The following is a 132,708-nucleotide window of genomic DNA, read 5'->3' as shown; positions in this document are numbered from 1 at the left end:
GGAATTTACCTGGAACCTCACAGTTTTCCACAAAGCATCATTTCACCTGCCCTGAAGAGGAGCTGTGGCCTTTTGCCCCCAGGAGACACAGGGAAACCCACACGAAAGGGGACAGAGAACCTCACTCTTTCTTTCTAAGCCACGGGTGTCAAACTCAGTCCCTGGAAGGCCGGAGACCTGCAGAGTTTAGATTCAAGCCTGATAGAACACACCTGATCCAACTAATCATGCCCTTCAGGCTCATTTGAAAACTACATGCCTTGTGTGTTTGAGAAGGGTTGGAACAACACTCTACAGGGCTCGGGCCCTAAAGGAATTTAGTTTGACACCCCTGGTCTAAGCTCTCTCAGTTATCAGAAAAAAAGAACCACCCTGCCCCGTGTGAGGCTCGAACTCACGACCTTCAGATTATGAGACTGACGCGCTGCCTAACTGCGCCAACGAGGCCCGTGGGCTAAAGGGGGCCCGAACAGAGAAAAAGTAGCTTCTAGGTCCCTGGTTTCAGGTGCGGCTCGAACAGGCCATCTCTAGCCAGGCAAGGGTGTCAGGATGGCCGAGCGGTCTAAGGCGCTGCGTTCAGGTCGCAGTCTCCCCTGGAGGCGTGGGTTCGAATCCCACTTCTGACAGACCTATACTTTGGCTGCAGACAGAGACTTCAGTCTTCTGCTACGTTGGGCCAGCAGGGCGTTAACTTTGACAAAACGACGCATTAGGCAAATGCTAGTATTAATTGGGCAGGCGTTGAAGACAAGGATGAGTTTTTAGACACTTTTTGAAAAGGGTTAAAGCCTCCGCTGCTCGAATTGAGATAGGCAGGCCGATCCACCAGCTGGGAACAGTCCAGGAAAAGGTCCTTGAGAGTGATTTTGTGCCTCTTTGGGATGGCACCACGAGGCATCGTTCACTTGCAGAAAGCAAGCGTAGGTCTGCACCATCGACTTTAGGTATATTGCTGCAGAGCCAGTGGTTATCTTGTAGGCAAACATCAGTACCTTGAATCTGATGCGAACAGCTATTGGTAGCCAGTGCAAAATTATGAAGAGAGGTGTGACGTGGGCTTTCTTTGGCTCGTTGAAGACCAGTCTCGCTGCTGCATCCTGGATCAGTTGCAGAGGCTTGATAGTACGTGCCGGAAGACCCGCCAAGGGAGCATAGCAGTAGTCCAGTCTGGAGAAAACAAAGAGCTTGGACAAGGAGTTGTGTGGCCTGCTCTGATCGGAAGGGTCTAATCTTCCGAACGTTGTACAAGGCAAATATTCAGGACCGGGCCAGTGCAGCAATATGGCCTTTGAAACTTCACAAAACCTCAGGAGGACGTGGCCACGTGTTACATGAATATGAGAGGGATGCTATTGCTGCCTTCATGTAGCATTAGCCAGCATGCATGCAGAATTTTGACTTCACTGTAAATAAAAGGATTGCACGGGCCTACACGCAATGTCGCTGGATGAGATTCAGGGAATTTACCTGGAACCTCACAGTTTTCCACAAAGCATCATTTCACCTGCCCTGAAGAGGAGCTGTGGCCTTTTGCCCCCAGGAGACACAGGGAAACCCACACGAAAGGGGACAGAGAACCTCACTCTTTCTTTCTAAGCCACGGGTGTCAAACTCAGTCCCTGGAAGGCCGGAGACCTGCAGAGTTTAGATTCAAGCCTGATAGAACACACCTGATCCAACTAATCATGCCCTTCAGGCTCATTTGAAAACTACATGCCTTGTGTGTTTGAGAAGGGTTGGAACAACACTCTACAGGGCTCGGGCCCTAAAGGAATTTAGTTTGACACCCCTGGTCTAAGCTCTCTCAGTTATCAGAAAAAAAGAACCACCCTGCCCCGTGTGAGGCTCGAACTCACGACCTTCAGATTATGAGACTGACGCGCTGCCTAACTGCGCCAACGAGGCCCGTGGGCTAAAGGGGGCCCGAACAGAGAAAAAGTAGCTTCTAGGTCCCTGGTTTCAGGTGCGGCTCGAACAGGCCATCTCTAGCCAGGCAAGGGTGTCAGGATGGCCGAGCGGTCTAAGGCGCTGCGTTCAGGTCGCAGTCTCCCCTGGAGGCGTGGGTTCGAATCCCACTTCTGACAGACCTATCCTTTGGCTGCAGACAGAGACTTCAGTCTTCTGCTACGTTGGGCCAGCAGGGCGTTAACTTTGACAAAACGACGCATTAGGCAAATGCTAGTATTAATTGGGCAGGCGTTGAAGACAAGGATGAGTTTTTAGACACTTTTTGAAAAGGGTTAAAGCCTCCGCTGCTCGAATTGAGATAGGCAGGCCGATCCACCAGCTGGGAACAGTCCAGGAAAAGGTCCTTGAGAGTGATTTTGTGCCTCTTTGGGATGGCACCACGAGGCATCGTTCACTTGCAGAAAGCAAGCGTAGGTCTGCACCAGCGACTTTAGGTATATTGCTGCAGAGCCAGTGGTTATCTTGTAGGAAAACATCAGTACCTTGAATCTGATGCGAACAGCTATTGGTAGCCAGTGCAAAATTATGAAGAGAGGTGTGACGTGGGCTTTCTTTGGCTCGTTGAAGACCAGTCTCGCTGCTGCATCCTGGATCAGTTGCAGAGGCTTGATAGTACGTGCCGGAAGACCCGCCAAGGGAGCATAGCAGTAGTCCAGTCTGGAGAAAACAAAGAGCTTGGACAAGGAGTTGTGTGGCCTGCTCTGATCGGAAGGGTCTAATCTTCCGAACGTTGTACAAGGCAAATCTTCAGGACCGGGCCAGTGCAGCAATATGGCCTTTGAAACTTCACAAAACCTCAGGAGGACGTGGCCACGTGTTACATGAATATGAGAGGGATGCTATTGCTGCCTTCATGTAGCATTAGCCAGCATGCATGCAGAATTTTGACTTCACTGTAAATAAAAGGATTGCACGGGCCTACACGCAATGTCGCTGGATGAGATTCAGGGAATTTACCTGGAACCTCACAGTTTTCCACAAAGCATCATTTCACCTGCCCTGAAGAGGAGCTGTGGCCTTTTGCCCCCAGGAGACACAGGGAAACCCACACGAAAGGGGACAGAGAACCTCACTCTTTCTTTCTAAGCCACGGGTGTCAAACTCAGTCCCTGGAAGGCCGGAGACCTGCAGAGTTTAGATTCAAGCCTGATAGAACACACCTGATCCAACTAATCATGCCCTTCAGGCTCATTTGAAAACTACATGCCTTGTGTGTTTGAGAAGGGTTGGAACAACACTCTACAGGGCTCGGGCCCTAAAGGAATTTAGTTTGACACCCCTGGTCTAAGCTCTCTCAGTTATCAGAAAAAAAGAACCACCCTGCCCCGTGTGAGGCTCGAACTCACGACCTTCAGATTATGAGACTGACGCGCTGCCTAACTGCGCCAACGAGGCCCGTGGGCTAAAGGGGGCCCGAACAGAGAAAAAGTAGCTTCTAGGTCCCTGGTTTCAGGTGCGGCTCGAACAGGCCATCTCTAGCCAGGCAAGGGTGTCAGGATGGCCGAGCGGTCTAAGGCGCTGCGTTCAGGTCGCAGTCTCCCCTGGAGGCGTGGGTTCGAATCCCACTTCTGACAGACCTATCCTTTGGCTGCAGACAGAGACTTCAGTCTTCTGCTACGTTGGGCCAGCAGGGCGTTAACTTTGACAAAACGACGCATTAGGCAAATGCTAGTATTAATTGGGCAGGCGTTGAAGACAAGGATGAGTTTTTAGACACTTTTTGAAAAGGGTTAAAGCCTCCGCTGCTCGAATTGAGATAGGCAGGCCGATCCACCAGCTGGGAACAGTCCAGGAAAAGGTCCTTGAGAGTGATTTTGTGCCTCTTTGGGATGGCACCACGAGGCATCGTTCACTTGCAGAAAGCAAGCGTAGGTCTGCACCAGCGACTTTAGGTATATTGCTGCAGAGCCAGTGGTTATCTTGTAGGCAAACATCAGTACCTTGAATCTGATGCGAACAGCTATTGGTAGCCAGTGCAAAATTATGAAGAGAGGTGTGACGTGGGCTTTCTTTGGCTCGTTGAAGACCAGTCTCGCTGCTGCATCCTGGATCAGTTGCAGAGGCTTGATAGTACGTGCCGGAAGACCCGCCAAGGGAGCATAGCAGTAGTCCAGTCTGGAGAAAACAAAGAGCTTGGACAAGGAGTTGTGTGGCCGGCTCTATTCGGAAGGGTCTAATCTTCCGAACGTTGTACAAGGCAAATCTTCAGGACCGGGCCAGTGCAGCAATATGGCCTTTGAAACTTCACAAAACCTCAGGAGGACGTGGCCACGTGTTACATGAATATGAGAGGGATGCTATTGCTGCCTTCATGTAGCATTAGCCAGCATGCATGCAGAATTTTGACTTCACTGTAAATAAAAGGATTGCACGGGCCTACACGCAATGTCGCTGGATGAGATTCAGGGAATTTACCTGGAACCTCACAGTTTTCCACAAAGCATCATTTCACCTGCCCTGAAGAGGAGCTGTGGCCTTTTGCCCCCAGGAGACACAGGGAAACCCACACGAAAGGGGACAGAGAACCTCACTCTTTCTTTCTAAGCCACGGGTGTCAAACTCAGTCCCTGGAAGGCCGGAGACCTGCAGAGTTTAGATTCAAGCCTGATAGAACACACCTGATACAACTAATCATGCCCTTCAGGCTCATTTGAAAACTACATGCCTTGTGTGTTTGAGAAGGGTTGGAACAACACTCTACAGGGCTCGGGCCCTAAAGGAATTTAGTTTGACACCCCTGGTCTAAGCTCTCTCAGTTATCAGAAAAAAAGAACCACCCTGCCCCGTGTGAGGCTCGAACTCACGACCTTCAGATTATGAGACTGACGCGCTGCCTAACTGCGCCAACGAGGCCCGTGGGCTAAAGGGGGCCCGAACAGAGAAAAAGTAGCTTCTAGGTCCCTGGTTTCAGGTGCGGCTCGAACAGGCCATCTCTAGCCAGGCAAGGGTGTCAGGATGGCCGAGCGGTCTAAGGCGCTGCGTTCAGGTCGCAGTCTCCCCTGGAGGCGTGGGTTTGAATCCCACTTCTGACAGACCTATCCTTTGGCTGCAGACAGAGACTTCAGTCTTCTGCTACGTTGGGCCAGCAGGGCGTTAACTTTGACAAAACGACGCATTAGGCAAATGCTAGTATTAATTGGGCAGGCGTTGAAGACAAGGATGAGTTTTTAGACACTTTTTGAAAAGGGTTAAAGCCTCCGCTGCTCGAATTGAGATAGGCAGGCCGATCCACCAGCTGGGAACAGTCCAGGAAAAGGTCCTTGAGAGTGATTTTGTGCCTCTTTGGGATGGCACCACGAGGCATCGTTCACTTGCAGAAAGCAAGCGTAGGTCTGCACCAGCGACTTTAGGTATATTGCTGCAGAGCCAGTGGTTATCTTGTAGGCAAACATCAGTACCTTGAATCTGATGCGAACAGCTATTGGTAGCCAGTGCAAAATTATGAAGAGAGGTGTGACGTGGGCTTTCTTTGGCTCGTTGAAGACCAGTCTCGCTGCTGCATCCTGGATCAGTTGCAGAGGCTTGATAGTACGTGCCGGAAGACCCGCCAAGGGAGCATAGCAGTAGTCCAGTCTGGAGAAAACAAAGAGCTTGGACAAGGAGTTGTGTGGCCTGCTCTGATCGGAAGGGTCTAATCTTCCGAACGTTGTACAAGGCAAATCTTCAGGACCGGGCCAGTGCAGCAATATGGCCTTTGAAACTTCACAAAACCTCAGGAGGACGTGGCCACGTGTTACATGAATATGAGAGGGATGCTATTGCTGCCTTCATGTAGCATTAGCCAGCATGCATGCAGAATTTTGACTTCACTGTAAATAAAAGGATTGCATGGGCCTACACGCAATGTCGCTGGATGAGATTCAGGGAATTTACCTGGAACCTCACAGTTTTCCACAAAGCATCATTTCACCTGCCCTGAAGAGGAGCTGTGGCCTTTTGCCCCCAGGAGACACAGGGAAACCCACACGAAAGGGGACAGAGAACCTCACTCTTTCTTTCTAAGCCACGGGTGTCAAACTCAGTCCCTGGAAGGCCGGAGACCTGCAGAGTTTAGATTCAAGCCTGATAGAACACACCTGATCCAACTAATCATGCCCTTCAGGCTCATTTGAAAACTACATGCCTTGTGTGTTTGAGAAGGGTTGGAACAACACTCTACAGGGCTCGGGCCCTAAAGGAATTTAGTTTGACACCCCTGGTCTAAGCTCTCTCAGTTATCAGAAAAAAAGAACCACCCTGCCCCGTGTGAGGCTCGAACTCACGACCTTCAGATTATGAGACTGACGCGCTGCCTAACTGCGCCAACGAGGCCCGTGGGCTAAAGGGGGCCCGAACAGAGAAAAAGTAGCTTCTAGGTCCCTGGTTTCAGGTGCGGCTCGAACAGGCCATCTCTAGCCAGGCAAGGGTGTCAGGATGGCCGAGCGGTCTAAGGCGCTGCGTTCAGGTCGCAGTCTCCCCTGGAGGCGTGGGTTCGAATCCCACTTCTGACAGACCTATCCTTTGGCTGCAGACAGAGACTTCAGTCTTCTGCTACGTTGGGCCAGCAGGGCGTTAACTTTGACAAAACGACGCATTAGGCAAATGCTAGTATTAATTGGGCAGGCGTTGAAGACAAGGATGAGTTTTTAGACACTTTTTGAAAAGGGTTAAAGCCTCCGCTGCTCGAATTGAGATAGGCAGGCCGATCCACCAGCTGGGAACAGTCCAGGAAAAGGTCCTTGAGAGTGATTTTGTGCCTCTTTGGGATGGCACCACGAGGCATCGTTCACTTGCAGAAAGCAAGCGTAGGTCTGCACCAGCGACTTTAGGTATATTGCTGCAGAGCCAGTGGTTATCTTGTAGGAAAACATCAGTACCTTGAATCTGATGCGAACAGCTATTGGTAGCCAGTGCAAAATTATGAAGAGAGGTGTGACGTGGGCTTTCTTTGGCTCGTTGAAGACCAGTCTCGCTGCTGCATCCTGGATCAGTTGCAGAGGCTTGATAGTACGTGCCGGAAGACCCGCCAAGGGAGCATAGCAGTAGTCCAGTCTGGAGAAAACAAAGAGCTTGGACAAGGAGTTGTGTGGCCTGCTCTGATCGGAAGGGTCTAATCTTCCGAACGTTGTACAAGGCAAATCTTCAGGACCGGGCCAGTGCAGCAATATGGCCTTTGAAACTTCACAAAACCTCAGGAGGACGTGGCCACGTGTTACATGAATATGAGAGGGATGCTATTGCTGCCTTCATGTAGCATTAGCCAGCATGCATGCAGAATTTTGACTTCACTGTAAATAAAAGGATTGCACGGGCCTACACGCAATGTCGCTGGATGAGATTCAGGGAATTTACCTGGAACCTCACAGTTTTCCACAAAGCATCATTTCACCTGCCCTGAAGAGGAGCTGTGGCCTTTTGCCCCCAGGAGACACAGGGAAACCCACACGAAAGGGGACAGAGAACCTCACTCTTTCTTTCTAAGCCACGGGTGTCAAACTCAGTCCCTGGAAGGCCGGAGACCTGCAGAGTTTAGATTCAAGCCTGATAGAACACACCTGATCCAACTAATCATGCCCTTCAGGCTCATTTGAAAACTACATGCCTTGTGTGTTTGAGAAGGGTTGGAACAACACTCTACAGGGCTCGGGCCCTAAAGGAATTTAGTTTGACACCCCTGGTCTAAGCTCTCTCAGTTATCAGAAAAAAAGAACCACCCTGCCCCGTGTGAGGCTCGAACTCACGACCTTCAGATTATGAGACTGACGCGCTGCCTAACTGCGCCAACGAGGCCCGTGGGCTAAAGGGGGCCCGAACAGAGAAAAAGTAGCTTCTAGGTCCCTGGTTTCAGGTGCGGCTCGAACAGGCCATCTCTAGCCAGGCAAGGGTGTCAGGATGGCCGAGCGGTCTAAGGCGCTGCGTTCAGGTCGCAGTCTCCCCTGGAGGCGTGGGTTCGAATCCCACTTCTGACAGACCTATCCTTTGGCTGCAGACAGAGACTTCAGTCTTCTGCTACGTTGGGCCAGCAGGGCGTTAACTTTGACAAAACGACGCATTAGGCAAATGCTAGTATTAATTGGGCAGGCGTTGAAGACAAGGATGAGTTTTTAGACACTTTTTGAAAAGGGTTAAAGCCTCCGCTGCTCGAATTGAGATAGGCAGGCCGATCCACCAGCTGGGAACAGTCCAGGAAAAGGTCCTTGAGAGTGATTTTGTGCCTCTTTGGGATGGCACCACGAGGCATCGTTCACTTGCAGAAAGCAAGCGTAGGTCTGCACCAGCGACTTTAGGTATATTGCTGCAGAGCCAGTGGTTATCTTGTAGGCAAACATCAGTACCTTGAATCTGATGCGAACAGCTATTGGTAGCCAGTGCAAAATTATGAAGAGAGGTGTGACGTGGGCTTTCTTTGGCTCGTTGAAGACCAGTCTCGCTGCTGCATCCTGGATCAGTTGCAGAGGCTTGATAGTACGTGCCGGAAGACCCGCCAAGGGAGCATAGCAGTAGTCCAGTCTGGAGAAAACAAAGAGCTTGGACAAGGAGTTGTGTGGCCGGCTCTATTCGGAAGGGTCTAATCTTCCGAACGTTGTACAAGGCAAATCTTCAGGACCGGGCCAGTGCAGCAATATGGCCTTTGAAACTTCACAAAACCTCAGGAGGACGTGGCCACGTGTTACATGAATATGAGAGGGATGCTATTGCTGCCTTCATGTAGCATTAGCCAGCATGCATGCAGAATTTTGACTTCACTGTAAATAAAAGGATTGCACGGGCCTACACGCAATGTCGCTGGATGAGATTCAGGGAATTTACCTGGAACCTCACAGTTTTCCACAAAGCATCATTTCACCTGCCCTGAAGAGGAGCTGTGGCCTTTTGCCCCCAGGAGACACAGGGAAACCCACACGAAAGGGGACAGAGAACCTCACTCTTTCTTTCTAAGCCACGGGTGTCAAACTCAGTCCCTGGAAGGCCGGAGACCTGCAGAGTTTAGATTCAAGCCTGATAGAACACACCTGATACAACTAATCATGCCCTTCAGGCTCATTTGAAAACTACATGCCTTGTGTGTTTGAGAAGGGTTGGAACAACACTCTACAGGGCTCGGGCCCTAAAGGAATTTAGTTTGACACCCCTGGTCTAAGCTCTCTCAGTTATCAGAAAAAAAGAACCACCCTGCCCCGTGTGAGGCTCGAACTCACGACCTTCAGATTATGAGACTGACGCGCTGCCTAACTGCGCCAACGAGGCCCGTGGGCTAAAGGGGGCCCGAACAGAGAAAAAGTAGCTTCTAGGTCCCTGGTTTCAGGTGCGGCTCGAACAGGCCATCTCTAGCCAGGCAAGGGTGTCAGGATGGCCGAGCGGTCTAAGGCGCTGCGTTCAGGTCGCAGTCTCCCCTGGAGGCGTGGGTTTGAATCCCACTTCTGACAGACCTATCCTTTGGCTGCAGACAGAGACTTCAGTCTTCTGCTACGTTGGGCCAGCAGGGCGTTAACTTTGACAAAACGACGCATTAGGCAAATGCTAGTATTAATTGGGCAGGCGTTGAAGACAAGGATGAGTTTTTAGACACTTTTTGAAAAGGGTTAAAGCCTCCGCTGCTCGAATTGAGATAGGCAGGCCGATCCACCAGCTGGGAACAGTCCAGGAAAAGGTCCTTGAGAGTGATTTTGTGCCTCTTTGGGATGGCACCACGAGGCATCGTTCACTTGCAGAAAGCAAGCGTAGGTCTGCACCAGCGACTTTAGGTATATTGCTGCAGAGCCAGTGGTTATCTTGTAGGCAAACATCAGTACCTTGAATCTGATGCGAACAGCTATTGGTAGCCAGTGCAAAATTATGAAGAGAGGTGTGACGTGGGCTTTCTTTGGCTCGTTGAAGACCAGTCTCGCTGCTGCATCCTGGATCAGTTGCAGAGGCTTGATAGTACGTGCCGGAAGACCCGCCAAGGGAGCATAGCAGTAGTCCAGTCTGGAGAAAACAAAGAGCTTGGACAAGGAGTTGTGTGGCCTGCTCTGATCGGAAGGGTCTAATCTTCCGAACGTTGTACAAGGCAAATCTTCAGGACCGGGCCAGTGCAGCAATATGGCCTTTGAAACTTCACAAAACCTCAGGAGGACGTGGCCACGTGTTACATGAATATGAGAGGGATGCTATTGCTGCCTTCATGTAGCATTAGCCAGCATGCATGCAGAATTTTGACTTCACTGTAAATAAAAGGATTGCATGGGCCTACACGCAATGTCGCTGGATGAGATTCAGGGAATTTACCTGGAACCTCACAGTTTTCCACAAAGCATCATTTCACCTGCCCTGAAGAGGAGCTGTGGCCTTTTGCCCCCAGGAGACACAGGGAAACCCACACGAAAGGGGACAGAGAACCTCACTCTTTCTTTCTAAGCCACGGGTGTCAAACTCAGTCCCTGGAAGGCCGGAGACCTGCAGAGTTTAGATTCAAGCCTGATAGAACACACCTGATCCAACTAATCATGCCCTTCAGGCTCATTTGAAAACTACATGCCTTGTGTGTTTGAGAAGGGTTGGAACAACACTCTACAGGGCTCGGGCCCTAAAGGAATTTAGTTTGACACCCCTGGTCTAAGCTCTCTCAGTTATCAGAAAAAAAGAACCACCCTGCCCCGTGTGAGGCTCGAACTCACGACCTTCAGATTATGAGACTGACGCGCTGCCTAACTGCGCCAACGAGGCCCGTGGGCCAAAGGGGGCCCGAACAGAGAAAAAGTAGCTTCTAGGTCCCTGGTTTCAGGTGCGGCTCGAACAGGCCATCTCTAGCCAGGCAAGGGTGTCAGGATGGCCGAGCGGTCTAAGGCGCTGCGTTCAGGTCGCAGTCTCCCCTGGAGGCGTGGGTTCGAATCCCACTTCTGACAGACCTATCCTTTGGCTGCAGACAGAGACTTCAGTCTTCTGCTACGTTGGGCCAGCAGGGCGTTAACTTTGACAAAACGACGCATTAGGCAAATGCTAGTATTAATTGGGCAGGCGTTGAAGACAAGGATGAGTTTTTAGACACTTTTTGAAAAGGGTTAAAGCCTCCGCTGCTCGAATTGAGATAGGCAGGCCGATCCACCAGCTGGGAACAGTCCAGGAAAAGGTCCTTGAGAGTGATTTTGTGCCTCTTTGGGATGGCACCACGAGGCATCGTTCACTTGCAGAAAGCAAGCGTAGGTCTGCACCATCGACTTTAGGTATATTGCTGCAGAGCCAGTGGTTATCTTGTAGGCAAACATCAGTACCTTGAATCTGATGCGAACAGCTATTGGTAGCCAGTGCAAAATTATGAAGAGAGGTGTGACGTGGGCTTTCTTTGGCTCGTTGAAGACCAGTCTCGCTGCTGCATCCTGGATCAGTTGCAGAGGCTTGATAGTACGTGCCGGAAGACCCGCCAAGGGAGCATAGCAGTAGTCCAGTCTGGAGAAAACAAAGAGCTTGGACAAGGAGTTGTGTGGCCTGCTCTGATCGGAAGGGTCTAATCTTCCGAACGTTGTACAAGGCAAATCTTCAGGACCGGGCCAGTGCAGCAATATGGCCTTTGAAACTTCACAAAACCTCAGGAGGACGTGGCCACGTGTTACATGAATATGAGAGGGATGCTATTGCTGCCTTCATGTAGCATTAGCCAGCATGCATGCAGAATTTTGACTTCACTGTAAATAAAAGGATTGCACGGGCCTACACGCAATGTCGCTGGATGAGATTCAGGGAATTTACCTGGAACCTCACAGTTTTCCACAAAGCATCATTTCACCTGCCCTGAAGAGGAGCTGTGGCCTTTTGCCCCCAGGAGACACAGGGAAACCCACACGAAAGGGGACAGAGAACCTCACTCTTTCTTTCTAAGCCACGGGTGTCAAACTCAGTCCCTGGAAGGCCGGAGACCTGCAGAGTTTAGATTCAAGCCTGATAGAACACACCTGATCCAACTAATCATGCCCTTCAGGCTCATTTGAAAACTACATGCCTTGTGTGTTTGAGAAGGGTTGGAACAACACTCTACAGGGCTCGGGCCCTAAAGGAATTTAGTTTGACACCCCTGGTCTAAGCTCTCTCAGTTATCAGAAAAAAAGAACCACCCTGCCCCGTGTGAGGCTCGAACTCACGACCTTCAGATTATGAGACTGACGCGCTGCCTAACTGCGCCAACGAGGCCCGTGGGCTAAAGGGGGCCCGAACAGAGAAAAAGTAGCTTCTAGGTCCCTGGTTTCAGGTGCGGCTCGAACAGGCCATCTCTAGCCAGGCAAGGGTGTCAGGATGGCCGAGCGGTCTAAGGCGCTGCGTTCAGGTCGCAGTCTCCCCTGGAGGCGTGGGTTCGAATCCCACTTCTGACAGACCTATCCTTTGGCTGCAGACAGAGACTTCAGTCTTCTGCTACGTTGGGCCAGCAGGGCGTTAACTTTGACAAAACGACGCATTAGGCAAATGCTAGTATTAATTGGGCAGGCGTTGAAGACAAGGATGAGTTTTTAGACACTTTTTGAAAAGGGTTAAAGCCTCCGCTGCTCAAATTGAGATAGGCAGGCCGATCCACCAGCTGGGAACAGTCCAGGAAAAGGTCCTTGAGAGTGATTTTGTGCCTCTTTGGGATGGCACCACGAGGCATCGTTCACTTGCAGAAAGCAAGCGTAGGTCTGCACCAGCGACTTTAGGTATATTGCTGCAGAGCCAGTGGTTATCTTGTAGGCAAACATCAGTACCTTGAATCTGATGCGAACAGCTATTGGTAGCCAGTGCAAAATTATGAAGAGAGGTGTGACGTGGGCTTTCTTTGGCTCGTTGAAGACCAGTCTCGCTGCTGCATCCTGGATCAGTTGCAGAGGCTTGATAGTACGTGCCGGAAGACCCGCCAAGGGAGCATAGCAGTAGTCCAGTCTGGAGAAAACAAAGAGCTTGGACAAGGAGTTGTGTGGCCGGCTCTATTCGGAAGGGTCTAATCTTCCGAACGTTGTACAAGGCAAATCTTCAGGACCGGGCCAGTGCAGCAATATGGCCTTTGAAACTTCACAAAACCTCAGGAGGACGTGGCCACGTGTTACATGAATATGAGAGGGATGCTATTGCTGCCTTCATGTAGCATTAGCCAGCATGCATGCAGAATTTTGACTTCACTGTAAATAAAAGGATTGCACGGGCCTACACGCAATGTCGCTGGATGAGATTCAGGGAATTTACCTGGAACCTCACAGTTTTCCACAAAGCATCATTTCACCTGCCCTGAAGAGGAGCTGTGGCCTTTTGCCCCCAGGAGACACAGGGAAACCCACACGAAAGGGGACAGAGAACCTCACTCTTTCTTTCTAAGCCACGGGTGTCAAACTCAGTCCCTGGAAGGCCGGAGACCTGCAGAGTTTAGATTCAAGCCTGATAGAACACACCTGATACAACTAATCATGCCCTTCAGGCTCATTTGAAAACTACATGCCTTGTGTGTTTGAGAAGGGTTGGAACAACACTCTACAGGGCTCGGGCCCTAAAGGAATTTAGTTTGACACCCCTGGTCTAAGCTCTCTCAGTTATCAGAAAAAAAGAACCACCCTGCCCCGTGTGAGGCTCGAACTCACGACCTTCAGATTATGAGACTGACGCGCTGCCTAACTGCGCCAACGAGGCCCGTGGGCTAAAGGGGGCCCGAACAGAGAAAAAGTAGCTTCTAGGTCCCTGGTTTCAGGTGCGGCTCGAACAGGCCATCTCTAGCCAGGCAAGGGTGTCAGGATGGCCGAGCGGTCTAAGGCGCTGCGTTCAGGTCGCAGTCTCCCCTGGAGGCGTGGGTTCGAATCCCACTTCTGACAGACCTATCCTTTGGCTGCAGACAGAGACTTCAGTCTTCTGCTACGTTGGGCCAGCAGGGCGTTAACTTTGACAAAACGACGCATTAGGCAAATGCTAGTATTAATTGGGCAGGCGTTGAAGACAAGGATGAGTTTTTAGACACTTTTTGAAAAGGGTTAAAGCCTCCGCTGCTCGAATTGAGATAGGCAGGCCGATCCACCAGCTGGGAACAGTCCAGGAAAAGGTCCTTGAGAGTGATTTTGTGCCTCTTTGGGATGGCACCACGAGGCATCGTTCACTTGCAGAAAGCAAGCGTAGGTCTGCACCAGCGACTTTAGGTATATTGCTGCAGAGCCAGTGGTTATCTTGTAGGCAAACATCAGTACCTTGAATCTGATGCGAACAGCTATTGGTAGCCAGTGCAAAATTATGAAGAGAGGTGTGACGTGGGCTTTCTTTGGCTCGTTGAAGACCAGTCTCGCTGCTGCATCCTGGATCAGTTGCAGAGGCTTGATAGTACGTGCCGGAAGACCCGCCAAGGGAGCATAGCAGTAGTCCAGTCTGGAGAAAACAAAGAGCTTGGACAAGGAGTTGTGTGGCCTGCTCTGATCGGAAGGGTCTAATCTTCCGAACGTTGTACAAGGCAAATCTTCAGGACCGGGCCAGTGCAGCAATATGGCCTTTGAAACTTCACAAAACCTCAGGAGGACGTGGCCACGTGTTACATGAATATGAGAGGGATGCTATTGCTGCCTTCATGTAGCATTAGCCAGCATGCATGCAGAATTTTGACTTCACTGTAAATAAAAGGATTGCACGGGCCTACACGCAATGTCGCTGGATGAGATTCAGGGAATTTACCTGGAACCTCACAGTTTTCCACAAAGCATCATTTCACCTGCCCTGAAGAGGAGCTGTGGCCTTTTGCCCCCAGGAGACACAGGGAAACCCACACGAAAGGGGACAGAGAACCTCACTCTTTCTTTCTAAGCCACGGGTGTCAAACTCAGTCCCTGGAAGGCCGGAGACCTGCAGAGTTTAGATTCAAGCCTGATAGAACACACCTGATCCAACTAATCATGCCCTTCAGGCTCATTTGAAAACTACATGCCTTGTGTGTTTGAGAAGGGTTGGAACAACACTCTACAGGGCTCGGGCCCTAAAGGAATTTAGTTTGACACCCCTGGTCTAAGCTCTCTCAGTTATCAGAAAAAAAGAACCACCCTGCCCCGTGTGAGGCTCGAACTCACGACCTTCAGATTATGAGACTGACGCGCTGCCTAACTGCGCCAACGAGGCCCGTGGGCTAAAGGGGGCCCGAACAGAGAAAAAGTAGCTTCTAGGTCCCTGGTTTCAGGTGCGGCTCGAACAGGCCATCTCTAGCCAGGCAAGGGTGTCAGGATGGCCGAGCGGTCTAAGGCGCTGCGTTCAGGTCGCAGTCTCCCCTGGAGGCGTGGGTTCGAATCCCACTTCTGACAGACCTATCCTTTGGCTGCAGACAGAGACTTCAGTCTTCTGCTACGTTGGGCCAGCAGGGCGTTAACTTTGACAAAACGACGCATTAGGCAAATGCTAGTATTAATTGGGCAGGCGTTGAAGACAAGGATGAGTTTTTAGACACTTTTTGAAAAGGGTTAAAGCCTCCGCTGCTCGAATTGAGATAGGCAGGCCGATCCACCAGCTGGGAACAGTCCAGGAAAAGGTCCTTGAGAGTGATTTTGTGCCTCTTTGGGATGGCACCACGAGGCATCGTTCACTTGCAGAAAGCAAGCGTAGGTCTGCACCATCGACTTTAGGTATATTGCTGCAGAGCCAGTGGTTATCTTGTAGGCAAACATCAGTACCTTGAATCTGATGCGAACAGCTATTGGTAGCCAGTGCAAAATTATGAAGAGAGGTGTGACGTGGGCTTTCTTTGGCTCGTTGAAGACCAGTCTCGCTGCTGCATCCTGGATCAGTTGCAGAGGCTTGATAGTACGTGCCGGAAGACCCGCCAAGGGAGCATAGCAGTAGTCCAGTCTGGAGAAAACAAAGAGCTTGGACAAGGAGTTGTGTGGCCTGCTCTGATCGGAAGGGTCTAATCTTCCGAACGTTGTACAAGGCAAATCTTCAGGACCGGGCCAGTGCAGCAATATGGCCTTTGAAACTTCACAAAACCTCAGGAGGACGTGGCCACGTGTTACATGAATATGAGAGGGATGCTATTGCTGCCTTCATGTAGCATTAGCCAGCATGCATGCAGAATTTTGACTTCACTGTAAATAAAAGGATTGCACGGGCCTACACGCAATGTCGCTGGATGAGATTCAGGGAATTTACCTGGAACCTGACAGTTTTCCACAAAGCATCATTTCACCTGCCCTGAAGAGGAGCTGTGGCCTTTTGCCCCCAGGAGACACAGGGAAACCCACACGAAAGGGGACAGAGAACCTCACTCTTTCTTTCTAAGCCACGGGTGTCAAACTCAGTCCCTGGAAGGCCGGAGACCTGCAGAGTTTAGATTCAAGCCTGATAGAACACACCTGATCCAACTAATCATGCCCTTCAGGCTCATTTGAAAACTACATGCCTTGTGTGTTTGAGAAGGGTTGGAACAACACTCTACAGGGCTCGGGCCCTAAAGGAATTTAGTTTGACACCCCTGGTCTAAGCTCTCTCAGTTATCAGAAAAAAAGAACCACCCTGCCCCGTGTGAGGCTCGAACTCACGACCTTCAGATTATGAGACTGACGCGCTGCCTAACTGCGCCAACGAGGCCCGTGGGCTAAAGAGGGCCCGAACAGAGAAAAAGTAGCTTCTAGGTCCCTGGTTTCAGGTGCGGCTCGAACAGGCCATCTCTAGCCAGGCAAGGGTGTCAGGATGGCCGAGCGGTCTAAGGCGCTGCGCTCAAGCTGGGGAACAATAGTCCGTCAAAGACGGGGAAGAAGGGAAGAAAAGAGGGAAGGAAGAAAAAGAGAAGGGGAAGAAGAGAAAGAAAAAATGAAGAAAAGAAAGGGTCAAATTTGACGTTCAAAGACGGATCTTCCTTAGCATGCGCGCAGTGATACATCTTCCGGTTACTTCTTGCGGTAAATTCGCGCATTTATATTACACTGTTTTCTATTGCAGGTGCTCCCCTCGACCCGGGTTCGAATCCAGCTAAAGACAACTTTTTGTTTTATTGTTAATTGCTTTAAATAAATGAAGTTTCAAGGTTAATTAAATGTATATATGTGCTTGTTTTGATATTTTTTTCATTACATTTTAATACACCAATGGAAATGTGTTTTGTTATTATTAGTTATTTAGTAGTTGTTGTATTATTTTTTATTCTGATTAAGCATGTTATTGTGTGTAGTTGTATTCATATTTATTTTAAGCATGTTATTAGTTGTGATTTTATTGATATTAAATCAGATTTTTTTTTAAGGTTACATTCATTCAAGACACCTTTAAATCTGTCATTTTTAATTAAAAAAGGATGAAAAAATAGTCATTATTATGCTTAAAAATGTCTGTGACAAATGACAAAGTGCAAATTATCTTTTTATAGGAATACGTTCTATTGTTGCAGTGTACTGATGAAATGTTTACTAAAGTACAAATAAAAAAGCAATCATTCTCTTTTTTTTTTTTACAATTATGCCAACATAACAGTAATGAATATTAAACAAATTAAATTTATATAAGTTTTCAAAAAAAAAAAAAAATTAAAAGGAAATAAAAGGAAAATAAATGTAGAAATCATAACACATTTCTCAATTTGCTTTTTTTATTTATTTTACAATTATGCTAACAGAACAGTAATGAATATTAAATGAAGTTTTCAAACAATAAATTAAAAAGGTAAAAGTAAAAGTTAAATAGGATTAAAAAATCAAGTTAAATAAAATAATGTTAGACACAAATATTAACAATAGTGAACTATATTTAAACAACTATATACACACAACAATAAATAAAAATATACAGTGTATACATTATTTGGGAGAAGGTTCTCCGCATTTACTCTAACCACTTTTCTTTTGTAATGTTCTCAGTCTGTGGACAGTATATACACCTTGCCCCTGTACTGGCTATGTCCCGTTGCACTGGTTTTGAATTGTCCACACTTCCTGCAAGTGTTTGCCTTGTAGGGTCTCTTGGGCATGGTTTGTGGAGCTGGCATCCTATGGACCGCTGACAGTCTTTGAACCATTTGCAGACCCTGGAACACTGGCACACCCTGAAACATCGACAAAAATATGGTTTTCTGGTATTAAAAAAAAAATTGAACAAGTTTAATAATTCGTACAGAATGGAACGTGAAAAGTGTCTTCATAGAATACTTTATACATTATGCCATTACTTACAGAGACAGTACTGCTTGGTATAGAGGCACAAGACACTGCTGCGCTGGGTTGGTCTTCAACCTGAGAAGGTCTCCTGACCACACTAAGATTTGGCTTTGCTGCAGCAATGTGAGAGCCAGTAAATCTTGGTTTGGTAAATCAAAAATGTGAGAAGACAGAATGTGTTATAATAGCAAGAATTACGATTTATATTAATATTACTATTTTAAGTAAATGCAGGTTTTTAAAAACATTTCTTTCTGAATAGAAGTGTCATCCATATTTATTAGCAGTATTGCCTCCTGAAATTACTACAAAGTATTTGCATGATGGAATAATTGTTAATATGTGTACAGTTAATAATAGCCAGCGTCTATGTGGTATGTTACCTGAGACTGAGAAAGAAAGATAATGTAGCTTTAACACATGAGAAGTATTGAGAGAGATGCCATGAGGGACATGAGTCTAGTCTCAAGAGAGAAAGCAGACAGGTTACATTCTACATTTATCCTTGACCATGTGACTTAAACCAAATCTGAGATATTCAAACTGACCATTCAGCAGACAACAGATGCCCCCACTGTACAAGAGGGGTGACAATTAGTAGGTCTCAGCCAGCATCTCATAGCATTCTTGCTTTTTCTTTTTTTCTTCATCTTACGTTCTGAACTTTCTTGAATTTTAATTGAGCACATTCTTAAGTGGTATTATTAAAAAAGTTAAATAGTAATTCTTACCATTGAAAATTGTGTTGCAACTCTTGCTTCCACAGGTGCAGTAGGCTGGGGCTGGGGCAGGGGCATGGGATGAGGCTGGGGGTCAGGCTGACTCTGCTCCATGGCCTTGTTTGCTGTTTCAGCAGCATGAGGTTCTTCCACCACCCTTTGTGCTGGTCCAGTAGAGGCTTAAGACGACAAAAAAAAAAACCCTTAATACATAATTCAGAAAGAAACCTTTTCAGTAAATATACTAATGATACTAATAAAAAACATGCATTTCAGCACACCTCCAAGCAAGGTTGTTTGGCCACGAGACAGCATCTGACATTTCTCTATCTGTAAGCATTATAACAAATATAATGCATAATACAAGTGAGTCCCTTAAGAGAGCATAAAATACTTCATTAAATTCATATATTTATTCATTCATTCATTCATTTCTAGGACACAAGTCACATTTATCTTATATATAATGTTACAACTGGTATCTCTATTTAGAGGAGAAAGATATAAGACAGGAACATTTCTTAAAATACCTGCAACATTACATAAATGTCTATAAACAATTATTACACACTCTGGTTTGCACTGTTGAAAGCCATAACATAACACAACCATCACATTACATCGTTCAAATGAATGGGACCAGGTAAATGTTTGTTCTGAAGCCTGATGTGTTGTTCTCTTATGCAAATACACTAAACCAAGATACTAATAATGTTCGATTACGATTATTTTTTATTTTTATACATCTATAATGCAAAGGTAACAAACACTCACCCATTGATAAATCTCGTACCACTTTTTATGTCGAACTACGCGACAATGACCCTTGTCATAGGTCACAAACTTGAGTAATTAACCTTTTTTACCTCTGACACGCCCCCTGAGGATGATGTCATTCTTTCGTACACCTTCGGCACGGTTCGGCAACTTGATTGACACCTGACTAGAAGCGCTGACCCCTCCACCTTGCGGTGAGACGCGGAAACGTGCCGTCGAAATCCCCCTGCTCTCTGATTGGTCAAATGTCACGAATGTCAAGATAATGTTATAAATTGCGCTTTTTGATTGGCTGGAAATGTTAAGGCGCTTCGACGCGATTGGTCCAAATGTCATAGCGCTTCGATGCGATTGGCTGCGCAGTTCGACATTGCTCAACATTTCTGAAATTATGTCGGACTATCCTTCGTCAGCTAGCGCTCAGGTCGCAGTCTCCCCTGGAGGCGTGGGTTCGAATCCCACTTCTGACAGACCTATCCTTTGGCTGCAGACAGAGACTTCAGTCTTCTGCCATGTTGGGCCAGCAGGGCGTTAACTTTGACAAAACAACGCATTAGGCAGATGCTAGTATTCATTGGGCAGGCGTTGAAGGCAAGGATGAGTTTTTAGACACTTTTTGAAAATGGTTAAAGCCTCCGCTGCTCGAATTGAGATAGGCAAGCAGATCCACCAGCATAGGTCTGAACCAGCGACTTTAGGTATGTTGCTGCAGAGCCAGTGGTTATCTTGTAGGCAAACATCAGTACCTTGAATCTGATGCAAACAGCTATTGGTAGCCAGTGCAAAATTATGAAGAGAGGTGTGACGTGGGCTTTCTTTGGCTCGTTGAAGACCACTCTCGCTGCTGCATCCTGGATCAGTTGCAGAGGCTTGATAGTACGTGCCGGAAGACCCGCCAAGGGAGCGTAACAGTAGTCCGGTCTGGAGAAAACAGAGAGCTTGGACAAGGAGTTGTGTGGCCTGCTCTGATCGGAAGGGTCTAATCTTCCGAACGTTGTACAAGGCAAATCTTCAGGACCGGGCCAGTGCAGCAATATGGCCTTTGAAACTTCACAAAACCTCAGGAGGACGTGGCCACGTGTTACATGAATATGAGAGGGATGCTATTACTGCCTTCGTGTAGCATTAGCCAGCATGAATGCAGAATTTTGACTTCATTGTAAATAAAAGGATTGCACGGGCCTACACGCAATGTCGCTGGATGAGATTCAGGGAATTTACCTGGAACCTCACAGTTTTCCACAAAGCATCATTTCACCTGCCCTGAAGAGGAGCTGTGGCCTTTTGCCCCCAGGAGACACAGGGAAACCCACACGAAAGGGGACAGAGAACCTCACTCTGTCTTTCTGAGCCACGGGTGTCAAACTCAGTCCCCTGCAGAGTTTAGATTCAAGCCTGATTGAACACACCTGATCCAACCAATCATGCCCTTCAGGCTCATTTGAAAACTACACGCCTTGTGTGTTTGAGAAGGGTTGGAACAACACTCTACAGGGCTCGGGCCCTAAAGGAATTTAGTTTGATACCCCTGGTCTAAGCTCTCTCAGTTATCAGAAGAAAGCACCACCCTGCCCCGTGTGAGGCTCGAACTCACGACCTTCAGATTATGAGACTGACGCGCTGCCTAACTGTGCCAACGAGGCCCGTGGGCTAGAGGGGGCCCGAACAGAGATAAAGTAGCTTCTAGGTCCCCGGTTTCAGGTGTGGCTCGAACAGGCCATCTCTAGCCAGGCAAGGGTGTCAGGATGGCCGAGCGGTCTAAGGCGCTGCGTTCAGGTCGCAGTCTCCCCTGGAGGCGTGGGTTCGAATCCCACTTCTGACAGACCTATCCTTTGGCTGCAGACAGAGACTTCAGTCTTCTGCCATGTTGGGCCAGCAGGGCGTTAACTTTGACAAAACAACGCATTAGGCAGATGCTAGTATTAATTGGGCAGGCGTTGAAGGCAAGGATGAGTTTTTAGACACTTTTTGAAAATGGTTAAAGCCTCCGCTGCTCGAATTGAGATAGGCAAGCAGATCCACCAGCATAGGTCTGAACCAGCGACTTTAGGTATGTTGCTGCAGAGCCAGTGGTTATCTTGTAGGCAAACATCAGTACCTTGAATCTGATGCGAACAGCTATTGGTAGCCAGTGCAAAATTATGAAGAGAGGTGTGACGTGGGCTTTCTTTGGCTCGTTGAAGACCACTCTCGCTGCTGCATCCTGGATCAGTTGCAGAGGCTTGATAGTACGTGCCGGAAGACCCGCCAAGGGAGCGTAACAGTAGTCCGGTCTGGAGAAAACAGAGAGCTTGGACAAGGAGTTGTGTGGCCTGCTCTGATCGGAAGGGTCTAATCTTCCGAACGTTGTACAAGGCAAATCTTCAGGACCGGGCCAGTGCAGCAATATGGCCTTTGAAACTTCACAAAACCTCAGGAGGACGTGGCCACGTGTTACATGAATATGAGAGGGATGCTATTACTGCCTTCGTGTAGCATTAGCCAGCATGAATGCAGAATTTTGACTTCATTGTAAATAAAAGGATTGCACGGGCCTACACGCAATGTCGCTGGATGAGATTCAGGGAATTTACCTGGAACCTCACAGTTTTCCACAAAGCATCATTTCACCTGCCCTGAAGAGGAGCTGTGGCCTTTTGCCCCCAGGAGACACAGGGAAACCCACACGAAAGGGGACAGAGAACCTCACTCTGTCTTTCTGAGCCACGGGTGTCAAACTCAGTCCCCTGCAGAGTTTAGATTCAAGCCTGATTGAACACACCTGATCCAACCAATCATGCCCTTCAGGCTCATTTGAAAACTACACGCCTTGTGTGCTTGAGAAGGGTTGGAACAACACTCTACAGGGCTCGGGCCCTAAAGGAATTTAGTTTGATACCCCTGGTCTAAGCTCTCTCAGTTATCAGAAAAAAGCACCACCCTGCCCCATGTGAGGCTCGAACTCACGACCTTCAGATTATGAGACTGACGCGCTGCCTAACTGCGCCAACGAGGCCCGTGGGCTAGAGGGGGCCCGAACAGAGATAAAGTAGCTTCTAGGTCCCCGGTTTCAGGTGTGGCTCGAACAGGCCATCTCTAGCCAGGAAAGGGTGTCAGGATGGCCGAGCGGTCTAAGGCACTGCGCTCAAGCTGGAAGCTGGGGAACAATAGTCCGTCAAAGACGGGGAAGAAGGGAAAAAAAGAGGGAAGGAAGAAAAAGAGAAGGGGAAGAAGAGAAAGAAAAAATGAAGAAAAGAAAGGGTCAAATTTGACGTTCAAAGACGGATCTTCCTTAGCATGCGCGCCGTGATACATCTTCCGGTTTCTTCTTGCGGTAAATTCGCGCATTTATATTACACTGTTTTCTATTGCAGGTGCTCCCCTCGACCCGGGTTCGAATCCAGCTAAAGACAACTTTTTGTTTTATTGTTAATTGCTTTAAATAAATGAATACATTTTAATACACCAATGGAAATGTGTTTTGTTATTATTAGTTATTTAGTAGTTGTTGTATTATTTTTTATTCTGATTAAGCATGTTATTGTGTGTAGTTGTATTCATATTTATTTTAAGCATGTTATTAGTTGTGATTTTATTGATATTAAATCAGATTTTTTTTTAAGGTTACATTCATTCAAGACACCTTTAAATCTGTCATTTTTAATTAAAACAGGATGCAAAAATAGTCATTATTATGCTTAAAAATGTCTGTGACAAATGACAAAGTGCAAATTATCTTTTTATAGGAATACGTTCTATTGTTGCAGTGTACTGATGAAATGTTTACTAAAGTACAAATAAAAAAGCAATCATTCTCTTTTTTTTTTACAATTATGCCAACATAACAGTAATGAATATTAAACAAATTAAATTCATATAAGTTTTCAAAAAAAAAAAAAAAATTAAAAGGAAATAAAAGGAAAATAAATGTAGAAATCAAAACACATTTCTCAATTTGCTTTTTTTATTTATTTTACAATTATGCTAACAGAACAGTAATGAATATTAAATGAAGTTTTCAAACAATAAATTAAAAAGGTAAAAGTAAAAGTTAAATAGGATTAAAAAATCAAGTTAAATAAAATAAAGTTAGACACAAATATTAACAATAGTGAACTATATTTAAACAACTATATACACACAACAATAAATAAAAATATACAGTGTATACATTATTTGGGAGAAGGTTCTCCGCATTTACTCTAACCACTTTTCTTTTGTAATGTTCTCAGTCTGTGGACAGTATATACACCTTGCCCCTGTACTGGCTATGTCCCGTTGCACTGGTTTTGAATTGTCCACACTTCCTGCAAGTGTTTGCCTTGTAGGGTCTCTTGGGCATGGTTTGTGGAGCTGGTTGAGAATTGGTGCTCTGCACAATAGGCTGTAACAGTGGCATCCTATGGACCGCTGACAGTCTCTGAACCATTTGCAGACCCTGGAACACTGGCACACCCTGAAACATCGACAAAAATATGGTTTTCTGGTATTTAAAAAAAAATTGAACAAGTTTAATAATTCGTACAGAATGGAACGTGAAAAGTGTCTTCATAGAATAGTTTATAGATTATGCCATTACTTACAGAGACAGTACTGCTTGGTATAGAGGCACAAGACACTGCTGCGCTGGGTTGGTCTTCAACCTGAGAAGGTCTCCTGACCAAACTGAGATTTGGCTTTGCTGCAGCAATGTGAGAGCCAGTAAATCTTGGTTTGGTAAATCAAAAATGTGAGAAGACAGAATGTGTTATAATAGCAAGAATTACGATTTATATTAATATTACTATTTTAAGTAAATGCAGGTTTTTAAAAACATTTCTTTCTGAATAGAAGTGTCATCCATATTTATTAGCAGTATTGACTCCTGAAATTACTACAAAGTATTTGCATGATGGAATAATTGTTAATATGTGTACAGTTAATAATAGCCAGCGTCTATGTGGTATGTTACCTGAGATTGAGAAAGAAAGATAATGTAGCTTTAACACATGAGAAGTATTGAGAGAGATGCCATGAGGGACATGAGTCTAGTCTCAAGAGAGAAAGCAGACAGGTTACATTCTACATTTATCCTTGACCATGTGACTTAAACCAAATCTGAGATATTCAAACTGACCATTCAGCAGACAACAGGTGCCCCCACTGTACAAGAGGGGTGACAATTGGTAGGTCTCAGCCAGCATCTCATAGCATTCTTGCTTTTTCTTTTTTTCTTCATCTTATGTTCTGAACTTTCTTGAATTTTAATTGAGCACATTCTTAAGTGGTATTATTAAAAAAGTTAAATAGTAATTCTTACCATTGAAAATTGTGTTGCAACTCTTGCTTCCACAGGTGCAGTAGGCTGGGGCCGGGGCAGGGGCATGGGATGAGGCTGGGGGTCAGGCTGACTCTGCTCCATGGCCTTCTTTGCTGTTTCAGCAGCATGAGGTTCTTCCACCACCCTTTGTGCTGGTCCAGTAGAGGCTTAAGACGACAAAAAAAAAAAAACCCTTAATACATCATTCAGAAAGAAACCTTTTCAGTAAATATACTAATGACACTAATAAAAAACATGCATTTCATCACACCTCCAATCAAGGTTGTTTGGCCACGAGACAGCATCTGACATTTCTCTATCTGTAAGCATTATAACAAATATAATGCACAATACAAGTGAGTCCCTTAAGAGAGCATAAAATACTTCATTAAATTCATATATTTATTCATTCATTCATTCATTTCTAGGACACAAGTCACATTTATCTTATATATAATGTTACAACTGGTATCTCTATTTAGAGGAGAAAGATACAAGACAGGAACATTTCTTAAAATACCTGCAACATTACATAAATGTCTATAAACAATTATTACACACTCTGGTTTGCACTGTTGAAAGCCATAACATAACACAACCATCACATTACATCGTTCAAATGAATGGGACCAGGTAAATGTTTGTTTTGAAGCCTGATGTGTTGTTCTCTTATGCAAATACACTAAACCAAGATACTAATAATGTTCGATTACGATTATTTTTTCTTTTTATACATCTATAATGCAAAGGTAACAAACACTCACCAATTGATAAATCTCGTACCACTTTTTATGTCGAACTACGCGACAATGACCCTTGTCATAGGTCACGAACTTGAGTAATTAACCTTTTTTACCTCTGACACGCCCCCTGGGGATGATGTCATTCTTTCGTACACCTTCGGCACGGTTCGGCAACTTGATTGACACCTGACTAGAAGCGCTGACCCCTCCACCTAGCGGTGAGAAGCGGAAACGTGCCGTCGAAATCCCCCTGCTCTTTGATTGGTCAAATGTCACGAATGTCAAGATAATGTTATAAATTGCGCTTTTTGATTGGCTGGAAATGTTAAGGCGCTTCGACGCGATTGGTCCAAATGTCATAGCGCTTCGATGCGATTGGCTGCGCAGTTCGACATTGCTCAACATTTCTGAAATTATGTCGGACTATCCTTCGTCAGCTAGCGTTCAGGTCGCAGTCTCCCCTGGAGGTGTGGGTTCGAATCCCACTTCTGACAGACCTATCCTTTGGCTGCAGACAGAGACTTCAGTCTTCTGCCATGTTGGGCCAGCAGGGCGTTAACTTTGACAAAACAACGCATTAGGCAGATGCTAGTATTGATTGGGCAGGCGTTGAAGGCAAGGATGAGTTTTTAGACACTTTTTGAAAATGGTTAAAGCCTCCGCTGCTCGAATTGAGATAGGCAAGCAGATCCACCAGCATAGGTCTGAACCAGCGACTTTAGGTATGTTGCTGCAGAGCCAGTGGTTATCTTGTAGGCAAACATCAGTACCTTGAATCTGATGCGAACAGCTATTGGTAGCCAGTGCAAAATTATGAAGAGAGGTGTGACGTGGGCTTTCTTTGGCTCGTTGAAGACCACTCTCGCTGCTGCATCCTGGATCAGTTGCAGAGGCTTGATAGTACGTGCCGGAAGACCCGCCAAGGGAGCGTAACAGTAGTCCGGTCTGGAGAAAACAGAGAGCTTGGACAAGGAGTTGTGTGGCCTGCTCTGATCGGAAGGGTCTAATCTTCCGAACGTTGTACAAGGCAAATCTTCAGGACCGGGCCAGTGCAGCAATATGGCCTTTGAAACTTCACAAAACCTCAGGAGGACGTGGCCACGTGTTACATGAATATGAGAGGGATGCTATTACTGCCTTCGTGTAGCATTAGCCAGCATGAATGCAGAATTTTGACTTCATTGTAAATAAAAGGATTGCACGGGCCTACACGCAATGTCGCTGGATGAGATTCAGGGAATTTACCTGGAACCTCACAGTTTTCCACAAAGCATCATTTCACCTGCCCTGAAGAGGAGCTGTGGCCTTTTGCCCCCAGGAGACACAGGGAAACCCACACGAAAGGGGACAGAGAACCTCACTCTGTCTTTCTGAGCCACGGGTGTCAAACTCAGTCCCCTGCAGAGTTTAGATTCAAGCCTGATTGAACACACCTGATCCAACCAATCATGCCCTTCAGGCTCATTTGAAAACTACACGCCTTGTGTGTTTGAGAAGGGTTGGAACAACACTCTACAGGGCTCGGGCCCTAAAGGAATTTAGTTTGATACCCCTGGTCTAAGCTCTCTCAGTTATCAGAAGAAAGCACCACCCTGCCCCGTGTGAGGCTCGAACTCACGACCTTCAGATTATGAGACTGACGCGCTGCCTAACTGCGCCAACGAGGCCCGTGGGCTAGAGGGGGCCTGAACAGAGATAAAGTAGCTTCTAGGTCCCCGGTTTCAGGTGTGGCTCGAACAGGCCATCTCTAGCCAGGCAAGGGTGTCAGGATGGCCGAGCGGTCTAAGGCGCTGCGTTCAGGTCGCAGTCTCCCCTGGAGGCGTGGGTTCGAATCCCACTTCTGACAGACCTATCCTTTGGCTGCAGACAGAGACTTCAGTCTTCTGCCATGTTGGGCCAGCAGGGCGTTAACTTTGACAAAACAACGCATTAGGCAGATGCTAGTATTAATTGGGCAGGCGTTGAAGGCAAGGATGAGTTTTTAGACACTTTTTGAAAATGGTTAAAGCCTCCGCTGCTCGAATTGAGATAGGCAAGCAGATCCACCAGCATAGGTCTGAACCAGCGACTTTAGGTATGTTGCTGCAGAGCCAGTGGTTATCTTGTAGGCAAACATCAGTACCTTGAATCTGATGCGAACAGCTATTGGTAGCCAGTGCAAAATTATGAAGAGAGGTGTGACGTGGGCTTTCTTTGGCTTGTTGAAGACCACTCTCGCTGCTGCATCCTGGATCAGTTGCAGAGGCTTGATAGTACGTGCCGGAAGACCCGCCAAGGGAGCGTAACAGTAGTCCGGTCTGGAGAAAACAGAGAGCTTGGACAAGGAGTTGTGTGGCCTGCTCTGATCGGAAGGGTCTAATCTTCCGAACGTTGTACAAGGCAAATCTTCAGGACCGGGCCAGTGCAGCAATATGGCCTTTGAAACTTCACAAAACCTCAGGAGGACGTGGCCACGTGTTACATGAATATGAGAGGGATGCTATTACTGCCTTCGTGTAGCATTAGCCAGCATGAATGCAGAATTTTGACTTCATTGTAAATAAAAGGATTGCACGGGCCTACACACAATGTCGCTGGATGAGATTCAGGGAATTTACCTGGAACCTCACAGTTTTCCACAAAGCATCATTTCACCTGCCCTGAAGAGGAGCTGTGGCCTTTTGCCCCCAGGAGACACAGGGAAACCCACACGAAAGGGGACAGAGAACCTCACTCTGTCTTTCTGAGCCACGGGTGTCAAACTCAGTCCCCTGCAGAGTTTAGATTCAAGCCTGATTGAACACACCTGATCCAACCAATCATGCCCTTCAGGCTCATTTGAAAACTACACGCCTTGTGTGTTTGAGAAGGGTTGGAACAACACTCTACAGGGCTCGGGCCCTAAAGGAATTTAGTTTGATACCCCTGGTCTAAGCTCTCTCAGTTATCAGAAAAAAGCACCACCCTGCCCCGTGTGAGGCTCGAACTCACGACCTTCAGATTATGAGACTGACGCGCTGCCTAACTGCGCCAACGAGGCCCGTGGGCTAGAGGGGGCCCGAACAGAGATAAAGTAGCTTCTAGGTCCCCGGTTTCAGGTGTGGCTCGAACAGGCCATCTCTAGCCAGGCAAGGGTGTCAGGATGGCCGAGCGGTCTAAGGCGCTGCGTTCAGGTCGCAGTCTCCCCTGGAGGCGTGGGTTCGAATCCCACTTCTGACAGACCTATCCTTTGGCTGCAGACAGAGACTTCAGTCTTCTGCCATGTTGGGCCAGCAGGGCGTTAACTTTGACAAAACAACGCATTAGGCAGATGCTAGTATTAATTGGGCAGGTGTTGAAGGCAAGGATGAGTTTTTAGACACTTTTTGAAAATGGTTAAAGCCTCCGCTGCTCAAATTGAGATAGGCAAGCAGATCCACCAGCATAGGTCTGAACCAGCGACTTTAGGTATGTTGCTGCAGAGCCAGTGGTTATCTTGTAGGCAAACATCAGTACCTTGAATCTGATGCGAACAGCTATTGGTAGCCAGTGCAAAATTATGAAGAGAGGTGTGACGTGGGCTTTCTTTGGCTCGTTGAAGACCACTCTCGCTGCTGCATCCTGGATCAGTTGCAGAGGCTTGATAGTACGTGCCGGAAGACCCGCCAAGGGAGCGTAACAGTAGTCCGGTCTGGAGAAAACAGAGAGCTTGGACAAGGAGTTGTGTGGCCTGCTCTGATCGGAAGGGTCTAATCTTCCGAACGTTGTACAAGGCAAATCTTCAGGACCGGGCCAGTGCAGCAATATGGCCTTTGAAACTTCACAAAACCTCAGGAGGACGTGGCCACGTGTTACATGAATATGAGAGGGATGCTATTACTGCCTTCGTGTAGCATTAGCCAGCATGAATGCAGAATTTTGACTTCATTGTAAATAAAAGGATTGCACGGGCCTACACGCAATGTCGCTGGATGAGATTCAGGGAATTTACCTGGAACCTCACAGTTTTCCACAAAGCATCATTTCACCTGCCCTGAAGAGGAGCTGTGGCCTTTTGCCCCCAGGAGACACAGGGAAACCCACACGAAAGGGGACAGAGAACCTCACTCTGTCTTTCTGAGCCACGGGTGTCAAACTCAGTCCCCTGCAGAGTTTAGATTCAAGCCTGATTGAACACACCTGATCCAACCAATCATGCCCTTCAGGCTCATTTGAAAACTACACGCCTTGTGTGTTTGAGAAGGGTTGGAACAACACTCTACAGGGCTCGGGCCCTAAAGGAATTTAGTTTGATACCCCTGGTCTAAGCTCTCTCAGTTATCAGAAAAAAGCACCACCCTGCCCCGTGTGAGGCTCGAACTCACGAACTTCATATTATGAGACTGACGCGCTGCCTAACTGCGCCAACGAGGCCCGTGGGCTAGAGGGGGCCCGAACAGAGATAAAGTAGCTTCTAGGTCCCCGGTTTCAGGTGTGGCTCGAACAGGCCATTTCTAGCCAGGCAAGGGTGTCAGGATGGCCGAGCGGTCTAAGGCGCTGCGCTCAAGCTGGGGAACAATAGTCCGTCAAAGACGGGGAAGAAGGGAAGAAAAGAGGGAAGGAAGAAAAAGAGAAGGGGAAGAAGAGAAAGAAAAAATGAAGAAAAGAAAGGGTGAAATTTGACGTTCAAAGCCCAATCTTCCTTAGCATGCGCGCAGTGATACATCTTCCGGTTTCTTCTTGCGTTAAATTCGCGCATTTATATTACACTGTTTCCTATTGCAGGTGCTCCCCGCGACCCAGGTTCGAATCCAGCTAAAGACAACTTTTTGTAATATTGTTAATTGCTTTAAATAAATAATGTTTCAATGTTAATTAAATGTATATATGTGCTTTGTTTGATATTTTTTGTCATGAAAATGTAAGTACACGAATGGAAATGTGTTTTGTTATTATTAGTTATTTAGTAGTTGTTGTATTCATAATTTATTCTGATTAAGCATATTATTATTGCAGTTGTATTGATATTTATTCTGATTAAGGATTTTTACATCTTACATTCAGGATCTTACATTTATTCGACACATTCAAATCTGTCATTTCTAATTAAAGATGAAAATATTCATATGCTGGAAAATGTCTGTGACAAATGACAAATGCAAATTATTTTTTGTAAACACGTTTTATTTTTTCAGTGTACTGATGAAATGGTTATATTAAAGTGCAAATTACAAAAAATCTGTCTTTTGCCAATTATTATTTTATTTTTACAATTATGCCAATAGAACAATAATAAATATTAAACAAATTAAATTTTAAATAAGTTTTAAAACAACTTTAAATCAAAAGGGAAATAAAATGAATTTTTTTTTAACTGAACAGTAATAAATATAAAATTAAATAAGTTTTCAAACAATAAATTAAAAAGGTAAATAAAACAGTAAATACAGTTTTAAATACAAACACAAATAAGTTAAATAGGTTTTTAAAAAACAGTAAATAAAATATTAAATAATGTTCAACACAAATAATAACTATAACTATATTTAAACAACTATATACACACTACAATAAATAAAAATATATACATTATTTGGGAACAGTTCTCCGCATTTCCTCTAACCACTGTTCTTTTGTAACAGTTTCAGACTGTGGGCAGTATACTTTGCCCCTGTACTGGCTATGTCCTGTTGCACTGGTTTTGAAATGTCCGCATTTCTTGCAAGTGTTCGTCTCTACAGTTCTCTTGTAGGGTCTCTTAGGCATGGTTTGGGGATTGGCAGCTGGTTGTGAACTTGTGCCCTGCACAACTGTAGGATGTAACAGTGGCATCCCCTGAACCACTGGCATTCCCTGGACCATCGGGATTCCCTGAACCATTGGCATTCCCTGAACCATTGGCATCCTCTGGACCATTGGCATGCCCTGGACCATTTGCATGCCCTGGACCATTGGCAGTTTTTGAGCCATTGGCATGCCCTGGAACATTGGCACACCCTGAAGCATTGGCACACCCGGGAAACCTGGTGCTGCAGGTATAAGTATATTGGGTACCATCTGCACTGATGCTCCAGGTGCTGATGGCGTAACCAACATAGTAGTCTGTGTTGGTGCCTTGGGTCTGAGAGGAGGTCGCCCAGTAGAGGTGTGCCTCTGTTTTGCCTGACCTGCTGTGCTCTCTGGTAGCTTGTACTGGTGCTGCTCCCCTGATTGTTCTGGCTCAGTCCGTAGGCGTTTGGCAGCCTGGAGAGGTTCCTGAGCTTCAGGGAGGGGCTGAGGCAACTGAATGCCCTGAATCAGCACAGACAGTTCCTGCTTTTTCTGTCTGTTGTTATACCACTGAATCAGGGTATTCTGGTTAACCTCCACCAGCTGCATTGAGGTTCCTCCCATCACCAAGCTGTTGCCCAGTACAAGCTGCCTTATCCTCCTGTAATCCTGGAGGATTAGAGACCATCTCGACAGCGTTCCCTTGCCTTTTCTCTTGGGGCTTGGGTGGGTGTTGCAAAGCCTGATGAAGATGGTTTCCACCAGACGGCAACAGTCAGGCCACTGAGCAGGTGCGCTGCTTGCTCCCAGCACACTTCTGATGGTGCTCTCTACTCCTGGGGTTTTAGTGGGCCTCTTTGGTACTCTGAAGCGTCCACTCAGCAGTCTCTTCTGGTGTCTAGCTGCATACACCACCCGTTGCTTGTCCTGGTCAGCCAGGTTCTGCCAAAGTTCAATTATGGTGCTGGCTTCCTGATTGGTCAGGCTAAGGGCTGTGTGACCCCGGAGCTCCACCAGATATTCGGCCAGCTTGTCCACATGTTGGTATCCCGGGACATTTTGGTAGTCAACAGCCTATTAAGAAAACAAGCACAAATAATAATCACATTTGTTAAATGCCTAGTTCCATAACTAGTTCCATTGATGTGTTGCTGTTTAACACAATCTGTATAGTACAAAGCACTAACTAAATAAAACTGATTTGTTGCCTACTAATGACTTTAGTTTAAAATCTGAGCAAAGTCTGGATATAAAGCAGTAGCAAGAAGTATATGTTGATCAATCCTTATTTTAATTTAATATAGTTTATTTGAAAGAAATAGAGAGGAGTGGCACTTACAGTCTCTTCATCGTCATCATCATCCTGACCAGCATCCTCTGGCTCTGAGGAGAGTGGTGAAACAGATGTTTCAGAGGGAAAAGGTGGCACAGCAGTCCCCGAGGGTCCAGGTGATGAAGGAGCAGGTGTAGGATCAGGGACCAGTGAAGGGGATGTGGAACCCAGTACAGCCGTGTCACTGTTGGTGACCACGGTGGAAGAACCCAGTGTCAGAGTGGAGGAGGGAGGTGACAGAACATCCTCGGGATCTGCAATTGTGTGATCCTCACTGACATCACAGAAGCCCTCATCTTCATCTCGCTCCTCCACATTAAGTTCCTCGATGAGCTCTGCCGTCTCTTCAGAGTCTGGGATGTCCTGCAGTGCCTGACCAGTCTGCTGGAATAGATACTGCACTCCAATGAGCTCACCTGGAATAAAAACAATGAATAGGAATTAAATATAATTGCTGTGCAACATATTTGATACATAAGGCCTTTGTAGTTGTTCATATATTGTTATAGTGTGAGATCATGGAGATCATAGTACAGGAGAAAAAGAAAAAAAAGGCCATAAACCTATAACTGTGGGGCCAAAACAAAGAAATACAATACAATGATGACTGAGAAACATACAAATACAATTACTCAAATGTAACTCAAATGTAATTACTCAAACGTTACTACATGTAACTTGACTTTTCTAATCAAGTAAACCAAAGTAACTTCAGTACAGTAAATGGTCACCAAATATTACTAATAATAATCAAGTTATTCTTTCTAAAAATTAACTACTTTCTAATAAAAAAGATTCCACAGCAAAATGACATGTGATTTATGAGATTAAGGTAGACGTTTGTACAATTATACTGAAAGGCCTTTTACTTGAAAGAAAATATCGATCAGATGACAGAGGGCATGTTTCAAGAAAAAAAAAGTTGATCAAGTTGATAGTTTATAGTTCAAAAATACAGATACAAAGTACACTGTATAGGCTTAAATAAAATATTGACTGAGACTACACGGGAATTGCAAGTTAATTAACAATAATAAATTATTTTACCGGTGTAACGTGCAGGGGGACAAAACGTGGGGACCACTTTCCTGCCAAACAGCTTTTCATAATTGCTGTTTACACAGTGAACAAGTTCTCCTGTGTAGCTGCGTAAAGCTGATGGCTCAGATGACATGGAAGCTGCCTCCCGATCCTGGTTCCACCTGTGTAGACCCTCCAACAAATAAATCTGAAAGTTCAGACTGTTTGCACTGGTCCCTTTAAACAGACAACAGTTTTTAGGCAATGTTAAACACACAGACACTTAAATGTTCTTTCTTTGCACATGCAGTGTGTGTTCGACAAATACATACCTGGGATGAAACGGTTAAGGTGTAAATGAAAGGATTCAAGAGAAGTGGAGCCTCTGGCACATCTGTAAGTCTTCAGAAGCACACCTCCCTTGGTTAGGCTCCCGGTCTCAGTATAGAGGGCAACACCAAGAGGGTCTTGGATACACTTGATGTGCTTCTTTTGGACACACCAGATGTGCTCCATCCTTTCTCGATCCAAGAGAGGAACCCCCAGAGAGTCATTTCCCTTGCTGCTCAGGAGTTCTGTAAGCAGTTGTTCAAGGAGAAGGATGGTAGTCTCCTCTCCACGGGTCCTCCTCCGGCAATGTAGAGCCAGCTCCTCCCTGGTCAGATGCTTGTTTACATCTTCATCTGTCAGCGCAGGCCAACCCTGGGACATCAACAGCTCTCTCTTTGCTTTGCGAAGGATAGAGACGTCAGCTGCATCCCATTCAAAGATGCATGCTGATAGCCGTGACATGAAAATGGGGTACAACTGATGGGCATCAGTTGTACACCCCAAGGCAATCCTGCGCATAAAATGCCAGATGTCCAAGCGTATCATGAGATCTGGCCAGCCCCTAAACCTGGTTTTCAGCTTGCTCTCGCTCACCTCACTGCAGCACCCACAGTCCACGTACAACACAGAAGGTGGATTTACACCAGCCTGCTGGTATCTTTTCACCAGACCGTGTACCATCATGTCAAGTCCTGCTCCTTCCTGGGCTGTCAGCACACTTATGAGCACCTGACCAAACTCGTTGCCAACAGAGGTAAGCCAGAGTCCCGTTCCCCTCGCTGTCCCAGCCAGCTTCTTGGTGATCTGTAATAAGAGATGATATGAAGCATGCTGTAAATATAAATCAAACATCACACCATGAAAAATACAGATACAGTGCCATGCTGGTATATAAACACCATTAATGAACAAATCCACAACTAACCTTTTTAGTAGAATCCATCTTCAAGACAGAGCCATAGGTGGATGTTATTCTGGCATGGATTTCATCCAGCCTGGTCAGAATGTCTTGGCTGTAAACGGTGAGCAACCACTTGCAGCTTGGCACCACCGTAGGCTCTGGGGGCTCCTGGAAATTTACTGGCATCACCCCGGGTTGATTGAGGAAGTCAACACATTGGGTGGTGTACCGGGCCAGACGATGGAGCCACTGCTCGCTGTGATTTTCACGCAGCTGCTTTATCAACCTAGTGGGACTATTGCCTAAGCCACGCTCACGCAAGAGCCTGATGACCCGCATATCACAGGCGTACCTTAGGAAAAGCAAAATCCACATATTCATATATTTTAGCTATTTAATTGTAAAGTATTTGCATACATACACACACGTGATGATGGGCTAACAACTGGATGAGGAATGAAAGTGTACTTACTTCCGCGTGAGGATGACCTGAAACTCAGAGCGATGGCCCAGATCTAGCTGTTGCAGGACAGTCTGACTCCAGGACACATGCGAGGCTCTACACTTTGTACAGATAAGGGTTTCTGTGACCATATTGTATGTTCTGTCAATGTCTAGAACCTGCCGTGCCCTTTTGTGCAGACCACCTCCTGTCAGCTGATGTTGTCCGCAGGCTGGATTGGGACAGAGAACCTTAACCCTCCACAGCTTGTATGGCATCCACAGCAGAAGAGTATGACAAAAGAATCTGTCTGGAGCTGGAGCCTGATTGTAAATAAGTGCTGGTTGTGGGGGGTAATACCAGAGCTGGAGGTCATCACGAAGTGCTGGCTTTCCTTTGGATCCAATTTTGAAAAGCCTTTTGCCAATCCACTTGTGATCCTCTGGTGGTATGGTCTCAGACCACAAACGAGGAAGTTGAACTACAGATGGACCTTGCAATAATGCCCCAGAAGGAGCAGTCTGTGATGGAAAAAAGGCAAAACATTAAGTTTAGTAAGTTCATTTTACTTTTTAATCACTTTAAGAATTTTATTTGTATCCCTGATTACTTTCACATAAAATCATCATTGTATTACATGGTATTACAATGATTATTACGACAATGAAACTGATAACTTTACATTATACACGGAAGTCATCCAAAAAAAGGAACAAAATAATCCTGAAATCCTGTTGAATATGAAATAAAAAAGAATTCTGAGACTTTATAACCAATATCTATTTATTCTGACACATGAATGTTAACATCTATACACTGTTTATCATCAATAAATCAGTATCATGTAAACTCAATTGACATTATGACAATAGTTTGATTGTTGTTGTTTTTTTCAGCATGAATGTGTTTTAAGGAACTACTGGTTATAAAAGTAATATTCAATTTTCATGGCATGTAATCCTTTTTACATCTCCATTAAGTGTCTGGTAAAAGCTGATTTAATTACATTTTTGGACCAACAGAATATGAAATTACTTACAGAGACGATCCTGCATGGCTGAGCGGGATTGGACACATCTGCAGTGGCTCTGGGGACAGGGGTTGGAACTGTAGGATCTGGTGTCTGTACAATCATGAAGTAAAATATAGATTTTGCAAATAGAACATTACAATAACTTAGTCGTCCTAGATTAAATCATACACTACAGTTGCAAAGTTTGAGGCCCAAATGTTTATAAAAGAAACCTATTCTGCTCACCAAGGTTGCATTTGATAAAAAATACAGTTAAAAACTAAAAAGATAGTTAAATTGTGGAACATTACTACAATTTAAAGTTTAAAAATAGGAAATGTAATTTATTTATACGGTGGCAAGAACCAATTTTCAGCATCATTACTCCAGTCTTCAGTGTTACATGATCCTTCAGAAACCATTCTATTGAACATAAACCTTCATTATTAGTTGAAAACGTGAAAATAGCTGATAATAAAACTGCATTACAGTGGTTGCCACACTTATGGTGTTGGGGAAAGCACACAAAGATGAAAATCAAGGGTAAATAATCTTTAATTAACCCACACAAAGGAAGGCAGTAACACATAGACCAAGACAAACTGAACAGACTAAAATTTAAGTAGACAGACCAATGAGGGACAAATGAGTAAATTAACTAGACACAGATTAACTGAATGACATAATCAAGAGGAGACACAAACTAGGTTGAGGAACATGAGGAGAGAAAATACAAAAGTCCATAAATATGACAGGTGGTATTTTTCAGAATTAAGTTTGAAGAACAGCATTTATTTGAAATAGAAATCGTTTGTAACATGATGTTGAATAGAAATCTTTTGTGTCTGAGATTTTTTTATCAATTTAATGCCTCCTTTTTCAATAAAAGTAACACTATCTTAACATCAATAACTTTTGAATAGTAATTTATATGAAATCTATTTATAAAATATAACTTTTTTGTTTATTAATATATGCTTTTCTGTTATTAAAAAATAGTTTAAATAGTTTAATAATTTGTATAGAATGGAACGTGAAACGTGTCTTCATAGAGTACAATATAGATTATGCCATTACTTACAGAGACTGTAGTGCTTGGTCTAGAGGCACTAGACACTGCTGCGCTGGGCTGGTCTTCAGCCTGAGAAGTTATCCTGGCCAAACTGAGATTTGGCTTTGCTGCAGCAATGTGAGACCCGGTAAATCTTGATTTGGTAAACTAAAAATGTGAGAAGACAGAATGTGTTATAATAGCAAGCATTACTATTTGTGTTAATATTACAATTTTAAGTAAATGCAGCATTTACTTGCAGGAAAAAAAAGAGCTTTAACACATGAGAAGTATTGAGAGAGATGCCATGAGGGACATGAGTCTAGCTCAGTGACCTTCAACAAAGGCAGAGCTCAGTTAGAGACAAAGAGGACAATCAAAGAGTAGAGCCCAGAGATGAAAGGGAGAAAGCAGGCAGGTTACAATCTTCATTTATTCTTGACCATGTGACTTAAACCAAAGCTGAGATATTCAAACCGACCAATCAGCAGACAACAGTTGCCCCCATTGTACAAGAGGTGTGAAAATTAGCAGGTCTCAACCAGCATCTCATAGAATTCTTGCTTTTTCTTTTTTTCTTCTTACTTTCTGAACTTCCTCGAATTTGAACTGAGCTCATACTTCAGTGCTACAAAAAAGCAATTCTTACCAATGAAAATTGTGTTGCAACTCTTGCTTCCACAGGTGCAGTTGGCTGGGGCTGGGGCAGGGGATGAGGCTGGAGGTCAGGCTGACTCTGCTCCATGACCTTCTTTGCTGTTTCAGCAGCATGAGGTTGTTCCACCACCTTTTGTGCTGGTCCAGTAACGTTTGACGCAGTGGGCTGCTTAACACAACCAAAAAAAATTAATAAAAAATACATATAACAATTCAGAAAGAAAACATTTCAGTAAATAATATTAACAAAAAATACTTGCTACATTAATGTTACCTTTAGAGTGTGAAAACCACAGATGCATTTCAGCACACCTCCAAGCAAGGTTGTTTGGCCACGAGACAGCATCGGACATTTCTCAATCTGTAAGTATTATAACAAATGTAATGCACAATACAAGTGAGTATAAAGCATAAAATACTTTATTAAATTAATATATTAATTCATTCACTGATTAATGTCTAGGACACAAGTCAAGCTTATCTTACATATAATGTTAGAGCTGGTATCTCTCTTTAAAGGAGAGAGATACAAGAGAGGAACATTTCACACCTTCAGACCACCTATTCATTCACTGTCCCTTCCCCCTTCCCCCTCTCAAATCTCTGAGTCTCCCAGTACACAAAAGGTCTTTGATGTAACTTTTCATTAACAGTATGACATAAATCTCAAAATACCTGCAACATTACATAAACATAACACAACCATCACATTACACCATACCAATGAATGGGACCAGGTAAATGTTTGTAATGGAGCCTAATCTGTTGTTCTCTTATGCAAATACATTAAACAACTATACTAATAATGTTCGATTATGCAAGTCAACAAACACTTAAGTGTTTTTTTTCTCTCTATCATGCAAAGGTAACAAACACTCACTCACCCTTTGATAAATCTCGTACCACTTTTTCTGTCTAGGAGCAGGCCTGTTACCTTCATTTGATGGCCACATTCCTGTGCTGGCAAACTTTTTTAAACGCGAAATCCATTCAGCGTCCGACATAGCTTTATGTGATTTTTGTTGTTTGCCAGACATTTTTATTGACTTTGATGAAACAGTTTTGAAAGAACAATTAAAACAGTTAAAATTACACTAATAATAAAAAAAATGAATACAAAATTTTTTTTGCAATTAGATGATAATTTCTTAACTGTTGTCGTCGTCGGTAATATCGCCGTATTTAGTTTTAAAATGAAGTTTCGCTGTCCTCCGTAAAAATGATGCTGAGCTCCGCGGCAATGATACTCGTCGTAGGTCACGAACTTCGGTAATGAACTTTTTTGACCCTTGACACACCTCCTGAGGACGATGTCATTCTTTCGTACACTTTCGGCACGTTTCGGCAACTTGATTGACACCTGACTAGAAGCGCTGACCCCTCCACCTAGCGGTGATACGCGGAAACGTGCCGCCGGCATCCCCTTGCTCTCTGATTGGCCAAATGTCACGAATGTCAAGAGAATGTTATGAATTGCGCTTTTTGATTGGCTGGAAATGTTAAGGCGCTTCGACGCGATTGGTCCAAATGTCATAGCGCTTCGATGCGATTGGCTGCGCAGTTCGACATTGCTCAACATTTCTGAAATTATGTCGGACTATCCTTCGTCAGCTAGCGTTCAGGTCGCAGTCTCCCCTGGAGGCGTGGGTTCGAATCCCACTTCTGACAGACCTATCCTTTGGCTGCAGACAGAGACTTCAGTCTTCTGCCACGTTGGGCCAGCAGGGCGTTAACTTTGACAAAACAACGCATTAGGCAGATGCTAGTATTAATTGGGCAGGCGTTGAAGGCAAGGATGAGTTTTTAGACACTTTTTGAAAATGGTTAAAGCCTCCGCTGCTCGAATTGAGATAGGCAAGCAGATCCACCAGCATAGGTCTGAACCAGCGACTTTAGGTATGTTGCTGCAGAGCCAGTGGTTATCTTGTAGGCAAACATCAGTACCTTGAATCTGATGCGAACAGCTATTGGTAGCCAGTGCAAAATTATGAAGAGAGGTGTGACGTGGGCTTTCTTTGGCTCGTTGAAGACCACTCTCGCTGCTGCATCCTGGATCAGTTGCAGAGGCTTGATAGTACGTGCCGGAAGACCCGCCAAGGGAGCGTAACAGTAGTCCGGTCTGGAGAAAACAGAGAGCTTGGACAAGGAGTTGTGTGGCCTGCTCTGATCGGAAGGGTCTAATCTTCCGAACGTTGTACAAGGCAAATCTTCAGGACCGGGCCAGTGCAGCAATATGGCCTTTGAAACTTCACAAAACCTCAGGAGGACGTGGCCACGTGTTACATGAATATGAGAGGGATGCTATTACTGCCTTCGTGTAGCATTAGCCAGCATGAATGCAGAATTTTGACTTCATTGTAAATAAAAGGATTGCACGGGCCTACACGCAATGTCGCTGGATGAGATTCAGGGAATTTACCTGGAACCTCACAGTTTTCCACAAAGCATCATTTCACCTGCCCTGAAGAGGAGCTGTGGCCTTTTGCCCCCAGGAGACACAGGGAAACCCACACGAAAGGGGACAGAGAACCTCACTCTGTCTTTCTGAGCCACGGGTGTCAAACTCAGTCCCCTGCAGAGTTTAGATTCAAGCCTGATTGAACACACCTGATCCAACCAATCATGCCCTTCAGGCTCATTTGAAAACTACACGCCTTGTGTGTTTGAGAAGGGTTGGAACAACACTCTACAGGGCTCGGGCCCTAAAGGAATTTAGTTTGATACCCCTGGTCTAAGCTCTCTCAGTTATCAGAAAAAAGCACCACCCTGCCCCGTGTGAGGCTCGAACTCACGAACTTCATATTATGAGACTGACGCGCTGCCTAACTGCGCCAACGAGGCCCGTGGGCTAAAGGGGGCCCGAACAGAGATAAAGTAGCTTCTAGGTCCCCGGTTTCATGTGTGGTTCGAACAGGCCATCTCTAGCCAGGCAAGGGTGTCAGGATGGCCGAGCGGTCTAAGGCGCTGCGTTCAGGTCGCAGTCTCCCCTGGAGGCGTGGGTTCGAATCCCACTTCTGACAGACCTATCCTTTGGCTGCAGACAGAGACTTCAGTCTTCTGCCACGTTGGGCCAGCAGGGCGTTAACTTTGACAAAACAACGCATTAGGCAGATGCTAGTATTAATTGGGCAGGCGTTGAAGGCAAGGATGAGTTTTTAGACACTTTTTGAAAATGGTTAAAGCCTCCGCTGCTCGAATTGAGATAGGCAAGCAGATCCACCAGCATAGGTCTGAACCAGCGACTTTAGGTATGTTGCTGCAGAGCCAGTGGTTATCTTGTAGGCAAACATCAGTACCTTGAATCTGATGCGAACAGCTATTGGTAGCCAGTGCAAAATTATGAAGAGAGGTGTGACGTGGGCTTTCTTTGGCTCGTTGAAGACCACTCTCGCTGCTGCATCCTGGATCAGTTGCAGAGGCTTGATAGTACGTGCCGGAAGACCCGCCAAGGGAGCGTAACAGTAGTCCGGTCTGGAGAAAACAGAGAGTTTGGACAAGGAGTTGTGTGGCCTGCTCTGATCGGAAGGGTCTAATCTTCCGAACGTTGTACAAGGCAAATCTTCAGGACCGGGCCAGTGCAGCAATATGGCCTTTGAAACTTCACAAAACCTCAGGAGGACGTGGCCACGTGTTACATGAATATGAGAGGGATGCTATTACTGCCTTCGTGTAGCATTAGCCAGCATGAATGCAGAATTTTGACTTCATTGTAAATAAAAGGATTGCATGGGCCTACACGCAATGTCGCTGGATGAGATTCAGGGAATTTACCTGGAACCTCACAGTTTTCCACAAAGCATCATTTCACCTGCCCTGAAGAGGAGCTGTGGCCTTTTGCCCCCAGGAGACACAGGGAAACCCACACGAAAGGGGACAGAGAACCTCACTCTGTCTTTCTGAGCCACGGGTGTCAAACTCAGTCCCCTGCAGAGTTTAGATTCAAGCCTGATTGAACACACCTGATCCAACCAATCATGCCCTTCAGGCTCATTTGAAAACTACACGCCTTGTGTGTTTGAGAAGGGTAGGAACAACACTCTACAGGGCTCGGGCCCTAAAGGAATTTAGTTTGATACCCCTGGTCTAAGCTCTCTCAGTTATCAGAAAAAAGCACCACCCTGCCCCGTGTGAGGCTCGAACTCACGACCTTCAGATTATGAGACTGACGCGCTGCCTAACTGCGCCAACGAGGCCCGTGGGCTAGATGGGGCCCGAACAGAGATAAAGTAGCTTCTAGGTCCCCGGTTTCAGGTGTGGCTCGAACAGGCCATCTCTAGCCAGGCAAGGGTGTCAGGATGGCCGAGCGGTCTAAGGCGCTGCGTTCAGGTCGCAGTCTCCCCTGGAGGCGTGGGTTCGAATCCCACTTCTGACAGACCTATCCTTTGGCTGCAGACAGAGACTTCAGTCTTCTGCCATGTTGGGCCAGCAGGGCGTTAACTTTGACAAAACAACGCATTAGGCAGTTGCTAGTATTAATTGGGCAGGCGTTGAAGGCAAGGATGAGTTTTTAGACACTCTTTGAAAATGGTTAAAGCCTCCGCTGCTCGAATTGAGATAGGCAAGCAGATCCACCAGCATAGGTCTGAACCAGCGACTTTAGGTATGTTGCTGCAGAGCCAGTGGTTATCTTGTAGGCAAACATCAGTACCTTGAATCTGATGCGAACAGCTATTGGTAGCCAGTGCAAAATTATGAAGAGAGGTGTGACGTGGGCTTTCTTTGGCTCGTTGAAGACCACTCTCGCTGCTGCGTCCTGGATCAGTTGCAGAGGCTTGATAGTACGTGCCGGAAGACCCGCCAAGGGAGCGTAACAGTAGTCCGGTCTGGAGAAAACAGAGAGCTTGGACAAGGAGTTGTGTGGCCTGCTCTGATCGGAAGGGTCTAATCTTCCGAACGTTGTACAAGGCAAATCTTCAGGACCGGGCCAGTGCAGCAATATGGCCTTTGAAACTTCACAAAACCTCAGGAGGACGTGGCCACGTGTTACATGAATATGAGAGGGATGCTATTACTGCCTTCGTGTAGCATTAGCCAGCATGAATGCAGAATTTTGACTTCATTGTAAATAAAAGGATTGCACGGGCCTACACGCAATGTCGCTGGATGAGATTCAGGGAATTTACCTGGAACCTCACAGTTTTCCACAAAGCATCATTTCACCTGCCCTGAAGAGGAGCTGTGGCCTTTTGCCCCCAGGAGACACAGGGAAACCCACACGAAAGGGGACAGAGAACCTCACTCTGTCTTTCTGAGCCACGGGTGTCAAACTCAGTCCCCTGCAGAGTTTAGATTCAAGCCTGATTGAACACACCTGATCCAACCAATCATGCCCTTCAGGCTCATTTGAAAACTACACGCCTTGTGTGTTTGAGAAGGGTAGGAACAACACTCTACAGGGCTCGGGCCCTAAAGGAATTTAGTTTGATACCCCTGGTCTAAGCTCTCTCAGTTATCAGAAAAAAGCACCACCCTGCCCCGTGTGAGGCTCGAACTCACAACCTTCAGATTATGAGACTGACACGCTGCCTAACTGCGCCAACGAGGCCCGTGGGCTAGATGGGGCTAGATGGGGCCCGAACAGAGATAAAGTAGCTTCTAGGTCCCCGGTTTCAGGTGTGGCTCGAACAGGCCATCTCTAGCCAGGCAAGGGTGTCAGGATGGCCGAGCGGTCTAAGGCGCTGCGTTCAGGTCGCAGTCTCCCCTGGAGGCGTAGGTTCGAATCCCACTTCTGACAGACCTATCCTTTGGCTGCAGACAGAGACTTCAGTCTTCTGCCATGTTGGGCCAGCAGGGCGTTAACTTTGACAAAACAACGCATTAGGCAGATGCTAGTATTAATTGGGCAGGCGTTGAAGGCAAGGATGAGTTTTTAGACACTCTTTGAAAATGGTTAAAGCCTCCGCTGCTCGAATTGAGATAGGCAAGCAGATCCACCAGCATAGGTCTGAACCAGCGACTTTAGGTATGTTGCTGCAGAGCCAGTGGTTATCTTGTAGGCAAACATCAGTACCTTGAATCTGATGCGAACAGCTATTGGTAGCCAGTGCAAAATTATGAAGAGAGGTGTGACGTGGGCTTTCTTTGGCTCGTTGAAGACCACTCTCGCTGCTGCATCCTGGATCAGTTGCAGAGGCTTGATAGTACGTGCCGGAAGACCCGCCAAGGGAGCGTAACAGTAGTCCGGTCTGGAGAAAACAGAGAGTTTGGACAAGGAGTTGTGTGGCCTGCTCTGATCGGAAGGGTCTAATCTTCCGAACGTTGTACAAGGCAAATCTTCAGGACCGGGCCAGTGCAGCAATATGGCCTTTGAAACTTCACAAAACCTCAGGAGGACGTGGCCACGTGTTACATGAATATGAGAGGGATGCTATTACTGCCTTCGTGTAGCATTAGCCAGCATGAATGCAGAATTTTGACTTCATTGTAAATAAAAGGATTGCACGGGCCTACACGCAATGTCGCTGGATGAGATTCAGGGAATTTACCTGGAACCTCACAGTTTTCCACAAAGCATCATTTCACCTGCCCTGAAGAGGAGCTGTGGCCTTTTGCCCCCAGGAGACACAGGAAAACCCACACGAAAGGGGACAGAGAACCTCACTCTGTCTTTCTGAGCCACGGGTGTCAAACTCAGTCCCCTGCAGAGTTTAGATTCAAGCCTGATTGAACACACCTGATCCAACCAATCATGCCCTTCGGGCTCATTTGAAAACTACACGCCTTGTGTGTTTGAGAAGGGTAGGAACAACACTCTACAGGGCTCGGGCCCTAAAGGAATTTAGTTTGATACCCCTGGTCTAAGCTCTCTCAGTTATCAGAAAAAAGCACCACCCTGCCCCGTGTGAGGCTCGAACTCACGACCTTCAGATTATGAGACTGACGCGCTGCCTAACTGCGCCAACGAGGCCCGTGGGCTACATGGGGCCCGAACAGAGATAAAGTAGCTTCTAGGTCCCCGGTTTCAGGTGTGGCTCGAACAGGCCATCTCTAGCCAGGCAAGGGTGTCAGGATGGCCGAGCGGTCTAAGGCGCTGCGTTCAGGTCGCAGTCTCCCCTGGAGGCGTGGGTTCGAATCCCACTTCTGACAGACCTATCCTTTGGCTGCAGACAGAGACTTCAGTCTTCTGCCACGTTGGGCCAGCAGGGCGTTAACTTTGACAAAACAACGCATTAGGCAGATGCTAGTATTAATTGGGCAGGCGTTGAAGGCAAGGATGAGTTTTTAGACACTTTTTGAAAATGGTTAAAGCCTCCGCTGCTCGAATTGAGATAGGCAAGCAGATCCACCAGCATAGGTCTGAACCAGCGACTTTAGGTATGTTGCTGCAGAGCCAGTGGTTATCTTGTAGGCAAACATCAGTACCTTGAATCTGATGCGAACAGCTATTGGTAGCCAGTGCAAAATTATGAAGAGAGGTGTGACGTGGGCTTTCTTTGAAGACCACTCGTTGAAGACCACTCTCGCTGCTGCATCCTGGATCAGTTGCAGAGGCTTGATAGTACGTGCCGGAAGACCCGCCAAGGGAGCGTAACAGTAGTCCGGTCTGGAGAAAACAGAGAGCTTGGACAAGGAGTTGTGTGGCCTGCTCTGATCGGAAGGGTCTAATCTTCCGAACGTTGTACAAGGCAAATCTTCAGGACCGGGCCAGTGCAGCAATATGGCCTTTGAAACTTCACAAAACCTCAGGAGGACGTGGCCACGTGTTACATGAATATGAGAGGGATGCTATTACTGCCTTCGTGTAGCATTAGCCAGCATGAATGCAGAATTTTGACTTCATTGTAAATAAAAGGATTGCACGGGCCTACACGAAATGTCGCTGGATGAGATTCAGGGAATTTACCTGGAACCTCACAGTTTTCCACAAAGCATCATTTCACCTGCCCTGAAGAGGAGCTGTGGCCTTTTGCCCCCAGTAGACACAGGGAAACCCACACGAAAGGGGACAGAGAACCTCACTCTGTCTTTCTGAGCCACGGGTGTCAAACTCAGTCCCCTGCAGAGTTTAGATTCAAGCCTGATTGAACACACCTGATCCAACCAATCATGCCCTTCAGGCTCATTTGAAAACAACACGCCTTGTGTGTTTGAGAAGGGTTGGAACAACACTCTACAGGGCTCGGGCCCTAAAGGAATTTAGTTTGATACCCCTGGTCTAAGCTCTCTCAGTTATCAGAAAAAAGCACCACCCTGCCCCGTGTGAGGCTCGAACTCACGAACTTCATATTATGAGACTGACGCGCTGCCTAACTGCGCCAACGAGGCCCGTGGGCTAGAGGGGGCCCGAACAGAGATAAAGTAGCTTCTAGGTCCCCGGTATCAGGTGTGGCTCGAACAGGCCATCTCTAGCCAGGCAAGGGTGTCAGGATGGCCGAGCGGTCTAAGGTGCTGCGTTCAGGTCGCAGTCTCCCCTGGAGGCGTGGGTTCGAATCCCACTTCTGACAGACCTATCCTTTGGCTGCAGACAGAGACTTCAGTCTTCTGCCACGTTGGTCCAGCAGGGCGTTAACTTTGACAAAACAACAGATTAGGCAGATGCTAGTATTAATTGGGCAGGCGTTGAAGGCAAGGATGAGTTTTTAGACACTTTTTGAAAATGGTTAAAGCCTCCGCTGCTCGAATTGAGATAGGCAAGCAGATCCACCAGCATAGGTCTGAACCAGCGACTTTAGGTATGTTGCTGCAGAGCCAGTGGTTATCTTGTAGGCAAACATCAGTACCTTGAATCTGATGCGAACAGCTATTGGTAGCCAGTGCAAAATTATGAAGAGAGGTGTGACGTGGGCTTTCTTTGGCTCGTTGAAGACCACTCTCGCTGCTGGATCCTGGATCAGTTGCAGAGGCTTGATAGTACGTGCCGGAAGACCCGCCAAGGGAGCGTAACAGTAGTCCGGTCTGGAGAAAACAGAGAGCTTGGACAAGGAGTTGTGTGGCCTGCTCTGATCGGAAGGGTCTAATCTTCCGAACGTTGTACAAGGCAAATCTTCAGGACCGGGCCAGTGCAGCAATATGGCCTTTGAAACTTCACAAAACCTCAGGAGGACGTGGCCACGTGTTACATGAATATGAGAGGGATGCTATTACTGCCTTCGTGTAGCATTAGCCAGCATGAATGCAGAATTTTGACTTCATTGTAAATAAAAGGATTGCACGGGCCTACACGCAATGTCGCTGGATGAGATTCAGGGAATTTACCTGGAACCTCACAGTTTTCCACAAAGCATCATTTCACCTGCCCTGAAGAGGAGCTGTGGCCTTTTGCCCCCAGGAGACACAGGGAAACCCACACGAAAGGGGACAGAGAACCTCACTCTGTCTTTCTGAGCCACGGGTGTCAAACTCAGTCCCCTGCAGAGTTTAGATTCAAGCCTGATTGAACACACCTGATCCAACCAATCATGCCCTTCAGGCTCATTTGAAAACTACATGCCTTGTGTGTTTGAGAAGGGTTGGAACAACACTCTACAGGGCTCGGGCCCTAAAGGAATTTAGTTTGATACCCCTGGTCTAAGCTCTCTCAGTTATCAGAAAAAAGCACCACCCTGCCCCGTGTGAGGCTCGAACTCACGAACTTCATATTATGAGACTGACGCGCTGCCTAACTGCGCCAACGAGGCCCGTGGGCTAAAGGGGGCCCGAACAGAGATAAAGTAGCTTCTAGGTCCCCGGTTTCAGGTGTGGCTCGAACAGGCCATCTCTAGCCAGGCAAGGGTGTCAGGATGGCCGAGCGGTCTAAGGCGCTGCGTTCAGGTCGCAGTCTCCCCTGGAGGCGTGGGATCAAATCCCACTTCTGACAGACCTATCCTTTGGCTGCAGACAGAGACTTCAGTCTTCTGCCACGTTGGGCCAGCAGGGCGTTAACTTTGACAAAACAACGCATTAGGCAGATGCTAGTATTAATTGGGCAGGCGTTGAAGGCAAGGATGAGTTTTTAGACACTTTTTGAAAATGGTTAAAGCCTCCGCTGCTCGAATTGAGATAGGCAAGCAGATCCACCAGCATAGGTCTGAACCAGCGACTTTAGGTATGTTGCTGCAGAGCCAGTGGTTATCTTGTAGGCAAACATCAGTACCTTGAATCTGATGCGAACAGCTATTGGTAGCCAGTGCAAAATTATGAAGAGAGGTGTGACGTGGGCTTTCTTTGGCTCGTTGAAGACCACTCTCGCTGCTGGATCCTGGATCAGTTGCAGAGGCTTGATAGTACGTGCCGGAAGACCCGCCAAGGGAGCGTAACAGTAGTCCGGTCTGGAGAAAACAGAGAGCTTGGACAAGGAGTTGTGTGGCCTGCTCTGATCGGAAGGGTCTAATCTTCCGAACGTTGTACAAGGCAAATCTTCAGGACCGGGCCAGTGCAGCAATATGGCCTTTGAAACTTCACAAAACCTCAGGAGGACGTGGCCACGTGTTACATGAATATGAGAGGGATGCTATTACTGCCTTCGTGTAGCATTAGCCAGCATGAATGCAGAATTTTGACTTCATTGTAAATAAAAGGATTGCACGGGCCTACACGCAATGTCGCTGGATGAGATTCAGGGAATTTACCTGGAACCTCACAGTTTTCCACAAAGCATCATTTCACCTGCCCTGAAGAGGAGCTGTGGCCTTTTGCCCCCAGGAGACACAGGGAAACCCACACGAAAGGGGACAGAGAACCTCACTCTGTCTTTCTGAGCCACGGGTGTCAAACTCAGTCCCCTGCAGAGTTTAGATTCAAGCCTGATTGAACACACCTGATCCAACCAATCATGCCCTTCAGGCTCATTTGAAAACTACATGCCTTGTGTGTTTGAGAAGGGTTGGAACAACACTCTACAGGGCTCGGGCCCTAAAGGAATTTAGTTTGATACCCCTGGTCTAAGCTCTCTCAGTTATCAGAAAAAAGCACCACCCTGCCCCGTGTGAGGCTCGAACTCACGAACTTCATATTATGAGACTGACGCGCTGCCTAACTGCGCCAACGAGGCCCGTGGGCTAAAGGGGGCCCGAACAGAGATAAAGTAGCTTCTAGGTCCCCGGTTTCAGGTGTGGCTCGAACAGGCCATCTCTAGCCAGGCAAGGGTGTCAGGATGGCCGAGCGGTCTAAGGCGCTGCGTTCAGGTCGCAGTCTCCCCTGGAGGCGTGGGATCAAATCCCACTTCTGACAGACCTATCCTTTGGCTGCAGACAGAGACTTCAGTCTTCTGCCACGTTGGGCCAGCAGGGCGTTAACTTTGACAAAACAACGCATTAGGCAGATGCTAGTATTAATTGGGCAGGCGTTGAAGGCAAGGAGTTTTTAGACACTTTTTGAAAATGGTTAAAGCCTCCGCTGCTCGAATTGAGATAGGCAAGCAGATCCACCAGCATAGGTCTGAACCAGCGACTTTAGGTATGTTGCTGCAGAGCCAGTGGTTATCTTGTAGGCAAACATCAGTACCTTGAATCTGATGCGAACAGCTATTGGTAGCCAGTGCAAAATTATGAAGAGAGGTGTGACGTGGGCTTTCTTTGAAGACCACTCGTTGAAGACCACTCTCGCTGCTGCATCCTGGATCAGTTGCAGAGGCTTGATAGTACGTGCCGGAAGACCCGCCAAGGGAGCGTAACAGTAGTCCGGTCTGGAGAAAACAGAGAGCTTGGACAAGGAGTTGTGTGGCCTGCTCTGATCGGAAGGGTCTAATCTTCCGAACGTTGTACAAGGCAAATCTTCAGGACCGGGCCAGTGCAGCAATATGGCCTTTGAAACTTCACAAAACCTCAGGAGGACGTGGCCACGTGTTACATGAATATGAGAGGGATGCTATTACTGCCTTCGTGTAGCATTAGCCAGCATGAATGCAGAATTTTGACTTCATTGTAAATAAAAGGATTGCACGGGCCTACACGAAATGTCGCTGGATGAGATTCAGGGAATTTACCTGGAACCTCACAGTTTTCCACAAAGCATCATTTCACCTGCCCTGAAGAGGAGCTGTGGCCTTTTGCCCCCAGGAGACACAGGGAAACCCACACGAAAGGGGACAGAGAACCTCACTCTGTCTTTCTGAGCCACGGGTGTCAAACTCAGTCCCCTGCAGAGTTTAGATTCAAGCCTGATTGAACACACCTGATCCAACCAATCATGCCCTTCAGGCTCATTTGAAAACAACACGCCTTGTGTGTTTGAGAAGGGTTGGAACAACACTCTACAGGGCTCGGGCCCTAAAGGAATTTAGTTTGATACCCCTGGTCTAAGCTCTCTCAGTTATCAGAAAAAAACACCACCCTGCCCCGTGTGAGGCTCGAACTCACGAACTTCATATTATGAGACTGACGCGCTGCCTAACTGCGCCAACGAGGCCCGTGGGCTAGAGGGGGCCCGAACAGAGATAAAGTAGCTTCTAGGTCCCCGGTATCAGGTGTGGCTCGAACAGGCCATCTCTAGCCAGGCAAGGGTGTCAGGATGGCCGAGCGGTCTAAGGCGCTGCGTTCAGGTCGCAGTCTCCCCTGGAGGCGTGGGTTCGAATCCCACTTCTGACAGACCTATCCTTTGGCTGCAGACAGAGACTTCAGTCTTCTGCCACGTTGGGCCAGCAGGGCGTTAACTTTGACAAAACAACAGATTAGGCAGATGCTAGTATTAATTGGGCAGGCGTTGAAGGCAAGGATGAGTTTTTAGACACTTTTTGAAAATGGTTAAAGCCTCCGCTGCTCGAATTGAGATAGGCAAGCAGATCCACCAGCATAGGTCTGAACCAGCGACTTTAGGTATGTTGCTGCAGAGCCAGTGGTTATCTTGTAGGCAAACATCAGTACCTTGAATCTGATGCGAACAGCTATTGGTAGCCAGTGCAAAATTATGAAGAGAGGTGTGACGTGGGCTTTCTTTGGCTCGTTAAAGACCACTCTCGCTGCTGCATCCTGGATCAGTTGCAGAGGCTTGATAGTACGTGCCGGAAGACCCGCCAAGGGAGCGTAACAGTAGTCCGATCTGGAGAAAACAGAGAGCTTGGACAAGGAGTTGTGTGGCCTGCTCTGATCGGAAGGGTCTAATCTTCCGAACGTTGTACAAGGCAAATCTTCAGGCCAGTGCAGCAATATGGCCTTTGAAACTTCACAAAACCTCAGGAGGACGTGGCCACGTGTTACATGAATATGAGAGGGATGCTATTACTGCCTTCGTGTAGCATTAGCCAGCATGAATGCAGAATTTTGACTTCATTGTAAATAAAAGGATTGCACGGGCCTACACGCAATGTCGCTGGATGAGATTCAGGGAATTTACCTGGAACCTCACAGTTTTCCACAAAGCATCATTTCACCTGCCCTGAAGAGGAGCTGTGGCCTTTTGCCCCCAGGAGACACAGGGAAACCCACACGAAAGGGGACAGAGAACCTCACTCTGTCTTTCTGAGCCACGGGTGTCAAACTCAGTCCCCTGCAGAGTTTAGATTCAAGCCTGATTGAACACACCTGATCCAACCAATCATGCCCTTCAGGCTCATTTGAAAACTACACGCCTTGTGTGTTTGAGAAGGGTAGGAACAACACTCTACAGGGCTCGGGCCCTAAAGGAATTTAGTTTGATACCCCTGGTCTAAGCTCTCTCAGTTATCAGAAAAAAGCACCACCCTGCCCCGTGTGAGGCTCGAACTCACGACCTTCAGATTATGAGACTGACGCGCTGCCTAACTGCGCCAACGAGGCCCGTGGGCTAGATGGGGCCCGAACAGAGATAAAGTAGCTTCTAGGTCCCCGGTTTCAGGTGTGGCTCGAACAGGCCATCTCTAGCCAGGCAAGGGTGTCAGGATGGCCGAGCGGTCTAAGGCGCTGCGTTCAGGTCGCAGTCTCCCCTGGAGGCGTGGGTTCGAATCCCACTTCTGACAGACCTATCCTTTGGCTGCAGACAGAGACTTCAGTCTTCTGCCATGTTGGGCCAGCAGGGCGTTAACTTTGACAAAACAACGCATTAGGCAGATGCTAGTATTAATTGGGCAGGCGTTGAAGGCAAGGATGAGTTTTTAGACACTTTTTGAAAATGGTTAAAGCCTCCGCTGCTCGAATTGAGATAGGCAAGCAGATCCACCAGCATAGGTCTGAACCAGCGACTTTAGGTATGTTGCTGCAGAGCCAGTGGTTATCTTGTAGGCAAACATCAGTACCTTGAATCTGATGCGAACAGCTATTGGTAACCAGTGCAAAATTATGAAGAGAGGTGTGACGTGGGCTTTCTTTGGCTCGTTGAAGACCACTCTCGCTGCTGCATCCTGGATCAGTTGCAGAGGCTTGATAGTACGTGCCGGAAGACCCGCCAAGGGAGCGTAACAGTAGTCCGGTCTGGAGAAAACAGAGAGCTTGGACAAGGAGTTGTGTGGCCTGCTCTGATCGGAAGGGTCTAATCTTCCGAACGTTGTACAAGGCAAATCTTCAGGACCGGGCCAGTGCAGCAATATGGCCTTTGAAACTTCACAAAACCTCAGGAGGACGTGGCCACGTGTTACATGAATATGAGAGGGATGCTATTACTGCCTTCGTGTAGCATTAGCCAGCATGAATGCAGAATTTTGACTTCATTGTAAATAAAAGGATTGCACGGGCCTACACGCAATGTCGCTGGATGAGATTCAGGGAATTTACCTGGAACCTCACAGTTTTCCACAAAGCATCATTTCACCTGCCCTGAAGAGGAGCTGTGGCCTTTTGCCCCCAGGAGACACAGGGAAACCCACACGAAAGGGGACAGAGAACCTCACTCTGTCTTTCTGAGCCACGGGTGTCAAACTCAGTCCCCTGCAGAGTTTAGATTCAAGCCTGATTGAACACACCTGATCCAACCAATCATGCCCTTCAGGCTCATTTGAAAACTACATGCCTTGTGTGTTTGAGAAGGGTTGGAACAACACTCTACAGGGCTCGGGCCCTAAAGGAATTTAGTTTGATACCCCTGGTCTAAGCTCTCTCAGTTATCAGAAAAAAGCACCACCCTGCCCCGTGTGAGGCTCGAACTCACGAACTTCATATTATGAGACTGACGCGCTGCCTAATTGCGCCAACGAGGCCCGTGGGCTAAAGGGGGCCCGAACAGAGATAAAGTAGCTTCTAGGTCCCCGGTTTCAGGTGTGGCTCGAACAGGCCATCTCTAGCCAGGCAAGGGTGTCAGGATGGCCGAGCGGTCTAAGGCGCTGCGTTCAGGTCGCAGTCTCCCCTGGAGGCGTGGGATCAAATCCCACTTCTGACAGACCTATCCTTTGGCTGCAGACAGAGACTTCAGTCTTCTGCCACGTTGGGCCAGCAGGGCGTTAACTTTGACAAACAACGCATTAGGCAGATGCTAGTATTAATTGGGCAGGCGTTGAAGGCAAGGAGTTTTTAGACACTTTTTGAAAATGGTTAAAGCCTCCGCTGCTCGAATTGAGATAGGCAAGCAGATCCACCAGCATAGGTCTGAACCAGCGACTTTAGGTATGTTGCTGCAGAGCCAGTGGTTATCTTGTAGGCAAACATCAGTACCTTGAATCTGATGCGAACAGCTATTGGTAGCCAGTGCAAAATTATGAAGAGAGGTGTGACGTGGGCTTTCTTTGAAGACCACTCGTTGAAGACCACTCTCGCTGCTGCATCCTGGATCAGTTGCAGAGGCTTGATAGTACGTGCCGGAAGACCCGCCAAGGGAGCGTAACAGTAGTCCGGTCTGGAGAAAACAGAGAGCTTGGACAAGGAGTTGTGTGGCCTGCTCTGATCGGAAGGGTCTAATCTTCCGAACGTTGTACAAGGCAAATCTTCAGGACCGGGCCAGTGCAGCAATATGGCCTTTGAAACTTCACAAAACCTCAGGAGGACGTGGCCACGTGTTACATGAATATGAGAGGGATGCTATTACTGCCTTCGTGTAGCATTAGCCAGCATGAATGCAGAATTTTGACTTCATTGTAAATAAAAGGATTGCACGGGCCTACACGAAATGTCGCTGGATGAGATTCAGGGAATTTACCTGGAACCTCACAGTTTTCCACAAAGCATCATTTCACCTGCCCTGAAGAGGAGCTGTGGCCTTTTGCCCCCAGGAGACACAGGGAAACCCACACGAAAGGGGACAGAGAACCTCACTCTGTCTTTCTGAGCCACGGGTGTCAAACTCAGTCCCCTGCAGAGTTTAGATTCAAGCCTGATTGAACACACCTGATCCAACCAATCATGCCCTTCAGGCTCATTTGAAAACAACACGCCTTGTGTGTTTGAGAAGGGTTGGAACAACACTCTACAGGGCTCGGGCCCTAAAGGAATTTAGTTTGATACCCCTGGTCTAAGCTCTCTCAGTTATCAGAAAAAAGCACCACCCTGCCCCGTGTGAGGCTCGAACTCACGAACTTCATATTATGAGACTGACGCGCTGCCTAACTGCGCCAACGAGGCCCGTGGGCTAGAGGGGGCCCGAACAGAGATAAAGTAGCTTCTAGGTCCCCGGTATCAGGTGTGGCTCGAACAGGCCATCTCTAGCCAGGCAAGGGTGTCAGGATGGCCGAGCGGTCTAAGACGCTGCGTTCAGGTCGCAGTCTCCCCTGGAGGCGTGGGTTCGAATCCCACTTCTGACAGACCTATCCTTTGGCTGCAGACAGAGACTTCAGTCTTCTGCCACGTTGGGCCAGCAGGGCGTTAACTTTGACAAAACAACAGATTAGGCAGATGCTAGTATTAATTGGGCAGGCGTTGAAGGCAAGGATGAGTTTTTAGACACTTTTTGAAAATGGTTAAAGCCTCCGCTGCTCGAATTGAGATAGGCAAGCAGATCCACCAGCATAGGTCTGAACCAGCGACTTTAGGTATGTTGCTGCAGAGCCAGTGGTTATCTTGTAGGCAAACATCAGTACCTTGAATCTGATGCGAACAGCTATTGGTAGCCAGTGCAAAATTATGAAGAGAGGTGTGACGTGGGCTTTCTTTGGCTCGTTGAAGACCACTCTCGCTGCTGGATCCTGGATCAGTTGCAGAGGCTTGATAGTACGTGCCGGAAGACCCGCCAAGGGAGCGTAACAGTAGTCCGGTCTGGAGAAAACAGAGAGCTTGGACAAGGAGTTGTGTGGCCTGCTCTGATCGGAAGGGTCTAATCTTCCGAACGTTGTACAAGGCAAATCTTCAGGACCGGGCCAGTGCAGCAATATGGCCTTTGAAACTTCACAAAACCTCAGGAGGACGTGGCCACGTGTTACATGAATATGAGAGGGATGCTATTACTGCCTTCGTGTAGCATTAGCCAGCATGAATGCAGAATTTTGACTTCATTGTAAATAAAAGGATTGCACGGGCCTACACGCAATGTCGCTGGATGAGATTCAGGGAATTTACCTGGAACCTCACAGTTTTCCACAAAGCATCATTTCACCTGCCCTGAAGAGGAGCTGTGGCCTTTTGCCCCCAGGAGACACAGGGAAACCCACACGAAAGGGGACAGAGAACCTCACTCTGTCTTTCTGAGCCACGGGTGTCAAACTCAGTCCCCTGCAGAGTTTAGATTCAAGCCTGATTGAACACACCTGATCCAACCAATCATGCCCTTCAGGCTCATTTGAAAACTACATGCCTTGTGTGTTTGAGAAGGGTTGGAACAACACTCTACAGGGCTCGGGCCCTAAAGGAATTTAGTTTGATACCCCTGGTCTAAGCTCTCTCAGTTATCAGAAAAAAGCACCACCCTGCCCCGTGTGAGGCTCGAACTCACGAACTTCATATTATGAGACTGACGCGCTGCCTAACTGCGCCAACGAGGCCCGTGGGCTAAAGGGGGCCCGAACAGAGATAAAGTAGCTTCTAGGTCCCCGGTTTCAGGTGTGGCTCGAACAGGCCATCTCTAGCCAGGCAAGGGTGTCAGGATGGCCGAGCGGTCTAAGGCGCTGCGTTCAGGTCGCAGTCTCCCCTGGAGGCGTGGGATCAAATCCCACTTCTGACAGACCTATCCTTTGGCTGCAGACAGAGACTTCAGTCTTCTGCCACGTTGGGCCAGCAGGGCGTTAACTTTGACAAAACAACGCATTAGGCAGATGCTAGTATTAATTGGGCAGGCGTTGAAGGCAAGGAGTTTTTAGACACTTTTTGAAAATGGTTAAAGCCTCCGCTGCTCGAATTGAGATAGGCAAGCAGATCCACCAGCATAGGTCTGAACCAGCGACTTTAGGTATGTTGCTGCAGAGCCAGTGGTTATCTTGTAGGCAAACATCAGTACCTTGAATCTGATGCGAACAGCTATTGGTAGCCAGTGCAAAATTATGAAGAGAGGTGTGACGTGGGCTTTCTTTGAAGACCACTCGTTGAAGACCACTCTCGCTGCTGCATCCTGGATCAGTTGCAGAGGCTTGATAGTACGTGCCGGAAGACCCGCCAAGGGAGCGTAACAGTAGTCCGGTCTGGAGAAAACAGAGAGCTTGGACAAGGAGTTGTGTGGCCTGCTCTGATCGGAAGGGTCTAATCTTCCGAACGTTGTACAAGGCAAATCTTCAGGACCGGGCCAGTGCAGCAATATGGCCTTTGAAACTTCACAAAACCTCAGGAGGACGTGGCCACGTGTTACATGAATATGAGAGGGATGCTATTACTGCCTTCGTGTAGCATTAGCCAGCATGAATGCAGAATTTTGACTTCATTGTAAATAAAAGGATTGCACGGGCCTACACGAAATGTCGCTGGATGAGATTCAGGGAATTTACCTGGAACCTCACAGTTTTCCACAAAGCATCATTTCACCTGCCCTGAAGAGGAGCTGTGGCCTTTTGCCCCCAGGAGACACAGGGAAACCCACACGAAAGGGGACAGAGAACCTCACTCTGTCTTTCTGAGCCACGGGTGTCAAACTCAGTCCCCTGCAGAGTTTAGATTCAAGCCTGATTGAACACACCTGATCCAACCAATCATGCCCTTCAGGCTCATTTGAAAACAACACGCCTTGTGTGTTTGAGAAGGGTTGGAACAACACTCTACAGGGCTCGGGCCCTAAAGGAATTTAGTTTGATACCCCTGGTCTAAGCTCTCTCAGTTATCAGAAAAAAGCACCACCCTGCCCCGTGTGAGGCTCGAACTCACGAACTTCATATTATGAGACTGACGCGCTGCCTAACTGCGCCAACGAGGCCCGTGGGCTAGAGGGGGCCCGAACAGAGATAAAGTAGCTTCTAGGTCCCCGGTATCAGGTGTGGCTCGAACAGGCCATCTCTAGCCAGGCAAGGGTGTCAGGATGGCCGAGCGGTCTAAGGCGCTGCGTTCAGGTCGCAGTCTCCCCTGGAGGCGTGGGTTCGAATCCCACTTCTGACAGACCTATCCTTTGGCTGCAGACAGAGACTTCAGTCTTCTGCCACGTTGGGCCAGCAGGGCGTTAACTTTGACAAAACAACAGATTAGGCAGATGCTAGTATTAATTGGGCAGGCGTTGAAGGCAAGGATGAGTTTTTAGACACTTTTTGAAAATGGTTAAAGCCTCCGCTGCTCGAATTGAGATAGGCAAGCAGATCCACCAGCATAGGTCTGAACCAGCGACTTTAGGTATGTTGCTGCAGAGCCAGTGGTTATCTTGTAGGCAAACATCAGTACCTTGAATCTGATGCGAACAGCTATTGGTAGCCAGTGCAAAATTATGAAGAGAGGTGTGACGTGGGCTTTCTTTGGCTCGTTGAAGACCACTCTCGCTGCTGCATCCTGGATCAGTTGCAGAGGCTTGATAGTACGTGCCGGAAGACCCGCCAAGGGAGCGTAACAGTAGTCCGGTCTGGAGAAAACAGAGAGCTTGGACAAGGAGTTGTGTGGCCTGCTCTGATCGGAAGGGTCTAATCTTCCGAACGTTGTACAAGGCAAATCTTCAGGACCGGGCCAGTGCAGCAATATGGCCTTTGAAACTTCACAAAACCTCAGGAGGACGTGGCCACGTGTTACATGAATATGAGAGGGATGCTATTACTGCCTTCGTGTAGCATTAGCCAGCATGAATGCAGAATTTTGACTTCATTGTAAATAAAAGGATTGCACGGGCCTACACGCAATGTCGCTGGATGAGATTCAGGGAATTTACCTGGAACCTCACAGTTTTCCACAAAGCATCATTTCACCTGCCCTGAAGAGGAGCTGTGGCCTTTTGCCCCCAGGAGACACAGGGAAACCCACACGAAAGGGGACAGAGAACCTCACTCTGTCTTTCTGAGCCACGGGTGTCAAACTCAGTCCCCTGCAGAGTTTAGATTCAAGCCTGATTGAACACACCGGATCCAACCAATCATGCCCTTCAGGCTCATTTGAAAACTACACGCCTTGTGTGTTTGAGAAGGGTTGGAACAACACTCTACATGGTTCGGGCCCTAAAGGAATTTAGTTTGATACCCCTGGTCTAAGCTCTCTCAGTTATCAGAAAAAAGCACCACCCTGCCCCGTGTGAGGCTCGAACTCACGACCTTCAGATTATGAGACTGACGCGCTGCCTAACTGCGCCAACGAGGCCCGTGGGCTAGATGGGGCCCGAACAGAGATAAAGTAGCTTCTAGGTCCCCGGTTTCAGGTGTGGCTCGAACAGGCCATCTCTAGCCAGGCAAGGGTGTCAGGATGGCCGAGCGGTCTAAGGCGCTGCGTTCAGGTCGCAGTCTCCCCTGGAGGTCTGGGTTCGAATCCCACTTCTGACAGACCTATCCTTTGGCTGCAGACAGAGACTTCAGTCTTCTGCCACGTTGGGCCAGCAGGGCGTTAACTTTGACAAAACAACGCATTAGGCAGATGCTAGTATTAATTGGGCAGGCGTTGAAGGCAAGGATGAGTTTTTAGACACTTTTTGAAATGGTTAAAGCCTCCGCTGCTCGAATTGAGATAGGCAAGCAGATCCACCAGCATAGGTCTGAACCAGCGACTTTAGGTATGTTGCTGCAGAGCCAGTGGTTATCTTGTAGGCAAACATCAGTACCTTGAATCTGATGCGAACAGCTATTGGTAGCCAGTGCAAAATTATGAAGAGAGGTGTGACGTGGGCTTTCTTTGGCTCGTTGAAGACCACTCTCGCTGCTGCATCCTGGATCAGTTGCAGAGGCTTGATAGTACGTGCCGGAAGACCCGCAAAGGGAGCGTAACAGTAGTCCGGTCTGGAGAAAACAGAGAGCTTGGACAAGGAGTTGTGTGGCCTGCTCTGATCGGAAGGGTCTAATCTTCCGAACGTTGTACAAGGCAAATCTTCAGGACCGGGCCAGTGCAGCAATATGGCCTTTGAAACTTCACAAAACCTCAGGAGGACGTGGCCACGTGTTACATGAATATGAGAGGGATGCTATTACTGCCTTCGTGTAGCATTAGCCAGCATGAATGCAGAATTTTGACTTCATTGTAAATAAAAGGATTGCACGGGCCTACACGCAATGTCGCTGGATGAGATTCAGGGAATTTACCTGGAACCTCACAGTTTTCCACAAAGCATCATTTCACCTGCCCTGAAGAGGAGCTGTGGCCTTTTGCCCCCAGGAGACACAGGGAAACCCACACGAAAGGGGACAGAGAACCTCACTCTGTCTTTCTGAGCCACGGGTGTCAAACTCAGTCCCCTGCAGAGTTTAGATTCAAGCCTGATTGAACACACCTGATCCAACCAATCATGCCCTTCAGGCTCATTTGAAAACTACACGCCTTGTGTGTTTGAGAAGTGTTGGAACAACACTCTACAGGGTTCGGGCCCTAAAGGAATTTAGTTTGATACCCCTGGTCTAAGCTCTCTCAGTTATCAGAAAAAAGCACCACCCTGCCCCGTGTGAGGCTCGAACTCACGACCTTCAGATTATGAGACTGACGCGCTGCCTAACTGCGCCAACGAGGCCCGTGGGCTAGATGGGGCCCGAACAGAGATAAAGTAGCTTCTAGGTCCCCGGTTTCAGGTGTGGCTCGAACAGGCCATCTCTAGCCAGGCAAGGGTGTCAGGATGGCCGAGCGGTCTAAGGCGCTGCGTTCAGGTCGCAGTCTCCCCTGGAGGTCTGGGTTCGAATCCCACTTCTGACAGACCTATCCTTTGGCTGCAGACAGAGACTTCAGTCTTCTGCCACGTTGGGCCAGCAGGGCGTTAACTTTGACAAAACAACGCATTAGGCAGATGCTAGTATTAATTGGGCAGGCGTTGAAGGCAAGGATGAGTTTTTAGACACTTTCATGAAATGGTTAAAGCCTCCGCTGCTCGAATTGAGATAGGCAACCAGATCCACCAGCATAGGTCTGAACCAGCGACTTTAGGTATGTTGCTGCAGAGCCAGTGGTTATCTTGTAGGCAAACATCAGTACCTTGAATCTGATGCGAACAGCTATTGGTAGCCAGTGCAAAATTATGAAGAGAGGTGTGACGTGGGCTTTCTTTGGCTCGTTGAAGACCACTCTCACTGCTGCATCCTGGATCAGTTGCAGAGGCTTGATAGTACGTGCCGGAAGACCCGCCAAGGCCAAGGGAGCGTAACAGTAGTCTGGTCTGGAGAAAACAGAGAGCTTGGACAAGGAGTTGTGTGGCCTGCTCTGATCGGAAGGGTCTAATCTTCCGAACGTTGTACAAGGCAAATCTTCAGGACCGGGCCAGTGCAGCAATATGGCCTTTGAAACTTCACAAAACCTCAGGAGGACGTGGCCACGTGTTACATGAATATGAGAGGGATGCTATTACTGCCTTCGTGTAGCATTAGCCAGCATGAATGCAGAATTTTGACTTCATTGTAAATAAAAGGATTGCACGGGCCTACACGCAATGTCGCTGGATGAGATTCAGGGAATTTACCTGGAACCTCACAGTTTTCCACAAAGCATCATTTCACCTGCCCTGAAGAGGAGCTGTGGCCTTTTGCCCCCAGGAGACACAGGGAAACCCACACGAAAGGGGACAGAGAACCTCACTCTGTCTTTCTGAGCCACGGGTGTCAAACTCAGTCCCCTGCAGAGTTTAGATTCAAGCCTGATTGAACACACCTGATCCAACCAATCATGCCCTTCAGGCTCATTTGAAAACTACACGCCTTGTGTGTTTGAGAAGGGTTGGAACAACACTCTACAGGGTTCGGGCCCTAAAGGAATTTAGTTTGATACCCCTGGTCTAAGCTCTCTCAGTTATCAGAAAAAAGCACCACCCTGCCCCGTGTGAGGCTCGAACTCACGACCTTCAGATTATGAGACTGACGCGCTGCCTAACTGCGCCAACGAGGCCCGTGGGCTAGATGGGGCCCGAACAGAGATAAAGTAGCTTCTAGGTCCCCGGTTTCAGGTGTGGCTCGAACAGGCCATCTCTAGCCAGGCAAGGGTGTCAGGATGGCCGAGCGGTCTAAGGCGCTGCGTTCAGGTCGCAGTCTCCCCTGGAGGTCTGGGTTCGAATCCCACTTCTGACAGACCTATCCTTTGGCTGCAGACAGAGACTTCAGTCTTCTGCCACGTTGGGCCAGCAGGGCGTTAACTTTGACAAAACAACGCATTAGGCAGATGCTAGTATTAATTGGGCAGGCGTTGAAGGCAAGGATGAGTTTTTAGACACTTTTTGAAATGGTTAAAGCCTCCGCTGCTCGAATTGAGATAGGCAACCAGATCCACCAGCATAGGTCTGAACCAGCGACTTTAGGTATGTTGCTGCAGAGCCAGTGGTTATCTTGTAGGCAAACATCAGTACCTTGAATCTGATGCGAACAGCTATTGGTAGCCAGTGCAAAATTATGAAGAGAGGTGTGACGTGGGCTTTCTTTGGCTCGTTGAAGACCACTCTCACTGCTGCATCCTGGATCAGTTGCAGAGGCTTGATAGTACGTGCCGGAAGACCCGCCAAGGCCAAGGGAGCGTAACAGTAGTCTGGTCTGGAGAAAACAGAGAGCTTGGACAAGGAGTTGTGTGGCCTGCTCTGATCGGAAGGGTCTAATCTTCCGAACGTTGTACAAGGCAAATCTTCAGGACCGGGCCAGTGCAGCAATATGGCCTTTGAAACTTCACAAAACCTCAGGAGGACGTGGCCACGTGTTACATGAATATGAGAGGGATGCTATTACTGCCTTCGTGTAGCATTAGCCAGCATGAATGCAGAATTTTGACTTCATTGTAAATAAAAGGATTGCACGGGCCTACACGAAATGTCGCTGGATGAGATTCAGGGAATTTACCTGGAACCTCACAGTTTTCCACAAAGCATCATTTCACCTGCCCTGAAGAGGAGCTGTGGCCTTTTGCCCCCAGGAGACACAGGGAAACCCACACGAAAGGGGACAGAGAACCTCACTCTGTCTTTCTGAGCCACGGGTGTCAAACTCAGTCCCCTGCAGAGTTTAGATTCAAGCCTGATTGAACACACCTGATCCAACCAATCATGCCCTTCAGGCTCATTTGAAAACTACACGCCTTGTGTGTTTGAGAAGGGTTGGAACAACACTCTACAGGGCTCGGGCCCTAAAGGAATTTAGTTTGATACCCCTGGTCTAAGCTCTCTCAGTTATCAGAAAAAAGCACCACCCTGCCCCGTGTGAGGCTCGAACTCACGAACTTCATATTATGAGACTGACGCACTGCCTAACTGCGCCAACGAGGCCCGTGGGCTAGAGGGGGCCCGAACAGAGATAAAGTAGCTTCTAGGTCCCCGGTATCAGGTGTGGCTCGAACAGGCCATCTCTAGCCAGGCAAGGGTGTCAGGATGGCCGAGCGGTCTAAGGCGCTGCGTTCAGGTCGCAGTCTCCCCTGGAGGCGTGGGTTCGAATCCCACTTCTGACAGACCTATCCTTTGGCTGCAGACAGAGACTTCAGTCTTCTGCCACGTTGGGCCAGCAGGGCGTTAACTTTGACAAAACAACGCATTAGGCAGATGCTAGTATTAATTGGGCAGGCGTTGAAGGCAAGGATGAGTTTTTAGACACTTTTTGAAAATGGTTAAAGCCTCCGCTGCTCGAATTGAGATAGGCAAGCAGATCCACCAGCATAGGTCTGAACCAGCGACTTTAGGTATGTTGCTGCAGAGCCAGTGGTTATCTTGTAGGCAAACATCAGTACCTTGAATCTGATGCGAACAGCTATTGGTAGCCAGTGCAAAATTATGAAGAGAGGTGTGACGTGGGCTTTCTTTGGCTCGTTAAAGACCACTCTCGCTGCTGCATCCTGGATCAGTTGCAGAGGCTTGATAGTACGTGCCGGAAGACCCGCCAAGGGAGCGTAACAGTAGTCCGATCTGGAGAAAACAGAGAGCTTGGACAAGGAGTTGTGTGGCCTGCTCTGATCGGAAGGGTCTAATCTTCCGAACGTTGTACAAGGCAAATCTTCAGGCCAGTGCAGCAATATGGCCTTTGAAACTTCACAAAACCTCAGGAGGACGTGGCCACGTGTTACATGAATATGAGAGGGATGCTATTACTGCCTTCGTGTAGCATTAGCCAGCATGAATGCAGAATTTTGACTTCATTGTAAATAAAAGGATTGCACGGGCCTACACGCAATGTCGCTGGATGAGATTCAGGGAATTTACCTGGAACCTCACAGTTTTCCACAAAGCATCATTTCACCTGCCCTGAAGAGGAGCTGTGGCCTTTTGCCCCCAGGAGACACAGGGAAACCCACACGAAAGGGGACAGAGAACCTCACTCTGTCTTTCTGAGCCACGGGTGTCAAACTCAGTCCCCTGCAGAGTTTAGATTCAAGCCTGATTGAACACACCTGATCCAACCAATCATGCCCTTCAGGCTCATTTGAAAACTACACGCCTTGTGTGTTTGAGAAGGGTAGGAACAACACTCTACAGGGCTCGGGCCCTAAAGGAATTTAGTTTGATACCCCTGGTCTAAGCTCTCTCAGTTATCAGAAAAAAGCACCACCCTGCCCCGTGTGAGGCTCGAACTCACGACCTTCAGATTATGAGACTGACGCGCTGCCTAACTGCGCCAACGAGGCCCGTGGGCTAGATGGGGCCCGAACAGAGATAAAGTAGCTTCTAGGTCCCCGGTTTCAGGTGTGGCTCGAACAGGCCATCTCTAGCCAGGCAAGGGTGTCAGGATGGCCGAGCGGTCTAAGGCGCTGCGTTCAGGTCGCAGTCTCCCCTGGAGGCGTGGGTTCGAATCCCACTTCTGACAGACCTATCCTTTGGTTGCAGACAGAGACTTCAGTCTTCTGCCATGTTGGGCCAGCAGGGCGTTAACTTTGACAAAACAACGCATTAGGCAGATGCTAGTATTAATTGGGCAGGCGTTGAAGGCAAGGATGAGTTTTTAGACACTTTTTGAAAATGGTTAAAGCCTCCGCTGCTCGAATTGAGATAGGCAAGCAGATCCACCAGCATAGGTCTGAACCAGCGACTTTAGGTATGTTGCTGCAGAGCCAGTGGTTATCTTGTAGGCAAACATCAGTACCTTGAATCTGATGCGAACAGCTATTGGTAGCCAGTGCAAAATTATGAAGAGAGGTGTGACGTGGGCTTTCTTTGGCTCGTTGAAGACCACTCTCGCTGCTGCATCCTGGATCAGTTGCAGAGGCTTGATAGTACGTGCCGGAAGACCCGCCAAGGGAGCGTAACAGTAGTCCGGTCTGGAGAAAACAGAGAGCTTGGACAAGGAGTTGTGTGGCCTGCTCTGATCGGAAGGGTCTAATCTTCCGAACGTTGTACAAGGCAAATCTTCAGGACCGGGCCAGTGCAGCAATATGGCCTTTGAAACTTCACAAAACCTCAGGAGGACGTGGCCACGTGTTACATGAATATGAGAGGGATGCTATTACTGCCTTCGTGTAGCATTAGCCAGCATGAATGCAGAATTTTGACTTCATTGTAAATAAAAGGATTGCACGGGCCTACACGCAATGTCGCTGGATGAGATTCAGGGAATTTACCTGGAACCTCACAGTTTTCCACAAAGCATCATTTCACCTGCCCTGAAGAGGAGCTGTGGCCTTTTGCCCCCAGGAGACACAGGGAAACCCACACGAAAGGGGACAGAGAACCTCACTCTGTCTTTCTGAGCCACGGGTGTCAAACTCAGTCCCCTGCAGAGTTTAGATTCAAGCCTGATTGAACACACCTGATCCAACCAATCATGCCCTTCAGGCTCATTTGAAAACTACACGCCTTGTGTGTTTGAGAAGGGTAGGAACAACACTCTACAGGGCTCGGGCCCTAAAGGAATTTAGTTTGATACCCCTGGTCTAAGCTCTCTCAGTTATCAGAAAAAAGCACCACCCTGCCCCGTGTGAGGCTCGAACTCACGACCTTCAGATTATGAGACTGACGCGCTGCCTAACTGCGCCAACGAGGCCCGTGGGCTAGATGGGGCCCGAACAGAGATAAAGTAGCTTCTAGGTCCCCGGTTTCAGGTGTGGCTCGAACAGGCCATCTCTAGCCAGGCAAGGGTGTCAGGATGGCCGAGCGGTCTAAGGCGCTGCGTTCAGGTCGCAGTCTCCCCTGGAGGCGTGGGTTCGAATCCCACTTCTGACAGACCTATCCTTTGGCTGCAGACAGAGACTTCAGTCTTCTGCCATGTTGGGCCAGCAGGGCGTTAACTTTGACAAAACAACGCATTAGGCAGATGCTAGTATTAATTGGGCAGGCGTTGAAGGCAAGGATGAGTTTTTAGACACTTTTTGAAAATGGTTAAAGCCTCCGCTGCTCGAATTGAGATAGGCAAGCAGATCCACCAGCATAGGTCTGAACCAGCGACTTTAGGTATGTTGCTGCAGAGCCAGTGGTTATCTTGTAGGCAAACATCAGTACCTTGAATCTGATGCGAACAGCTATTGGTAACCAGTGCAAAATTATGAAGAGAGGTGTGACGTGGGCTTTCTTTGGCTCGTTGAAGACCACTCTCGCTGCTGCATCCTGGATCAGTTGCAGAGGCTTGATAGTACGTGCCGGAAGACCCGCCAAGGGAGCGTAACAGTAGTCCGGTCTGGAGAAAACAGAGAGCTTGGACAAGGAGTTGTGTGGCCTGCTCTGATCGGAAGGGTCTAATCTTCCGAACGTTGTACAAGGCAAATCTTCAGGACCGGGCCAGTGCAGCAATATGGCCTTTGAAACTTCACAAAACCTCAGGAGGACGTGGCCACGTGTTACATGAATATGAGAGGGATGCTATTACTGCCTTCGTGTAGCATTAGCCAGCATGAATGCAGAATTTTGACTTCATTGTAAATAAAAGGATTGCACGGGCCTACACGCAATGTCGCTGGATGAGATTCAGGGAATTTACCTGGAACCTCACAGTTTTCCACAAAGCATCATTTCACCTGCCCTGAAGAGGAGCTGTGGCCTTTTGCCCCCAGGAGACACAGGGAAACCCACACGAAAGGGGACAGAGAACCTCACTCTGTCTTTCTGAGCCACGGGTGTCAAACTCAGTCCCCTGCAGAGTTTAGATTCAAGCCTGATTGAACACACCTGATCCAACCAATCATGCCCTTCAGGCTCATTTGAAAACTACATGCCTTGTGTGTTTGAGAAGGGTTGGAACAACACTCTACAGGGCTCGGGCCCTAAAGGAATTTAGTTTGATACCCCTGGTCTAAGCTCTCTCAGTTATCAGAAAAAAGCACCACCCTGCCCCGTGTGAGGCTCGAACTCACGAACTTCATATTATGAGACTGACGCGCTGCCTAATTGCGCCAACGAGGCCCGTGGGCTAAAGGGGGCCCGAACAGAGATAAAGTAGCTTCTAGGTCCCCGGTTTCAGGTGTGGCTCGAACAGGCCATCTCTAGCCAGGCAAGGGTGTCAGGATGGCCGAGCGGTCTAAGGCGCTGCGTTCAGGTCGCAGTCTCCCCTGGAGGCGTGGGATCAAATCCCACTTCTGACAGACCTATCCTTTGGCTGCAGACAGAGACTTCAGTCTTCTGCCACGTTGGGCCAGCAGGGCGTTAACTTTGACAAAACAACGCATTAGGCAGATGCTAGTATTAATTGGGCAGGCGTTGAAGGCAAGGAGTTTTTAGACACTTTTTGAAAATGGTTAAAGCCTCCGCTGCTCGAATTGAGATAGGCAAGCAGATCCACCAGCATAGGTCTGAACCAGCGACTTTAGGTATGTTGCTGCAGAGCCAGTGGTTATCTTGTAGGCAAACATCAGTACCTTGAATCTGATGCGAACAGCTATTGGTAGCCAGTGCAAAATTATGAAGAGAGGTGTGACGTGGGCTTTCTTTGAAGACCACTCGTTGAAGACCACTCTCGCTGCTGCATCCTGGATCAGTTGCAGAGGCTTGATAGTACGTGCCGGAAGACCCGCCAAGGGAGCGTAACAGTAGTCCGGTCTGGAGAAAACAGAGAGCTTGGACAAGGAGTTGTGTGGCCTGCTCTGATCGGAAGGGTCTAATCTTCCGAACGTTGTACAAGGCAAATCTTCAGGACCGGGCCAGTGCAGCAATATGGCCTTTGAAACTTCACAAAACCTCAGGAGGACGTGGCCACGTGTTACATGAATATGAGAGGGATGCTATTACTGCCTTCGTGTAGCATTAGCCAGCATGAATGCAGAATTTTGACTTCATTGTAAATAAAAGGATTGCACGGGCCTACACGAAATGTCGCTGGATGAGATTCAGGGAATTTACCTGGAACCTCACAGTTTTCCACAAAGCATCATTTCACCTGCCCTGAAGAGGAGCTGTGGCCTTTTGCCCCCAGGAGACACAGGGAAACCCACACGAAAGGGGACAGAGAACCTCACTCTGTCTTTCTGAGCCACGGGTGTCAAACTCAGTCCCCTGCAGAGTTTAGATTCAAGCCTGATTGAACACACCTGATCCAACCAATCATGCCCTTCAGGCTCATTTGAAAACAACACGCCTTGTGTGTTTGAGAAGGGTTGGAACAACACTCTACAGGGCTCGGGCCCTAAAGGAATTTAGTTTGATACCCCTGGTCTAAGCTCTCTCAGTTATCAGAAAAAAGCACCACCCTGCCCCGTGTGAGGCTCGAACTCACGAACTTCATATTATGAGACTGACGCGCTGCCTAACTGCGCCAACGAGGCCCGTGGGCTAGAGGGGGCCCGAACAGAGATAAAGTAGCTTCTAGGTCCCCGGTATCAGGTGTGGCTCGAACAGGCCATCTCTAGCCAGGCAAGGGTGTCAGGATGGCCGAGCAGTCTAAGGCGCTGCGTTCAGGTCGCAGTCTCCCCTGGAGGCGTGGGTTCGAATCCCACTTCTGATAGACCTATCCTTTGGCTGCAGACAGAGACTTCAGTCTTCTGCCACGTTGGGCCAGCAGGGCGTTAACTTTGACAAAACAACAGATTAGGCAGATGCTAGTATTAATTGGGCAGGCGTTGAAGGCAAGGATGAGTTTTTAGACACTTTTTGAAAATGGTTAAAGCCTCCGCTGCTCGAATTGAGATAGGCAAGCAGATCCACCAGCATAGGTCTGAACCAGCGACTTTAGGTATGTTGCTGCAGAGCCAGTGGTTATCTTGTAGGCAAACATCAGTACCTTGAATCTGATGCGAACAGCTATTGGTAGCCAGTGCAAAATTATGAAGAGAGGTGTGACGTGGGCTTTCTTTGGCTCGTTGAAGACCACTCTCGCTGCTGGATCCTGGATCAGTTGCAGAGGCTTGATAGTACGTGCCGGAAGACCCGCCAAGGGAGCGTAACAGTAGTCCGGTCTGGAGAAAACAGAGAGCTTGGACAAGGAGTTGTGTGGCCTGCTCTGATCGGAAGGGTCTAATCTTCCGAACGTTGTACAAGGCAAATCTTCAGGACCGGGCCAGTGCAGCAATATGGCCTTTGAAACTTCACAAAACCTCAGGAGGACGTGGCCACGTGTTACATGAATATGAGAGGGATGCTATTACTGCCTTCGTGTAGCATTAGCCAGCATGAATGCAGAATTTTGACTTCATTGTAAATAAAAGGATTGCACGGGCCTACACGCAATGTCGCTGGATGAGATTCAGGGAATTTACCTGGAACCTCACAGTTTTCCACAAAGCATCATTTCACCTGCCCTGAAGAGGAGCTGTGGCCTTTTGCCCCCAGGAGACACAGGGAAACCCACACGAAAGGGGACAGAGAACCTCACTCTGTCTTTCTGAGCCACGGGTGTCAAACTCAGTCCCCTGCAGAGTTTAGATTCAAGCCTGATTGAACACACCTGATCCAACCAATCATGCCCTTCAGGCTCATTTGAAAACTACATGCCTTGTGTGTTTGAGAAGGGTTGGAACAACACTCTACAGGGCTCGGGCCCTAAAGGAATTTAGTTTGATACCCCTGGTCTAAGCTCTCTCAGTTATCAGAAAAAAGCACCACCCTGCCCCGTGTGAGGCTCGAACTCACGAACTTCATATTATGAGACTGACGCGCTGCCTAACTGCGCCAACGAGGCCCGTGGGCTAAAGGGGGCCCGAACAGAGATAAAGTAGCTTCTAGGTCCCCGGTTTCAGGTGTGGCTCGAACAGGCCATCTCTAGCCAGGCAAGGGTGTCAGGATGGCCGAGCGGTCTAAGGCGCTGCGTTCAGGTCGCAGTCTCCCCTGGAGGCGTGGGATCAAATCCCACTTCTGACAGACCTATCCTTTGGCTGCAGACAGAGACTTCAGTCTTCTGCCACGTTGGGCCAGCAGGGCGTTAACTTTGACAAAACAACGCATTAGGCAGATGCTAGTATTAATTGGGCAGGCGTTGAAGGCAAGGAGTTTTTAGAAACTTTTTGAAAATGGTTAAAGCCTCCGCTGCTCGAATTGAGATAGGCAAGCAGATCCACCAGCATAGGTCTGAACCAGCGACTTTAGGTATGTTGCTGCAGAGCCAGTGGTTATCTTGTAGGCAAACATCAGTACCTTGAATCTGATGCGAACAGCTATTGGTAGCCAGTGCAAAATTATGAAGAGAGGTGTGACGTGGGCTTTCTTTGAAGACCACTCGTTGAAGACCACTCTCGCTGCTGCATCCTGGATCAGTTGCAGAGGCTTGATAGTACGTGCCGGAAGACCCGCCAAGGGAGCGTAACAGTAGTCCGGTCTGGAGAAAACAGAGAGCTTGGACAAGGAGTTGTGTGGCCTGCTCTGATCGGAAGGGTCTAATCTTCCGAACGTTGTACAAGGCAAATCTTCAGGACCGGGCCAGTGCAGCAATATGGCCTTTGAAACTTCACAAAACCTCAGGAGGACGTGGCCACGTGTTACATGAATATGAGAGGGATGCTATTACTGCCTTCGTGTAGCATTAGCCAGCATGAATGCAGAATTTTGACTTCATTGTAAATAAAAGGATTGCACGGGCCTACACGAAATGTCGCTGGATGAGATTCAGGGAATTTACCTGGAACCTCACAGTTTTCCACAAAGCATCATTTCACGTGCCCTGAAGAGGAGCTGTGGCCTTTTGCCCCCAGGAGACAAAGGGAAACCCACACGAAAGGGGACAGAGAACCTCACTCTGTCTTTCAGAGCCACGGGTGTCAAACTCAGTCCCCTGCAGAGTTTAGATTCAAGCCTGATTGAACACACCTGATCCAACCAATCATGCCCTTCAGGCTCATTTGAAAACTACACGCCTTGTGTGTTTGAGAAGGGTTGGAACAACACTCTACAGGGCTCGGGCCCTAAAGGAATTTAGTTTGATACCCCTGGTCTAAGCTCTCTCTGTTATCAGAAAAAAAGCACCACCCTGCCCCGTGTGAGGCTCGAACTCACGACCTTCAGATTATGAGACTGACGCGCTGCCTAACTGCGCCAATGAGGCCCGTGGGCTAGAGGGGGCCCGAACAGAGATAAAGTAGCTTCTAGGTCCCCGGTTTGAGGTGTGGCTCGAACAGGCCATCTCTAGCCAGGCAAGGGTGTCAGGATGGCCGAGCGGTCTAAGGCGCTGCGTTCAGGTCGCAGTCTCCCCTGGAGGCGTGGGTTCGAATCCCACTTCTGACAGACCTATCCTTTGGCTGCAGACAGAGACTTCAGTCTTCTGCCATGTTGGGCCAGCAGGGCGTTAACTTTGACAAAACAACGCATTAGGCAGATGCTAGTATTAATTGGGCAGGCGTTGAAGGCAAGGATGAGTTTTTAGACACTTTTTGAAAATGGTTAAAGCCTCCGCTGCTCGAATTGAGATAGGCAAGCAGATCCACCAGCATAGGTCTGAACCAGCGACTTTAGGTATGTTGCTGCAGAGCCAGTGGTTATCTTGTAGGCAAACATCAGTACCTTGAATCTGATGCGAACAGCTATTGGTAGCCAGTGCAAAATTATGAAGAGAGGTGTGACGTGGGCTTTCTTTGGCTCGTTGAAGACCACTCTCGCTGCTGCATCCTGGATCAGTTGCAGAGGCTTGATAGTACGTGCCGGAAGACCCGCCAAGGGAGCGTAACAGTAGTCCGGTCTGGAGAAAACAGAGAGCTTGGACAAGGAGTTGTGTGGCCTGCTCTGATCGGAAGGGTCTAATCTTCCGAACGTTGTACAAGGCAAATCTTCAGGACCGGGCCAGTGCAGCAATATGGCCTTTGAAACTTCACAAAACCTCAGGAGGACGTGGCCACGTGTTACATGAATATGAGAGGGATGCTATTACTGCCTTCGTGTAGCATTAGCCAGCATGAATGCAGAATTTTGACTTCATTGTAAATAAAAGGATTGCACGGGCCTACACGCAATGTCGCTGGATGAGATTCAGGGAATTTACCTGGAACCTCACAGTTTTCCACAAAGCATCATTTCACCTGCCCTGAAGAGGAGCTGTGGCCTTTTGCCCCCAGGAGACACAGGGAAACCCACACGAAAGGGGACAGAGAACCTCACTCTGTCTTTCTGAGCCACGGGTGTCAAACTCAGTCCCCTGCAGAGTTTAGATTCAAGCCTGATTGAACACACCTGATCCAACCAATCATGCCCTTCAGGCTCATTTGAAAACTACACGCCTTGTGTGTTTGAGAAGGGTTGGAACAACACTCTACAGGGTTCGGGCCCTAAAGGAATTTAGTTTGATACCCCTGGTCTAAGCTCTCTCAGTTATCAGAAAAAAGCACCACCCTGCCCCGTGTGAGGCTCGAACTCACGACCTTCAGATTATGAGACTGACGCGCTGCCTAACTGCGCCAACGAGGCCCGTGGGCTAGATGGGGCCCGAACAGAGATAAAGTAGCTTCTAGGTCCCCGGTTTCAGGTGTGGCTCGAACAGGCCATCTCTAGCCAGGCAAGGGTGTCAGGATGGCCGAGCGGTCTAAGGCGCTGCGTTCAGGTCGCAGTCTCCCCTGGAGGTCTGGGTTCGAATCCCACTTCTGACAGACCTATCCTTTGGCTGCAGACAGAGACTTCAGTCTTCTGCCACGTTGGGCCAGCAGGGCGTTAACTTTGACAAAACAACGCATTAGGCAGATGCTAGTATTAATTGGGCAGGCGTTGAAGGCAAGGATGAGTTTTTAGACACTTTTTGAAATGGTTAAAGCCTCCGCTGCTCGAATTGAGATAGGCAAGCAGATCCACCAGCATAGGTCTGAACCAGCGACTTTAGGTATGTTGCTGCAGAGCCAGTGGTTATCTTGTAGGCAAACATCAGTACCTTGAATCTGATGCGAACAGCTATTGGTAGCCAGTGCAAAATTATGAAGAGAGGTGTGACGTGGGCTTTCTTTGGCTCGTTGAAGACCACTCTCGCTGCTGCATCCTGGATCAGTTGCAGAGGCTTGATAGTACGTGCCGGAAGACCCGCAAAGGGAGCGTAACAGTAGTCCGGTCTGGAGAAAACAGAGAGCTTGGACAAGGAGTTGTGTGGCCTGCTCTGATCGGAAGGGTCTAATCTTCCGAACGTTGTACAAGGCAAATCTTCAGGACCGGGCCAGTGCAGCAATATGGCCTTTGAAACTTCACAAAACCTCAGGAGGACGTGGCCACGTGTTACATGAATATGAGAGGGATGCTATTACTGCCTTCGTGTAGCATTAGCCAGCATGAATGCAGAATTTTGACTTCATTGTAAATAAAAGGATTGCACGGGCCTACACGCAATGTCGCTGGATGAGATTCAGGGAATTTACCTGGAACCTCACAGTTTTCCACAAAGCATCATTTCACCTGCCCTGAAGAGGAGCTGTGGCCTTTTGCCCCCAGGAGACACAGGGAAACCCACACGAAAGGGGACAGAGAACCTCACTCTGTCTTTCTGAGCCACGGGTGTCAAACTCAGTCCCCTGCAGAGTTTAGATTCAAGCCTGATTGAACACACCTGATCCAACCAATCATGCCCTTCAGGCTCATTTGAAAACTACACGCCTTGTGTGTTTGAGAAGGGTTGGAACAACACTCTACAGGGTTCGGGCCCTAAAGGAATTTAGTTTGATACCCCTGGTCTAAGCTCTCTCAGTTATCAGAAAAAAGCACCACCCTGCCCCGTGTGAGGCTCGAACTCACGACCTTCAGATTATGAGACTGACGCGCTGCCTAACTGCGCCAACGAGGCCCGTGGGCTAGATGGGGCCCGAACAGAGATAAAGTAGCTTCTAGGTCCCCGGTTTCAGGTGTGGCTCGAACAGGCCATCTCTAGCCAGGCAAGGGTGTCAGGATGGCCGAGCGGTCTAAGGCGCTGCGTTCAGGTCGCAGTCTCCCCTGGAGGTCTGGGTTCGAATCCCACTTCTGACAGACCTATCCTTTGGCTGCAGACAGAGACTTCAGTCTTCTGCCACGTTGGGCCAGCAGGGCGTTAACTTTGACAAAACAACGCATTAGGCAGATGCTAGTATTAATTGGGCAGGCGTTGAAGGCAAGGATGAGTTTTTAGACACTTTCATGAAATGGTTAAAGCCTCCGCTGCTCGAATTGAGATAGGCAACCAGATCCACCAGCGTAGGTCTGAACCAGCGACTTTAGGTATGTTGCTGCAGAGCCAGTGGTTATCTTGTAGGCAAACATCAGTACCTTGAATCTGATGCGAACAGCTATTGGTAGCCAGTGCAAAATTATGAAGAGAGGTGTGACGTGGGCTTTCTTTGGCTCGTTGAAGACCACTCTCACTGCTGCATCCTGGATCAGTTGCAGAGGCTTGATAGTACGTGCCGGAAGACCCGCCAAGGGAGCGTAACAGTAGTCCGGTCTGGAGAAAACAGAGAGCTTGGACAAGGAGTTGTGTGGCCTGCTCTGATCGGAAGGGTCTAATCTTCCGAACGTTGTACAAGGCAAATCTTCAGGACCGGGCCAGTGCAGCAATATGGCCTTTGAAACTTCACAAAACCTCAGGAGGACGTGGCCACGTGTTACATGAATATGAGAGGGATGCTATTACTGCCTTCGTGTAGCATTAGCCAGCATGAATGCAGAATTTTGACTTCATTGTAAATAAAAGGATTGCACGGGCCTACACGCAATGTCGCTGGATGAGATTCAGGGAATTTACCTGGAACCTCACAGTTTTCCACAAAGCATCATTTCACCTGCCCTGAAGAGGAGCTGTGGCCTTTTGCCCCCAGGAGACACAGGGAAACCCACACGAAAGGGGACAGAGAACCTCACTCTGTCTTTCTGAGCCACGGGTGTCAAACTCAGTCCCCTGCAGAGTTTAGATTCAAGCCTGATTGAACACACCTGATCCAACCAATCATGCCCTTCAGGCTCATTTGAAAACTACACGCCTTGTGTGTTTGAGAAGGGTAGGAACAACACTCTACAGGGCTCGGGCCCTAAAGGAATTTAGTTTGATACCCCTGGTCTAAGCTCTCTCAGTTATCAGAAAAAAGCACCACCCTGCCCCGTGTGAGGCTCAAACTCACGACCTTCAGATTATGAGACTGACGCGCTGCCTAACTGCGCCAACGAGGCCCGTGGGCTAGATGGGGCCCGAACAGAGATAAAGTAGCTTCTAGGTCCCCGGTTTCAGGTGTGGCTCGAACAGGCCATCTCTAGCCAGGCAAGGGTGTCAGGATGGCCGAGTGGTCTAAGGCGCTGCGTTCAGGTCGCAGTCTCCCCTGGAGGCGTGGGTTCGAATCCCACTTCTGACAGACCTATCCTTTGGCTGCAGACAGAGACTTCAGTCTTCTGCCACGTTGGGCCAGCAGGGCGTTAACTTTGACAAAACAACAGATTAGGCAGATGCTAGTATTAATTGGGCAGGCGTTGAAGGCAAGGATGAGTTTTTAGACACTTTTTGAAAATGGTTAAAGCCTCCGCTGCTCGAATTGAGATAGGCAAGCAGATCCACCAGCATAGGTCTGAACCAGCGACTTTAGGTATGTTGCTGCAGAGCCAGTGGTTATCTTGTAGGCAAACATCAGTACCTTGAATCTGATGCGAACAGCTATTGGTAGCCAGTGCAAAATTATGAAGAGAGGTGTGACGTGGGCTTTCTTTGGCTCGTTGAAGACCACTCTCGCTGCTGGATCCTGGATCAGTTGCAGAGGCTTGATAGTACGTGCCGGAAGACCCGCCAAGGGAGCGTAACAGTAGTCCGGTCTGGAGAAAACAGAGAGCTTGGACAAGGAGTTGTGTGGCCTGCTCTGATCGGAAGGGTCTAATCTTCCGAACGTTGTACAAGGCAAATCTTCAGGACCGGGCCAGTGCAGCAATATGGCCTTTGAAACTTCACAAAACCTCAGGAGGACGTGGCCACGTGTTACATGAATATGAGAGGGATGCTATTACTGCCTTCGTGTAGCATTAGCCAGCATGAATGCAGAATTTTGACTTCATTGTAAATAAAAGGATTGCACGGGCCTACACGCAATGTCGCTGGATGAGATTCAGGGAATTTACCTGGAACCTCACAGTTTTCCACAAAGCATCATTTCACCTGCCCTGAAGAGGAGCTGTGGCCTTTTGCCCCCAGGAGACACAGGGAAACCCACACGAAAGGGGACAGAGAACCTCACTCTGTCTTTCTGAGCCACGGGTGTCAAACTCAGTCCCCTGCAGAGTTTAGATTCAAGCCTGATTGAACACACCTGATCCAACCAATCATGCCCTTCAGGCTCATTTGAAAACTACATGCCTTGTGTGTTTGAGAAGGGTTGGAACAACACTCTACAGGGCTCGGGCCCTAAAGGAATTTAGTTTGATACCCCTGGTCTAAGCTCTCTCAGTTATCAGAAAAAAGCACCACCCTGCCCCGTGTGAGGCTCGAACTCACGAACTTCATATTATGAGACTGACGCGCTGCCTAACTGCGCCAACGAGGCCCGTGGGCTAAAGGGGGCCCGAACAGAGATAAAGTAGCTTCTAGGTCCCCGGTTTCAGGTGTGGCTCGAACAGGCCATCTCTAGCCAGGCAAGGGTGTCAGGATGGCCGAGCGGTCTAAGGCGCTGCGTTCAGGTCGCAGTCTCCCCTGGAGGCGTGGGATCAAATCCCACTTCTGACAGACCTATCCTTTGGCTGCAGACAGAGACTTCAGTCTTCTGCCACGTTGGGCCAGCAGGGCGTTAACTTTGACAAAACAACGCATTAGGCAGATGCTAGTATTAATTGGGCAGGCGTTGAAGGCAAGGAGTTTTTAGACACTTTTTGAAAATGGTTAAAGCCTCCGCTGCTCGAATTGAGATAGGCAAGCAGATCCACCAGCATAGGTCTGAACCAGCGACTTTAGGTATGTTGCTGCAGAGCCAGTGGTTATCTTGTAGGCAAACATCAGTACCTTGAATCTGATGCGAACAGCTATTGGTAGCCAGTGCAAAATTATGAAGAGAGGTGTGACGTGGGCTTTCTTTGGCTCGTTGAAGACCACTCTCGCTGCTGGATCCTGGATCAGTTGCAGAGGCTTGATAGTACGTGCCGGAAGACCCGCCAAGGGAGCGTAACAGTAGTCCGGTCTGGAGAAAACAGAGAGCTTGGACAAGGAGTTGTGTGGCCTGCTCTGATCGGAAGGGTCTAATCTTCCGAACGTTGTACAAGGCAAATCTTCAGGACCGGGCCAGTGCAGCAATATGGCCTTTGAAACTTCACAAAACCTCAGGAGGACGTGGCCACGTGTTACATGAATATGAGAGGGATGCTATTACTGCCTTCGTGTAGCATTAGCCAGCATGAATGCAGAATTTTGACTTCATTGTAAATAAAAGGATTGCACGGGCCTACACGAAATGTCGCTGGATGAGATTCAGGGAATTTACCTGGAACCTCACAGTTTTCCACAAAGCATCATTTCACGTGCCCTGAAGAGGAGCTGTGGCCTTTTGCCCCCAGGAGACAAAGGGAAACCCACACGAAAGGGGACAGAGAACCTCACTCTGTCTTTCAGAGCCACGGGTGTCAAACTCAGTCCCCTGCAGAGTTTAGATTCAAGCCTGATTGAACACACCTGATCCAACCAATCATGCCCTTCAGGCTCATTTGAAAACTACACGCCTTGTGTGTTTGAGAAGGGTTGGAACAACACTCTACAGGGCTCGGGCCCTAAAGGAATTTAGTTTGATACCCCTGGTCTAAGCTCTCTCTGTTATCAGAAAAAAAGCACCACCCTGCCCCGTGTGAGGCTCGAACTCACGACCTTCAGATTATGAGACTGACGCGCTGCCTAACTGCGCCAATGAGGCCCGTGGGCTAGAGGGGGCCCGAACAGAGATAAAGTAGCTTCTAGGTCCCCGGTTTGAGGTGTGGCTCGAACAGGCCATCTCTAGCCAGGCAAGGGTGTCAGGATGGCCGAGCGGTCTAAGGCGCTGCGTTCAGGTCGCAGTCTCCCCTGGAGGCGTGGGTTCGAATCCCACTTCTGACAGACCTATCCTTTGGCTGCAGACAGAGACTTCAGTCTTCTGCCATGTTGGGCCAGCAGGGCGTTAACTTTGACAAAACAACGCATTAGGCAGATGCTAGTATTAATTGGGCAGGCGTTGAAGGCAAGGATGAGTTTTTAGACACTTTTTGAAAATGGTTAAAGCCTCCGCTGCTCGAATTGAGATAGGCAAGCAGATCCACCAGCATAGGTCTGAACCAGCGACTTTAGGTATGTTGCTGCAGAGCCAGTGGTTATCTTGTAGGCAAACATCAGTACCTTGAATCTGATGCGAACAGCTATTGGTAGCCAGTGCAAAATTATGAAGAGAGGTGTGACGTGGGCTTTCTTTGGCTCGTTGAAGACCACTCTCGCTGCTGCATCCTGGATCAGTTGCAGAGGCTTGATAGTACGTGCCGGAAGACCCGCCAAGGGAGCGTAACAGTAGTCCGGTCTGGAGAAAACAGAGAGCTTGGACAAGGAGTTGTGTGGCCTGCTCTGATCGGAAGGGTCTAATCTTCCGAACGTTGTACAAGGCAAATCTTCAGGACCGGGCCAGTGCAGCAATATGGCCTTTGAAACTTCACAAAACCTCAGGAGGACGTGGCCACGTGTTACATGAATATGAGAGGGATGCTATTACTGCCTTCGTGTAGCATTAGCCAGCATGAATGCAGAATTTTGACTTCATTGTAAATAAAAGGATTGCACGGGCCTACACGCAATGTCGCTGGATGAGATTCAGGGAATTTACCTGGAACCTCACAGTTTTCCACAAAGCATCATTTCACCTGCCCTGAAGAGGAGCTGTGGCCTTTTGCCCCCAGGAGACACAGGGAAACCCACACGAAAGGGGACAGAGAACCTCACTCTGTCTTTCTGAGCCACGGGTGTCAAACTCAGTCCCCTGCAGAGTTTAGATTCAAGCCTGATTGAACACACCTGATCCAACCAATCATGCCCTTCAGGCTCATTTGAAAACTACACGCCTTGTGTGTTTGAGAAGGGTTGGAACAACACTCTACAGGGTTCGGGCCCTAAAGGAATTTAGTTTGATACCCCTGGTCTAAGCTCTCTCAGTTATCAGAAAAAAGCACCACCCTGCCCCGTGTGAGGCTCGAACTCACGACCTTCAGATTATGAGACTGACGCGCTGCCTAACTGCGCCAACGAGGCCCGTGGGCTAGATGGGGCCCGAACAGAGATAAAGTAGCTTCTAGGTCCCCGGTTTCAGGTGTGGCTCGAACAGGCCATCTCTAGCCAGGCAAGGGTGTCAGGATGGCCGAGCGGTCTAAGGCGCTGCGTTCAGGTCGCAGTCTCCCCTGGAGGTCTGGGTTCGAATCCCACTTCTGACAGACCTATCCTTTGGCTGCAGACAGAGACTTCAGTCTTCTGCCACGTTGGGCCAGCAGGGCGTTAACTTTGACAAAACAACGCATTAGGCAGATGCTAGTATTAATTGGGCAGGCGTTGAAGGCAAGGATGAGTTTTTAGACACTTTTTGAAATGGTTAAAGCCTCCGCTGCTCGAATTGAGATAGGCAAGCAGATCCACCAGCATAGGTCTGAACCAGCGACTTTAGGTATGTTGCTGCAGAGCCAGTGGTTATCTTGTAGGCAAACATCAGTACCTTGAATCTGATGCGAACAGCTATTGGTAGCCAGTGCAAAATTATGAAGAGAGGTGTGACGTGGGCTTTCTTTGGCTCGTTGAAGACCACTCTCGCTGCTGCATCCTGGATCAGTTGCAGAGGCTTGATAGTACGTGCCGGAAGACCCGCAAAGGGAGCGTAACAGTAGTCCGGTCTGGAGAAAACAGAGAGCTTGGACAAGGAGTTGTGTGGCCTGCTCTGATCGGAAGGGTCTAATCTTCCGAACGTTGTACAAGGCAAATCTTCAGGACCGGGCCAGTGCAGCAATATGGCCTTTGAAACTTCACAAAACCTCAGGAGGACGTGGCCACGTGTTACATGAATATGAGAGGGATGCTATTACTGCCTTCGTGTAGCATTAGCCAGCATGAATGCAGAATTTTGACTTCATTGTAAATAAAAGGATTGCACGGGCCTACACGCAATGTCGCTGGATGAGATTCAGGGAATTTACCTGGAACCTCACAGTTTTCCACAAAGCATCATTTCACCTGCCCTGAAGAGGAGCTGTGGCCTTTTGCCCCCAGGAGACACAGGGAAACCCACACGAAAGGGGACAGAGAACCTCACTCTGTCTTTCTGAGCCACGGGTGTCAAACTCAGTCCCCTGCAGAGTTTAGATTCAAGCCTGATTGAACACACCTGATCCAACCAATCATGCCCTTCAGGCTCATTTGAAAACTACACGCCTTGTGTGTTTGAGAAGGGTTGGAACAACACTCTACAGGGTTCGGGCCCTAAAGGAATTTAGTTTGATACCCCTGGTCTAAGCTCTCTCAGTTATCAGAAAAAAGCACCACCCTGCCCCGTGTGAGGCTCGAACTCACGACCTTCAGATTATGAGGCTGACGCGCTGCCTAACTGCGCCAACGAGGCCCGTGGGCTAGATGGGGCCCGAACAGAGATAAAGTAGCTTCTAGGTCCCCGGTTTCAGGTGTGGCTCGAACAGGCCATCTCTAGCCAGGCAAGGGTGTCAGGATGGCCGAGCGGTCTAAGGCGCTGCGTTCAGGTCGCAGTCTCCCCTGGAGGTCTGGGTTCGAATCCCACTTCTGACAGACCTATCCTTTGGCTGCAGACAGAGACTTCAGTCTTCTGCCACGTTGGGCCAGCAGGGCGTTAACTTTGACAAAACAACGCATTAGGCAGATGCTAGTATTAATTGGGCAGGCGTTGAAGGCAAGGATGAGTTTTTAGACACTTTCATGAAATGGTTAAAGCCTCCGCTGCTCGAATTGAGATAGGCAACCAGATCCACCAGCATAGGTCTGAACCAGCGACTTTAGGTATGTTGCTGCAGAGCCAGTGGTTATCTTGTAGGCAAACATCAGTACCTTGAATCTGATGCGAACAGCTATTGGTAGCCAGTGCAAAATTATGAAGAGAGGTGTGACGTGGGCTTTCTTTGGCTCGTTGAAGACCACTCTCACTGCTGCATCCTGGATCAGTTGCAGAGGCTTGATAGTACGTGCCGGAAGACCCGCCAAGGCCAAGGGAGCGTAACAGTAGTCTGGTCTGGAGAAAACAGAGAGCTTGGACAAGGAGTTGTGTGGCCTGCTCTGATCGGAAGGGTCTAATCTTCCGAACGTTGTACAAGGCAAATCTTCAGGACCGGGCCAGTGCAGCAATATGGCCTTTGAAACTTCACAAAACCTCAGGAGGACGTGGCCACGTGTTACATGAATATGAGAGGGATGCTATTACTGCCTTCGTGTAGCATTAGCCAGCATGAATGCAGAATTTTGACTTCATTGTAAATAAAAGGATTGCACGGGCCTACACGAAATGTCGCTGGATGAGATTCAGGGAATTTACCTGGAACCTCACAGTTTTCCACAAAGCATCATTTCACCTGCCCTGAAGAGGAGCTGTGGCCTTTTGCCCCCAGGAGACACAGGGAAACCCACACGAAAGGGGACAGAGAACCTCACTCTGTCTTTCTGAGCCACGGGTGTCAAACTCAGTCCCCTGCAGAGTTTAGATTCAAGCCTGATTGAACACACCTGATCCAACCAATCATGCCCTTCAGGCTCATTTGAAAACTACACGCCTTGTGTGTTTGAGAAGGGTTGGAACAACACTCTACAGGGCTCGGGCCCTAAAGGAATTTAGTTTGATACCCCTGGTCTAAGCTCTCTCAGTTATCAGAAAAAAGCACCACCCTGCCCCGTGTGAGGCTCGAACTCACGAACTTCATATTATGAGACTGACGCGCTGCCTAACTGCGCCAACGAGGCCCGTGGGCTAGAGGGGGCCCGAACAGAGATAAAGTAGCTTCTAGGTCCCCGGTATCAGGTGTGGCTCGAACAGGCCATCTCTAGCCAGGCAAGGGTGTCAGGATGGCCGAGCGGTCTAAGGCGCTGCGTTCAGGTCGCAGTCTCCCCTGGAGGCGTGGGTTCGAATCCCACTTCTGACAGACCTATCCTTTGGCTGCAGACAGAGACTTCAGTCTTCTGCCACGTTGGGCCAGCAGGGCGTTAACTTTGACAAAACAACGCATTAGGCAGATGCTAGTATTAATTGGGCAGGCGTTGAAGGCAAGGATGAGTTTTTAGACACTTTTTGAAAATGGTTAAAGCCTCCGCTGCTCGAATTGAGATAGGCAAGCAGATCCACCAGCATAGGTCTGAACCAGCGACTTTAGGTATGTTGCTGCAGAGCCAGTGGTTATCTTGTAGGCAAACATCAGTACCTTGAATCTGATGCGAACAGCTATTGGTAGCCAGTGCAAAATTATGAAGAGAGGTGTGACGTGGGCTTTCTTTGGCTCGTTAAAGACCACTCTCGCTGCTGCATCCTGGATCAGTTGCAGAGGCTTGATAGTACGTGCCGGAAGACCCGCCAAGGGAGCGTAACAGTAGTCCGATCTGGAGAAAACAGAGAGCTTGGACAAGGAGTTGTGTGGCCTGCTCTGATCGGAAGGGTCTAATCTTCCGAACGTTGTACAAGGCAAATCTTCAGGCCAGTGCAGCAATATGGCCTTTGAAACTTCACAAAACCTCAGGAGGACGTGGCCACGTGTTACATGAATATGAGAGGGATGCTATTACTGCCTTCGTGTAGCATTAGCCAGCATGAATGCAGAATTTTGACTTCATTGTAAATAAAAGGATTGCACGGGCCTACACGCAATGTCGCTGGATGAGATTCAGGGAATTTACCTGGAACCTCACAGTTTTCCACAAAGCATCATTTCACCTGCCCTGAAGAGGAGCTGTGGCCTTTTGCCCCCAGGAGACACAGGGAAACCCACACGAAAGGGGACAGAGAACCTCACTCTGTCTTTCTGAGCCACGGGTGTCAAACTCAGTCCCCTGCAGAGTTTAGATTCAAGCCTGATTGAACACACCTGATCCAACCAATCATGCCCTTCAGGCTCATTTGAAAACTACACGCCTTGTGTGTTTGAGAAGGGTTGGAACAACACTCTACAGGGCTCGGGCCCTAAAGGAATTTAGTTTGATACCCCTGGTCTAAGCTCTCTCCGTTATCAGAAAAAAGCACCACCCTGCCCCGTGTGAGGCTCGAACTCACGACCTTCAGATTATGAGACTGACGCGCTGCCTAACTGCGCCAACGAGGCCCGTGGGCTAGAGGGGGCCCGAACAGAGATAAAGTAGCTTCTAGGTCCCCGGTTTCAGGTGTGGCTCGAACAGGCCATCTCTAGCCAGGCAAGGGTGTCAGGATGGCCGAGCGGTCTAAGGCGCTGCGTTCAGGTCGCAGTCTCCCCTGGAGGCGTGGGTTCGAATCCCACTTCTGACAGACCTATCCTTTGGCTGCAGACAGAGACTTCAGTCTTCTGCCATGTTGGGCCAGCAGGGCGTTAACTTTGACAAAACAACGCATTAGGCAGATGCTAGTATTAATTGGGCAGGCGTTGAAGGCAAGGATGAGTTTTTAGACACTTTTTGAAAATGGTTAAAGCCTCCGCTGCTCGAATTGAGATAGGCAAGCAGATCCACCAGCATAGGTCTGAACCAGCGTCTTTAGGTATGTTGCTGCAGAGCCAGTGGTTATCTTGTAGGCAAACATCAGTACCTTGAATCTGATGCGAACAGCTATTGGTAGCCAGTGCAAAATTATGAAGAGAGGTGTGACGTGGGCTTTCTTTGGCTCGTTGAAGACCACTCTCGCTGCTGCATCCTGGATCAGTTGCAGAGGCTTGATAGTACGTGCCGGAAGACCCGCCAAGGGAGCGTAACAGTAGTCCGGTCTGGAGAAAACAGAGAGCTTGGACAAGGAGTTGTGTGGCCTGCTCTGATCGGAAGGGTCTAATCTTCCGAACGTTGTACAAGGCAAATCTTCAGGACCGGGCCAGTGCAGCAATATGGCCTTTGAAACTTCACAAAACCTCAGGAGGACGTGGCCACGTGTTACATGAATATGAGAGGGATGCTATTACTGCCTTCGTGTAGCATTAGCCAGCATGAATGCAGAATTTTGACTTCATTGTAAATAAAAGGATTGCACGGGCCTACACGCAATGTCGCTGGATGAGATTCAGGGAATTTACCTGGAACCTCACAGTTTTCCACAAAGCATCATTTCACCTGCCCTGAAGAGGAGCTGTGGCCTTTTGCCCCCAGGAGACACAGGGAAACCCACACGAAAGGGGACAGAGAACCTCACTCTGTCTTTCTGAGCCACGGGTGTCAAACTCAGTCCCCTGCAGAGTTTAGATTCAAGCCTGATTGAACACACCTGATCCAACCAATCATGCCCTTCAGGCTCATTTGAAAACTACACGCCTTGTGTGTTTGAGAAGGGTTGGAACAACACTCTACAGGGCTCGGGCCCTAAAGGAATTTAGTTTGATACCCCTGGTCTAAGCTCTCTCCGTTATCAGAAAAAAGCACCACCCTGCCCCGTGTGAGGCTCGAACTCACGACCTTCAGATTATGAGACTGACGCGCTGCCTAACTGCGCCAACGAGGCCCGTGGGCTAGAGGGGGCCCGAACAGAGATAAAGTAGCTTCTAGGTCCCCGGTTTCAGGTGTGGCTCGAACAGGCCATCTCTAGCCAGGCAAGGGTGTCAGGATGGCCGAGCGGTCTAAGGCGCTGCGTTCAGGTCGCAGTCTCCCCTGGAGGCGTGGGTTCGAATCCCACTTCTGACAGACCTATCCTTTGGCTGCAGACAGAGACTTCAGTCTTCTGCCATGTTGGGCCAGCAGGGCGTTAACTTTGACAAAACAACGCATTAGGCAGATGCTAGTATTAATTGGGCAGGCGTTGAAGGCAAGGATGAGTTTTTAGGCACTTTTTGAAAATGGTTAAAGCCTCCGCTGCTCGAATTGAGATAGGCAAGCAGATCCACCAGCATAGGTCTGAACCAGCGACTTTAGGTATGTTGCTGCAGAGCCAGTGGTTATCTTGTAGGCAAACATCAGTACCTTGAATCTGATGCGAACAGCTATTGGTAGCCAGTGCAAAATTATGAAGAGAGGTGTGACGTGGGCTTTCTTTGGCTCGTTGAAGACCACTCTCGCTGCTGCATCCTGGATCAGTTGCAGAGGCTTGATAGTACGTGCCGGAAGACCCGCCAAGGGAGCGTAACAGTAGTCCGGTCTGGAGAAAACAGAGAGCTTGGACAAGGAGTTGTGTGGCCTGCTCTGATCGGAAGGGTCTAATCTTCCGAACGTTGTACAAGGCAAATCTTCAGGACCGGGCCAGTGCAGCAATATGGCCTTTGAAACTTCACAAAACCTCAGGAGGACGTGGCCACGTGTTACATGAATATGAGAGGGATGCTATTACTGCCTTCGTGTAGCATTAGCCAGCATGAATGCAGAATTTTGACTTCATTGTAAATAAAAGGATTGCACGGGCCTACACGCAATGTCGCTGGATGAGATTCAGGGAATTTACCTGGAACCTCACAGTTTTCCACAAAGCATCATTTCACCTGCCCTGAAGAGGAGCTGTGGCCTTTTGCCCCCAGGAGACACAGGGAAACCCACACGAAAGGGGACAGAGAACCTCACTCTGTCTTTCTGAGCCACGGGTGTCAAACTCAGTCCCCTGCAGAGTTTAGATTCAAGCCTGATTGAACACACCTGATCCAACCAATCATGCCCTTCAGGCTCATTTGAAAACTACACGCCTTGTGTGTTTGAGAAGGGTTGGAACAACACTCTACAGGGCTCGGGCCCTAAAGGAATTTAGTTTGATACCCCTGGTCTAAGCTCTCTCCGTTATCAGAAAAAAGCACCACCCTGCCCCGTGTGAGGCTCGAACTCACGACCTTCAGATTATGAGACTGACGCGCTGCCTAACTGCGCCAACGAGGCCCGTGGGCTAGAGGGGGCCCGAACAGAGATAAAGTAGCTTCTAGGTCCCCGGTTTCAGGTGTGGCTCGAACAGGCCATCTCTAGCCAGGCAAGGGTGTCAGGATGGCCGAGCGGTCTAAGGCGCTGCGTTCAGGTCGCAGTCTCCCCTGGAGGCGTGGGTTCGAATCCCACTTCTGACAGACCTATCCTTTGGCTGCAGACAGAGACTTCAGTCTTCTGCCATGTTGGGCCAGCAGGGCGTTAACTTTGACAAAACAACGCATTAGGCAGATGCTAGTATTAATTGGGCAGGCGTTGAAGGCAAGGATGAGTTTTTAGACACTTTTTGAAAATGGTTAAAGCCTCCGCTGCTCGAATTGAGATAGGCAAGCAGATCCACCAGCATAGGTCTGAACCAGCGTCTTTAGGTATGTTGCTGCAGAGCCAGTGGTTATCTTGTAGGCAAACATCAGTACCTTGAATCTGATGCGAACAGCTATTGGTAGCCAGTGCAAAATTATGAAGAGAGGTGTGACGTGGGCTTTCTTTGGCTCGTTGAAGACCACTCTCGCTGCTGCATCCTGGATCAGTTGCAGAGGCTTGATAGTACGTGCCGGAAGACCCGCCAAGGGAGCGTAACAGTAGTCCGGTCTGGAGAAAACAGAGAGCTTGGACAAGGAGTTGTGTGGCCTGCTCTGATCGGAAGGGTCTAATCTTCCGAACGTTGTACAAGGCAAATCTTCAGGACCGGGCCAGTGCAGCAATATGGCCTTTGAAACTTCACAAAACCTCAGGAGGACGTGGCCACGTGTTACATGAATATGAGAGGGATGCTATTACTGCCTTCGTGTAGCATTAGCCAGCATGAATGCAGAATTTTGACTTCATTGTAAATAAAAGGATTGCACGGGCCTACACGCAATGTCGCTGGATGAGATTCAGGGAATTTACCTGGAACCTCACAGTTTTCCACAAAGCATCATTTCACCTGCCCTGAAGAGGAGCTGTGGCCTTTTGCCCCCAGGAGACACAGGGAAACCCACACGAAAGGGGACAGAGAACCTCACTCTGTCTTTCTGAGCCACGGGTGTCAAACTCAGTCCCCTGCAGAGTTTAGATTCAAGCCTGATTGAACACACCTGATCCAACCAATCATGCCCTTCAGGCTCATTTGAAAACTACACGCCTTGTGTGTTTGAGAAGGGTTGGAACAACACTCTACAGGGCTCGGGCCCTAAAGGAATTTAGTTTGATACCCCTGGTCTAAGCTCTCTCCGTTATCAGAAAAAAGCACCACCCTGCCCCGTGTGAGGCTCGAACTCACGACCTTCAGATTATGAGACTGACGCGCTGCCTAACTGCGCCAACGAGGCCCGTGGGCTAGAGGGGGCCCGAACAGAGATAAAGTAGCTTCTAGGTCCCCGGTTTCAGGTGTGGCTCGAACAGGCCATCTCTAGCCAGGCAAGGGTGTCAGGATGGCCGAGCGGTCTAAGGCGCTGCATTCAGGTCGCAGTCTCCCCTGGAGGCGTGGGTTCGAATCCCACTTCTGACAGACCTATCCTTTGGCTGCAGACAGAGACTTCAGTCTTCTGCCATGTTGGGCCAGCAGGGCGTTAACTTTGACAAAACAACGCATTAGGCAGATGCTAGTATTAATTGGGCAGGCGTTGAAGGCAAGGATGAGTTTTTAGGCACTTTTTGAAAATGGTTAAAGCCTCCGCTGCTCGAATTGAGATAGGCAAGCAGATCCACCAGCATAGGTCTGAACCAGCGACTTTAGGTATGTTGCTGCAGAGCCAGTGGTTATCTTGTAGGCAAACATCAGTACCTTGAATCTGATGCGAACAGCTATTGGTAGCCAGTGCAAAATTATGAAGAGAGGTGTGACGTGGGCTTTCTTTGGCTCGTTGAAGACCACTCTCGCTGCTGCATCCTGGATCAGTTGCAGAGGCTTGATAGTACGTGCCGGAAGACCCGCCAAGGGAGCGTAACAATAGTCCGGTCTGGAGAAAACAGAGAGCTTGGACAAGGAGTTGTGTGGCCTGCTCTGATCGGAAGGGTCTAATCTTCCGAACGTTGTACAAGGCAAATCTTCAGGACCGGGCCAGTGCAGCAATATGGCCTTTGAAACTTCACAAAACCTCAGGAGGACGTGGCCACGTGTTACATGAATATGAGAGGGATGCTATTACTGCCTTCGTGTAGCATTAGCCAGCATGAATGCAGAATTTTGACTTCATTGTAAATAAAAGGATTGCACGGGCCTACACGCAATGTCGCTGGATGAGATTCAGGGAATTTACCTGGAACCTCACAGTTTTCCACAAAGCATCATTTCACCTGCCCTGAAGAGGAGCTGTGGCCTTTCGCCCCCAGGAGACACAGGGAAACCCACACGAAAGGGGACAGAGAACCTCACTCTGTCTTTCTGAGCCACGGGTGTCAAACTCAGTCCCCTGCAGAGTTTAGATTCAAGCCTGATTGAACACACCTGATCCAACCAATCATGCCCTTCAGGCTCATTTGAAAACTACACGCCTTGTGTGTTTGAGAAGGGTTGGAACAACACTCTACAGGGCTCGGGCCCTAAAGGAATTTAGTTTGATACCCCTGGTCTAAGCTCTCTCCGTTATCAGAAAAAAGCACCACCCTGCCCCGTGTGAGGCTCGAACTCACGACCTTCAGATTATGAGACTGACGCGCTGCCTAACTGCGCCAACGAGGCCCGTGGGCTAGAGGGGGCCCGAACAGAGATAAAGTAGCTTCTAGGTCCCCGGTTTCAGGTGTGGCTCGAACAGGCCATCTCTAGCCAGGCAAGGGTGTCAGGATGGCCGAGCGGTCTAAGGCGCTGCGTTCAGGTCGCAGTCTCCCCTGGAGGCGTGGGTTCGAATCCCACTTCTGACAGACCTATCCTTTGGCTGCAGACAGAGACTTCAGTCTTCTGCCATGTTGGGCCAGCAGGGCGTTAACTTTGACAAAACAACGCATTAGGCAGATGCTAGTATTAATTGGGCAGGCGTTGAAGGCAAGGATGAGTTTTTAGACACTTTTTGAAAATGGTTAAAGCCTCCGCTGCTCGAATTGAGATAGGCAAGCAGATCCACCAGCATAGGTCTGAACCAGCGACTTTAGGTATGTTGCTGCAGAGCCAGTGGTTATCTTGTAGGCAAACATCAGTACCTTGAATCTGATGCGAACAGCTATTGGTAGCCAGTGCAAAATTATGAAGAGAGGTGTGACGTGGGCTTTCTTTGGCTCGTTGAAGACCACTCTCGCTGCTGCATCCTGGATCAGTTGCAGAGGCTTGATAGTACGTGCCGGAAGACCCGCCAAGGGAGCGTAACAGTAGTCCGGTCTGGAGAAAACAGAGAGCTTGGACAAGGAGTTGTGTGGCCTGCTCTGATCGGAAGGGTCTAATCTTCCGAACGTTGTACAAGGCAAATCTTCAGGACCGGGCCAGTGCAGCAATATGGCCTTTGAAACTTCACAAAACCTCAGGAGGACGTGGCCACGTGTTACATGAATATGAGAGGGATGCTATTACTGCCTTCGTGTAGCATTAGCCAGCATGAATGCAGAATTTTGACTTCATTGTAAATAAAAGGATTGCACGGGCCTACACGCAATGTCGCTGGATGAGATTCAGGGAATTTACCTGGAACCTCACAGTTTTCCACAAAGCATCATTTCACCTGCCCTGAAGAGGAGCTGTGGCCTTTTGCCCCCAGGAGACACAGGGAAACCCACACGAAAGGGGACAGAGAACCTCACTCTGTCTTTCTGAGCCACGGGTGTCAAACTCAGTCCCCTGCAGAGTTTAGATTCAAGCCTGATTGAACACACCTGATCCAACCAATCATGCCCTTCAGGCTCATTTGAAAACTACACGCCTTGTGTGTTTGAGAAGGGTTGGAACAACACTCTAAAGGGCTCGGGCCCTAAAGGAATTTAGTTTGATACCCCTGGTCTAAGCTCTCTCCGTTATCAGAAAAAAGCACCACCCTGCCCCGTGTGAGGCTCGAACTCACGACCTTCAGATTATGAGACTGACGCGCTGCCTAACTGCGCCAATGAGGCCCGTGGGCTAGAGGGGGCCCGAACAGAGATAAAGTAGCTTCTAGGTCCCCGGTTTCAGGTGTGGCTCGAACAGGCCATCTCTAGCCAGGCAAGGGTGTCAGGATGGCCGAGCGGTCTAAGGCGCTGCGTTCAGGTCGCAGTCTCCCCTGGAGGCGTGGGTTCGAATCCCACTTCTGACAGACCTATCCTTTGGCTGCAGACAGAGACTTCAGTCTTCTGCCATGTTGGGCCAGCAGGGCGTTAACTTTGACAAAACAACGCATTAGGCAGATGCTAGTATTAATTGGGCAGGCGTTGAAGGCAAGGATGAGTTTTTAGACACTTTTTGAAAATGGTTAAAGCCTCCGCTGCTCGAATTGAGATAGGCAAGCAGATCCACCAGCATAGGTCTGAACCAGCGACTTTAGGTATGTTGCTGCAGAGCCAGTGGTTATCTTGTAGGCAAACATCAGTACCTTGAATCTGATGCGAACAGCTATTGGTAGCCAGTGCAAAATTATGAAGAGAGGTGTGACGTGGGCTTTCTTTGGCTCGTTGAAGACCACTCTCGCTGCTGCATCCTGGATCAGTTGCAGAGGCTTGATAGTACGTGCCGGAAGACCCGCCAAGGGAGCGTAACAGTAGTCCGGTCTGGAGAAAACAGAGAGCTTGGACAAGGAGTTGTGTGGCCTGCTCTGATCGGAAGGGTCTAATCTTCCGAACGTTGTACAAGGCAAATCTTCAGGACCGGGCCAGTGCAGCAATATGGCCTTTGAAACTTCACAAAACCTCAGGAGGACGTGGCCACGTGTTACATGAATATGAGAGGGATGCTATTACTGCCTTCGTGTAGCATTAGCCAGCATGAATGCAGAATTTTGACTTCATTGTAAATAAAAGGATTGCACGGGCCTACACGCAATGTCGCTGGATGAGATTCAGGGAATTTACCTGGAACCTCACAGTTTTCCACAAAGCATCATTTCACCTGCCCTGAAGAGGAGCTGTGGCTTTTTGCCCCCAGGAGACACAGGGAAACCCACACGAAAGGGGACAGAGAACCTCACTCTGTCTTTCTGAGCCACGGGTGTCAAACTCAGTCCCCTGCAGAGTTTAGATTCAAGCCTGATTGAACACACCTGATCCAACCAATCATGCCCTTCAGTTTTCATTTGAAAACTACACGCCTTGTGTGTTTGAGAAGGGTTGGAACAACACTCTACAGGGCTCGGGCCCTAAAGGAATTTAGTTTGATACCCCTGGTCTAAGCTCTCTCCGTTATCAGAAAAAAGCACCACCCTGCCCTGTGTGAGGCTCGAACTCACGACCTTCAGATTATGAGACTGACGCGCTGCATAACTGCGCCAACGAGGCCCGTGGGCTAGAGGGGGCCCGAACAGAGATAAAGTAGCTTCTAGGTCCCCGGTTTCAGGTGTGGCTCGAACAGGCCATCTCTAGCCAGGCAAGGGTGTCAGGATGGCCGAGCGGTCTAAGGCGCTGCGTTCAGGTCGCAGTCTCCCCTGGAGGCGTGGGTTCGAATCCCACTTCTGACAGACCTATCCTTTGGCTGCAGACAGAGACTTCAGTCTTCTGCCATGTTGGGCCAGCAGGGCGTTAACTTTGACAAAACAACGCATTAGGCAGATGCTAGTATTAATTGGGCAGGCGTTGAAGGCAAGGATGAGTTTTTAGGCACTTTTTGAAAATGGTTAAAGCCTCCGCTGCTCGAATTGAGATAGGCAAGCAGATCCACCAGCATAGGTCTGAACCAGCGACTTTAGGTATGTTGCTGCAGAGCCAGTGGTTATCTTGTAGGCAAACATCAGTACCTTGAATCTGATGCGAACAGCTATTGGTAGCCAGTGCAAAATTATGAAGAGAGGTGTGACGTGGGCTTTCTTTGGCTCGTTGAAGACCACTCTCGCTGCTGCATCCTGGATCAGTTGCAGAGGCTTGATAGTACGTGCCGGAAGACCCGCCAAGGGAGCGTAACAGTAGTCCGGTCTGGAGAAAACAGAGAGCTTGGACAAGGAGTTGTGTGGCCTGCTCTGATCGGAAGGGTCTAATCTTCCGAACGTTGTACAAGGCAAATCTTCAGGACCGGGCCAGTGCAGCAATATGGCCTTTGAAACTTCACAAAACCTCAGGAGGACGTGGCCACGTGTTACATGAATATGAGAGGGATGCTATTACTGCCTTCGTGTAGCATTAGCCAGCATGAATGCAGAATTTTGACTTCATTGTAAATAAAAGGATTGCACGGGCCTACACGCAATGTCGCTGGATGAGATTCAGGGAATTTACCTGGAACCTCACAGTTTTCCACAAAGCATCATTTCACCTGCCCTGAAGAGGAGCTGTGGCCTTTTGCCCCCAGGAGACACAGGGAAACCCACACGAAAGGGGACAGAGAACCTCACTCTGTCTTTCTGAGCCACGGGTGTCAAACTCAGTCCCCTGCAGAGTTTAGATTCAAGCCTGATTGAACACACCTGATCCAACCAATCATGCCCTTCAGGCTCATTTGAAAACTACACGCCTTGTGTGTTTGAGAAGGGTTGGAACAACACTCTACAGGGCTCGGGCCCTAAAGGAATTTAGTTTGATACCCCTGGTCTAAGCTCTCTCCGTTATCAGAAAAAAGCACCACCCTGCCCCGTGTGAGGCTCGAACTCACGACCTTCAGATTATGAGACTGACGCGCTGCCTAACTGCGCCAACGAGGCCCGTGGGCTAGAGGGGGCCCGAACAGAGATAAAGTAGCTTCTAGGTCCCCGGTTTCAGGTGTGGCTCGAACAGGCCATCTCTAGCCAGGCAAGGGTGTCAGGATGGCCGAGCGGTCTAAGGCGCTGCGTTCAGGTCGCAGTCTCCCCTGGAGGCGTGGGTTCGAATCCCACTTCTGACAGACCTATCCTTTGGCTGCAGACAGAGACTTCAGTCTTCTGCCATGTTGGGCCAGCAGGGCGTTAACTTTGACAAAACAACGCATTAGGCAGATGCTAGTATTAATTGGGCAGGCGTTGAAGGCAAGGATGAGTTTTTAGACACTTTTTGAAAATGGTTAAAGCCTCCGCTGCTCGAATTGAGATAGGCAAGCAGATCCACCAGCATAGGTCTGAACCAGCGTCTTTAGGTATGTTGCTGCAGAGCCAGTGGTTATCTTGTAGGCAAACATCAGTACCTTGAATCTGATGCGAACAGCTATTGGTAGCCAGTGCAAAATTATGAAGAGAGGTGTGACGTGGGCTTTCTTTGGCTCGTTGAAGACCACTCTCGCTGCTGCATCCTGGATCAGTTGCAGAGGCTTGATAGTACGTGCCGGAAGACCCGCCAAGGGAGCGTAACAGTAGTCCGGTCTGGAGAAAACAGAGAGCTTGGACAAGGAGTTGTGTGGCCTGCTCTGATCGGAAGGGTCTAATCTTCCGAACGTTGTACAAGGCAAATCTTCAGGACCGGGCCAGTGCAGCAATATGGCCTTTGAAACTTCACAAAACCTCAGGAGGACGTGGCCACGTGTTACATGAATATGAGAGGGATGCTATTACTGCCTTCGTGTAGCATTAGCCAGCATGAATGCAGAATTTTGACTTCATTGTAAATAAAAGGATTGCACGGGCCTACACGCAATGTCGCTGGATGAGATTCAGGGAATTTACCTGGAACCTCACAGTTTTCCACAAAGCATCATTTCACCTGCCCTGAAGAGGAGCTGTGGCCTTTTGCCCCCAGGAGACACAGGGAAACCCACACGAAAGGGGACAGAGAACCTCACTCTGTCTTTCTGAGCCACGGGTGTCAAACTCAGTCCCCTGCAGAGTTTAGATTCAAGCCTGATTGAACACACCTGATCCAACCAATCATGCCCTTCAGGCTCATTTGAAAACTACACGCCTTGTGTGTTTGAGAAGGGTTGGAACAACACTCTACAGGGCTCGGGCCCTAAAGGAATTTAGTTTGATACCCCTGGTCTAAGCTCTCTCCGTTATCAGAAAAAAGCACCACCCTGCCCCGTGTGAGGCTCGAACTCACGACCTTCAGATTATGAGACTGACGCGCTGCCTAACTGCGCCAACGAGGCCCGTGGGCTAGAGGGGGCCCGAACAGAGATAAAGTAGCTTCTAGGTCCCCGGTTTCAGGTGTGGCTCGAACAGGCCATCTCTAGCCAGGCAAGGGTGTCAGGATGGCCGAGCGGTCTAAGGCGCTGCATTCAGGTCGCAGTCTCCCCTGGAGGCGTGGGTTCGAATCCCACTTCTGACAGACCTATCCTTTGGCTGCAGACAGAGACTTCAGTCTTCTGCCATGTTGGGCCAGCAGGGCGTTAACTTTGACAAAACAACGCATTAGGCAGATGCTAGTATTAATTGGGCAGGCGTTGAAGGCAAGGATGAGTTTTTAGGCACTTTTTGAAAATGGTTAAAGCCTCCGCTGCTCGAATTGAGATAGGCAAGCAGATCCACCAGCATAGGTCTGAACCAGCGACTTTAGGTATGTTGCTGCAGAGCCAGTGGTTATCTTGTAGGCAAACATCAGTACCTTGAATCTGATGCGAACAGCTATTGGTAGCCAGTGCAAAATTATGAAGAGAGGTGTGACGTGGGCTTTCTTTGGCTCGTTGAAGACCACTCTCGCTGCTGCATCCTGGATCAGTTGCAGAGGCTTGATAGTACGTGCCGGAAGACCCGCCAAGGGAGCGTAACAATAGTCCGGTCTGGAGAAAACAGAGAGCTTGGACAAGGAGTTGTGTGGCCTGCTCTGATCGGAAGGGTCTAATCTTCCGAACGTTGTACAAGGCAAATCTTCAGGACCGGGCCAGTGCAGCAATATGGCCTTTGAAACTTCACAAAACCTCAGGAGGACGTGGCCACGTGTTACATGAATATGAGAGGGATGCTATTACTGCCTTCGTGTAGCATTAGCCAGCATGAATGCAGAATTTTGACTTCATTGTAAATAAAAGGATTGCACGGGCCTACACGCAATGTCGCTGGATGAGATTCAGGGAATTTACCTGGAACCTCACAGTTTTCCACAAAGCATCATTTCACCTGCCCTGAAGAGGAGCTGTGGCCTTTCGCCCCCAGGAGACACAGGGAAACCCACACGAAAGGGGACAGAGAACCTCACTCTGTCTTTCTGAGCCACGGGTGTCAAACTCAGTCCCCTGCAGAGTTTAGATTCAAGCCTGATTGAACACACCTGATCCAACCAATCATGCCCTTCAGGCTCATTTGAAAACTACACGCCTTGTGTGTTTGAGAAGGGTTGGAACAACACTCTACAGGGCTCGGGCCCTAAAGGAATTTAGTTTGATACCCCTGGTCTAAGCTCTCTCCGTTATCAGAAAAAAGCACCACCCTGCCCCGTGTGAGGCTCGAACTCACGACCTTCAGATTATGAGACTGACGCGCTGCCTAACTGCGCCAACGAGGCCCGTGGGCTAGAGGGGGCCCGAACAGAGATAAAGTAGCTTCTAGGTCCCCGGTTTCAGGTGTGGCTCGAACAGGCCATCTCTAGCCAGGCAAGGGTGTCAGGATGGCCGAGCGGTCTAAGGCGCTGCGTTCAGGTCGCAGTCTCCCCTGGAGGCGTGGGTTCGAATCCCACTTCTGACAGACCTATCCTTTGGCTGCAGACAGAGACTTCAGTCTTCTGCCATGTTGGGCCAGCAGGGCGTTAACTTTGACAAAACAACGCATTAGGCAGATGCTAGTATTAATTGGGCAGGCGTTGAAGGCAAGGATGAGTTTTTAGACACTTTTTGAAAATGGTTAAAGCCTCCGCTGCTCGAATTGAGATAGGCAAGCAGATCCACCAGCATAGGTCTGAACCAGCGACTTTAGGTATGTTGCTGCAGAGCCAGTGGTTATCTTGTAGGCAAACATCAGTACCTTGAATCTGATGCGAACAGCTATTGGTAGCCAGTGCAAAATTATGAAGAGAGGTGTGACGTGGGCTTTCTTTGGCTCGTTGAAGACCACTCTCGCTGCTGCATCCTGGATCAGTTGCAGAGGCTTGATAGTACGTGCCGGAAGACCCGCCAAGGGAGCGTAACAGTAGTCCGGTCTGGAGAAAACAGAGAGCTTGGACAAGGAGTTGTGTGGCCTGCTCTGATCGGAAGGGTCTAATCTTCCGAACGTTGTACAAGGCAAATCTTCAGGACCGGGCCAGTGCAGCAATATGGCCTTTGAAACTTCACAAAACCTCAGGAGGACGTGGCCACGTGTTACATGAATATGAGAGGGATGCTATTACTGCCTTCGTGTAGCATTAGCCAGCATGAATGCAGAATTTTGACTTCATTGTAAATAAAAGGATTGCACGGGCCTACACGCAATGTCGCTGGATGAGATTCAGGGAATTTACCTGGAACCTCACAGTTTTCCACAAAGCATCATTTCACCTGCCCTGAAGAGGAGCTGTGGCCTTTTGCCCCCAGGAGACACAGGGAAACCCACACGAAAGGGGACAGAGAACCTCACTCTGTCTTTCTGAGCCACGGGTGTCAAACTCAGTCCCCTGCAGAGTTTAGATTCAAGCCTGATTGAACACACCTGATCCAACCAATCATGCCCTTCAGGCTCATTTGAAAACTACACGCCTTGTGTGTTTGAGAAGGGTTGGAACAACACTCTAAAGGGCTCGGGCCCTAAAGGAATTTAGTTTGATACCCCTGGTCTAAGCTCTCTCCGTTATCAGAAAAAAGCACCACCCTGCCCCGTGTGAGGCTCGAACTCACGACCTTCAGATTATGAGACTGACGCGCTGCCTAACTGCGCCAATGAGGCCCGTGGGCTAGAGGGGGCCCGAACAGAGATAAAGTAGCTTCTAGGTCCCCGGTTTCAGGTGTGGCTCGAACAGGCCATCTCTAGCCAGGCAAGGGTGTCAGGATGGCCGAGCGGTCTAAGGCGCTGCGTTCAGGTCGCAGTCTCCCCTGGAGGCGTGGGTTCGAATCCCACTTCTGACAGACCTATCCTTTGGCTGCAGACAGAGACTTCAGTCTTCTGCCATGTTGGGCCAGCAGGGCGTTAACTTTGACAAAACAACGCATTAGGCAGATGCTAGTATTAATTGGGCAGGCGTTGAAGGCAAGGATGAGTTTTTAGACACTTTTTGAAAATGGTTAAAGCCTCCGCTGCTCGAATTGAGATAGGCAAGCAGATCCACCAGCATAGGTCTGAACCAGCGACTTTAGGTATGTTGCTGCAGAGCCAGTGGTTATCTTGTAGGCAAACATCAGTACCTTGAATCTGATGCGAACAGCTATTGGTAGCCAGTGCAAAATTATGAAGAGAGGTGTGACGTGGGCTTTCTTTGGCTCGTTGAAGACCACTCTCGCTGCTGCATCCTGGATCAGTTGCAGAGGCTTGATAGTACGTGCCGGAAGACCCGCCAAGGGAGCGTAACAGTAGTCCGGTCTGGAGAAAACAGAGAGCTTGGACAAGGAGTTGTGTGGCCTGCTCTGATCGGAAGGGTCTAATCTTCCGAACGTTGTACAAGGCAAATCTTCAGGACCGGGCCAGTGCAGCAATATGGCCTTTGAAACTTCACAAAACCTCAGGAGGACGTGGCCACGTGTTACATGAATATGAGAGGGATGCTATTACTGCCTTCGTGTAGCATTAGCCAGCATGAATGCAGAATTTTGACTTCATTGTAAATAAAAGGATTGCACGGGCCTACACGCAATGTCGCTGGATGAGATTCAGGGAATTTACCTGGAACCTCACAGTTTTCCACAAAGCATCATTTCACCTGCCCTGAAGAGGAGCTGTGGCTTTTTGCCCCCAGGAGACACAGGGAAACCCACACGAAAGGGGACAGAGAACCTCACTCTGTCTTTCTGAGCCACGGGTGTCAAACTCAGTCCCCTGCAGAGTTTAGATTCAAGCCTGATTGAACACACCTGATCCAACCAATCATGCCCTTCAGTTTTCATTTGAAAACTACACGCCTTGTGTGTTTGAGAAGGGTTGGAACAACACTCTACAGGGCTCGGGCCCTAAAGGAATTTAGTTTGATACCCCTGGTCTAAGCTCTCTCCGTTATCAGAAAAAAGCACCACCCTGCCCTGTGTGAGGCTCGAACTCACGACCTTCAGATTATGAGACTGACGCGCTGCATAACTGCGCCAACGAGGCCCGTGGGCTAGAGGGGGCCCGAACAGAGATAAAGTAGCTTCTAGGTCCCCGGTTTCAGGTGTGGCTCGAACAGGCCATCTCTAGCCAGGCAAGGGTGTCAGGATGGCCGAGCGGTCTAAGGCGCTGCGCTCAAGCTGGGGAACAATAGTCCGTCAAAGACGGGGAAGAAGGGAAGAAAAGAGGGAAGGAAGAAAAAGAGAAGGGGAAGAAGAGAAAGAAAAAATGAAGAAAAGAAAGGGTCAAATTTGACGTTCAAAGACGGATCTTCCTTAGCATGCGCGCAGTGATACATCTTCCGGTTTCTTCATGCGGTAAATTCGCGCATTTATATTACACTGTTTTATATTGCAGGTGCTCCCCTCGACCCGGGTTCGAATCCAGCTAAAGACAACTTTTTGTTTTATTGTTAATTGCTTTAAATTAATGAAGTTTCAAGGTTAATTAAATGTATATATGTGCTTGTTTGATATTTTTTTCATTACATTTTAATACACCAATGGAAATGTGTTTTGTTATTATTAGTTATTTAGTAGTTGTTGTATTATTTTTTATTCTGATTAAGCATGTTATTGTGTGTAGTTGTATTCATATTTATTTTAAGCATGTTATTAGTTGTGATTTTATTGATATTAAATCAAAATTTTTTTTTAAGGTTACATTCATTCAAGACACCTTTAAATCTGTCATTTTTAATTAAAACAGGATGCAAAAATAGTCATTATTATGCTTAAAAATGTCTGTGACAAATGACAAAGTGCAAATTATCTTTTTATAGGAATACGTTCTATTGTTGCAGTGTACTGATGAAATGTTTACTAAAGTACAAATAAAAAAGCAATCATTCTCTTTTTTTTTTTTTACAATTATGCCAACATAACAGTAATGAATATTAAACAAATTAAATTTATATAAGTTTTCAAAAAAAAAAAAAAAAATTAAAAGGAAAATAAATGTAGAAATCAAAACACATTTCTCAATTTGCTTTTTTTATTTATTTTACAATTATGCTAACAGAACAGTAATGAATATTAAATGAAGTTTTCAAACAATAAATTAAAAAGGTAAAAGTAAAAGTTAAATAGGATTAAAAAATCAAGTTAAATAAAATAATGTTAGACACAAATATTAACAATAGTGAACTATATTTAAACAACTATATACACACAACAATAAATAAAAATATACAGTGTATACATTATTTGGGAGAAGGTTCTCCGCATTTACTCTAACCACTTTTCTTTTGTAATGTTCTCAGTCTGTGGACAGTATATACACCTTGCCCCTGTACTGGCTATGTCCCGTTGCACTGGTTTTGAATTGTCCACACTTCCTGCAAGTGTTTGCCTTGTAGGGTCTCTTGGGCATGGTTTGTGGAGCTGGTTGAGAATTGGTGCTCTGCACAATAGGCTGTAACAGTGGCATCCTATGGACCGCTGACAGTCTCTGAACCATTTGCAGACCCTGGAACACTGGCACACCCTGAAACATCGACAAAAATATGGTTTTCTGGTATAAAAAAAAAATTGAACAAGTTTAATAATTTGTACAGAATGGAACGTGAAAAGTGTCTTCATAGAATACTTTATGGATTATGCCATTACTTACAGAGACAGTACTGCTTGGTATAGAGGCACAAGACACTGCTGCGCTGGGTAGGTCTTCAACCTGAGAAGGTCTCCTGACCACACTAAGATTTGGCTTTGCTGCAGCAATGTGAGAGCCAGTAAATCTTGGTTTGGTAAATCAAAAATGTGAGAAGACAGAATGTGTTATAATAGCAAGAATTACGAAGAATTAATTAATATTACTATTTTAAGTAAATGCAGGTTTTTAAAAACATTTCTTTCTGAATAGAAGTGTCATCCATATTTATTAGCAGTATTGACTCCTGAAATTACTACAAAGTATTTGCATGATGGAATAATTGTTAATATGTGTACAGTTAATAATAGCCAGCGTCTATGTGGTATGTTACCTGAGATTGAGAAAGAAAGATAATGTAGCTTTAACACATGAGAAGTATTGAGAGAGATGCCATGAGGGACATGAGTCTAGTCTCAAGAGAGAAAGCAGACAGGTTACATTCTACATTTATCCTTGACCATGTGACTTAAACCAAATCTGAGATATTCAAACTGACCATTCAGCAGACAACAGGTGCCCCCACTGTACAAGAGGGGTGACAATTAGTAGGTCTCAGCCAGCATCTCATAGCATTCTTGCTTTTTCTTTTTTTCTTCATCTTACGTTCTGAACTTTCTTGAATTTTAATTGAGCACATTCTTAAGTGGTATTATTAAAAAAGTTAAATAGTAATTCTTACCATTGAAAATTGTGTTGCAACTCTTGCTTCCACAGGTGCAGTAGGCTGGGGCTGGGGCAGGGGCATGGGATGAGGCTGGGAGTCAGGCTGACTCTGCTCCATGGCCTTCTTTGCTGTTTCAGCAGCATGAGGTTCTTCCACCACCCTTTGTGCTGGTCCAGTAGAGGCTTAAGACGACAAAAAAAAAAAAAAAAAAAAAAAAACCCTTAATACATAATTCAGAAAGAAACCTTTTCAGTAAATATACTAATGATACTAATAAAAAACATGCATTTCAGCACACCTCCAAGCAAGGTTGTTTGGCCACGAGACAGCATCTGACATTTCTCTATCTGTAAGCATTATAACAAATATAATGCACAATACAAGTGAGTCCCTTAAGAGAGCATAAAATACTTCATTAAATTCATATATATATTCATTCATTCATTCATTCATTCATTTCTAGGACACAAGTCACATTTATTTTATATATAATGTTACAACTGGTATCTCTATTTAGAGGAGAAAGATACAAGACAGGAACATTTCTTAAAATACCTGCAACATTACATAAATGTCTATAAACAATTATTACACACTCTGGTTTGCACTGTTGAAAGCCATAACATAACACAACCATCACATTACATCGTTCAAATGAATGGGACCAGGTAAATGTTTGTTCTGAAGCCTGATGTGTTGTTCTCTTATGCAAATACACTAAACCAAGATACTAATAATGTTCGATTACGATTATTTTTTATTTTTATACATCTATAATGCAAAGGTAACAAACACTCACCCATTGATAAATCTCGTACCACTTTTTATGTCGAACTACGCGACAATGACCCTTGTCATAGGTCACAAACTTGAGTAATTAACCTTTTTTACCTCTGACACGCCCCCTGAGGAAGATGTCATTCTTTCGTACACCTTCGGCACGGTTCGGCAACTTGATTGACACCTGACTAGAAGCGCTGACCCCTCCACCTTGCGGTGAGACGCGGAAACGTGCCGTCGAAATCCCCCTGCTCTCTGATTGGTCAAATGTCACGAATGTCAAGATAATGTTATAAATTGCGCTTTTTGATTGGCTGGAAATGTTAAGGCGCTTCGACGCGATTGGTCCAAATGTCATAGCGCTTCGATGCGATTGGCTGCGCAGTTCGACATTGCTCAACATTTCTGAAATTATGTCGGACTATCCTTCGTCAGCTAGCGCTCAGGTCGCAGTCTCCCCTGGAGGCGTGGGTTCGAATCCCACTTCTGACAGACCTATCCTTTGGCTGCAGACAGAGACTTCAGTCTTCTGCCATGTTGGGCCAGCAGGGCGTTAACTTTGACAAAACAACGCATTAGGCAGATGCTAGTATTAATTGGGCAGGCGTTGAAGGCAAGGATGAGTTTTTAGACACTTTTTGAAAATGGTTAAAGCCTCCGCTGCTCGAATTGAGATAGGCAAGCAGATCCACCAGCATAGGTCTGAACCAGCGACTTTAGGTATGTTGCTGCAGAGCCAGTGGTTATCTTGTAGGCAAACATCAGTACCTTGAATCTGATGCGAACAGCTATTGGTAGCCAGTGCAAAATTATGAAGAGAGGTGTGACGTGGGCTTTCTTTGGCTCGTTGAAGACCACTCTCGCTGCTGCATCCTGGATCAGTTGCAGAGGCTTGATAGTACGTGCCGGAAGACCCGCCAAGGGAGCGTAACAGTAGTCCGGTCTGGAGAAAACAGAGAGCTTGGACAAGGAGTTGTGTGGCCTGCTCTGATCGGAAGGGTCTAATCTTCCGAACGTTGTACAAGGCAAATCTTCAGGACCGGGCCAGTGCAGCAATATGGCCTTTGAAACTTCACAAAACCTCAGGAGGACGTGGCCACGTGTTACATGAATATGAGAGGGATGCTGTTACTGCCTTCGTGTAGCATTAACCAGCATGAATGCAGAATTTTGACTTCATTGTAAATAAAAGGATTGCACGGGCCTACACGCAATGTCGCTGGATGAGATTCAGGGAATTTACCTGGAACCTCACAGTTTTCCACAAAGCATCATTTCACCTGCCCTGAAGAGGAGCTGTGGCCTTTTGCCCCCAGGAGACACAGGGAAACCCACACGAAAGGGGACAGAGAACCTCACTCTGTCTTTCTGAGCCACGGGTGTCAAACTCAGTCCCCTGCAGAGTTTAGATTCAAGCCTGATTGAACACACCTGATCCAACCAATCATGCCCTTCAGGCTCATTTGAAAACTACACGCCTTGTGTGTTTGAGAAGGGTTGGAACAACACTCTACAGGGCTCGGGCCCTAAAGGAATTTAGTTTGATACCCCTGGTCTAAGCTCTCTCCGTTATCAGAAAAAAGCACCACCCTGCCCCGTGTGAGGCTCGAACTCACGACCTTCAGATTATGAGACTGACGCGCTGCCTAACTGCGCCAACGAGGCCCGTGGGCTAGAGGGGGCCCGAACAGAGATAAAGTAGCTTCTAGGTCCCCGGTTTCAGGTGTGGCTCGAACAGGCCATCTCTAACCAGGCAAGGGTGTCAGGATGGCCGAGCGGTCTAAGGCGCTGCGTTCAGGTCGCAGTCTCCCCTGGAGGCGTGGGTTCGAATCCCACTTCTGACAGACCTATCCTTTGGCTGCAGACAGAGACTTCAGTCTTCTGCTATGTTGGGCCAGCAGGGCGTTAACTTTGACAAAACAACGCATTAGGCAGATGCTAGTATTAATTGGGCAGGCGTTGAAGGCAAGGATGAGTTTTTAGACACTTTTTGAAAATGGTTAAAGCCTCCGCTGCTCAAATTGAGATAGGCAAGCAGATCCACCAGCATAGGTCTGATCCAGCGACTTTAGGTATGTTGCTGCAGAGCCAGTGGTTATCTTGTAGGCAAACATCAGTACCTTGAATCTGATGCGAACAGCTATTGGTAGCCAGTGCAAAATTATGAAGAGAGGTGTGACGTGGGCTTTCTTTGGCTCGTTGAAGACCACTCTCGCTGCTGCATCCTGGATCAGTTGCAGAGGCTTGATAGTACGTGCCGGAAGACCCACCAAGGGAGCGTAACAGTAGTCCGGTCTGGAGAAAACAGAGAGCTTGGACAAGGAGTTGTGTGGCCTGCTCTGATCGGAAGGGTCTAATCTTCCGAACGTTGTACAAGGCAAATCTTCAGGACCGGGCCAGTGCAGCAATATGGCCTTTGAAACTTCACAAAACCTCAGGAGGACGTGGCCACGTGTTACATGAATATGAGAGGGATGCTATTACTGCCTTCGTGTAGCATTAGCCAGCATGAATGCAGAATTTTGACTTCATTGTAAATAAAAGGATTGCACGGGCCTACACGCAATGTCGCTGGATGAGATTCAGGGAATTTACCTGGAACCTCACAGTTTTCCACAAAGCATCATTTCACCTGCCCTGAAGAGGAGCTGTGGCCTTTTGCCCCCAGGAGACACAGGGAAACCCACACGAAAGGGGACAGAGAACCTCACTCTGTCTTTCTGAGCCACGGGTGTCAAACTCAGTCCCCTGCAGAGTTTAGATTCAAGCCTGATTGAACACACCTGATCCAACCAATCATGCCCTTCAGGCTCATTTGAAAACTACACGCCTTGTGTGTTTGAGAAGGGTTGGAACAACACTCTACAGGGCTCGGGCCCTAAAGGAATTTAGTTTGATACCCCTGGTCTAAGCTCTCTCCGTTATCAGAAAAAAGCACCACCCTGCCCTGTGTGAGGCTCGAACTCACGACCTTCAGATTATGAGACTGACGCGCTGCCTAACTGCGCCAACGAGGCCCGTGGGCTAGAGGGGGCCCGAACAGAGATAAAGTAGCTTCTAGGTCCCCGGTTTCAGGTGTGGCTCGAACAGGCCATCTCTAGCCAGGCAAGGGTGTCAGGATGGCCGAGCGGTCTAAGGCTCTGCGTTCAGGTCGCAGTCTCCCCTGGAGGCGTGGGTTCGAATCCCACTTCTGACAGACCTATCCTTTGGCTGCAGACAGAGACTTCAGTCTTCTGCCATGTTGGGCCAGCAGGGCGTTAACTTTGACAAAACAACGCATTAGGCAGATGCTAGTATTAATTGGGCAGGCGTTGAAGGCAAGGATGAGTTTTTAGACACTTTTTGAAAATGGTTAAAGCCTCCGCTGCTCGAATTGAGATAGGCAAGCAGATCCACCAGCATAGGTCTGAACCAGCGACTTTAGGTATGTTGCTGCAGAGCCAGTGGTTATCTTGTAGGCAAACATCAGTACCTTGAATCTGATGCGAACAGCTATTGGTAGCCAGTGCAAAATTATGAAGAGAGGTGTGACGTGGGCTTTCTTTGGCTCGTTGAAGACCACTCTCGCTGCTGCAACCTGGATCAGTTGCAGAGGCTTGATAGTACGTGCCGGAAGACCCGCCAAGGGAGCGTAACAGTAGTCCGGTCTGGAGAAAACAGAGAGCTTGGACAAGGAGTTGTGTGGCCTGCTCTGATCGGAAAGGTCTAATCTTCCGAACGTTGTACAAGGCAAATCTTCAGGACCGGGCCAGTGCAGCAATATGGCCTTTGAAACTTCACAAAACCTCAGGAGGACGTGGCCACGTGTTACATGAATATGAGAGGGATGCTATTACTGCCTTCGTGTAGCATTAGCCAGCATGAATGCAGAATTTTGACTTCATTGTAAATAAAAGGATTGCACGGGCCTACACGCAATGTCGCTGGATGAGATTCAGGGAATTTACCTGGAACCTCACAGTTTTCCACAAAGCATCATTTCACCTGCCCTGAAGAGGAGCTGTGGCCTTTTGCCCCCAGGAGACACAGGGAAACCCACACGAAAGGGGACAGAGAACCTCACTCAGTCTTTCTGAGCCACGGGTGTCAAACTCAGTCCCCTGCAGAGTTTAGATTCAAGCCTGATTGAACACACCTGATCCAACCAATCATGCCCTTCAGGCTCATTTGAAAACTACACGCCTTGTGTGTTTGAGAAGGGTTGGAACAACACTCTACAGGGCTCGGGCCCTAAAGGAATTTAGTTTGATACCCCTGGTCTAAGCTCTCTCCGTTATCAGAAAAAAGCACCACCCTGCCCCGTGTGAGGCTCGAACTCACTACCTTCAGATTATGAGACTGACGCGCTGCCTAACTGCGCCAACGAGGCCCGTGGGCTAGAGGGGGCCCGAACAGAGATAAAGTAGCTTCTAGGTCCCCGGTTTCAGGTGTGGCTCGAACAGGCCATCTCTAGCCAGGCAAGGGTGTCAGGATGGCCGAGCGGTCTAAGGCGCTGCGTTCAGGTCGCAGTCTCCCCTGGAGGCGTGGGTTCGAATCCCACTTCTGACAGACCTATCCTTTGGCTGCAGACAGAGACTTCAGTCTTCTGCCATGTTGGGCCAGCAGGGCGTTAACTTTGACAAAACAACGCATTAGGCAGATGCTAGTATTAATTGGGCAGGCGTTGAAGGCAAGGATGAGTTTTTAGACACTTTTTGAAAATGGTTAAAGCCTCCGCTGCTCGAATTGAGATAGGCAAGCAGATCCACCAGCATAGGTCTGATCCAGCGACTTTAGGTATGTTGCTGCAGAGCCAGTGGTTATCTTGTAGGCAAACATCAGTACCTTGAATCTGATGCGAACAGCTATTGGTAGCCAGTGCAAAATTATGAAGAGAGGTGTGACGTGGGCTTTCTTTGGCTCGTTGAAGACCACTCTCGCTGCTGCATCCTGGATCAGTTGCAGAGGCTTGATAGTACGTGCCGGAAGACCCGCCAAGGGAGCGTAACAGTAGTCCGGTCTGGAGAAAACAGAGAGCTTGGACAAGGAGTTGTGTGGCCTGCTCTGATCGGAAGGGTCTAATCTTCCGAACGTTGTACAAGGCAAATCTTCAGGACCGGGCCAGTGCAGCAATATGGCCTTTGAAACTTCACAAAACCTCAGGAGGACGTGGCCACGTGTTACATGAATATGAGAGGGATGCTATTACTGCCTTCGTGTAGCATTAGCCAGCATGAATGCAGAATTTTGACTTCATTGTAAATAAAAGGATTGCACGGGCCTACACGCAATGTCGCTGGATGAGATTCAGGGAATTTACCTGGAACCTCACAGTTTTCCACAAAGCATCATTTCACCTGCCCTGAAGAGGAGCTGTGGCCTTTTGCCCCCAGGAGACACAGGGAAACCCACACGAAAGGGGACAGAGAACCTCACTCTGTCTTTCTGAGCCACGGGTGTCAAACTCAGTCCCCTGCAGAGTTTAGATTCAAGCCTGATTGAACACACCTGATCCAACCAATCATGCCCTTCAGGCTCATTTGAAAACTACACGCCTTGTGTGTTTGAGAAGGGTTGGAACAACACTCTACAGGGCTCGGGCCCTAAAGGAATTTAGTTTGATACCCCTGGTCTAAGCTCTCTCCGTTATCAGAAAAAAGCACCACCCTGCCCCGTGTGAGGCTCGAACTCACGACCTTCAGATTATGAGACTGACGCGCTGCCTAACTGCGCCAACGAGGCCCGTGGGCTAGAGGGGGCCTGCTTTCAGGTGTGGCTCGAACAGGCCATCCCTAGCCAGGCAAGGGTGTCAGGATGGCCGAGCGGTCTAAGGCGCTGCGTTCAGGTCGCAGTCTCCCCTGGGCCCAAACAGAGATAAAGTAGCTTCTAGGTCCCCGGTTTCAGGTGTGGCTCGAACAGGCCATCCCTAGCCAGGCAAGGGTGTCAGGATGGCCGAGCGGTCTAAGGCGCTGCGTTCAGGTCGCAGTCTCCCCTGGAGGCGTGGGTTCGACCTACTTCTGACAGACCTATCCTTTGGCTGCAGACAGAGACTTCAGTCTTCTGCTATGTTGGGCCAGCAGGGCGTTAACTTTGACAAAACAACGCATTAGGCAGATGCTAGTATTAATTGGGCAGGCGTTGAAGGCAAGGATGAGTTTTTAGACACTTTTTGAAAATGGTTAAAGCCTCCGCTGCTCGAATTGAGATAGGCAAGCAGATCCACCAGCATAGGTCTGAACCAGCGACTTTAGGTATGTTGCTGCAGAGCCAGTGGTTATCTTGTAGGCAAACATCAGTACCTTGAATCTGATGCGAACAGCTATTGGTAGCCAGTGCAAAATTATGAAGAGAGGTGTGACGTGGGCTTTCTTTGGCTCGTTGAAGACCACTCTCGCTGCTGCATCCTGGATCAGTTGCAGAGGCTTGATAGTACGTGCCGGAAGACCCGCCAAGGGAGCGTAACAGTAGTCCGGTCTGGAGAAAACAGAGAGCTTGGACAAGGAGTTGTGTGGCCTGCTCTGATCGGAAGGGTCTAATCTTCCGAACGTTGTACAAGACAAATCTTCAGGACCGGGCCAGTGCAGCAATATTGCCTTTGAAACTTCACAAAACCTCAGGAGGACGTGGCCACGTGTTACATGAATATGAGAGGGATGCTATTACTGCCTTCGTGTAGCATTAGCCAGCATGAATGCAGAATTTTGACTTCATTGTAAATAAAAGGATTGCACGGGCCTACACGCAATGTCGCTGGATGAGATTCAGGGAATTTACCTGGAACCTCACAGTTTTCCACAAAGCATCATTTCACCTGCCCTGAAGAGGAGCTGTGGCCTTTTGCCCCCAGGAGACACAATGAAACCCACACGAAAGGGGACAGAGAACCTCACTCTGTCTTTCTGAGCCACGGGTGTCAAACTCAGTCCCCTGCAGAGTTTAGATTCAAGCCTGATTGAACACACCTGATCCAACCAATCATGCCCTTCAGGCTCATTTGAAAACTACACGCCTTGTGTGTTTGAGAAGGGTTGGAACAACACTCTACAGGGCTCGGGCCCTAAAGGAATTTAGTTTGATACCCCTGGTCTAAGCTCTCTCCGTTATCAGAAAAAAGCACCACCCTGCCCCGTGTGAGGCTCGAACTCACGACCTTCAGATTATGAGACTGACGCGCTGCCTAACTGCGCCAACGAGGCCCGTGGGCTAGAGGGGGCCCGAACAGAGATAAAGTAGCTTCTAGGTCCCCGGTTTCAGGTGTGGCTCGAACAGGCCATCTCTAACCAGGGAAGGGTGTCAGGATGGCCGAGCGGTCTAAGGCGCTGCGTTCAGGTCGCAGTCTCCCCTGGAGGCGTGGGTTCGAATCCCACTTCTGACAGACCTATCCTTTGGCTGCAGACAGAGACTTCAGTCTTCTGCTATGTTGGGCCAGCAGGGCGTTAACTTTGACAAAACAACGCATTAGGCAGATGCTAGTATTAATTGGGCAGGCGTTGAAGGCAAGGATGAATTTTTAGACACTTTTTGAAAATGGTTAAAGCCTCCGCTGCTCGAATTGAGATAGGCAAGCAGATCCACCAGCATAGGTCTGATCCAGCGACTTTAGGTATGTTGCTGCAGAGCCAGTGGTTATCTTGTAGGCAAACATCAGTACCTTGAATCTGATGCGAACAGCTATTGGTAGCCAGTGCAAAATTATGGCAGTAATAGCATCATTTCACCTGCCCTGAAGAGGAGCTGTGGCCTTTTGCCCCCCAGGAGACACAGGGAAACCCACACGAAAGGGGACAGAGATCCTTTCTTTCTGAGCCACGGGTGTCAAACTCAGTCCCCGGAAGGCCGGAGACCTGCAGGGTTTAGATTCAAGCCTGACTGAACACACCTGATCCAACTAATCATGCCCTTCAGGCTCATTTGAAAACTACATGCCTTGTGTGTTTGAGAAGGGTTGGAACAACACTCTACAGGGCTCGGGCCCTAAAGGAATTTCGCTGAGTGCCTCTTTGGGATGGCACCACGAGGCATCGGTCACTTGCAGAACGCAAGCATAGGTCTGAACCAGCGACTTTAGGTATATTTCTGCAGAGCCAGTGATTACAGTTGAAACCAGATATTTACATACACTTCAGAACAAAACACAAAAACTTGTATTTCTTTACTGTCATACATTAAATCAGAGTAAACTTATTCTGTTTTTGATAAATAAATATTAACATATTTTTTGCATTTATTAAATGTCAGAATCGAGCGAGGGATAATGTGTATGTATTTTTTTATCACTTTCATCAAAGTCAGAAGTATACATACACTTCCTTAGTATTTGGTAGAATTGCCCCGAAACTGTTTCACTTGGGCCAAACGTTTTGGGTATCCATCCACAAGCTTTCTACAATAGTTTGCTGGAATTTTGGCCCACTCCTCTTGACAGAACTGGTGCAACTGGGTCAGGTTTGTAGGCCTTCTTGCTCGCACTTGCCTTTTCAGTGCCGCCCACAAATTTTCTATGGGATTGAGATCAGGGCTTTGTGATGGCCATTTCAAAACCTTGACTTTGTTATCCTTAAGCCACTTTGTAACATATTTGGAGGTATGCTTGGGGTCATTGTCCATTTGGAAGACCCATTTGCGCCCAAGCTTTAACTTCCTGGCTGATGTCTTCAGTTGTTGCTTCAATATATCCACAAAATGTTATTTTCTCATGATGCCATCTATTTTGTGAAGTGCACCAGTCCCTTCTGCAGCAAAGCATCCCCACAACATTATACTACCACCCCCATACTTCACGGTTGGGATGGTGTTCTGAGGCTTCAAAGCTTCGCCCTTTTTCCTCCAAATATACCGTTTATCATTATGGCCGAATAGTTAAATTTTTGTTTCATCAGACCACAGGACGTTTCTCCAGAAATTAAGATTTTTGTCCCCATGTGAAGTGGCAAACTGTAGTCTGGCTTTTTTATGGTTGTTTTGAAGTAATGGTTTTCTCCTCCCAGAGTAACCTTTTAGCTCATGGTGGTACAGGACTCGTTTTACTGTGGATAATGACACGGTCTTACCAGTTCCAGCTATCATCTTTACAAGGTCTTTTTCTGTTGTCCTGGGGTTGATTCGCACAGTTCGCACCAAAAAACGTTCCTCTCTGGGACTCAGAATCGGTCTCCTTCCTGAGCAGTATGATGGTTGTACATTCCCATGTTTTTTATACTTGCGTATTATTGTCTGAACAGATGAACATGGGACCTTCAGGCATCTGGAAATTGCACCTAAGGATGAGCCACACTTGTGGAGGTCCACAATTCTTTTCTTGATGTCTTGGTTGATTTCTCTTGATTTTCCCATGATGTCAAAGAAAGAGGCTCTGTGTTTAAGGTGTGCCTTTATATGCATCCACAGGTGTGCCACCAATTAACTAAAATGGAATCAATTAACCTATCAGAAGGTTCTTAAGCTCAGAATGGTATCATCTGGAGTTTTCTTTTTTATTTAAAGACACATTAAACTTAGTGTATGTATACTTCTGATTTTGATGAAAATGATAAAAAAAAAATACATAAAAGTACTCCCTCACTCAATTCTGACATTTAGCAAATGCAAAAAAATTTTATATTTATTGATCTAAAACAGAAAAAGTTTACTCTGATTTAATGTATGACAGTAAAGAAATAAAAGTTTTTGTGTTTTTTTCTTAAGTGTATGTAAATATCTGGTTTCAACTGTATCTTATAGGCAAACATCAGTACCTTGAATCTGATGCGAACAGCTATTGGTAGCGAGTGCAAAATTATGAAGAGAGGTGTGACGTGGGCTTTCTTTGGCTCGTTGAAGACCACTCTCGCTGCTGCATCCTGGATCAGTTGCAGAGGCTTGATAGTCCATGCCGGAAGACCCGCCAAGGGGGCATAGCAGTAGTCCAGTCTGGAGAAAAAAAAGAGCTTGGACAAGGAGTTGTGTGGCCTGCTCTGATCGGAAGGGTCCAATCTTCCGAACGTTGTATAAGGCAAATCTGCAGGACCGGGCCAGTGCAGCAATATGGCCTTTGAAACTTCACAAAACCTCAGGAGGACGTGGCCACTGTCGACGCTCCAGTTTTATATCCTTCCATCTCCTCCGTGGGACTCGAGACCGGTGGGTCGGGCAGGTGTCGCTCATCTCCAATCACTCCACCGGCCTCGCCCTTTCCCACGACTCTCGGCCCCGCCCCACTCGTCACATCATTATATTGAAGTACAAATCCAAACAACAGAAATGTTATGCATTTTATGAATAATGAAATGTTATGAAAAGTATGCATTTTATTTATTCACGTGCAGTATGGTTGTTGGTATTTAGCAGTTAAAACCTATTTTTTTACTTGAATTTAAATACTAACTTTAAAATATCAAGGAGTTTATAAATTAAAAAGGATAAAATGTCACAGTGCATGTTAAATTGCCTAAATGAACTTGTGTTTATAATGATATTAGAACTAACAATATAATTACATTTTTTTTACTCCTGTATAAAAGGGAACAGCAATCTTATATCAAACATTTTTAAATCGTCCACAGCTGAGCAACGCGAGAGGGGGATCTGCGCCAGAGCGCGTAAAGTGAATGCGATGAACAAAGTCATTTTCAGATGCAATGGAAAAACAAAACAAAACAAAAAATAGCCTAGATTAGGCCCATGCAGGCTCTGCTCTAAAGTATATAATACTTATAACTACTGTTAACCCAGAGTAACAAATTTTAATCGCCCTTTTTCATTTGCTGCATGTTTTCTTTATTTATTTAATTTTAAACACGCTAAAATTACTTAAGTTTTTGAGAGAAAAATATATATATGAGTCATGTATAGGTTTCATTTAAGCAGATTAATCACCTATTTAGTTTGCTGTATTTTTATATATATATATAATTGATGTATACATTGCATTTTATTACATTTAGAAATAATAACGGCTGGCTTAATAACGTTATAATCAGGGTATCTTCCATCCATTCCAAATCCGTTTCCAATTAAAAATCAGAAAACGAAAGACTCAAGAGGATTCAAGTGAGAGAACATGAATTCAATAACGAGAAATGGAAAAATGGCTCGTTTATTTGTTATTCCATCTAGGTAAACAAAAGGAAAATGAGTTTTTGACTTGATTTCTCATTTTGTCGTTTGGGGTTTAAAAAACGGTTTATGGCTTCAATATTTCATACGCACTTGTGGGCGGAGCTGAAACGCTCCTTTCATCTGATTGGTCGAATCGCTCCGCCTTCAACTTGATCTTACATTCTTTCAGAATAAGAGTCTTATAAGAGTAGTGTCTGAAACCACCGCTCACTGTTAATTAACATAATATTTGAGTCAGATGTTGCTGCGCACATAATTCGTGCTGCTGTGACTTGCAAGTCACCCCTTTAAATTATTTCTAGGTTATAGTATTGTATGAATATTGTCCCACTGTAAATACAGTGCAAATAGTTTTGTCTCCTTGGATAAAAGTGAAGTGGAAATAAAAATCAATAATAGACTGAACAGTTCCATAATAATATGTCTGTAACATTTACCACTCTCATCTTTTAAGTCAAAAGGCACTAGGTAGGTGTGTGTGTGACATTAATAATTAATTGGGAAAATTAATATAGTTAAATTTATGAAATAAATTAGCGATATTAGTTTTATTACATACTAAATTGAATGGTTTTTCTTTTAGTCTTCTTTGTTGGCCTTGAGAAAGCCGACATATATTTGAACATTATTATCATTTATTTTGAGAGTAATTGACAACGACTAAAATTTTAATGTTTCACCAAATTTCCTTCTCAAAAAATCCTAGTGACTTTCATTATCTGAGCAATGAAGGTCTTACACTTAATGTCCACTAGAGGGGGAGACAGGATTTCTATTTACGTAAAATGGCAAATAAATACATAAATTTCATGTGTACTACCATGAATATGCCATATCTGTGTACAAGAATAAACTTCACACTTCAAGCTGTACTTTAAAACTTCCCATTCTGGCTTTTTCAACCTACCTCCAAATGTATTTTAATATATTTTTTATTCACACTGGTTTATGCATTTAATGTTTGTCCATCTAGATCTTTTATTTTTCATGAGCTGTACATTTTAAGATGTACTCGGTGTTGATAAATCACATGCTCTGAATGTAAAGTGCTAATGTCAGGACTCTCAGTCCTCCTCTTGGATGGCCAGTGTCCTGCAAAGTTTAGCTACCCCAAATAAACACACCTAAGCTAAGCAAGGTCTTCAGGATCAGTAGCAATGTCCAAGCAAGTGTGTTGGAACTGAACTCTGCAGAACATGGTTCTCCCGGTTCAGGACTGAGTTTTAAATCTATAAATGAATTTTTACAGTTGGGTGTCTGCATGCAGAGTTGTACTTCAGTAAGTACAATGTAAACTGTAATCTGTAAAGACAAAATCTTCATTTAAGCATTTAGGCCACTGCCTTGAGGTTTCCATCCATTGGTCAAAACAGACCTCGCACCCCACCACACTCCTGCTAGCTGTCAACATTAACTGCGGCTTGTGCCAAATAAAAATTATTATGTATCCCTTGTGCATTGTTCAAATTCACTACCCTTTTGTTATGTTTGGGATTAAAACATCCACTCAATTAAACTGCTGTAAGCATTAGATAAAAAAAATATCCCCTAATTTATTGTTGGTGGATGTTTTTTTCACTGACTTCCATTATAGTTACATTTTTGATTGCAAAGCCATGACACATAATCATGCATTCTTGATTGTTTGTGGTTTTCCCTGTTGGTGCACAAAGTGCACAAAGGTCTCTCTCACCCTCTCTCTCTCTCTCTCTCTCTCTCTTTCTCTCTCTCTCTCAAACACACACACACACACACACACACACACTATAATTTGCTGTTAAACTCCATATAACTCTATATACAGGCCAGAAACTAAGCCTTTTTTTGCACAGGCCTATCTAAAGGGTTAATGGTCCCACCTAGTGATCAACTGTAAAAATAACAAATGTTACCTCTTCCCAACAGGGGAAACCACCAATAATCAAGAGTGCATGATTATATGGTGTCATGGCTTTGCATCAAAAAATTTCGTTATAATGGAAGTCAATGGGGCAAAAACAGCCACCAACAATAAATGAGGGAGAAAAAATTAAAATCTAATGCTGCACAAAAACTAACAATACATCAAAGCCAATCTACAGTTACTAATCTTTGACATGCCCAAGACTGTCATAAAAGGTAAAAAAAAATATCCAGTCCACAATTACTTTTTATATTGAAAGTATTTCATTTTGTGTGTGTTTTTTCTTCCCAAATCAGTGACATCATTTATGAACTTGGTAATTAAAGAGTTAAAATCTTGGATTTTCTTTTTAAACATTTGGTAGTTTTGATCAGACTGAGGGTGATTAATAGATTTATGCAAAACAAAATTAAAAAATCTTTATCTGAGACATTTTTACAGCATTTTAATTTAGTGGGTGTTTTCATCCCGAACATAACAAAAGGGTAGTGAATTTACCCACAGTATACTGTTGAGTTTTTGAAAAATTTCAAGCATTTTCCCAAAATAAGTGTAAAAATAAGATTTGTCAGCAATCATTCCATTAGCTGAAACACAGAGAAAGTTGTGGCCAAAATAAGACTCAACTTTACCCCCTAGTGGACGAAAACGTCCCCAACAACGCATATGGGGTATTATGTAACAGCAAGTCATTTGTGCAAGTACATTTGACTTGCAGTTTTCCAAAACTTAATCATTTTTATTTGGTACCAGCTGCAGTAGTTAATGTTGTTTTATATTATACAGCTATCATTGAGCTAAGGTATACCCCCCTACCACCCCATCTATCATTGAAGAACCTGTGTTACACATGAAATTCATGTATTTATCTGTCATTTAAACTTACATAAACAGAAATCCTGTCTCCCCCTCTAGTGGACCTTAAGTGTAAGACCTTCATTGCTCAGATAATGAAAGTCACTAGGATTTTTTGAGAAGGAAAAAGTCTGACCAGTTACAGCGACGAGTCAAACGAGTCTGAAGATCTGAGCTGAATTTGGTGAAACAATAAAATTTTAGTCGTTGTCAATTACTCTCATAATAAATGATAATAATGTTCAAATATATGTCGGCTTTCTCAAGGCCAACAAAGAAGACTAAAAGAAAAACCATTCAATTTAGTATGGAATAAAACTAATATTACTAATTTATTTCATAAATTTAACTATATTAATTTTCCCAATTAATTATTAATGTCACACACACACCTACCTAGTGCCTTTTGACTTAAAAGATGAGAGTGGTAAATATTACAGACATATTAACATGGAACTGTTCAGTCTATTATTGATTTTTATTTCCACTTCACTTTTATCCAAGGAGACAAAACTATTTGCACTGTATTTACAGTGGGACAATATTCATACAATACTATAACCTAGAAATAATTTAAAGGGGTGACTTGCAAGTCACAGCAGCACGAATTATGTGCGCAGCAACATCTGACTCAAATATTATGTTAAGTAACAGTGAGCGGTGGTTTCAGACACTACTCTTATAAGACTCTTATTCTGAAAGAATGTAAGATCGAGTTGAAGGCGGAGCGATTCGACCAATCAGATGAAAGGAGCGTTTCAGCTCCGCCCACAAGTGCGTATGAAATATTGAAGCCATAAACCGTTTTTTAAAACCCAAACGACAAAATGAGAAATCAAGTCAAAAACTCATTTTCCGTTTGTTTACCTAGATGGAATAACGAATAAACGAGCCACGAGCCATTTTTCCATTTCTCGTTATTGAATTCATGTTCTCTCACTTGAATCCTCTTGAGTCTTTCGTTTTCTGTTTTTTAATTTAAAACGGATTTGGAATGGACGGAAGATACCCTGATTCGTTATCATGTACCAACAGGATATATTTAGTTCCCTTCACTTTACAACAAATCCTTTAAATTTAACAAATATATCAGAACAAAACAAGAATTAAAAATATAGAATTCTAATGGATAAATATAATTGCAGTATATAATAATATAGGCTTAGCTATTAACAAACAAAATAATAATAATAATTTAAAGCTAAGCATAAGGTAAGAATCAGGGTATCTTCCGTCCATTCCAAATCCGTTTTAAATTAAAAAACAGAAAACGAAAGACTCAAGAGGATTCAAGTGAGAGAACATGAATTAAATAACGAGAAATGGAAAAATGGCTTGTTTATTCGTTATTCCATCTAGGTTAACAAACGGAAAATGAGTTTTTGACTTGATTTCTCATTTTGTCGTTTGGGGTTTAAAAAACGGTTTATGGCTTCAATATTTCATTCGCACTTGTGGGCAGAGCTGAAACGCTCCTTTCATCTGATTGGTCGGATCGCTCCGCCTTCAACTCGGTCTCCTCAGTCTTTCAGAATAAGAGTCTTACAAGAGCAATATCTGAAACCAGATGTAGACACATAATTCGTGCTGCTGTGACTTGCAAGTCACCCCTTTAAATTATTTCTAGGTTATAGTATTGTATGAATATTGTCCCACTGTAAATAAAGTGCAAATAGTTCTGTCTCCTGGGATAAAAGTGAAGTGGAAATAAAAATCTATAATAGACTGAACATTTCCATGATAATATGTCTGTAACATTTACCACTCTCATCTTTTAAGTCTAATGGCACTAGGTAGGTGTGTGTGACATTAATAATTAATTGTGGAAATTAATATAGTTAAATTTATTAAATAAATTAGAATTATTAGTTTTATTACAGACAAAATTGAATGATGTTTCTCTTTTAGCCTTCTTTGTTGGCCTTGAGAAAGCCAACATATATTTGAACATTATTATCATTTATTATGAGAGTAATTGACAACAACAAAAATTTTATTGTTTCACCAAATTCAGCTCAGATCTTCAGACTCGTTTGACTCGTTGCTGTAACTGGTCAGACTTTTTCCTTCTCAAAAAATCCTAGTGACTTTCATTATCTGAGCGATGAAGGTCTTACACTTAAGGTCCACTAGAGGGGGAGACAGGATTTCTGTTTATGTAAGTTTAAATGACAGATAAATACATGAATTTCATGTGTACTACCATGAATATGCCATATCTGTGTAACACAGGTTCTTCAATGATAGATGGTGTGGTGGGGGGTATACCTTAGCTCAATGATAGCTGTATAATATAAAACAACATTAACTACTGCAGCTGGTACCAAATAAAAATGATTAAGTTTTGTAAAACTGCAAGTCAAATGTACTTGCACAAATGACTTGCTGTTACATAATACCCCTTATGCGTTGTTGGGGACGTTTTCGTCCACTAGGGGGTAAAGTTGAGTCTTATTTTGGCCACAACTTTCTCTGTGTTGCAGCTAATGGAATGATTGGTGACAAATCTTATTTTTACACTTATTTTGGGAAAATGCTTGAAATTTTTCAAAAACTCAACAGTATACTGTGTGTAAATTCACTACCCTTTTGTTATGTTCGGGATGAAAACACCCACTAAATTAAAATGCTGTAAAAATGTCTCAGATAAAGATTTTTTTATTTTGTTTTGCATAAATCTATTAATCACCCTCAGTCCTGATCAAAACTACCAAATGTTTAAAAAGAAAATCCAAGATTTTAACACTTTAATTACCAAGTTCATAAATGATGTCACTGATTTGGGAAGAAAAAACACACACAAAATGACATATTTTCAATATAAAAAGTAATTGTGGACTGGATATTTGTTTTTACCTTTTATGACAGTCTTGGGCATGTCAAAGATTAGTAACTGTAGATTGGCTTTGATGTATTGTTATTTTTGTGCAGCATTAGATTTTAATTTTTTCTCCCTCATTTATTGTTGGTGGCTGTTTTTGTCCCATTGACTTCCATTATAACGACATTTTTTGATTGCAAAGCCATGACACCATATAATCATGCACTCTTGATTGTTGGTGGTTTTCCCTGTTGGGAAGAGGTAACATTTGTTATTTTTACAGTTGATCACTAGGTGGGACCATTAACCCTTTAGGCCTGTGCAAAAAAAGGCTTAGTTTCTGGCCTGTATATAGAGTTATATGGAGTTTAACAGCAAATTATAGTGTGTGTGTGTGTGTGTGTGTGTGTGTGTGTGTTTGAGAGAGAGAGAGAGAGAGAGAGAGAGAGAGAGAGTGTGAGAGAGACCTTTGTTTACTTACCTTGATGTATCTGAAAAAATCCAAATATGCACCTCATGTTCTCAGAACTACATGGACTAAACAAAAAAAAAAAAGAAGTGTGTTTATGCACCTGCTGACTTTTGATTGTGAAAAGAACGGAGGGCCTATGTGTGAAATGCTTGTCTTTTCTTGATGGTGAAGCCAGTTTAAAACCTTTAAATCTTATAAAAAAAACTACTTTGAACATAATTGATTATGGACCAAAATGCAATACCAACTTCAAATAAGCAGCAACTCGCTGGAGGGGTCAAGCTGCATAATAATTTCTAAAACTCTGGTTCAAGTCAAGCCCTTTCTCGTGTTGCTTGCTGCTCTTCTCACCATCAAATGACCAGAAGGATGGCATGCAAGTGTTTAAATCCATGTACTGTTTTTGTTTAGTCTATACTTCACCACCATTAAAAGGCAGCAGGTGCATAAATACACTTTTGTTTACTCCATGTAGTTCTGAGAGCTGAGGTGTACATTTAGATTTCCTCAAATACATCAAGGTAAGTGCGCAAAAGTCTCTCTCTCTCTCTCTCTCTCTCTCTCTCTCTCCTACACACATACACACAATATAATTTGCTGTTATACTCCACATAACTCTATATACAAGTCAGAAACTAAGCTTTTTTTTGCACAGGCCTATCTAAAGGGTTGATGGTCCCACCTAGTGATCAACTGTAAAAAATAACAAATTTTACCTCTTCCCAACAGGGAAAACCACAAACAATCAAGAATGCATGATTATGTTTCATGGTTTTGCAATCAAAAATGTAATTATAATGGAAGTCAGTGAAAAAAAACATCCACCAACAATAAATTAGGGGGAAAAAAATGTATCTAATGCTTATAGCAGTTTAATTGAGTAAATGTTTTCATCCCGAACATAACGAAAGGGTAGTGAATTTGAACAATGCACAAGGGATACATAATAATTTTTATTTGGCACCAGCCGCAATTAATGTTGACAGCTAGCAGGAGTGTGGTGGGGTGCGAGGTCTGTTTTGACCAATGGATGGAGACCTCAAGGCAGTGGCCTTAATGCTTATCTGAAGATTTGTCTTTATAGATTACAGTTTACATTGTACTTACTGAAGTACACCTCTGCATGCAGACACCCAACTGTACAAATTCATTTATAGATTTAAAACCCAGTCCTGAACCGGGAGAACCATGTTCTGCAGAGTTCAGTTCCAACACACTTGCTTGGACATTGCTACTGATCCTGAAGACCTTGCTTAGCTTAGGTGTGTTTATTTGGGGTAGCTAAACTTTGCAGGACACTGGCCATCCAAGAGGAGGACTGAGAGTCCTGACATTAGCACTTTACATTCAGTTCATGTGATTTATCAACACCGAGTACATCTTAAAATGTACAGCTCATGAAAAATAAAAGTTCTAGATGGACAAACATTAAATGCATAAACCAGTGTGAATAAAAAAATATATTAAAATACATTTGGAGGTAGGTTGAAAAAGCCAGAATGGGAAGTTTTAAAGTACAGCTTGAAGTGTGAAGTTTATTCTTGTACACAGATATGGCATATTCATGGTAGTACACATGAAATTAATGTATTTATTTGCCATTTTACGTAAATAGAAATCCTATCTCCCCCTCTAGTGGACATTAAGTGTAAGACCTTCATTGCTCAGATAATGAAAGTCACTAGGATTTTTTGAGAAGGAAATTTGGTGAAACATTAAAATTTTAGTCGTTGTCAATTACTCTCATAATAAATGATAATAATGTTCAAATATATGTTGGCTTTTTCTCAAGGCCAACAAAGAAGACTAAAAGAAAAACCATTCAATTTAGTATGTAATAAAACGAATATTACTAATTTATTTCATAAATTTAACTATATTAATTTTCCCAATTAATTATTAATGTCACACACACCTACCTAGTGTCTTTTGACTTAAAAGATGAGAGTGGTAAATGTTACAGACATATTATCATGGAACTGTTCAGTCTATTATTGATTTTTATTTCCACTTCACTTTTATCCAAGGAGACAAAATTATTTGCATTGTATTTACAGTGGGACAATATTCATACAATACTATAACCTAGAAATAAATTAAAGGGGTGACTTGCAAGCCACAGCAGCACGAATTATGTGCGCAGCAACATCTGACTCAAATATTATGTTAATTAACAGTGAGCGGTGGTTTCAGACACTACTCTTATAAGACTCTTATTCTGAAAGAATGTAAGACCGAGTTGAAGGCGGAGCAATTTGACCAATCAGATGAAAGGAGCGTTTCAGCTCCGCCCACAAGTGCGAATGAAATATTGAAGCCATAAACCGTTTTTTAAACCCCAAACGACAAAATGAGAAATCAAGTCAAAAACTCATTTACCATTTGTTAACTTAGATGGAATAACGAATAAACGAGCCATTTTTCCATTTCTCGTTATTTAATTCATGTTCTCTTACTTGAATCCTCTTGAGTCTTTCGTTTTCTGTTTTTTAATTTAAAACGGATTTGGAATGGACGGAAGATACCCTGATTGGTAAGTTTGGCTTTCTCATTCTCTCACTCGGGAGAAATCCCTTTCCATATTCGTGATGTTGCCCATTTGAAGCTTAAGTATTATTCATGAGGTAAAATAGGCTTTGTTGTTCACGCATGTTTCAGTATCGATGGAAAAAATTCATAATTAACAATATGTCAGTGTTAACGCTGAATGTCTGGTGAACGACTGCTGTTTCCAGTGAATATGTGCATGAAACACCAGCGCGATCAAACAGCAGAAACAGAAAATACTAAATTTTTGGTCACACATAAGGCGTAATTCAAAAAATGCATAGTGTTAGTAGTTTGAAAAAATCAAGAATAAAAACTTAATAAAAAAAATAAAAAGTTAATAATAATTATTGCTAAATGCTGGACCGTTCCCATTTCGCTCTGCATATGGAACCTGAAGATTTCTTTTAAACCAAGAATGAATCGAAATGAAAATGAAATGAAAATATTTTGATTTTTATTCGTCTATAAATATATATTTATATTTATACATACATACATTCATGGGCCTTATATTTATTTACTGTTTAATAACAAGAGTATGCATATGATCCTTTATGTAAAGGTCTTCTTTTAATTTTTGATGAGTAGACTGTAGCCTTAGACTATCTTACGTTTTAAAATTAACTCACTGTAAATCTTTGAATATTTTTTAAAGATGTTACAATGTTATATCATTATGTTTTTGTTGTTTTGCTTCTTCCTTTTATTTCATCTTACAATTACATTCATTTCGCAATCCGTCCCTTTGCGTCACCTGGCGGTAGTTTCACAAATGATTTTAACACGCGACTGAATTACAGTTACCACTGCAGCAGTACACTCGGCGGTAAAGCCCAATTAGGATGTCTACCTACTGTACATGCACATTTATACCTGGTAGTTCAGTAAAAATCAGTGTCACTCAAGTCTCCTTCATTATAATTGGTTATACTAAGCTGGTCACTGGGTTGTCATATGACTGTTAGTTCTACTGTTTTAAGCACTTTATGGGTAAGTAAAGATGATTTAATCATAGATACTCCTTCTGATCACAACACTCAAGCTATGGAAGCTATCTTAAGGGGATAGCACCCCAAGGATGCACTGTTTTTATGTGTATTTATGCTTTGATTTGAAATAAAACAGTGCATCTTTGTGGCACAGCTGACGCGGAAGAACACAGGCAGTTGTTGACAAAACATTTGTTAAAGTCATTATTTTTGTTTTCTTCAGTTTACGGTTAGGGTTGAACACTGATGGCAGACGGACTATTCTGATGACAATTTTTCATACTTTTCTGGACTTTGACGGTGTAACTTACTTGGCACTCTATGGGACAGTCACAAGCCTCCCAGTTTTCATCCAAAATATCGATAGTTTTTATGGGTTTGGAAAATGATTCATGACAAAATTTTGGGGTGGAGTATCCCTTTAACGACAAAGCACTGTCAGAAATGCAACAGGCTATTGCAAGTATACTTTTCAATTCAATTCAAGTTTATTTGTATAGCACTTTTTACAATACAAATCATTACAAAGCAACTTTACAGAAAATTATGTTTCTACAATATTTAGTAGTAGCTTATAGTGGTGTATAGTATAGTGACTGTCAGTTTGTGCGCATCTGACAGGATTTTTAGAAAAAAATAATACAAGACGTAGTCAGCAAGACGATGAATTTTCATATGATGCAGTCACACATGTAACAATAATTGTTAGTTCTGTTTGTTGATTCAGGGTTAGCATCATATGTGGTCCTCTGAGGACCATCTCTTCTCAGGTGTTCTGGATCCAGACTGGAGCTTGTGTAAATCCTAGTTACATAAATCCCGTGTCAAAACATAGAAACAAAATAGAGACATCATTAGCATAGCTGCTGATCCAACAAAGTAAAACTAGTTTAACCCAAGCTAATGAATAAAAATGCACATTTGATCAGATGCAACTACACTCACAATTTAAGAGATACATTATTCGAATGCTTGGCAAAAGAGATGCGTTTTTAATCTAGATTTAAACAGAGAGAGTGTGTCTGAAACCTGAAACCGAACATTATCAGGAAGGCTATTCCAGAGTTTGAGAGCCAAATGTGAGAAAGCTCTACCTCCTTTAGTGGACTTTGCTATATTAGGAACTACAAACAGTCCAGCGTTTTGTGGTACGCAGGAGCTAAACCATTTAGGGCCTCATAGGTAAGTAATGAGGGCCTTATAGGTAAGTAATACTTGTTGATGGCATTGGCAAGCCTGTCCTTAAAGGTGCAGTATTTTCTTGAATTCTGGATAAGTCCACTGAAATTAGCAACAGCAAACGACTGATTACATATGTAAGGTACTTTGAAAACAACAAAATTCAAACATAGTTGTTCAGAAACTCTGAATTTATGAATGTAAAAGCAGACACCATTGCTGAGGGTGTGAAATAACTGCTAATAGAGAATAATTTAGATGGAAGAAAACTTTTAGCAGTCTGCACAGATATTGCTGCTGTTATGACAGGATGCTGTAAAGCAGTGGTCCCCAACCCCCGGGCCGCGGACCAGTACCGTTCCGTGTGTCATTTGGTACCAGGCCGCACAAGAAGGAATAAATAATTTACATTAAAGCTGCAGTGGGTAACTTTTGGTGCTCGCGTCTGCCGGAAGAACATTGTAGCCGGAGCTACTTCTCTCTGTTTACATCTATTGCGAGTCACGCAGGTACTGTGCTACTCTGCAGTGTTTCTGTTTATATTCGTTTTTGTGGTGCATCTTATTTTTTTAGGCATGTTTAAACGTCACCATAGTGACCATAATCAGTGAAAAAAGTGGGTTACGGGGCAGAGAGGACGTTATTCATGTTATGTTGTTGGCACGATGTTAAAAGGACAGTGCTGCCAAAATAGATGGTGGACCGAGGGGAGATTTCGTGTTTTCAAATGATCTGTGGCGAGGGATAACCCAGTTTTTTTTTATATGTAACCGCTACGCTTTTCAACAAAGCAAATAAAAATTGTTGCCACTCAAACACTTTGCACATTACTATAATATCTGTCATTTTCTCCAGGTTATTTTACCGGCGAATAGAGCAAGCAGCTACGTGCGGGGTCCGTCCTGCATGACGTATTTGTTGCCTTCAGCCAATAGCATGCGTGGAAAGTGTCGGTGATGCGTTTGTGAACGCACTGGATTTTTAACAATCGCAGGATTTAAGATTGTACTATTTAAGATCAGAACTATTTTACCTAATTTTGCTACACATTCAGTTTGACACAGAATTATAATGTAGAGGTTACGTTTTACGATATCCTGTCATTTCTTTGTAATCTTTAATAAATACACCCTTCTGATTTAACACATTTGACATAATGGTATTGCTTGGAAACAGCGTCATGAAAAAAATGAGACAGACAATACTTTTTTTCCTGCCCATGTTTACTTGGATGAAATGGAAAAAACATGAAGTGCTGTATGCATATATTTGAGGGAAGTGGTGGACCCACCATTCCCTTCACAGACATAAGTTGGGAGAAATTTATTAAATCAGTATTTCTGTGGAAAGACCTTGAGGGCATAGAAGGTATCATTGCAGAAGAGACAGTACAGGCATACAAGTTACAAAGCCAGGAACCTACAAACCAGTTAGTCAAACCAGCTAACACTGGCTACCACAGGGAGTGCTACAGTCATTTGACAAATATTAAGAAGATAAAACGAGCACAAAGGAGAAGAGAGAAGGCAGTATCAGTTGAAGAAACTGCAAAGGAAGGTTGGTATTATATTGTATAGACAGGCAGTGCATTATTGGACATACAGTACAGGTCAAAAGTTTGGAAACGGTACTATTTTTTTAATGTTTTTTTTTTTTTTTTTTATGAGTTTCTTCTGCTCATCAAGCCTGCATTTATTTTATCTAAAATACAGGGGGGGAAATGTAATATTGTGATTATATTATTACAATTAAAATAATTGATTTTCAATTTATTATACTTTAAATTATAATTTATTTTTGTGATGCAAAGCTGAATTTTTAGGATCATTATCACACAATCCTTTAGAAATCATTCTAATGATGATTCATTATCAAAGTTGGAAACAGTTCTGCTGCTTAATATTTTTTCAGAACATGTGATACTTTTTTAGGATACTTTGATGAATAAAAAGTAAAACAGAACAAAAAAAGCAGCAGCAGCTATGTTTTTAAAATACAAATATTTTGTAACAACAATATACACTACGGGACAGTAATTTTGTATTTTTATTTTTTAAATTAAATCAATACTTTTATTCAGCAAGGATATGTTAAATTGATAAAAAGTGTTAGTAAATAAGATTTATATTATTTGATTTTTTTTTTCTTTTTAGTCTTTTATTCATCAAATATATTAGGCAGCCTGAATAAATGAGTAGAATATATATATATATATATATATATATATATATATATATACACATTTCTACTCATTTATTCAGGCTTGAGTAGAAGAGACTTCTTTCAAAAACATCAAAAATCGTAATATTTTCTAAACTTTTGACCTGTACAGTGCAGAATGGACAGTAATATACAGTTAAGAAAGTAGTATTTACACTAATATAAATTAAATATTATATATAAGAGCAGAATAGATACACAGTATGAACAACACATACAGATATGTGGAGTGTAGTTGCAGTAACAACATAAGATTAGTACAAAAACTTTTAAGTTGGCTTAAAGCCTAGCCCGAAAGTTAAGGCAATAAAGTTCAATAGACAGGTAGAAAGAAAAAAATAAATAGATAAGAAAAAAAAAAAAAAGAAAAGGTTAGAAAGAAATCTAGAAAGAAGGATAAATAGAAAAAAGAAAGATATGACTTCAGGGAGTTTAGATTTGAGTTAACTTAATATAGCTACACAATGAATTAACTAATATAATAAAAACACCCTGCAAAAATGAACCCTTCCTATTATGGCCTCATTAACATCAAGGACGGACACCTGAAAGCTGTGAAACAGGTTTATTACCTGTGTTAAGGGAACAGGTGGAACCAATATACCCTGCTGAAACTTACAAACCATTTTTCTTTAATCAGTGATGTGGGGAAGGGTGCAGAACCTAAATCTATTGTTTTGCACTTTTAGTGGTAGAGACAGAGGATGGTGAGGCAAACTCCAGTTAAAACACGGGCTCTGAGATCTTACGCCCGTGATTCCTGCACGTCCAAGCGGGCCCCACACCTGCTTCCAGTACAATGCATTATATGCAAACATGAGAAGTACAAGGTTCAGTCAAACAGCAGGAAAAGGGTAAAAGAAAAGCTAACACAGTGTGAAACACTCCATGCCGGGAAATTGCTACTCGCTGCTGAATGGAAAAGGGACGAGTCTCTCCTTCTCCATATCCAAGACAGGGACTTGGTGGCTAGTGAAGCACGGTATCACTTCACTTGCTATCGAGATTATACCCGGTATCTGACCACACACAAAATTGAGAGAACAGAAACAAACATATATGAAAATGGATAGAAGCACTTCTGCAAAACAATCATTGAGGAGAGGCTGTTAAAACAACGCAAAGTACTTCGACTGTCAAAGCTGAATTTGCTTTTAAAAAAATCTGTGGAAGAAACAGAGGGAGTGAACATTACAGCTTATATGGCACACTCACTAAAATCAAGACTTCACAAGTCTCATCCCTTCTTGAAATTCCTGGAGGCATCCACAACCTACCTTGTATATGTGGACAATCTGTCATACTGGAACTTGTGCACTGCTCATTTAAAAAAACGAATTGTGTTAAAGGTAGATGCACATGTAAACTGCATGAGCTGCCATGTACAAACCTCTGTCAGTGTTTAAACTTTGACCATAAGTCACTTGAAGATGACTAGGGCACATGTGTGTATGCATGTACACATGTGGGGAGATGTGTGTTTGCTACTCTTGCAGAAGTAAATCTGTATGACAGGTTTACGTATATTATAACTCTACTTTGTTTGATAGTCTATGTTTTTTGATAGTTATACTTATAACGTTGTTTGTTTTACATGCAGTTTATGTTCTTTGATAGTGATAATCTTATTTCTAATACATACAGTTCTAACTAACGTTAGAGTTCTTAGCTCTCCGGTTTGAATATTGATTAGAATATTAGGATACTGACTCTATAACGTTATGTCAGATTTAACTGGTATTTAAATATATGTCTTAAACATCAACGGGTTCATGTTCGCCTTGAGTCTAAGGTAATTATCCACCAACATACAGTGGAGCTGTAGTCTATGCGAGTTGGACGAAGTGTCACCGTTAGAATGTAATGTTTAAACCAAATCAAATATGTAATTGCATGATGCTATTTACTGCCAGAGCCGTTAAATACGATATTCTAAATGGCTCTGGCTATTGCTAGTTCGCCAGCTGAAATGTTACCCTACTTAAAACGACACTTACGAGACGCTTACACACGTTTGAACAACACAGTGTACAAAACAAACATTTTATATAAATATATTCTAATTAAATGAATACTTACAATCACACAAAGAATGTCCTTGACGATCAATGTGCTGCTGGTGCTCGTGTCTGATAGCTAAATCATTCGTGTAACAGCTGTTCTAAATAAACTACATCTGATTGGATAGTAATAATCCCATGTCAGTATCTTGCCGCGCTATTGACTCAACTAATATAGTAGGCAACCGCGTTTGCCTGCATATTTACCGATCGTGCATTATGATTTCGGGAAAAATGTGCAATAAATGGGAGTGGCAACACATTTCATATCGTTGAGAATAAAACAACCGTCCCAACTTTACAAATCCAGGTTCTCCCTCCATAGGGATCATTCATCTCGAAAAGTAAAGCAGATACGGACCCTCGGCCCACCGTCTAAAATCATACTCCCCTATATTAAATGGTAATTATTGAATTTAATCACTTGTGCTTTTTTGCAGATATTCTACAGGATGAGATGTGTCTCCAGAATGAGGTTATTTATAAATTCGGCAGTTGACAAATATACTGTCAAGTATGATGTATTTCATGTAAATTATATTCTGTTATTCTGTATGAAGCACACATGTGCATTCAACAATGTACATACTATCTTTTCTGGTTCAGTGTAATGCTGTTGTTGTTTCTTGTGAGAGCTCCTTCTGTTACAAGAAATTATTTTTCTGTGCAAACATATTTGGCAAGAAAGGTCTTTCTTCTACTTCTGCCTTTAGACTGTAGTGTCCTGATGACCCTTGAATCATTTTTAACTATTTAGAATGGATTTCAGGAAATGCTTTTTTATTTGCTAGTTACACTGATACTTTCCATCACAGAACCATTTACACAACCCCAATTCACGTCATGTTACTCATCTGTTGGCATTATCCTAATAAGTTACCACTTTTCCATATTTTTATAATAATTCCACAGTTCTGTTTTGAATAACATGAGATGGGAAAATCATCAATTGAGTGTTTTATTTACAGTTTAAATGGTGTTAGAATCACATAGAAATTACAATAAGCAAACATAATATTTTCAAATAAAACTAAAAGAAATAAACTCTTAAACACTTAAATAAATAAAAAAATCATCAGGACAATGTGCACATCAAGGCTCACAAACGGGGCAGATGTTACTTTTGTGTTTCCTTGTGCGTTGGACACAGCTGCAGTGAAACCAACGTGGGCACACATCAAAACCAATCTAAACATGTTGACAAACAAATATTGAAGGTAAGCATAGGTATTTCTGTAATTCATTTCAAACTATATTTAAATGAACATTATATCAGCTTCAATTAATATGGTAATTTCATAAAAGATTTGATAAAACACAACATTCTCTTTTGAAATGCTTACCCAGTACCACTGTTTCTATCCCCACACAGATGGCAGAGGTCCTTAAGGTCAGCTAGTCAAATATGCCAAGGCAGAATGTAATGGCTCAGTGTAATAAGAAGGAATGTTTGGTTTGTTTATATGTTGACCTTTAAGCGCCCTCTTGTGGCGAGGACTGTGTATGGTAACTTTCATATTGTTGCGTTGAGTTCATTGTGAAGTGTCATGGCTGAAGTGCTGCGCGTACAGTGAGGTCGTGGCCCACATAAGGCTGTAAGTCCCTATTATTTATTATATAATAAATCTGCAGGAGACAAGCAGCTATAGTCATTCTTACTTCAGCCACACCTTGTTCAGATGTGGAAAACTGAAGCGGCTCATCATTTAGGAAACATTCTGCAAACTAAAAAAGTGATTTTGTACTTGAGAATTATATGGTTGTAATGTAAACAATGTGTTATTGCAATAAGTTACAGCAATGGGTTGCTATATAAATAGTTATGTTGCAATGCAGGTTGCATTTGTTGTGGACAGCAGGCTGAAAGGCATTCCTCCAAATTACCAATTCAGCTAACTTAAATTTCACATTATCAAACACCACAAAATATTGTAACAGGAATTGCCAAGAGGTTGTCAGATTTGTTCAAATGCATAGTTCACTGCAAATGACAATTTTCTATTTATATATCTGTTTTTCTTTATCTCTTTAATTTTCTCTTGATGATGTTTTAAAGCTGTCATTCTTTAATAAAATACGGGTGAGGGAATTCTAAACAATCATGTCACTGCTAGACACTACTATAAAGTCCTCCTTAACTAACATTGTAAGCAGTAACACTCTTCCTATCTCTTTGAGTTGTTTTCAGTGGAAGTCACCATTAACTTCAATATTTTTATAAGTAAAAAACAGGATCATAAATATCCATCTACAATCCAAGATGACCATCTCCATTAATGTTTACCTCTGGTGTTACACTAAGAAAACAAAGTCAGACTTTGCATTATTATCCATTAAACTTTCAGGACAAAAGGCCCACAGGAATTGCCATCCTGTTGGCATGAATGTGGTAGACTGTCACATGCCCATTTGGGCAAGTTGCAGCCCTTCTGTCTCATGAAGGACCTGTAAAAAATTTGATTTATTATTATGTGGTAAAAACAAAATAATAATTTCATTGTACATGGGTACATATGATAATGAAAATCTTGAATCTTGAATGTATTAAATTAAATGGAATATTAAGAAACACCTTTAGAATTTTAGAAGACTGTTTAACCCTTTAAAACCGAACGTGTCGGCGCCGACACAATTTACCATGCGGTATTAATGTTTTCATAACTCAGCAACCGTTTGCACTATGAAAAAAAATCAAATTGCGTCTGATAGAAGACATCTTGCGCTTTAAGACAATATACAGCTTAATACGGTAACTGCATGCTTTCCAGCAGCAAATCACAGCAGCTTTCGGGGAGAGGGGGAAGGGCGGAGTTGAAGCGGGAGATACAGAGCCCAGCAGGTTTGAAAGTTTGAGAGTGTGAAATATAAACAAAAACGAACAAAAAACATGGCGAAAAAAGGTTTTACATGAGAGGAGGCGATTGATTTGATCTCTGATGACACCTGGGAAGAGGCTGAACATGATTCATCGGACCCGGAGTCTGTATTCAGATGTTGAGGCGTATGCTGCTGGCTTTGATCCAGTCGTGGATTGGTAAGTGAAGCTTATTTATTTGTTTCTTGCTGATTAATCGATGAGAAATGAATAAAATAGTCAGACTCCGTGTTTCTGTACGAAAAAACACGGTTTCACACACTTATATGTGCGTTGCAAACATTTGTAAGCGCGCATGTGCATGCATGCGTTCATATTTGCTCATGTAACGTTAGCGTTATGTCTATGGGTGCGTGTGCATGCATACATAATTTTCTGTGTGTATGTAAGTGCATGGACATATCTGTGTGTGTGTGTGCAAGTATGTGTGCGTGCGTGTGTGTGTGTGTGTGTGTAAGTAAAGGTGCGTGTGTATATGTATGTTTGTGTGCATGCATGTGTGCATACGTTTGTGTGTGCTACTGCTAATGTGTGCATTTGTATATCTGTGTGTTTGTTTATGTGTATATCTGTTTGTGTGTATCTGTGTGCACATGTATCTGTTTGTGTATGTGTGCATGTGTGTGTCTTATACAGTCTATGATGTGTGTGTACGTACGTGCATGCGTGACTGTGCATGCATACATTTATGTCTATATCTGTATATGTGTGTGTGAGTAGGTGCATGTATGTATGTGTGATTGTGTGTATGCAAATGTGTGTAAGTAACTGCAGGGTTTATTTTTATTATTTTATTGTATTATTATTATTATAGTTATTTATTATATATTTATATATATATTTTTTTTAATTTCTTACTAATAAATTGCTTCATAATAAAAAAGTATTTTTATGTACATATATAGTGAGTTTGTAACACATGTTGCTTCTTTTTTTAGTGTGGCTTCTCCAGTTATCTACGAAGAAGCAAATGGGCCATCTACATCGAACACAACACCATCTCAGAGGAGCCGGGGCCGTGGTCGCAGCTGTAGCTGTATAATAAGTACATGGGGGGACTTGACACCTCCAACAAGATGCTCAGAACAAAGTCGGTGCCCCATAAAACAAGTCGTATGTGACCATTTTCCAGCATTTCCTAGATATTGCAGTGACCAACAGCTTCATTTTACACAAAGAGCTGTGTGCCATCCACCATGATAAGCTCATGACATGGCAAAACTTTCAGGAGCTGCTAGCTGCTCCGCTCACAGATGTTCCCCTGGATGGCCGGCTGAGAGAGAGATGCGATCATCTGCCTGTTCCTGTGAGTGATACTCAAGACCTTTCACAAAGTTGCATACGATGCAAAAGGAGCACCCCATGGACATGCCAGGAATGTGATGTGGGACTATGCTTGCAGTCCTGTAGACAGGAACTGCTTCAGAGAGCCCCACATTTAAATGACTGGATTGAAGGATCCAAAAACGCCTGGAGAACTGGAGTACCACAAATGGCTCCTGAGTGAAAACCGTGCAATCCAGTGTCTCAAAAATACTTGTATATATGTATTATAGTTCCTTTTTCAAGATTGAGGCATTGGATTCTTTCGATCATGAGTTTTCAGATTTTTTCTAAATAAAAACCAGTACAATTTCTTCCCGTTTTTAATTTTTTTGTCTATTTTAATTCTATTTACTAACTCATTACACTAAATAATGTACAATAACTGTAATTTCCTGAAAGCCTATTTTTTTCTGAAAAAAAATGACACCTTACACTTGAAGATACCACATTATGTTATAATTTTATACTCAATAAACCAAAATGAGTGAAAACGGCCAATTTTAGCCTTAGGTTCTAAAGGGTTAAACTGTTGATTTACCTTGTCACATTCAGACACTTTTGAATGTTTGTTTTGGTCTCCCCTAGAGGATCCAGATACAGAGCCCTCTTCTTTTGTGGAATCATAATCTAAATAATTAAGATATTGCAGTGATTACAAAAAAACCTTAAACGGCAAAAAACTATTGTACCCAACCACATGAAAAAAAAAAAAAAGATATCTAAGATATAAGCTTATAAACACTTATAAAACACATAAACAGTACCGTCAGAGTCCAGTGCTGATGCTCGTTAATGACTCCAAAGATATATTTGTATAGGTTTGGATCCATCTGAAATTTCAGTCAAAATAAATTCAACACTTAATTCACAATTATTGGGATTTTTTTCATCTCAAAAGTTAACATGAAGATTTATCTTTGGAATATATTTCATAATAATTTAAGCATATATGGGGGACCCTAACAAGTATTTCGGTATGATGTCTATTGGTTGTGTATGAAAACTGATGTTTAAAACTTTTGTGGGATTGTTTTATTGGTATAAATCTATATGTATATTTTATCATGGATCATTTTGGATGATTTGCGAATGTATTTGGTATTTTTATATATATATGTTTGAGATATATATTTATATTTTTTTTTGAAAGATGTTTTTTTGTATTTGTGACATTGGGTGTATTACAGTAATAAATAATAATGAGCGTAGGTGGTGCTTGGTAGAACATGGCACTGATGAAGGTTTAATACCTGAAAACGTTCTGCACATTTGCACCTTTTTGCACAAATTTTTGTGACCTCTGCCTCTGAACAATAAATAAAATAAGCCATTTTGGCTGAATCTGAACAAGTGCGGATCTCTTGCATGTTTGTGTGAAGATCACTACAGAAGTTAAATCTGTGTTAATCACATTTATATTGCAGTTTGTAAAAAGTTGTGTACCAACCTTGACCTTTGCCCTTTTGTATTGCCAGATGCTGCTCAGTTCGTATGATTCGATGTACACCGCCTTTTTTGTTGAATGCTCATTGTATTTTTGTACCAAATGGTACATGTAAGCATTCATGACCTGACAGGAAAAAATGAAGACAAAAAAGAAGAAACATGATAAGAAAACTCAAACCATTT

At 45.9% G+C, this 132,708-nt stretch overlaps 1 protein-coding gene, 1 long non-coding RNA gene and 85 other non-coding genes across 87 annotated transcripts; 48 read left to right on the top strand and 39 right to left on the bottom strand.

Moving 5' to 3' along the window:
* Positions 1 to 373: 373 nt before the first annotated feature.
* trnam-cau (transfer RNA methionine (anticodon CAU)) lies at positions 374 to 447 on the bottom strand. Its single transcript has one exon. It is a non-coding gene; the product is annotated as a tRNA-Met (tRNA).
* Positions 448 to 543: 96 nt separating this feature from the next.
* On the top strand, positions 544 to 626 carry trnal-cag (transfer RNA leucine (anticodon CAG)). The gene has a single exon. It is a non-coding gene; the product is annotated as a tRNA-Leu (tRNA).
* Positions 627 to 1,831: 1,205 nt separating this feature from the next.
* trnam-cau (transfer RNA methionine (anticodon CAU)) lies at positions 1,832 to 1,905 on the bottom strand. The gene has a single exon. It is a non-coding gene; the product is annotated as a tRNA-Met (tRNA).
* A 96-nt stretch (positions 1,906 to 2,001) lies between these two features.
* trnal-cag (transfer RNA leucine (anticodon CAG)) lies at positions 2,002 to 2,084 on the top strand. Its single transcript has one exon. It is a non-coding gene; the product is annotated as a tRNA-Leu (tRNA).
* Positions 2,085 to 3,289: 1,205 nt separating this feature from the next.
* Positions 3,290 to 3,363, bottom strand: trnam-cau (transfer RNA methionine (anticodon CAU)). The gene has a single exon. It is a non-coding gene; the product is annotated as a tRNA-Met (tRNA).
* Positions 3,364 to 3,459: 96 nt separating this feature from the next.
* trnal-cag (transfer RNA leucine (anticodon CAG)) lies at positions 3,460 to 3,542 on the top strand. Its single transcript has one exon. It is a non-coding gene; the product is annotated as a tRNA-Leu (tRNA).
* A 1,205-nt stretch (positions 3,543 to 4,747) lies between these two features.
* On the bottom strand, positions 4,748 to 4,821 carry trnam-cau (transfer RNA methionine (anticodon CAU)). Its single transcript has one exon. It is a non-coding gene; the product is annotated as a tRNA-Met (tRNA).
* A 96-nt stretch (positions 4,822 to 4,917) lies between these two features.
* On the top strand, positions 4,918 to 5,000 carry trnal-cag (transfer RNA leucine (anticodon CAG)). Its single transcript has one exon. It is a non-coding gene; the product is annotated as a tRNA-Leu (tRNA).
* Positions 5,001 to 6,205: 1,205 nt separating this feature from the next.
* On the bottom strand, positions 6,206 to 6,279 carry trnam-cau (transfer RNA methionine (anticodon CAU)). Its single transcript has one exon. It is a non-coding gene; the product is annotated as a tRNA-Met (tRNA).
* Positions 6,280 to 6,375: 96 nt separating this feature from the next.
* trnal-cag (transfer RNA leucine (anticodon CAG)) lies at positions 6,376 to 6,458 on the top strand. The gene has a single exon. It is a non-coding gene; the product is annotated as a tRNA-Leu (tRNA).
* Positions 6,459 to 7,663: 1,205 nt separating this feature from the next.
* Positions 7,664 to 7,737, bottom strand: trnam-cau (transfer RNA methionine (anticodon CAU)). Its single transcript has one exon. It is a non-coding gene; the product is annotated as a tRNA-Met (tRNA).
* Positions 7,738 to 7,833: 96 nt separating this feature from the next.
* On the top strand, positions 7,834 to 7,916 carry trnal-cag (transfer RNA leucine (anticodon CAG)). Its single transcript has one exon. It is a non-coding gene; the product is annotated as a tRNA-Leu (tRNA).
* A 1,205-nt stretch (positions 7,917 to 9,121) lies between these two features.
* trnam-cau (transfer RNA methionine (anticodon CAU)) lies at positions 9,122 to 9,195 on the bottom strand. The gene has a single exon. It is a non-coding gene; the product is annotated as a tRNA-Met (tRNA).
* A 96-nt stretch (positions 9,196 to 9,291) lies between these two features.
* On the top strand, positions 9,292 to 9,374 carry trnal-cag (transfer RNA leucine (anticodon CAG)). Its single transcript has one exon. It is a non-coding gene; the product is annotated as a tRNA-Leu (tRNA).
* Positions 9,375 to 10,579: 1,205 nt separating this feature from the next.
* trnam-cau (transfer RNA methionine (anticodon CAU)) lies at positions 10,580 to 10,653 on the bottom strand. The gene has a single exon. It is a non-coding gene; the product is annotated as a tRNA-Met (tRNA).
* Positions 10,654 to 10,749: 96 nt separating this feature from the next.
* Positions 10,750 to 10,832, top strand: trnal-cag (transfer RNA leucine (anticodon CAG)). The gene has a single exon. It is a non-coding gene; the product is annotated as a tRNA-Leu (tRNA).
* A 1,205-nt stretch (positions 10,833 to 12,037) lies between these two features.
* trnam-cau (transfer RNA methionine (anticodon CAU)) lies at positions 12,038 to 12,111 on the bottom strand. The gene has a single exon. It is a non-coding gene; the product is annotated as a tRNA-Met (tRNA).
* Positions 12,112 to 12,207: 96 nt separating this feature from the next.
* trnal-cag (transfer RNA leucine (anticodon CAG)) lies at positions 12,208 to 12,290 on the top strand. The gene has a single exon. It is a non-coding gene; the product is annotated as a tRNA-Leu (tRNA).
* Positions 12,291 to 13,495: 1,205 nt separating this feature from the next.
* trnam-cau (transfer RNA methionine (anticodon CAU)) lies at positions 13,496 to 13,569 on the bottom strand. The gene has a single exon. It is a non-coding gene; the product is annotated as a tRNA-Met (tRNA).
* A 96-nt stretch (positions 13,570 to 13,665) lies between these two features.
* Positions 13,666 to 13,748, top strand: trnal-cag (transfer RNA leucine (anticodon CAG)). The gene has a single exon. It is a non-coding gene; the product is annotated as a tRNA-Leu (tRNA).
* A 1,205-nt stretch (positions 13,749 to 14,953) lies between these two features.
* On the bottom strand, positions 14,954 to 15,027 carry trnam-cau (transfer RNA methionine (anticodon CAU)). Its single transcript has one exon. It is a non-coding gene; the product is annotated as a tRNA-Met (tRNA).
* A 96-nt stretch (positions 15,028 to 15,123) lies between these two features.
* trnal-cag (transfer RNA leucine (anticodon CAG)) lies at positions 15,124 to 15,206 on the top strand. Its single transcript has one exon. It is a non-coding gene; the product is annotated as a tRNA-Leu (tRNA).
* Positions 15,207 to 16,411: 1,205 nt separating this feature from the next.
* Positions 16,412 to 16,485, bottom strand: trnam-cau (transfer RNA methionine (anticodon CAU)). Its single transcript has one exon. It is a non-coding gene; the product is annotated as a tRNA-Met (tRNA).
* Positions 16,486 to 21,279: 4,794 nt separating this feature from the next.
* Positions 21,280 to 21,362, top strand: trnal-cag (transfer RNA leucine (anticodon CAG)). The gene has a single exon. It is a non-coding gene; the product is annotated as a tRNA-Leu (tRNA).
* Positions 21,363 to 22,461: 1,099 nt separating this feature from the next.
* trnam-cau (transfer RNA methionine (anticodon CAU)) lies at positions 22,462 to 22,535 on the bottom strand. The gene has a single exon. It is a non-coding gene; the product is annotated as a tRNA-Met (tRNA).
* Positions 22,536 to 27,154: 4,619 nt separating this feature from the next.
* Positions 27,155 to 27,228, bottom strand: trnam-cau (transfer RNA methionine (anticodon CAU)). Its single transcript has one exon. It is a non-coding gene; the product is annotated as a tRNA-Met (tRNA).
* Positions 27,229 to 27,324: 96 nt separating this feature from the next.
* On the top strand, positions 27,325 to 27,407 carry trnal-cag (transfer RNA leucine (anticodon CAG)). The gene has a single exon. It is a non-coding gene; the product is annotated as a tRNA-Leu (tRNA).
* Positions 27,408 to 28,506: 1,099 nt separating this feature from the next.
* On the bottom strand, positions 28,507 to 28,580 carry trnam-cau (transfer RNA methionine (anticodon CAU)). The gene has a single exon. It is a non-coding gene; the product is annotated as a tRNA-Met (tRNA).
* A 96-nt stretch (positions 28,581 to 28,676) lies between these two features.
* trnal-cag (transfer RNA leucine (anticodon CAG)) lies at positions 28,677 to 28,759 on the top strand. The gene has a single exon. It is a non-coding gene; the product is annotated as a tRNA-Leu (tRNA).
* Positions 28,760 to 31,087: 2,328 nt separating this feature from the next.
* On the bottom strand, positions 31,088 to 38,966 carry LOC127970828 (uncharacterized). Its single transcript, XM_052573548.1, has 10 exons — positions 38,898 to 38,966; positions 38,006 to 38,179; positions 37,387 to 37,524; positions 36,333 to 36,416; positions 35,324 to 35,814; positions 34,876 to 35,203; positions 33,953 to 34,754; positions 33,648 to 33,857; positions 32,607 to 33,016; positions 31,088 to 32,341 (listed from the first exon to the last, which is right to left on the bottom strand). The coding sequence occupies exons 1-10, from the start codon at positions 38,964 to 38,966 to the stop codon at positions 31,088 to 31,090; spliced, it is 3,960 nt and encodes a 1,319-aa protein (XP_052429508.1).
* Positions 38,967 to 40,950: 1,984 nt separating this feature from the next.
* trnal-cag (transfer RNA leucine (anticodon CAG)) lies at positions 40,951 to 41,033 on the top strand. Its single transcript has one exon. It is a non-coding gene; the product is annotated as a tRNA-Leu (tRNA).
* Positions 41,034 to 42,132: 1,099 nt separating this feature from the next.
* Positions 42,133 to 42,206, bottom strand: trnam-cau (transfer RNA methionine (anticodon CAU)). Its single transcript has one exon. It is a non-coding gene; the product is annotated as a tRNA-Met (tRNA).
* A 96-nt stretch (positions 42,207 to 42,302) lies between these two features.
* Positions 42,303 to 42,385, top strand: trnal-cag (transfer RNA leucine (anticodon CAG)). Its single transcript has one exon. It is a non-coding gene; the product is annotated as a tRNA-Leu (tRNA).
* Positions 42,386 to 44,846: 2,461 nt separating this feature from the next.
* Positions 44,847 to 44,920, bottom strand: trnam-cau (transfer RNA methionine (anticodon CAU)). Its single transcript has one exon. It is a non-coding gene; the product is annotated as a tRNA-Met (tRNA).
* A 96-nt stretch (positions 44,921 to 45,016) lies between these two features.
* trnal-cag (transfer RNA leucine (anticodon CAG)) lies at positions 45,017 to 45,099 on the top strand. The gene has a single exon. It is a non-coding gene; the product is annotated as a tRNA-Leu (tRNA).
* A 1,275-nt stretch (positions 45,100 to 46,374) lies between these two features.
* On the top strand, positions 46,375 to 46,457 carry trnal-cag (transfer RNA leucine (anticodon CAG)). The gene has a single exon. It is a non-coding gene; the product is annotated as a tRNA-Leu (tRNA).
* Positions 46,458 to 47,726: 1,269 nt separating this feature from the next.
* Positions 47,727 to 47,809, top strand: trnal-cag (transfer RNA leucine (anticodon CAG)). The gene has a single exon. It is a non-coding gene; the product is annotated as a tRNA-Leu (tRNA).
* A 1,269-nt stretch (positions 47,810 to 49,078) lies between these two features.
* On the top strand, positions 49,079 to 49,161 carry trnal-cag (transfer RNA leucine (anticodon CAG)). The gene has a single exon. It is a non-coding gene; the product is annotated as a tRNA-Leu (tRNA).
* A 1,272-nt stretch (positions 49,162 to 50,433) lies between these two features.
* On the top strand, positions 50,434 to 50,516 carry trnal-cag (transfer RNA leucine (anticodon CAG)). The gene has a single exon. It is a non-coding gene; the product is annotated as a tRNA-Leu (tRNA).
* A 1,093-nt stretch (positions 50,517 to 51,609) lies between these two features.
* trnam-cau (transfer RNA methionine (anticodon CAU)) lies at positions 51,610 to 51,683 on the bottom strand. Its single transcript has one exon. It is a non-coding gene; the product is annotated as a tRNA-Met (tRNA).
* A 96-nt stretch (positions 51,684 to 51,779) lies between these two features.
* trnal-cag (transfer RNA leucine (anticodon CAG)) lies at positions 51,780 to 51,862 on the top strand. The gene has a single exon. It is a non-coding gene; the product is annotated as a tRNA-Leu (tRNA).
* Positions 51,863 to 53,131: 1,269 nt separating this feature from the next.
* Positions 53,132 to 53,214, top strand: trnal-cag (transfer RNA leucine (anticodon CAG)). Its single transcript has one exon. It is a non-coding gene; the product is annotated as a tRNA-Leu (tRNA).
* A 2,623-nt stretch (positions 53,215 to 55,837) lies between these two features.
* trnal-cag (transfer RNA leucine (anticodon CAG)) lies at positions 55,838 to 55,920 on the top strand. The gene has a single exon. It is a non-coding gene; the product is annotated as a tRNA-Leu (tRNA).
* Positions 55,921 to 57,192: 1,272 nt separating this feature from the next.
* On the top strand, positions 57,193 to 57,275 carry trnal-cag (transfer RNA leucine (anticodon CAG)). Its single transcript has one exon. It is a non-coding gene; the product is annotated as a tRNA-Leu (tRNA).
* A 1,099-nt stretch (positions 57,276 to 58,374) lies between these two features.
* Positions 58,375 to 58,448, bottom strand: trnam-cau (transfer RNA methionine (anticodon CAU)). Its single transcript has one exon. It is a non-coding gene; the product is annotated as a tRNA-Met (tRNA).
* A 1,277-nt stretch (positions 58,449 to 59,725) lies between these two features.
* Positions 59,726 to 59,799, bottom strand: trnam-cau (transfer RNA methionine (anticodon CAU)). Its single transcript has one exon. It is a non-coding gene; the product is annotated as a tRNA-Met (tRNA).
* A 1,284-nt stretch (positions 59,800 to 61,083) lies between these two features.
* Positions 61,084 to 61,157, bottom strand: trnam-cau (transfer RNA methionine (anticodon CAU)). The gene has a single exon. It is a non-coding gene; the product is annotated as a tRNA-Met (tRNA).
* Positions 61,158 to 62,610: 1,453 nt separating this feature from the next.
* Positions 62,611 to 62,693, top strand: trnal-cag (transfer RNA leucine (anticodon CAG)). The gene has a single exon. It is a non-coding gene; the product is annotated as a tRNA-Leu (tRNA).
* A 1,093-nt stretch (positions 62,694 to 63,786) lies between these two features.
* On the bottom strand, positions 63,787 to 63,860 carry trnam-cau (transfer RNA methionine (anticodon CAU)). The gene has a single exon. It is a non-coding gene; the product is annotated as a tRNA-Met (tRNA).
* A 96-nt stretch (positions 63,861 to 63,956) lies between these two features.
* On the top strand, positions 63,957 to 64,039 carry trnal-cag (transfer RNA leucine (anticodon CAG)). The gene has a single exon. It is a non-coding gene; the product is annotated as a tRNA-Leu (tRNA).
* Positions 64,040 to 65,138: 1,099 nt separating this feature from the next.
* On the bottom strand, positions 65,139 to 65,212 carry trnam-cau (transfer RNA methionine (anticodon CAU)). Its single transcript has one exon. It is a non-coding gene; the product is annotated as a tRNA-Met (tRNA).
* A 96-nt stretch (positions 65,213 to 65,308) lies between these two features.
* trnal-cag (transfer RNA leucine (anticodon CAG)) lies at positions 65,309 to 65,391 on the top strand. Its single transcript has one exon. It is a non-coding gene; the product is annotated as a tRNA-Leu (tRNA).
* Positions 65,392 to 66,660: 1,269 nt separating this feature from the next.
* trnal-cag (transfer RNA leucine (anticodon CAG)) lies at positions 66,661 to 66,743 on the top strand. The gene has a single exon. It is a non-coding gene; the product is annotated as a tRNA-Leu (tRNA).
* Positions 66,744 to 69,367: 2,624 nt separating this feature from the next.
* trnal-cag (transfer RNA leucine (anticodon CAG)) lies at positions 69,368 to 69,450 on the top strand. The gene has a single exon. It is a non-coding gene; the product is annotated as a tRNA-Leu (tRNA).
* Positions 69,451 to 70,723: 1,273 nt separating this feature from the next.
* Positions 70,724 to 70,806, top strand: trnal-cag (transfer RNA leucine (anticodon CAG)). The gene has a single exon. It is a non-coding gene; the product is annotated as a tRNA-Leu (tRNA).
* Positions 70,807 to 71,905: 1,099 nt separating this feature from the next.
* On the bottom strand, positions 71,906 to 71,979 carry trnam-cau (transfer RNA methionine (anticodon CAU)). The gene has a single exon. It is a non-coding gene; the product is annotated as a tRNA-Met (tRNA).
* Positions 71,980 to 73,256: 1,277 nt separating this feature from the next.
* On the bottom strand, positions 73,257 to 73,330 carry trnam-cau (transfer RNA methionine (anticodon CAU)). Its single transcript has one exon. It is a non-coding gene; the product is annotated as a tRNA-Met (tRNA).
* A 1,448-nt stretch (positions 73,331 to 74,778) lies between these two features.
* trnal-cag (transfer RNA leucine (anticodon CAG)) lies at positions 74,779 to 74,861 on the top strand. The gene has a single exon. It is a non-coding gene; the product is annotated as a tRNA-Leu (tRNA).
* A 1,269-nt stretch (positions 74,862 to 76,130) lies between these two features.
* On the top strand, positions 76,131 to 76,213 carry trnal-cag (transfer RNA leucine (anticodon CAG)). Its single transcript has one exon. It is a non-coding gene; the product is annotated as a tRNA-Leu (tRNA).
* A 1,267-nt stretch (positions 76,214 to 77,480) lies between these two features.
* trnal-cag (transfer RNA leucine (anticodon CAG)) lies at positions 77,481 to 77,563 on the top strand. Its single transcript has one exon. It is a non-coding gene; the product is annotated as a tRNA-Leu (tRNA).
* A 1,099-nt stretch (positions 77,564 to 78,662) lies between these two features.
* trnam-cau (transfer RNA methionine (anticodon CAU)) lies at positions 78,663 to 78,736 on the bottom strand. Its single transcript has one exon. It is a non-coding gene; the product is annotated as a tRNA-Met (tRNA).
* A 2,805-nt stretch (positions 78,737 to 81,541) lies between these two features.
* On the top strand, positions 81,542 to 81,624 carry trnal-cag (transfer RNA leucine (anticodon CAG)). Its single transcript has one exon. It is a non-coding gene; the product is annotated as a tRNA-Leu (tRNA).
* Positions 81,625 to 82,717: 1,093 nt separating this feature from the next.
* trnam-cau (transfer RNA methionine (anticodon CAU)) lies at positions 82,718 to 82,791 on the bottom strand. Its single transcript has one exon. It is a non-coding gene; the product is annotated as a tRNA-Met (tRNA).
* A 96-nt stretch (positions 82,792 to 82,887) lies between these two features.
* Positions 82,888 to 82,970, top strand: trnal-cag (transfer RNA leucine (anticodon CAG)). The gene has a single exon. It is a non-coding gene; the product is annotated as a tRNA-Leu (tRNA).
* A 1,099-nt stretch (positions 82,971 to 84,069) lies between these two features.
* On the bottom strand, positions 84,070 to 84,143 carry trnam-cau (transfer RNA methionine (anticodon CAU)). The gene has a single exon. It is a non-coding gene; the product is annotated as a tRNA-Met (tRNA).
* Positions 84,144 to 84,239: 96 nt separating this feature from the next.
* Positions 84,240 to 84,322, top strand: trnal-cag (transfer RNA leucine (anticodon CAG)). The gene has a single exon. It is a non-coding gene; the product is annotated as a tRNA-Leu (tRNA).
* Positions 84,323 to 85,421: 1,099 nt separating this feature from the next.
* On the bottom strand, positions 85,422 to 85,495 carry trnam-cau (transfer RNA methionine (anticodon CAU)). The gene has a single exon. It is a non-coding gene; the product is annotated as a tRNA-Met (tRNA).
* Positions 85,496 to 85,591: 96 nt separating this feature from the next.
* Positions 85,592 to 85,674, top strand: trnal-cag (transfer RNA leucine (anticodon CAG)). Its single transcript has one exon. It is a non-coding gene; the product is annotated as a tRNA-Leu (tRNA).
* Positions 85,675 to 86,773: 1,099 nt separating this feature from the next.
* trnam-cau (transfer RNA methionine (anticodon CAU)) lies at positions 86,774 to 86,847 on the bottom strand. Its single transcript has one exon. It is a non-coding gene; the product is annotated as a tRNA-Met (tRNA).
* A 1,278-nt stretch (positions 86,848 to 88,125) lies between these two features.
* On the bottom strand, positions 88,126 to 88,199 carry trnam-cau (transfer RNA methionine (anticodon CAU)). Its single transcript has one exon. It is a non-coding gene; the product is annotated as a tRNA-Met (tRNA).
* Positions 88,200 to 88,295: 96 nt separating this feature from the next.
* Positions 88,296 to 88,378, top strand: trnal-cag (transfer RNA leucine (anticodon CAG)). The gene has a single exon. It is a non-coding gene; the product is annotated as a tRNA-Leu (tRNA).
* A 1,269-nt stretch (positions 88,379 to 89,647) lies between these two features.
* On the top strand, positions 89,648 to 89,730 carry trnal-cag (transfer RNA leucine (anticodon CAG)). The gene has a single exon. It is a non-coding gene; the product is annotated as a tRNA-Leu (tRNA).
* A 1,270-nt stretch (positions 89,731 to 91,000) lies between these two features.
* On the top strand, positions 91,001 to 91,083 carry trnal-cag (transfer RNA leucine (anticodon CAG)). The gene has a single exon. It is a non-coding gene; the product is annotated as a tRNA-Leu (tRNA).
* A 1,099-nt stretch (positions 91,084 to 92,182) lies between these two features.
* trnam-cau (transfer RNA methionine (anticodon CAU)) lies at positions 92,183 to 92,256 on the bottom strand. Its single transcript has one exon. It is a non-coding gene; the product is annotated as a tRNA-Met (tRNA).
* Positions 92,257 to 92,352: 96 nt separating this feature from the next.
* Positions 92,353 to 92,435, top strand: trnal-cag (transfer RNA leucine (anticodon CAG)). The gene has a single exon. It is a non-coding gene; the product is annotated as a tRNA-Leu (tRNA).
* A 1,099-nt stretch (positions 92,436 to 93,534) lies between these two features.
* On the bottom strand, positions 93,535 to 93,608 carry trnam-cau (transfer RNA methionine (anticodon CAU)). The gene has a single exon. It is a non-coding gene; the product is annotated as a tRNA-Met (tRNA).
* A 1,278-nt stretch (positions 93,609 to 94,886) lies between these two features.
* trnam-cau (transfer RNA methionine (anticodon CAU)) lies at positions 94,887 to 94,960 on the bottom strand. The gene has a single exon. It is a non-coding gene; the product is annotated as a tRNA-Met (tRNA).
* Positions 94,961 to 95,056: 96 nt separating this feature from the next.
* trnal-cag (transfer RNA leucine (anticodon CAG)) lies at positions 95,057 to 95,139 on the top strand. Its single transcript has one exon. It is a non-coding gene; the product is annotated as a tRNA-Leu (tRNA).
* A 1,269-nt stretch (positions 95,140 to 96,408) lies between these two features.
* Positions 96,409 to 96,491, top strand: trnal-cag (transfer RNA leucine (anticodon CAG)). The gene has a single exon. It is a non-coding gene; the product is annotated as a tRNA-Leu (tRNA).
* Positions 96,492 to 98,651: 2,160 nt separating this feature from the next.
* Positions 98,652 to 100,390, bottom strand: LOC127970272 (uncharacterized). Its single transcript, XR_008156572.1, has 3 exons — positions 100,272 to 100,390; positions 99,271 to 100,155; positions 98,652 to 99,144 (listed from the first exon to the last, which is right to left on the bottom strand). It is a non-coding gene; the product is annotated as an uncharacterized LOC127970272 (long non-coding RNA).
* A 1,954-nt stretch (positions 100,391 to 102,344) lies between these two features.
* Positions 102,345 to 102,418, bottom strand: trnam-cau (transfer RNA methionine (anticodon CAU)). Its single transcript has one exon. It is a non-coding gene; the product is annotated as a tRNA-Met (tRNA).
* A 96-nt stretch (positions 102,419 to 102,514) lies between these two features.
* trnal-cag (transfer RNA leucine (anticodon CAG)) lies at positions 102,515 to 102,597 on the top strand. The gene has a single exon. It is a non-coding gene; the product is annotated as a tRNA-Leu (tRNA).
* A 1,269-nt stretch (positions 102,598 to 103,866) lies between these two features.
* trnal-cag (transfer RNA leucine (anticodon CAG)) lies at positions 103,867 to 103,949 on the top strand. Its single transcript has one exon. It is a non-coding gene; the product is annotated as a tRNA-Leu (tRNA).
* A 1,269-nt stretch (positions 103,950 to 105,218) lies between these two features.
* Positions 105,219 to 105,301, top strand: trnal-cag (transfer RNA leucine (anticodon CAG)). Its single transcript has one exon. It is a non-coding gene; the product is annotated as a tRNA-Leu (tRNA).
* A 1,099-nt stretch (positions 105,302 to 106,400) lies between these two features.
* Positions 106,401 to 106,474, bottom strand: trnam-cau (transfer RNA methionine (anticodon CAU)). Its single transcript has one exon. It is a non-coding gene; the product is annotated as a tRNA-Met (tRNA).
* A 1,380-nt stretch (positions 106,475 to 107,854) lies between these two features.
* Positions 107,855 to 107,928, bottom strand: trnam-cau (transfer RNA methionine (anticodon CAU)). The gene has a single exon. It is a non-coding gene; the product is annotated as a tRNA-Met (tRNA).
* Positions 107,929 to 108,024: 96 nt separating this feature from the next.
* Positions 108,025 to 108,107, top strand: trnal-cag (transfer RNA leucine (anticodon CAG)). Its single transcript has one exon. It is a non-coding gene; the product is annotated as a tRNA-Leu (tRNA).
* The last annotated feature ends 24,601 nt before the right edge of the window (positions 108,108 to 132,708 follow it).

Source organism: Carassius gibelio, chromosome A4 (genome assembly GCF_023724105.1).
Source record: "Carassius gibelio isolate Cgi1373 ecotype wild population from Czech Republic chromosome A4, carGib1.2-hapl.c, whole genome shotgun sequence".
Lineage (NCBI taxonomy): Eukaryota > Metazoa > Chordata > Actinopteri > Cypriniformes > Cyprinidae > Carassius > Carassius gibelio.
Note: the sequence above shows the minus strand (reverse complement) of the source record. Positions and strands in the feature narration are given on the sequence as shown.

Coding starts and splice junctions, on each gene's coding strand:
- LOC127970828 (XM_052573548.1), bottom strand. CDS start 38,966: ATGTGGCCATCAAATGAAGGTAACAGGCCTGCTCCTAGACAGAAAAAG. Junction 36,417..37,386: donor GACCAAGCACTACAGTCTCT/GTAAGTAATGGC, acceptor ATGATTGTACAG/ACACCAGATCCTACAGTTCC. Junction 35,204..35,323: donor CAGGTCATCCTCACGCGGAA/GTAAGTACACTT, acceptor GCTTTTCCTAAG/GTACGCCTGTGATATGCGGG.